This window comes from Protopterus annectens, chromosome 1.part1, assembly GCF_019279795.1.
Source record: "Protopterus annectens isolate FY-2018-M chromosome 1.part1, PAN1.0, whole genome shotgun sequence".
Taxonomy (NCBI): Eukaryota; Metazoa; Chordata; order Ceratodontiformes; family Protopteridae; genus Protopterus; species Protopterus annectens.
Genome location: NC_056726.1, coordinates 1035094885 through 1035239063, shown reverse-complemented (window position 1 = coordinate 1035239063; position 144179 = coordinate 1035094885).

Sequence of the window (144179 nt, the reverse complement as noted above, 5' to 3'; positions counted from 1 at the left end):
GCAAACAATTTTACATTTGCTTGAATGTATTTTTTAAGTCAACTTTTGTGTGGTTGCTGCATTGTTGACTTAATTGAATGAATTAATGTAATTATTCAATCAATTGTGGGTCTGGTCTAAGTACTTTGTACCATATAAAAATGTAAGGTGCTTTATTTTACTTTGTCTGAAGAAGTGCAGGCAGTGTCCTGCATGAAAGCGCTAACTAAGTAAAAAGTTTGGGATTTTATCGACTGGCGTTATTTGTTTAGCCTCCGCTTTTTTGTTTTCTTAGTTTCCTCAGTTTCTCAGGAATCTACCCACTGCTTAAAGTGTGTATATGTTTCTGCAAGCACTACATCCAAGGCTGTATGGAGAAGGTTTGCCTGTAACAAATGAGATCACAAATTCTCCACTGGATAGGGATTTAGTTTTTGGACCCTCTGCTATAGAGCTTATCAAAAAATGTGATGAGAGGGAAAAGCTGAGACATGGAATCTCTCAAATTTTTCAGCTCTCTCCCAAATTTTTCAGTGGATTTTCTGTTCCCTCATCCAGTTTTGCCAAGCAATAAAATAAACAAGTCTCAGTAAAATGCTGTTAAACAGATGTTCAAGAAACAATGGCAGAAAGGTTCCAAAAAAAAACCAGACCCCCCCAAGAACAAAGGACAGTAATACAAGTCAGAATAACTATAAGGGACCTTGTCTCCATCTCCCCCCAAATATGCAGTCTGGAATATCTCTTATTCTTTTCAGAAAATCTGAATCTCCATTTCTCTTTTGACAACATATTGTATCAGATAAATGTATTCTGAGACTGACGCAAAAGTTACTGATGGCAGTGGGAAGAAATTCCTCATTTTCAGAGAATTAGTCCACATCTCACAGACCAAACCCCTCTGTTTCCTCCTGTCGTATAGCATATGCTGTCTCCATCTTCCAAGTTGAGAAAATGGTTTTATTCAAGAATGGTTTTGGTGCCAAAGAAAGAAAATGCCTGGAGACCAGTTCTAGACCTTTCTTTTCTAAACCAGACTGTGATAGTTGAAAATTCATTACTTCACAAGTTGATGTCACTTCTTTCTCTTTTGAGTTTTTAGGTAACCTTTGATTTAAAAGATGCTTATCAACTAATTCGTATTCATCCAGACTTCAGATATTAATTTAAGGTTTTATGTGTCTGACTCACACCCGCGGAGGTGGTGCTGCGGTAGCATTGTCGCATCACAGTAAGATGCTGTCCGGTTCGATTCTCAGCTAGAGCATCTTCTGCGTGGAGACATGCGTGAATGGGCACACCTTCGTTGAAGGTTGTGCATCAGGGCTGGTAACTTGGCATGTAAAAATCAACTACCAATCATTAGCAGTCCAGAGTTCCGCTGTGGCAACCCCAAACCGGGAAAAACCAAAAGACACAACAACATGTGTCTGACTCACATTATCAGTTCTTTGGCATACCCGCTTGAGCTATCTACTGCTCCAAGAGTGTTCAAAACGTGTCTAATTCATGTCGCAATCAGCTACAGGATATCTACATTTAGATAACGTACTTATTTTTGTAGAGTCTTTTTTAAAGTGTCAGTAGTCGCTCACTTGGGTGAGAGATCTCCTACATAGGTGAGGATTCCTAGAGAACCATCAAAGGGTTTTTAGGGCCCATTGACATAACAGAACTATCCACCTACCTGTGTTTTTTCCTGAACCCAAAAATGAGGGAGAATAGATACTTTTTATCTCAGATGTCCACAGACAGACCAAAATCTTTCAGAACTGATTTATTTCTTTTGAAGGTAAGAAGAAAGGACAACCTGTGTCAAAGCAGACTATTTCCAAATGATTGTCCCAGGCTATTACCTTTTGTTATTCCAACTACAGCAAAACTATTCCAGGTGGGATCATGGCACTTTCTAAAAGGATCTTTGTTTCATCTAAGGCTTTTTGGAAAGGGTTGTACTTTAGAAGTTAGTAGCAGCAACTTGGCCCTCTGTATATTGTTTTACAAATTATTTCAAGCTAGATTTATTCTCCATGTTAGGACCATTTCCTAGGGGCTCCTGGCTCCTTCTCTTCCCTACCTCCCGGTTCTAAGCTATGGCAATCTACCCTTACAGCTTAGGCTACTGCAGCAGTGATCAGTATGAAGAACATAGAAAAGCTGTGTAAGTAAACTTATCATAACAGTAGATGTATGAATGATCATTACTGCAGTGTTCATTCCCCTTGTTTTTAGTGTATTTTTTTATGACAGGATATGGACATTTGATTATTTTGTTCCTAGCAATATCCTAGGGCTCAGTCTCCTTCTCTCAGCTGGCATAAAAGCTCTGAGGGGCTTGGAGCCCATATCAGTTTTTAGTCAGTCTAGCCTGAGATGACTAATGGTTTCAGTATGTGAAAAGTGCCCTGAATCTTTGGGAGCTGGCCATATAGCTAAGGCTACTACAGCAGTAATCATTTGAAAATCTACTGTTATGGTAAGCTTACTTACACATCTATACTTTTATTTATTTATTTTTTATTGTCCATGTCTGAGCCTTCACTACAAGAATTAAGAGGTTCTGCTCATGCTACATGTTACATGCAAGAAATGCATGCCGCTTTAAGCACAACTGAGCCAGAATCTGAATAAATGAAGATGTTTCCTCATATGAAGAAAGAAAAGACGTTAATAGTGCATAAATCATGTTTTCATTCCTGAACACCCTCCTTACAACTATATCTGTCATTACTACAGTCTAGAAACAGAGAATGAAGAAAGAAACCATGATAAGAAATGCTATTTAAGGCATTAAATATACAGTTAGATTTAATGAGAATGTTTAAACTTAATCATGGAACTTCTTACTAAACTCAGTATGCCCTCTTCCCACATCTACAGGACATGGCTATTAATACAAGCTAAGAGCTAAATGCCATACTGGAAACATATCATAAGACCTCTCCTTCATTAATAAATTAATAAAATACAAAAACCTTCTTCTTCAGCAGTAACTGTTGAAGATTCGAGTTCAGCTAAATGTGACCAGAAGCTTTTGAGATATTTCAACTGTTCAAGTGTGGCTTTGGTTTCCATAAATTCTATGAAATTGCTATATTTTCTTTCAGAGCTAGCAAGGAAGCAAATGTTTAAAGAGTCTCAGATCCTTTGAATCTTATACTGTTTACCTAGACCCATTTGAAATCTGAATACTTGCCAATAAAACTTTGTTTGCATTTATGCTTCTGCTGCCCCTTTCAATCCATGGAATTGTGTTAGTGTTCCTATAGATGACCTGCCTCTCTTCTTTGGATTACCTGCACTATCCATCATTGTACAAACTTTCTCCTGAATAACTTCAATAAACGAAGCCACACCGATGGTGGATGTATAGTATTGAAATAGCATTGCAGGGATTCTATAGCAATGAAGATGATGTCTAGAAATCTCAACTGGACTACATGGCTGAGCTCATAACTCCGGTGCAGATAAGGAACAGATGCCTTCCATGTGCTGTAATATGGAACAATATGTACTTGGTGCATTTTGATCCAAATCGCATTATCCATGCTTCTGGAAACTTTTCAGATAATATCCTTGCCATCACAATCTAAACATTTAAATATAAAATGAAGAAGTAAATTGCAAAGTCTTATATGTGAGGTAATTTGCTGTTCTCTGTTAATAAGTAGTGGCGTTTTGTCAGACCACAGACATTTCCGTTCTTTTAATTATAAAAGATACCACATCTTTACAAATGATGAGCATAGTATATTGTCTAGCTTTGTTTTGAAATAATCAGTCACATTCACCACATCATCAGATTACAGTTAGAAATCTTGCATTTCCTGGGAATGAAGAATCTGCATGTTGCTTTGCTCTGTCAGCACTGATCACTGCTGTGAACATGTTGCAGGTGAGCTTTGTGATATTTACCAGCACCACTGCATTCAGCTGACGGCTGCCCCTCATTGGACCACACATATTCTCTGGGAGCATTTCTGACAAATTCCCTCTTCAGGCCAGAGCCTCAGACATCTGAGTCACTAGTCAAACCTAGGTCACCTGGACTGTAGTCAGGGCTTTATCCCTCTATGCTCTGGCCCTGGCAGAGCTACATATGATATTGGTTCAGCTGCATTACAAACTGCCTCATCATTAGGTGACATTCTTTTTCCATGTTTTCTGTATTCCTAGTTTACATCCAATTCATAAATCATGTAGTCTTTCTCAGTTTCTATTAAACTGCCATTTCTAACCCCCCACTGATTTCCTGCTAGCATTTCCTTTACTTTGTATTGATTTTCAGACACAACAATGAAGACTTGAATAGTTGGCGTGTGTTTCGTCCTTCTGCCAATTAACATTTGAGAGGACAAGTGTTGAAATCCTATATTAAAGTATCTGTATATTTCAAACGTGTAAAAGTACAATTCTCATCACTTTTACTATGTCTTTCTCATGAGATATTTTGACTTTTTGCTTGACCACAGGACTGAAGATAGTTTGCACTGGATATTTGTTATTTAATTGTGAACTCATGCACAAATATTATAAATTCCAGTTTTGCATTCTGCTGACCAGTGACTGATAAAGACATCATGAATCCTTCATCTTGAGGACATAGACCCTAATTGAAGAATTATACTTGCACTTAATTTGGTTGTCACTTTACTTATTTCAGAGAACTTGGAGTAATAATCTGCGCGTATAAGAAAGATGACTTCTGTAACTTAGAAAAACTCTGATATCACTCTGTTACATAGATAATAAGAAGCTCTAAATGCAATAATTTAATTTTTAGTATTCAAGATATCGTGGGCTTTGTAGATGGTGCTGTTATGCACTGATTATTCTATCTCAGCTGGCATTCCTGGTAAGAGCATGAGCTGAGCTAATCATAAACATAGTTGATATTTGCATAAAGGGATATTGTGCACCGTGCTTAGAATGCTGAAATTATGTTTCTGATTTTTAGATCAAACTATGGGACATAAGCATTCAAATTGTGTTAATGTCATGAAATGATGTACAGGTACTGATGCACCAGACCAAGGAATTACTAAGCAGCGTTATAGCACTACATACCCTGCTAAAGAACTGATCCCTGAAGCACTGGACTCTATCATAATGTCAAACATTGATTCATTAAAAAATCAGTCATTAGGTATGGAAACAGAGCTAAGGTAATTAATGTAATACAGAACTGAGAGAAACTGGTGCTGTGGGATTTTGCACAGGTGGGAGTACAGCTACATTACTGACTGTGGGGTGTGGTGTTGCCTCCACCACAGGGAAATGCATTATTCCATTCCCTGTAAGGTTAGCAAACAAAAAAGTTTTTTTTTCACATTCAGCACTGATATGCAGCTTTTGATATGCACATTTGTACCTGCAGAACATAAGAGTAGATGATGCTCCAGAACGGAGTATGCTGTTCTGGTTATGTAAATTGTGTAGCAAATTCAGCCCAAATACAGTTACTGTAGTATTTATAATCTGTGTGCAATTCTGGAAGGGGGTGTTGTTTGCATTTATACATAAAGAACAGAATTATTTGCAATTTACTGTTCTTGTACACATTTTATTTATCCTCCCAACTCTCTTTTCATTGGTATGGGAACTATTACTTTTTTCCTTTGAATATTAAACCCAGGACATGACCTGTTTCAATATCTGAAGAAAAAACATTGACTTGCTTTCCTTACTAGTGATTTTTACTCATGACAGTTTCTCACTGCACAATCCTACAGTAACTGCATTTCCCAATCAGTATCCTATATAACTGGAGTCATTCTTATTATATGATTTTCTTCTGTCATTCATAACTGTAGAACTATTAAAAGACTATACTTATTCTAGCAATTCTACATGTTTTTCAGGTAAAAAATGATCTACTGACCATAGCTACAAAGTGAAGTTCCTTGCCTTGCTTGTTTTACATTTTCAGATCATATTTCTGTAGATTAAATAACATTGTTTGCAATTCAGGAGGTGTATTACACATATATTTTCTGAATCTGCTTGTGCAAGGGCTTGCGATATGCTCCTCTCTGAAATTCTTTACCATAAACAATTTCTTGAAACTTTCTCACATCCTGTTTTCTATCTGAGCATATCTCATGCTTGCATATGCAAATGTTCTTGCTCTGCATGTAGCTCATTTGTTATAAGATATATCAGAGCTATTATACCATTCTGAAATGAATCTACTTGCAAAATAAGTGGCAAATTTATAGCATAATATTTAAAAACATGAGCACCCACAACTAGCTTCTTTAGCAGTTCTAAACTATATTAATTTTATAACTCCAGTCATTGCTACATCTTCTTTTGTAAACTTTCTTAGAGGCATCATTATTACAGGTATATTAGATGAAAACTATGCAAGATACTGCATTATTAGAAGAAACTCCCTATGCCCTGCTTGCCTTTTGGCCCTGTCATCTGAACAATTCCTCAGCATTTTCAGTAAAACATGTCTGACACCAAATATTAAAACATGACCTGTATGTTTCAGATCTGTCGGTCCTATTTTACATTTGTCTTCAAATAACTTGAAATTACACACATAGTAACTGTATTGTTTCTTTCCATGCTCTTTTTGTATCCAATATCACAGCAATAGATCATTAGTTATATTTGAAAGGCAACTTCAAAATCATGCAACAGGCCTTTAATATGCCTCTGCAGCTGCTGAAATACCAAATGGTAGACTTAGAAATATATATTTCTAATGTTGCATTAAATATAAAGCTTTGTTCATTAGTATTATCTCTCAGAACCTCCATTTTTATATAGTACCAAAACCAACATTCTTCAGACCACTTCTAATCATAAGCAAAGGTAACACTGTCTTTCTGTCACTTTATTGAAATTTTACAAATCACTAAAATATTATTTTGCTGCACAATATTTATAGTGTTTACCAGTGCACTTGGGTTAAATGTATTTAGTTATTTATTTCACATGTGTTTACTGGGAAGGTCCGATTGAACATGGAGTCCATTTTCTATTATTTGTGTTGGTTGACCCGGTGTTCTGGTTTGGCGAGACAAGACCGTTCAATGGAAAGTATTTTGAAGGAGTTAACAACTGTGTTGGGCAAATTGTTGCAAGTATACCAACGTGAAAACGACCAAGACGGGGATGGATCGGTGAATAGTCCTACCGAAACTGAAGTTGAACTATTCACGATGCACTCCATCAATGAGATTCCACCAGGGCAAAGGGTGAGCAAAACCTCTACTTTTAGCGAAGTCGCTAGTAGGAACAAGGCTACTTCTGGTGTTTCCAACAATACAGAAGCTGTTCCGTCTGTTTCTAGGAACCATAATACCCAGCAGCGTGATTTAGCTTCTTGGTTTGAAGCTCCGGAACTAGGTTTACATCTGGACTCATTGACTGACAACTGTGGGGATGATTTAGATCAACCAGTTCTTTCGTTAAGGGAACAGATTCACAAATACGAGAAGCTGTGTACCAGATATCGGGCGACACAGCTTGATAGTTTGTTTCTATCCAGGTGCAAGGAACTGAAGCAAGTTCCGATGGGTTTGCGCCTTTGGAAGTTACCGACAGGCGTTGAATTGGCTTCTGAGGCGTATCGTGAGCTTACAGGGTTATATCAAAGAACAGGTATGGAGTTGCTGGACATTATACTTCGTAACAATGATATTAAAATAAGAAAGTTGCGTGAAGAGATAGTAGTACTTGATTCCAGTATAACAAATGATTTATTGTTTTATCAACAGCAAAGTCATTTTGAGAGGGTTATCAGGAATGTTGATAATTTTGTCAAGAAAAATATTGCCGTGAAAAATAAGAAACTCAAAAGGGATGGCAATGATTATAAAAATGGGTTTGCATATCCACCGGGCCGTAATACCAGGTTTAGAACATATGACAGGGTGAATTCTAATTATTTACCAAGTGAAGTGGAGGAAGGTGAGGGTGATGACATTTTTTTAGAGGAACAGACCTTGCCTCGAAGATCGGAGAGACTTTTAAACAAAGGCCAAAATTACAACCAACCCCAACAGAGGAGCCCGAGGGGTTTCAGGAGAAACCGTTAATTGAAAGACTGGACTGTGATTATTGTGTTGATTTCAACATTTGTGTTGATATTGATACTCTCTTTGTTTGCAATGACACTTTTGAGCATGTTTTTTGTGATGTTCCTGGGGGGGTTAAGAACAACATTGCAAATGATATTGTTGAATTTACCTCTTTGACTGAACAAAATGATTTTTTTGATGAACATGACAAGACATTCAATGATAGTTTTGTCTTTAATCAAGAAAGAGTGATTAATGATGAGTGTGTAAGATCACCAGAGCACAAGGTTTTGGTAGATGGCAGACAAGAAATGTCTATGATTACACATGAAGGGTACAACACTAATGTAGGGAATGGAGGGGGTGATGCACACACACCTCAAGAAGTTATGCGACATACCATTGTGAAAGAAAGGGGATTCATTATTTATAACTACACGGAGCTGGTATTAAACGAATCACACTTTGAATTGTTTTGTAGGGGTGACAAGTTTGTACCTAGCTATAGGCTGGATTTAACACAGTTGTTAAAAAATCTAAAACTATATGTGAGAGAGTTAAATTTAAAAATGTATTTTGCAGTAGGCCACACGAACAATTTAGACCGGGGGTTGGAGTGGAATAACACCCAGGTGAAAAGGAAAAGTGTTTTTACACCACCCTATAGTAAGGAGCTGATTATCTTTGAGAATGTTCTGGAATATGAATTTAGGAAGATTTGTGGACAAAGGAAAGAACATGATGACAATTTAACACAGGAGGAAAGGAACATACTACACGAGTTTGTTAACTCGGGACAATACAGATGTATGAGACCTGACAAGGGTGGGGGGATGGTGATTATGTACAACATAGACTACACTGGTCTAATGATGGAATTACTGAGCAATGTTTATACATACAGTAGAGTCTCTAAACATGAGGTCAATGTAGCCTATAGAAGGATTGATTTGTATCTTTTGGACAGTTTACATCAAGGTGCCATTACAGAGGTAGAGTATGACTATCTTTCAGTAAGATTTCCTAGGATGCCAAAATTTTTTGGCATACCTAAGGTTCATAAGGGCACAGACCATTTGCAGTTTTGTCCTATAGTTTCTGCGAAAGGTTCAAAGACAGAACCGTTGGCTTCTTATGTTGACCTACATTGTAAGCAGGCTCTAGTAGACGCAAGCCATATCCTGAAGGACTCATGGCATTGTTTGGAGAGACTAGGTTCGGTGGATATAGAAAACATGGGTAGTTTTGGGTTTTTAACCATAGATGTCATCAATTTGTTTTCGGTCATCCCCCACCAGGAAGGTCTAAACCTGTTTTATGACAGTTTGTTTTCTAGTCCAAGCTTTGATTTGAGCAAATTGGAAATCTGTCATGAATTAATGGAACTGGTTTTGAAGAATAATTTCTTGATGTTTGAAGGCGAACTGTTTAGGCAACAAACTGGGGTAGCAATGGGGGCACGGTGTGCCCCAGTGTTTGCAAATTTAGTGCTTTTAGCATGGGAGAAAGAGAATATATTCAAATCTGGTTATACTGAAAACATTCTCCTGTACAACAGGTTTTTGGATGATTTACTCATCCTTTGGCAGGGGGATGAAGTCAGTGCCATTGAGTTCATGGCGTATTTGAACACAACCTCGGAATTTTTGAAATTTACATACAATTGGAGTTATGAATACACGAACTTCTTGGACATCAGGATTTCTAAAAGAGGTTTGGGATTTGAAAGTAACATCTATAGGAAACCCAGTTATGCAAACTCATTGTTACACTTCAGAAGTTGTCACCCCTTACACCAAAGGAGGGGGCTTGTGAAGGGTCAAATGGTCCGTTTGTCAAGATTAATTAGTGATGACAATGAGTTTAAACAAGAAATTTATACTCTCATTGGTTTATTTTTGGAAAGGGGCTACCCCTTAGACTTGTTGACTAAAGTCAAGCGTGAGGTATACAAGAAAAGGAGGAGTAGGTATGTCCCGATTCTGAAAGCAAAGGGGTCGAGGTTTGTGATATGAATAACAAAAATAAGATCTTGACAGAAGGGAACAACATTGGATGTAACCCCAAATTCATTTTGAAATATAATGACATTTCTTTGGACATTTGCTCAAGTTTGAAGGGGATATGGGAACATTTTTTGAGTAAGGAGACAAGGGACACATTGGGTGATTCACCTATTATTGTGTATAGTAGGGGTTCCAATTTAAAGGGCATTTTAGAGAGGAAACTGAGGGACAATAGGCGGTCCTTTATGAATAAATGTGGATGTTGCAAATGGTGTAGGTATATAGCTGTAGGATCTTACCTCACCGTTGCTGGTTTTGAACGAACCATTGCATGCCCTGGCAAGTGCAATTGTTTAACTAAAAACTGTATTTATGTGGCTACTTGTATGTCATGCGATGCATTTTACGTCGGCATGACAACAAGAAGCTTGAAAGAAAGAATACGGGAACATTGTGGTTCAATTAAAAGAGGGGATGAACACAATGCACTTTTTTTACATTCTAGAGGATGCCAAGGGTTTAAGAAGTTTTTATTTTTCATAGTGGACAAGGTTTTTTCTGACTATCAAGGTGACATAAGTAACTATGTGGCACTCCGTGAGATGGAGTGGCAAATCAGATTAAATGCCACTAGAATACCTGGGATCAACGCGAATATCTCTTTAAAACCCCTGTTGAAATATAGGGCAAGTTTTATATGACTTAATAAAACATATTGGGTTAGGACATGTTCTTAACACCAATTAATATGTATAGATATACACATATATACATTTTTTTAAATTAATTCTGAGTAGGTATATTCATTCACTTATAGATTGCATTAAGGGAATGTTATTACACCTATATTGGTTGCACAGTTTTAATGATCATTATTTTATTTTTTCAATTGAAATGTTTTATTTATTTGTTGTTGTCAATTGAATGGCTATCAAATATCAAACATTTGGAATACAAGGTTTCAGTATTGTAGGAAATATGATTGATATTATAGGAAGTGTGGTTAATTGAATTATTGATTAATTAACATTGCTTTATTGAGCAGTATTTATTAGTAGCAAGCTGTATGTGTTATTGGGACTCTGATGAAGCCAGTTTACCTGGTGAAAGCGCTTAGTCTTTTGTTGTGCTTTCTGCTGTTCGATTGTTGGTAATAAAACCAATTTTATTTTAACTTTCTTGCAACTTGCCGTACATTTGTTCTGAACAGTACCATCTACGGGTCTGGTGTCTCATTGCCAGTTGCCCTTACATTGTGGTCGACATATTTCAACCATGAAATGATGTACAGGTACTGATGCACCAGACCAAGGAATTACTAAGCAGCGTTATAGCACTACATACCCTGCTAAAGAACTGATCCCTGAAGCACTGGACTCTTATCATAATGTCAAACATTGATTCATTAAAAAATCAGTCATTAGGTATGGAAACAGAGCTAAGGTAATTAATGTAATACAGAACTGAGAGAAACTGGTGCTGTGGGATTTTGCACAGGTGGGAGTACAGCTACATTACTGACTGTGGGGTGTGGTGTTGCCTCCACCACAGGGAAATGCATTATTCCATTCCCTGTAAGGTTAGCAAACAAAACAGTTTTTTTTTCACATTCAGCACTGATATGCAGCTTTTGATATGCACATTTGTACCTGCAGAACATAAGAGTAGATGATGCTCCAGAAGGGAGTATGCTGTTCTGGTTATGTAAATTGTGTAGCAAATTCAGCCCAAATACAGTTACTGTAGTATTTATAATCTGTGTGCAATTCTGGAAGGGGGTGTTGTTTGCATTTATACATAAAGAACAGAATTATTTGCAATTTACTGTTCTTGTACACATTTTATTTATCCTCCCAACTCTCTTTTCATTGGTATGGGAACTATTACTTTTTTCCTTTGAATATTAAACCCAGGACATGACCTGTTTCAATATCCGAAGAAAAAACATTGACTTGCTTTCCTTACTAGTGATTTTTACTCATGACAGTTTCTCACTGCACAATCCTACAGTAACTGCATTTCCCAATCAGTATCCTATATAACTGGAGTCATTCTTATTATATGATTTTCTTCTGTCATTCATAACTGTAGAACTATTAAAAGACTATACTTATTCTAGCAATTCTACATGTTTTTCAGGTAAAAAATGATCTACTGACCAGAGCTACAAAGTGAAGTTCCTTGCCTTGCTTGTTTTACATTTTCAGATCATATTTCTGTAGATTAAATAACATTGTTTGCAATTCAGGAGGTGTATTACACATATATTTTCTGAATCTGCTTGTGCAAGGGCTTGCAATATGCTCCTCTCTGAAATTCTTTACCATAAACAATTTCTTGAAACTTTCTCACATCCTGTTTTCTATCTGAGCATATCTCATGCTTGCATATGCAAATGTTCTTGCTCTGCATGTAGCTCATTTGTTATAAGATATATCAGAGCTATTATACCATTCTGAAATGAATCTACTTGCAAAATAAGTGGCAAATTTATAGCATAATATTTAAAAACATGAGCACCCACAACTAGCTTCTTTAGCAGTTCTAAACTATATTAATTTTATAACTCCAGTCATTGCTACATCTTCTTTTGTAAACTTTCTTAGAGGCATCATTATTACAGGTATATTAGATGAAAACTATGCAAGATACTGCATTATTAGAAGAAACTCCCTATGCCCTGCTTGCCTTTTGGCCCTGTCATCTGAACAATTCCTCAGCATTTTCAGTAAAACATGTCTGACACCAAATATTAAAACATGACCTGTATGTTTCAGATATGTCAGTCCTATTTTACATTTGTCTTCAAATAACTTGAAATTACACACATAGTAACTGTATTGTTTCTTTCCATGCTCTTTTTGTATCCAATATCACAGCAATAGATCATTAGTTATATTTGAAAGGCAACTTCAAAATCATGCAACAGGCCTTTAATATGCCTCTGCAGCTGCTGAAATACCAAATGGTAGACTTAGAAATATATATTTCTAATGTTGCATTAAATGTAAAGCTTTGTTCATTAGTATTATCTCTCAGAACCTCCATTTTTATATAGTACCAAAACCAACATTCTTCAGACCACTTCTAATCATAAGCAAAGGTAACACTGTCTTTCTGTCACTTTATTGAAATTTTACAATTCACTAAAATATTATTTTGCTGCACAATATTTATAGTGTTTACCAGTGCACTTGGGTTAAATGTATTTAGTTATTTATTTCACATTTGTTTACTGGGAAGGTCCGATTGAACATGGAGTCCATTTTCTACAGAGGACCGGGGAAAATAGCTCCACATTACAAACAGAACATTAACTTAACATTTTACATCATAGTGGATTTGTGCAATAACAATAGCAATACCATTATAACAATAACATGACAGTGCATAAGCATAGTAGTTATATACAGCATTATATGACACAGTCCATCATACGAAATTGAGACAAGCTAAAATCAATCACACAGTCCATCATATGAAATTGAGACTAGCTAAAATCAATCAGCAAGTGTTGCTTTCAGGGGAACACTTATTTACATTATAGGGTAATGAAGAAGGTGTCCATACACAATTGAGCTGTGATCACTAATTAATTAATTAACAAAGAGTGAGGTGATTAGTGACAGGATTGTAGACAGAGATCAGGAATATAGTGTAGATTGATGATAGTGGAAAGAATGGTGTACATGAAGTTGGGAGAGAGAGGCAAGAGGGTATTAAAGTGGGATTTATGTAGGGCGGATGGTGGAGTTGTAAGAAGGTTATGTATTTGTGTGTATGTTAGTAGGGAGTGGGGAAGGGAGAGGCATGCATATGAGGAGGTGTAGTCATCCAGGATTTAAACAAAAGCAGAGCCATGAGTTGGATAGGCAGGCTTTAAGGAGTTGTTTGAATTTAATGGTGTTAGAAGTATTTATGATTTCCTGAGGGACATTGTTCCATATATTAGCAATGAGATTAGAGTAGACTGAGTCTCCAAAGCTGTTGTTTGATTTTGTAACATTTAGTAATAATTTTTTGGCCGATCTCAGGTTTCTAATACTGGTCTGGGGTTGTAGTAGTTGTGGAGAGATGAACATTTGTCAGATTGGTATATCATGGAATGGGTAGCTGTTAGTTGGGTGAAGTTTAAGAGGTTGGGCAGATCAAGCCAGTTCAGCTGATGGAGAGTATTGCAATTGCAGCAATACTGGCCCAGAAGTTTTGTGGGTTACTGTGGTGTTTTTGTTGTATGTTAGTGTAGTACTGTTTCTTGTCAAGTTTGATGCATTTTTTTTGCTCTATTTCTTAATTGTTAGTAGTGGTCAAGTGTGATTTCATTCTTATTGGTATGGTAGTGGGTCCATGCTTTGTCTCTGTCTTTGAGCAATTGTTTCGTATCCTTTGTTAACAAAGGTACATAGTCAAATTTACTCTAATAGTTCTAGGTGGGGCAAGGCTATCAAGTATGCTTAGGAACATATTGTTAAACTATTCTGCTGCAATGTCTAAATGGAGGAATTTTAATGGGGTCAAGTTGCATTGTTGGAGTGTGGATATGAAAGTGTGGGGACAGAAGTTTTTTTTTTATTATGAATTTGCTTATATATGGTGCATTTTTGGAGGCATGCACATTGTCTGAGTAGCTATGTGGGTAGATGGTCCCTGAGGGTATTGGGGATGCAGCCTGTCTGTTGGGTTAGTGTAGGCCTATTAGTTAGAATCCAGTCAAATATGGATTGTCTATTAGTGTGCTTGTCTATTCTGGTAGGGGTTTGGATTATTTGGGTAAAGCCATAAAGATTGATGCAGTTTGAGGGGTTACTGTTAGTACAGGTGAGCCAATCGGTGTTGACATTGCCCATTATTATGGTCTGCTGAGTAGAGGTAGATAATGTAATGTGAAGGAATTCCTCAATTGTGAGGATGTTGTCTGGTGGGATGTAGACAGTTATGATGGTTATATATTTTTGGGGGTTAACTTCAAGGCAGGTTGACAGTATTTCAGCATTAATAGGAGTTTATTTGTTATTATCTAGTCATTCAAGTTTGAGTGTATTTTTGTACATTACTGCAATACCTCCTCCTCTTTTGTGTGCTCTATCCTGCTTATGGATGTTATAGCTAGGGGTTAAGATTTCATTGTCAGTTATGTGGGGTTTTAACCAGGTTTCTGTTAAGAGTACTATGCCAGGTGAGTAGTGTGAGAGGGTGGTGTGGAATTCACTTTGTTTGTTAGGTTCCTGATAATTACATTTTTAGTAGGAGATCAAAAGTTTTGTGAGAAAGGATTTTGTGATCTGTGGGACTGAGATAGGTGGGGGTTGTGGTTGAATGAAGTGTAGTGTTCCTGGTTTCGGGTGGATGTCCCCACTTAACTTAAGATGAGATATTGATAGCTGGAGTGAGTCTGGTAGTTTGAGTGATAGTCTGGTATATTTGAAAAGGAGTCATGAAGTGGTTGGATGTCTTGAGTATCTATAAGTATAATGAATTGTGTTAGTTATGTTAAATAGGTATGGTGATATTATGACGTTTGTGTATGTGCTGTGGTATACAGGTAATGTTTAGTGGGTGGCTGGTGAATTTTTACATAAGGTGTGGTGGTGGCAGGATGTGAGATGGAGTAAAAGTGTTAGGAGTACTGTAATAGAGGTGTGTACAAATATCATTGTGTTTGCTTGGTGAGGGAGGAAGGTGTGGCTTAGTGATCCTAGTTCAGTGGATGTGTAGAGTGGTTGCTTGATTGGTTGTGTATTGTGGTATGTTGTTGGATAGTTCAGTGGGGAGTTTGATGATTAGTTGAGTGTGTGTGAGAGTGGTCTAGTTAGAAAAAATTAAGGAGTAGTGGGGGTGGGTGAGATTTGGGGACAGGTTAGGGGAGCAGAGTGATATCAAATCAAGTGAGGGTGAACAGGGTGGGTTAGACCTGAATCAGAGCTGAGAGAATGAAAAGAAAACACTCCATGATCCAGTTACAGTGAGCGCACAGGCAAATACTAGCAGTAGGTTGCTTCCAGATTAACAGCACTTGTAGAGCTGTGTAAGATCAAAATATGTATAATACTACAAGATGTAATTGCTGGAAGTGATAATCTCGGCAGAGATGGTAGAGTTAAGGGGTAGCTGCTTCTGTTGATGTGTGACTGTTAATGCAGCAGGAGTTATTTTACAATTTATAGCAGGCAGTTATTAAAAATAGTCAAAAATGTACAAGTGTTTTAAGCTGAAGTTTGATGGAGATGGATATGGACTAGTTGTGGGTGACCTTCCATATAGTTCCAGTAGTGTTACATTTTTCTTTGGTTTTGATAGTAAAAGAGCAGGACAGGTACCACTTTTTGCTAGAGCATGATTACACCGATTAGTCCCTAGGCTTGGATGCTCATCAGAAGAAGCTGCAAAAGGTAAGGGTATTTAGTAGTGGAAGGAGAGTAAAGATCTCTCTAACAATTGCCTCTCTATGCCACTTAAGATTTCTAAACACTTCTATTCCTGTTTGGCTTAACTTCTGTGAGCTACTGGTACTTTCTTTACTTATTTAAGACATGCATCATGGTTTATTCATATGTGATATTTTCCTGGTAAAGTTTCTAAGTCTATAAACAAATCACTACAGGTTGACCATGCATCATGTTGGCAAAGGCACCCCAATCTCCACTCCCTAAAACACGTGCACACATTTAAACAAATACATATAAATGCATATACATTGGCACATCCCATACCTGTCACCTGTCCCATATTTCATAGAACATCTATGATTCTGCCTCTAATATTCTTTGTGACCCTGTTACAGACAAATGCAGTCAGTCAATAATGACTGAAATTAGGGTTTAATACTTCTTAATGGTTATTAACAGCTTCTTGCTGCAAATTTGACTGTTCTGTTAATTTTTAAAAATCTTGAGAGTAATATTTCAAAAGTGCATCTAGTGTATAGTTTCCTCCTCATATTACCACCTGAGCTTCTTAGTGTAGAGAGATTTGAGAGAAATGGAGGCCTGTACCACACACAAGACACACACACACACACACACACACACACACACACACACACACACACACACACACACACACACACAGACACACACGCATACACAGACACACACACATGCATGTGCATGCGCTTGCACGCACACACACACACACACACACACACACACACACACACACACACACACACACATACACATATACACTCACATGATACCACTCATATCTCTGCATATAGGTGCACACACTGTCACAGACAAACATAGAAGCACTCACCCACACCACTACCTGTTCATCAAACTCCCTGACACTTACCTCTAGTGTGATCTTACCCATTGAAAGTAATAGGTATATGCAAACATTTGACTGTGCTAATTAATGCAGGTGGTGGAGCTGGTTTATTCAGCCAAGAGATTTCATGAACACTTAATTGCATAAGTCACTAACAGTGGCATTTGTAGGAGACAGCATATGACTCATTATCATACGACACTCCACTTGAAAGACTTGTTGACATTGCAATAAGTCATGGGGGCAACCCTCCACAATGATTTTACAGACCATATAGAAACACTGTAGTAGAGTTGTCTATGAAATGGAAAAGGCTATAGTCCATGGAATAACGGTCTCTTTAGAGCTTACCACTTTGGGTAGTCTTTCTGAGTTCCAGAGATCAACACCCATAATTAACTTAACAGCCAGTCATCAGTAGTCAAACTATGATTACAAGAAATTAAGTCTGTATTGTTAAAACAAAGAAAAGCTGCAAATGACCAAAATAACCTATACATAATAAACTCAGGACTTGCTGAAAAAGACTGAAGACTGGCAAGATTGTCTACGTATATAGATTATAAGCTAGATAATTTATAAACTGGAGTCAAAGAATCAATCTGAGACTTACAGATTTATTTATGTATTATATTTCTTAACTGGTACGTTAACTGGCCTATACACCCTTTCAGCCACAATCCAGGCTAAGAAATCAGAGATAACAAAAGCAATCAACAAAAAATACAAGTTAATTTATAAAAAAACAAGCAATGGCAAAAACACAACTTGAAGTTGCAAAAATGAATAAATACATTTATAAAATGTGCATTTATCCAACATACATTGCTTATATTTTTTAAAGACACAGTTGGCACAATGGTGAAGGTCTTTGCCTGCAATACACGAGGTACATGTTTCAATCCTGATCTTTAGCCAATGTATGTATTAAGTTTGCATGGTCTCCCTGTTTCTCTGTGGGATGTCTTCCATCTCATAAAAACAAGCTGGCTGCTTCCATCTTAAACTCACCCATGAATGGAGTTGTGGGCAGCAGCACATAATCTGGAATGTGCTTGTCAGGGGAAGAGATGTACAGACCAACCACTTTGGGCATCAATCGTGGTGGACAGTATCATCTATGTAGGAGAACATGGATCACAGACTGTGCAATCTGTTAGGGCTACCTACTCAATGGTGTAGAAAATGGACCTAGGTGATTGTGTCACATTGAAGCATGTCACCAAAAATGGGCATAGATATCTGCTGGTGCAAACTGGGTTGAGGACCTGGCCTATATGGTAATGGAGGGAGGGGTCCATGCACCCCAATTTTCCAGTGTATGCCCACTATAAAGGCCAGAAACTCTGGGATAATTAGCTACTAGCCAGCTTGTATCCAGTTACTCAGCTTAGGTTACCTGGAATAGCTCTGTTGAGCAAAAGCTTGACATAAAACCAATCCACCTGCCGACATGAACTTAGGATTGTTACACTCAGTAGGTTCCCTAACAGGATTCAGCTTGGAAGTGGATGACATAAGGCTAAGGGAAGGGCTCGACATCCACTCTCTGTATCTAGATGGGAGGGCAGTGCAGTAAAGTCAACTGGATTGGGATCCAGAGACTACTACTCAGGGAGAGGACAGACTAGAAATGGTGTCAGAAGTTTGGTAAGTGAGAGTCTTCAGAAGACAGTGAGGGATGCCATTAGATGCAGTCAGACTCTAGTGAAAGGATAGGGCAGTATTCATACTCTCAGTCTATGACCTACAGCAGGGCTGTGATAGTGAGGAAAAGAGTGCATTAAGGTGGCGGTTGCAGGACTTACTAGATAAAGCAGGGCAACATAAGTTGGTGTTGATAATAGGCAACCTAAATGCATATATTAGGACAGACAGAACAGGATATGTGGAGTGCCTGAGTACACATTATTTGGGCAGCAGGAGAAAGAAGGAGAGACCATTCTAGATTTTTGGCTGGCAGATGGCACATGGTTCAGCAAGAAAGACAGTTTCAAGATCACATACAAGAATGGCTAACATTCAACTCAATCAGACTGAAGGAGTGTAATAAAAAGTGGGAGATAGAAAAGTCATACCCAAGTAAGAAGGAATACTAGTTGGCAATAGTAAGCAGCAAGACATCAGAGGCACTCTACCAGCTTCTGGAAAGTGAGTCAGCAGATGGCACAAAAATACTCTACCAAGTTGCAGGACAGAGAAAGACAAAGAAGCCCACAGGACATCAAAGGCAGATGGAACAAGTACTTCTACCAACGTCTGAATGAAGAAAGCCCCACAGAAGCTGTACTGCCTCAGACACAGCCTATGACAAGAGAAGAAGGGGAGCCCACCCTAGAAGAAGTAAGAATACCACTAAGGAAAATTAAGTCAGGGAAAGCAGCAGGCTTAGATGACAGATGTGATCAAGTTCTTGGCTGAGTTAGAGGGGAAAGTGCTTCAGAGGGGACTCATAGTAACATGCAAAGAAAGGTGCATCCTAGATGACTGAAGAATGAGAATTCTAGTACCAGTGATCAAGAACAAAGGGCCATTCACAACTGTGGGCAGTATAGATGTATCTGATTCCTGTCACACTGCACAAAATCCTGGAGAGGGTGATTGATAAATGAATATGTTGAGTAGTACAAATTAAGATGGGAGATGAGCAGTTTAGTTTCAGATCAGGATGCAGTACAACCAAACCAATGTTTGCAGCAAAGCAGCTTGTCCAGAATAAACTACAGATGAGGAAAGCATCCAACTGTGCACTCCTAGGCTTGGAGAAAGCATATGACAGGGTCCCAAGAAAGCTGATATAGACATTCCACCTATGGTTCGAAATCCCAGAAACAGTGGTAGAAGTAGTGCAGGCTGTGTACAAGGACCAAATGGCACAAGGATGAACAGTTTTTAGACTCACAGAGGGGTTTGCAGTAGGAGTGGGTGTACATTAGGGTTCCACACTGTGTCCACTGCTTTTAATAATGTTGATGGACTATGTTAGCAAACAGGTCAGAGAAGACTTACAAAAAAGCTGCTGCATGAAGATGATGTGGCATTACAGGCAAACCTGAAAAAAGAATTTCAGCAAATGATGGGGGGACAGAATGCAAAATTGAAGGCACATTGGATGAAACTGAGTACAAATAACACATTTCCTGTGAAAACAAATGGAGGAAATCAGAAAAGATAGAAGAGAAAATAACATGTTAAAAGCTTCTAGCATCTGGGAGGGTTGGTTGAGGAGAAGGGAAGGCTAAATGAATTAGTGAAATCAAGAACCATAGGAGCTGCAATCAATTAGCACAGTGTGGCAGGGGTAGTGTGTTTGTCAGAAGGATGCCAAGAAAGCTGAAAAGTAAGGTGTATAAAACAGTGGATCAGCCAATGCTACTCTATGGTACAGAAACCTGGGTAGTAAAGGGAGAGCAGTTGATTGGCCTAGAGGTGATGGAAATGAAGTGCTTGAGATGGGTGGTAGGATGCACACTGCGGGACAGACAAAGAAATGAGGAGATAAGAACAGAAGCCAAAGTAGCTTCAGTTGCAAAGAAAGTCATATAGAACAGATTATGGTGGATCTGGCATGTGTGCAAGAAAGAAGACAATCTAGTGAAGAAGATTTGGGAACACGAAGAAGACAAGAGGAAATGACAGCATCCAGCAGAGAAGTGGATGGTTTGTGTGAGAGAAGACCTGTGACTGTCAGGCATGACTGTCGAAGAAGACAGGCAAGTGACACTGAGGTGTGAGAGATGGCAACATCTGACCTGATTCCCTGACCCCCATGCAGAAAATGGTAAAAAGGTGGTTGATGATGATGATGATGGTGGTGTTGTTGGTGGTGATGAAGGATGTTATACAAGAAACTATGAACATGTGTAAGCTTCATCTGCAGCTGTGTGGGAGTCATGGACGATGAATGATGATTACATATATTTCAGCTGTGAGAGATGCACTTATCTAGCCAAACTGGAGGTAAAGCTTTCTCCAGCCAAGACTGAACTTGACAGTCATGAAGAGAAGGTAAACATTTGCACCACACCACCACACTCATCACATAGTCCCACTAAATCTACACCACCAAAATCCACACATAGTAATACAAAAACATTAGTGGAGGCTCTCAATAATAATCTGTCTAAGCAGCAGAGACCTCCAAAGCAGAAACGTAAGCAACATCCATCCCCTAAGACAACTCATATGACACATAGCCCACAGACTCAGTGTGCCACTCAACCACAGCCAATAAGGGAAAACAACGTACCCAACACCCTAGTCATAGATGACTCTATAGTCAGGCACACTGATGTCCCACTCACCAGGCTAAACAAGGAGAAGGTTACTGTCAGTTGCCTATCAGTTCCCAGGATCCGCCACATAACACACGCACTCAGGTCACGCCACAACAAGTACAAATATGACTCTGCCATTGTCCATGTTGGTGTGAAAGACCTGAGACGAACCTCCCTGGACTACATGAAAAGAAACATGGAAGAGCTCTCCGATCTTGTAGCCCAGGCAGGTATGACCCTAGCCCTGAGTAGCATTCTGCCATTGCCCAGAATGATACCACAGTATAGGGACAAAATGATTGACTTCAACAATTGGCTAAGCTTCTGGTGTCATTCTAAGGGGATCCAGTATCTGTCTGCTTGGGATGACATGGTCGACAGACCACGATGCTTTGCCACAGATGGCCTGCACCTGTCACCCCTGGGATTCCAGATACTGGCTAAGGCTCTTGTTGCCCCCTATAGTGCCTTTTTTAGGCAAGTTTTAAATAACAAATTCACCACCGTAACAGGAACAGGCAAGCAAAAACAGAGGGAAATGCTACTCAATCCTAGAAGTCTAAATATCAAAATGCTCTCACTTGAGGTACTCCTTAAAATGGAGAACATTGATATCTGTGTAGTGACTGAGACCTGGTTCAAAGCTCCAGAGAGCACCCCTGCACTACCAGGCTATAACTCATACCACACTTTTTGGCCATGTAACCTGGACTGAAACACCAAAGGCAGAGGTGTGTCCATATTCATTAAGGATATCCACACCTCCAGGCTAGTTGCTCAGCATAATGCATCCAAGGTTATCCAAGTGCAACTAACACTGGGCAAAACTGCAATCTAAATTGTAGCTTGCTACAGATCCCCCACTATGTCCCATGATTCCCACTCCTCTTTTCTTGATGTACTGGAAAATATTAGGGTTCAACCAAACACCATAATAATGGGCGACTTCAACTACCCCACCATTAACTGGGAAAACTACTTGTGTACCAATGCCTTAGCTCAAAGCTTTCTGGAATTCATAAACTCCAGTGCCCTGGATCAACTTATCCACACCTCCACCAGGGGCAACAATATCTTAGACCTAGTCATTACCAATATGAGTGACCGGTGTTCCAACCTGAAGTCAACTCCTCGTTGGTCCAATCCGACCATAAGCTAATCACCCTTGATATCCACATCCCGCCCCCTCCTCCCATTAAGGAAACCACAGTAAACAATTTCTCCAAAGCCAACTTCATGCTTCTTAAGACAGAAGTGGTGAACTTCATGACACCCATGCAGATGGACAATACAGTTACAACTGCTGAATCCTACACAAATGCACTCTATAAGCACTTACACGAGTGCATGGATTGTGCTATCCCAAACAGAACCAAGATGTTATCCTCCAAAAGAAGGAAGCCAATCTGGTGAACCACTGCCATAAACAAACTGTAAAACAGAAGGAAGAAACTGTTGCAAAAGAGAGTAAAATCCCATGAGTGGAGGAGCTCACTGGTCAGCCTCAGTAAGAAGCTGAGATCCCTTATATGATCCTCCAAAGCTAGCTACGAAAAAAAAATCACCACTGAGTCTAAGGACAACCACAAAGCATTCTATAGCTATGTCATGAATCTCGATGGCAAAACCCAGATTTGCTCTGAGTTACAGCACAAAGGCATGAAAATTACAGAACCAAATGATATTGCCAACATCCTGGTAGATAGATTCAGTGCTAACTTTAGCCCACCCCCCCCAAACCCTAAAGGGCCATATCTGTACAGGAAGAATGCAGAGTCCCTGTAATCACAACTACGCAGGTAAAAGCTGCACTCTCTGAAGCCAAAAACACAGCATCCATGGGACCGGACAACATCCCAGGCTGTGTTTTACACGAACTTCAGAACAAAGTGGCTCCCCACTTAAGCACCATGTTCAATAATAGCCTCACATCAGGCTTTGTACCCAGTGAATGGCACATAGCAACAGTTATCCCACTCCACAAAGGGGGAGCCACGACTGATCCTGGGAACTATCGACCTATTAGCCTGACGAGCCTGGTCTGCAAGGTCATGGAACATGTCATCACGGAACTCATAAACAAAGACATTGGTAACTTCCAAACTCTGGATCCTACCCAGTTCAGGTTTGTGAAAGGCAGATCATGCCTCCTGAACTGGATCAACTTCTTTGAGGCAGTCACCACAGCTGTAGATGAGGGTAAGGTGGTTCATGCTGCCTAGCTTGACCTCGCCAAGGCTTTCGACACCATCCTCCTTTTTGGAATTATAGCTAAACTCACTAAACTAGGTATAAATCCCTACATCACAAGATGGTTTGCCAACTGGCTCACTGACAGAACCCACACTGTAAAAGTTGTAGACCCCAAATCTGACCTCAAAGCAGTGACAAGTAGAGTACCACTGGGTACCATCCTGGGATCTCTCCTGTTTGGTATCTACTTCTCTGAAGTACAGGCTAGCACAAAAGGCCTCTGGCTAATGAAATTCGCAGATGACTGCAAACTAGGAGCCATAGTCAAGTCCCCAAATGATGTCCTACAGAAGGGCCTCGCTGAGATGAGACAGATGCCTGGTGTCAGAGCCATGGCCTCAAGCTCAATGCCAAAAAGTGCAGTGTCATCTCCTTTGGTAAAAACTCTGTACCCATGAACTACTACATAGGCAGCAATCTACTTAACACCAAATGTGTGATAAGAGACCTTGGGACCCCAGGTGGACAGTAGTCTCTCCTTTGATAGTCACATCGTCACAGTAGTCAGGAAGTCCTTCTAAGTGGCACACCTCATCATAAAAGGGTTCTCATCCAGGAAAAAAGAGGTCATTGTTCCCTTCTACTCGATAGTCATTAGACCCATTTTAGAGTACAATGCCTCTTTTGGAATGTACGTCACAAGACATCTGCAGCAGCTGGAAAGGGCACAGAAGTACCTCACAAAGAGGATTACTGGCCTCAAAAAAATGCCCTACACTGACCATCTCAAAAAACTCAAGCTTTACTACGTAGCATATCGCCTACTCCAAGATGATCTCTGCCTAACATATAAACCTATGTCAGATCCAGAGCTGTTGGACATGCTACACCTAAAGAAATCCCAATCCCTCCAAGCTACTCACTCTAGGAACCTAAACCTTGTCACCACAATAAACAGGACATGCTGGAGAGATAGATTCCTGTCCCAGAGACTTCCCATTCTCTGGAACAGGCTACCCATCTATGTCAAGCAAAGTTCTTCATTAGCACTCTTCAAGAACAATCCTCATGAGTGGATGGGAAATAGGAAATACACCCCAGGGATCACTTCTGTGTCTCTGCTTGACAGTGGACAGGAAAATAACTTTCTTGGTTGGCGTAAGCCAGGCAAGCTTGATGGCTAGGCTTACGTAGGCCCTTGGGCCGATAGCCTAGTACCTACCTATGAACCTATGAACCTGTGAACTGTATACATACATTACACTAATAAAGGAATGCCAGCTTATATTACGCACATGGCACTGGGCAGTAATTGTCATGTGGTATTTTAAATGTGTGTTTAGGAATACTGACTTAGTACAATATAGTGATGCTCACTTCTAATGCTCAAACGAATGAACGGATCTTAATATTTTCTCTGATGTATGGTGATTTCAGAGTTGGTATATACAAGCTGGATGGTGTGAAGGCTACAGCGAGGTTTGCCCCCTGCAAAAATAAGTTTTAATGGGAAGAAAGATTTTTGACATCCACACTTCTCCAGATTTTTGGTCCTTTTTTCTTTTTCTGTCTTTTTGATATTCGGCATTTCAACTGCAGATATTTCAGTAGGGAGCAATAGTGGTGGTAACTGTTAGTGGTGTATTTATGGGCTCAGTAATAATCATATCAGAGGCATTTTTAATATATTTTTAGGTTCCTACAACATGATCGCTGTTTTTGAGGTATTTATAACTAGTCTATTAGTAATAAACCAGTTCCATAGGTGCAGAAAGTCTCGTTGTAAGTGCTTACTGTTGATACTTGCTTGTGGACTAGCATGTATAATGACAATGTTTAAAGAATGCAACTGAATACTCAGAGATTCCTAGCACTGAACTTTGTTGGAGCTGTGAGGTTAGCACAGTTGTTTCAGTTTGAAGTTTTTATCTTTTACTCTGAACTGTTGCCAGTAAGGCTCTTTTAAAAGAAGTATTAACCTCACTGGAAAATCTGTGCAGAGGAAGTGTTTACCACTGCCACAAATGCACGTCATGTCAAGGGAACCAGCAGGAGTTAGTAGTCCTTTGTTCATATTCTAGCATGTATGATTTGTAAAGCATTATAACACAGCAGTTGCTCTGTACTTAGGGTGGAATTTATGCTGTTTGTCAACCAAAATATCTTTGCTAGCAGCCCACAATTTGGATGCTGATTATTTTTTTGAGAACTTTTGCAACTTGACAAAGGTTGGCAGTTGGCCTAAAGTCTAAGGAAGAAGACTGCATACCTCTTGACCTTAGAAAAAAATTCTCAACAAAGCCAAAAATGATAGAGGAACAAGCATCAATATTTATTTATTTTATTTATGCATTTGTTGACTTTCTTGTAACCTCTTTTCAGGGGACACCAGAAGTGGTATCATACTGCAATAAATCTGGACAGTGCCTAAAATAATGGGGGTGCTTATAAACTTATAAAGTTGGTAGAGTAATAGGATTTGTGTTAGCATGTATTTGGATATATATATATATATATATATATATATATATATATCTGTATATATATATATATATATATATATATATATATATATATATATATATATATATATATATATATATATATATCGGTTATTCTGCTCCACAAAGGAGGGGCCACAACTGACCCTGGTAACTATCGCCCCATAAGCCTGACTAGTCTGGTCTGCAAGGCTATGGAGCGCATCATCATGGAACTCATTAACAAAGACATCGGGAACCTCCAAACTCTTGCCTCAACCCAGTTCAGATTTGTTAAGGGCAGATCATGCCTACTAAACCTGGTTGACTTCTTTGAGACAGTCACCAAGGCCATAGATGAGGGGAAGGTGGTTCACACAGCCTACCTTGACCTCGCCAAGGATTTTGACACCATTCCCCGCTCGGGAATTATAGAAAAATTCACCAGCCTGAACATAAACTCCTATGTCACAAGATGGGTTGCCAACTGGCTTACAGACAGAACTCACACAGTAAGAATAGTGGGCTCCAGGTCAGACTCTAAACCAGTCACAAGTGGTGTCCCATAAGGCTCGGTCCTGGGACCCATACTGTTCAGCATATACGTCTCAGCAGTACAGGCAAACACAGGAGGACTATGGCTTACCAAGTTCACCGATGACTGCAAACTGGGAGCCATAATCGACTCTCTGGCTGACACGGACATTCTCCAAAAGGGCCTTACTGAGACAGACACCTGGTGTCAAAGTTGTGGTCTCAAGCTAAATGCCAAAAAATGCATAGTCATCCCATTTGGGAAAAACAAAACACCCATGAATTACCACATAGGTGGCAGCCCCCTTAATACAAAAGAGGTAATAAGAGATCTGGGGACCCAGGTAGATAGTAATCTCTCCTTTGACAATCATATTGCCAAAGTAGTTAGGAAATCCTTCTATGTAGCCCATCTAATTACTAAAGGGTTCGCATCAATAAATAAAGAGGTAATAGTGCCCCTCTACTCGTCACTCATCAGACCCATCATAGAGTACAATGTCCCATTTGGGATGTACCTCACAAGACACTTCCAACAGCTGGAAAGATCACAAAGGTACCTCACCAAGAGGATTACTGGCCTCAAACATATGTCCTATGCAGCCCAACTGGAAAAACTCTGGCTGTACTCAGTAGCATATTGCTTACTCAGAGGTGATCTTTGCCTGACTTACAAAGCCATGTCCAACTCAGAATTGATGGACATGCTCCACCTAAAAATCCAAGTCACTGCGATCCACTTGCTCTACTAGGTTGAGAGGTATGGTCATTGCTGCCAATCTCCTTGGACACAGAGGGGAATCCAGGTGAAGTATGCCAGTAGCAGATTCACACAATATCAGTGCAGGGTACCCCTTCTTTGTCAAGTATTTAACCCCGACATGTACAACCCCCTCCAGTAATGTAGCCATAGTTCCCCCAGTCTGCCCCATACCACTATATGTAGACAGTCTAGCATGTATGCATGTGCTACAGAAGCTATGGGCCATAAGTAGATGTAAAGTGAGTGCAGACCTGTAGAGTATTGAGCAGTACTGTTGTGAAAAATAGAAGCCTATACAGTTGTTAATGGACTTTTTTCTCTCACACCACTCCTCATCTGCATCACTAATTATTATTCATTTACTACTTATATGTTTTTCTCAAAAGCTAATGTTTGGACTTCTGTTCTATTATTGTTCATATATTTTATTGGTTGCATATTAATATATTTTATTTTATTTATTTTATTTTACATTTGTTAACCGGGCTAGTCTGGCTGGATGCATGTCCATTTTCAGCAGAGGCCCGAGGAGAAAAGCTCCACTATCAGAATAAGACAATACATTTCCAAAAACATTTATAAAATCAATTTTAAAAAAATGTACAGAGACAATATACAGTTTGCCTGGACTAATCTGAGTAGGTAACAAACAGAGTTCAGATTAAGTGGCTAAGGAGATAAGCTCAGGTATCAAAATACAAAGTTGAGTTAAGAGACATCACTAGTCAAGCTAAAAAATATAGTCGTTAGTCAGTAGTCATGATAACAGATTAGGTAATTTACAGAAGCAAAAAACTGTTGGTATCGAGTGTTAAAAGAGCAGGTTAGAAGGTATAACAGGTAGTTAAGTAGTTAAAGATGAGGAGAAGGGGAAAAATAAGATAGACAGAAAGTGGGGATAGAATATAATTTGTTGGGTGTAAGTATTATAACAATGGTAAAGGTTGGGAATGTCCAGTTGGAAAAGGAGAGGGTGGAAACAGGATAGTGATGAAATGCCAAGGTAGCAGGATTAAAGGAGGTCAGCTAAGGGTAGAAAGAGATGGAGAGAAGATGGCTAGAAGGGGAGGTAAACAAAAAAGAATGGTGAAATAAAAGAGTGAAGGTCCAGTAAAGGGGGCTGAAGAAGTCAGTCTAAGTAAGAATGGGAGTGGAAAGAATTACACAAGTAGCAGACTGGAGAGAGTAATAAAGAGTACTGAGCTCAGTCAGGATTGGAGCAGGGACATAGCCAGTGAATTAGTAGGTGGGTTTTCATCTGTTTTTTGAAAAGGTGACATGAGCTTAGGGAGGTCAGTTCTGTGGGAAGTTTATTCCAGTAAGAACCGATAGTGTTTGCAAATAGGGAATCACCTGATTTGTTATGAGATTTCAAAGTAGTAACTAGTAGCTTGTTGGCTGATCTGAGTGTCGTGAGATTTTTATAAGGTGTGATGAGTTTATTTAGTATGGGTATATTGGAGGGGTAATGAAGAATTTTAAAAGTGATGATCAGTTGTAGGAGTATTAGGTTTGGGAGTTCAAGCCAGTTGAGTTTCTTTAAGTTAAGACAGTGGTGAGTTTGGAAAGGAGAGCCAGTGGCAAATCTGGCTATACTGTGGTAGGCAGTATTCAGTTTCTGAAGATTAGCTTTAGATAAGTTGATAAAGGAGGGAGAGGCGTAAGTTAATGTAGAGATAAGGTGAGTTTGGGCAAGGGCTACTCGGGAAGTAGTAGTGAGATAGGGCTTTAGCCTGTATAGGGCACCAATCTTTTTATTGACAGTCTTGATAGTTAAATCAATGTGATAGTCAAAATTTAGCTGGTTATCTATGGTGACGCCTAGGAGTTTAGTGCAGTTGTCAGGTTTGATGACAATGCCATTACAGGATGTTATAGAAAAAGAGATTGGGGTGGATTTACAGGTTGGGGTAAAGAGTAGTAGTTTGGTTTTTTTGGGATTTAGGAGGAGACAGATATGTTGAAACCATTTTTCTGCTGCAGTGAAGACTACTTGGGTAGCAGAGTGGAGTTCTGCTGGGGAAGAAGCAGAGCAGATGAGAGTGGAATCATCTGCATATTGTATACATGTGGATGTTGGGAGGGAATTGGGCAGATTATTGATGAAAATGGAGAAAAGTAGGGGGCCTAGGATGGATCCTTGTGGGACTCCAATAGTAATTGGGAGTTGAGTGGATAAATGGCTGTCCCAAAGGACTGCTTGTTTTCTATTAGTCAAGTAAGAGTTGAACCACTGTAATGCTTGTGAATCCAGTGATAGGGATTTTAAGGTATCGAGGAGAAGTTGATGGTTGACCATATCGAATGCTTTTGAGAGGTCCAAAAATAGTGCAGATGAGAACAGGTTGTTATTTCGATTTTTATTTATAGTGTCAGAGAAGGAGAGAAGGGCAGTAGTAGTACTGTGGTACGGTCTAAAACCATGTTGAGAGTCTACAAGCAAGTTGTTATTTAAGAGATAATGTAGAAGTTGATGGTGAATACAGCGTTCCATTATTTTGGATAGAGGAGATAGAAGGGCAATAGGTCTAAAATTGGATAGTTCGTTAGAGTTCCCTCCTTTATGGAGTGGAATAATATGGGAGATTTTCCAGCAGGATGGGATTTTGGATTCTGTTATGGTTCTGTTTATTAAGATGGAAACTGGGTAGGCTATTTCGGTTGCAGCTAGCTGAAGGTATTCAGCTGGAAGTTTGTCAGCAGAAGGGGTGCAGGGTTTTAGTTTAGAAAGTAGTTTCCATATATAGGTTGTTGAGACGGTCTCAAGTTTTAGTGTGTGGGTACTGTTAAGAGTAGGGGTAATTTGGAGGGGGGGGGGAGTCATGGTGCTTGCAAGTGAGTTGACTGTTTGAGAGAAGAAGTTGTTAAAGGTGTTGGCTATGATGTTAGGTTGGTTTTGTGCTAAGCTAGCTGGGGTAGGTGTTTTGGTGTTGCCTGGGTGGAGTAGTTTATTTATTCCTGACCAGAATCTTTTTGGGTTTTGGTTTTGGTTTTGTTGGTATTGAAAGTTGTAGTTTTTTTTATCCAGGTTGACAAGTTTCTTTGTTTTGTTTCTTAGATGTTTGAAATTTTGATGGTCAATAGGGCTTTTTGTGGACCTCCATTTCGACCATGATTTATTTCTAGCTCTCATAGTTTGTTTAGTTATAACAGAGAGCCAAGGAGCTGCTTTGGAACTGACTCTGACTAATCGGGATGGGGCATGTTGGTTTAGAATTTGTAGGAAGGTATTGTTGAAATGGGTTACTGCTTCATCTATTGGGAGGTATTTTAGAGTTGACCAGTTATATTCTTTGAGTTCATTTTGAAAGGATGTTAGATTGAATTCTGTTTTGTTGTATTTAGTACGATAAGTAGTTTGCTTAGGATTGTTGCATTTTTGTTTAGTGATAAAGGTAAGGAGGTGGTCGCTGATATTATCAGGGAGTATTCCTGTTTTATAGGAGGGGATTGTTGTTAGTCAGTATCCAGTCTAGAATGGTTTGTTTGTGGGTGGATTTATGTATTCTAGTAGGGGAGTTAATGGTTTGGTGAAAGTTAAAGAGATTAAGGTGTATGGTGGGTTTGGGGGATATGCAGGAGCTCCAGTCAATATTAAAATCACCTAAGATTATGGTTTCCTGGGGAAAGGTGCAGGAAATCCAGCTTAGGATATTTTCTAAAGTATTGATGTTCTTGCCTGGGGGGATGTAGGAACATATTATGTTTATAGCTTTGGATTTGTTAACTTGGAGTTTGGTGGAAAGTATTTCAGCATTTCCTGGTGTGGGGGGGAAGGAGTCAATTAAGGCAACCTGAAGTTGGGATTTGTACAGGAGGGCCACTCCTCCACCTTTTTTGTTTGGACGGTCTTGTCTTAAGGTACTATAGCCTGGGGGGGTGAATTCATTGTCTTTGGTACTGGGTTTAAGCCAGGTTTCTGTGAGACAGAGGATATCAAAGGCGTAGAAATCAATTAAGGCATGGAGTTGAGTGACTTTGTTGTTAATGCTACGAATATTAAGGTGAGCAATAGAGAGGGAGTCAGAGGAAAAGGGTGGGTTAGAATAGTTGGTAGTTTGGTTTGGAGGGCTCTGATTGTGGAGGGTATTGGGGCCAGGGTTGGGGTGGATGTCCCCATGTATAAGTAAAAGAGTTTGTGGTGGTTGCAGGAGTTTTGTATATTTGAATGGTATTAGAATAAGCCGTTTGGAGGTTGTGAATTTGTAGTGGTGGGATTTATGGTAGAGAGGGGGGAGGTAGGGACAGGTAGATAGTATATTAATATGTGATTGGTTGGGTAGGGGAAGTGTAGTTGTAGTACGTTTGGCTGAAGAAGGAGTTTGGTAAAGCTTGAGATTTTCATAGGAGGTAAGGGTGTAGTAGTAAAGCAGGATGTTAAGGAGAAGAAGAGGAAAGAGTGATTTAAGGGTTAAAGGCATGTTTTTATAGAGTATGAGGCTAGTGATTATAGGTTTGTAAGGAATGGGTGAGGCAATTTGGAGAAAGGGTGTGGTTGAAGGAGTGGGAGTTAATTGGTAGATTTATATGAGAAAAGTTATAGGTTGTTGGCTAATTGGGGGTGTGTCTAAGTAAGTATAAAGGTAGGACCCCTGGGGGTGGGTGGGAATTGGGGGTAGGGAGGGGAGCGGAGTGAGCGTAGCGAACGGAGCGGGGAAGAACAAGACAACCAGTTGCAGAAAACAATCAGGCAAGGGGTAGAGAACAGGTGTAAAGGTAATGGTGGGTTCAACAGGTTGAGGAGGCTTGTATGGTAGGTGGGGGGTAAGTGAAATAATACTGGGTAAGATAGAGGAGATGTTCTTGTGAAAACTGTCAGGTTGGATCAATAGGAAGAGCAGTAGGATATACTAATGAATATGAATGTAGGATTTGTAGTAACAAGGGCACCACCTAGTGGCCAGGAGAAGGAAAGAATAACAGACAGAATACACAGGGGGTTTACCAAGGATAAAAAGCAAGAAACAGGGAGGATTAAATAAGTACAAAGGCAAACAGAGGAGGGAAGGAGAGAGGATAAAAGGCCAAATCTAGAGGGGGGGGGGCTGCTGGTTTACCTGGCTGGGGTAAAAATATGTCCTGGTGAGTAATACTAATCAATACAATAATAGGACATACTTTCCAAAAGTATCTGGGAGGACAGTCTTTGTTTTAAGGATGTTCACTCCTATTCAGGATACTGGATAATTAGAGATGTCCACAGGGCCTCTTGGGTTAGGGATGGACAGGAACCCTGGTGTACAATCTGTAAAATAGCTACAGGTAGAGAGAAAAGAGAGAACAAGCAGAGGAGAGAGAAATAGTTATTAAGCAACACTGAGGGTACACCATACTTAGCATAATTCCTTTTAAATCAAGAGCAGCGAGGGCAGTACAGTGATTTACCCAGGGGCAACACTATATGTAGCATAATAGTCAGCTTGTTACAGACATGCAAAGGGCCCTCAAGGAATAAACATTACAGTAGTTAACTATCTTATAATAAAAACATTTAGGAAAACAGTATCAGGCCTATATACTTCAATGTGGTCGGATATGCAGCACTGTTATTGTGTGGTTACAAAGTCAGCAGAGAGCAGTACATATCCATAGCATACACACTTAGTAATTAGAGACCTCTAGTGTGCAATGGCTGGTTACAAAATCAGCAGGGAGCAGTACCTATCCATAGCATACACACTTAGTAATTAGAAACCTATAGTGTACAATGACTCATAAGTAAACGCCAGTAAAATACTTTAGCTAGTAGGATCTTATAGTGCTTTATAACACATCCATCAAATGCCAGCAAAAGAAGTTACACATTTAGTGATAAGAAACATGTAGTACACATTAATTAATAACTGTACGCCAGTAAAATACCGTAGTAGGCAGGAATTACTAGTGCGCTAAAACTTCAATAAATCAACGCCAGTAAGCTGCGTTATGGGAGACCACGTGGAGTCTAGCCTAGGAGGGGACACTGCCAAAATGTCGCAGCATGGGGAGTCAGGTTGCCTAGGGTAATTGGAGGGGGTCAGGGCCAAACAAAGAATAAGCAAAAGGAAATTGGATAAGAAAGCCTGCCGAGGGAATCAGCTGCTAGGCAAGCTATAGAAAAGGTGCTGATGCCACTTTAAGACCCACCTTAGGTCCCGCTATCTGTAAGCGGTAAAAAGAGCGCTTACAGTAAGCTATCAGACTAAGTTGCCCAAATACAGTGTTGAACCAGTTGTAAGCAAGTTATATTAAGTAGCGCAAAAACCTTTAAAGACAAAGCTTTAAAGCAGTGGAGTAAAAATTAACCGATAGCAAGAAGGCGCCTAATGGGCGTCTTTAATAAGAAGTTACAACACAACACTGTTAAAGGTTGCAGCGAACGGTACGGAATAAGCAACCGTTGTGGCTGTCTGACCAGTTTAAAGGGATAGGGGAAATGGCACAGGCGTCGCTAGTATCAGATAAAACGCTAGTATCAGATAAAACCAAGGAGATAGATCCTCGGATTAAGCGACCGTGCAGGAAGGAGTGATGAAGGGGTATTTAACCGCCTTCAAAGTACCTGTGTAAAAATGGCGTTCCACGTGTTTCGCATTGGCGTATTTACTAGTTGCACAGAAGCATAAAGGTATAAACAGCTAGTTCCATATATTATGCTATAAGTAATTCAAAAACAATGAAAACAACGGAATTAAACTGTACAACATTGCATCTAAACACAGTACTCACATGCGGAAAGAAATCCACCCTCAGGACCAAGGAGACACAGCAGCCCACCTAGGGATAGCCTATAGGGAGGAAACGGCTGGGGGACGGGTAAATTTATAGTATGGAAGCGGAAGTGGAGTTGGAGGGGGAGGGGACAGGTAGAGAGAAAAAGGGATAGGAAATTACAGTAGAATCTAGCTGTAGCAAGGTAGTGGAGCAGGAAATTAAAAGGTGTGGATGGGAGAGGGGAGGGAAAACAAAACAGTGTTAGAGTAAGAGCCGAAAGGTGAGGATGGAAGAGAGGAGGGAGAACAATGTTTGAGTAGGAGCCAACGGCAGATGTGATATGGATAGAAGAGTACAGAGAAGGAGATGATAGTTGGAAGGAGGGGGGCACAGTAGATGTGAGGAAGGGAGGGCAAGTGAAAGTGTAGGCACACTAAGGAAGAGGTAAGGAGATAGGCAAATAGAGAAAGTAAGTATAGTAGATGTTGGGGGAGGGACAGGCAAGTGGAATAAAATAAGACACAAAGAAAAACAGGCAGAGAGGGAGAGGGGACCAAGAGCGTGTAGAAAGAGCAGACAGAAAGAGGCTGGTGTCACGAACAAGACAACCAGTTGCAGAAAACAATCAGGCAAGGGGTAGAGAACAGGTGTAAAGGTAATGGTGGGTTCAACAGGTTGAGGAGGCTTGTATGGTAGGTGGGGGGGTAAGTGAAATAATACTGGGTAAGATAGAGGAGATGTTCTTGTGAAAACTGTCAGGTTGGATCGATAGGAAGAGCAGTAGGATATACTAATGAATATGAATGTAGGATTTGTAGTAACAAGGGCGCCACCTAGTGGCCAGGAGAAGGAAAGAATAACAGACAGAATACACAGGGGGTTTACCAAGGATAAAAAGCAAGAAACAGGGAGGATTAAATAAGGACAAAGGCAAACAGAGGAGGGAAGGAGAGAGGATAAAAGGCCAAATCTAGAGGGGGGGGGGCTGCTGGTTTACCTGGCTGGGGTAAAAATATGTCCTGGTGAGTAATACTAATCAATACAATAATAGGACATACTTTCCAAAAGTATCTGGGAGGACAGTCTTTGTTTTAAGGATGTTCACTCCTATTCAGGATACTGGATAATTAGAGATGTCCACAGGGCCTCTTGGGTTAGGGATGGACAGGAACCCTGGTGTACAATCTGTAAAAATAGCTACAGGTAGAGAGAAAAGAGAGAACAAGCAGAGGAGAGAGAAATAGTTATTAAGCAACACTGAGGGTACACCATACTTAGCATAATTCCTTTTAAATCAAGAGCAGCGAGGGCAGTACAGTGATTTACCCAGGGGCAACACTATATGTAGCATAATAGTCAGCTTGTTACAGACATGCAAAGGGCCCTCAAGGAATAAACGTTACAGTAGTTAACTATCTTATAATAAAAACATTTAGGAAAACAGTATCAGGCCTATATACTTCAATGTGGTCGGATATGCAGCACTGTTATTGTGTGGTTACAAAGTCAGCAGAGAGCAGTAAATATCCATAGCATACACACTTAGTAAGTGGGAAAAGGCAATCAGAGCAAAAAAACAGAGAAAAAAAATACTTAAATCTGGTAAAGTCTCTCTTGGGTCTCCCTGTTGCCTGTATCACTCTGCAGGACACCACGAGGAGCAGTAAGGAGTTATATACTGGTGGAAAACTGTGCAAATGCGGGTTTTAAAGCAGGGAAACTGAAAGAGATAGGAATTGATCCAAAACAGCCAATAAGCTACTAGTTTCAGGGCTGAGACCACTCCTCCAGGGACAGATAGGCTGCTCGAAGCTCCCCACTCTCACTGGTGAACAGAGACGCTTCATCCTATACAAGTAATGATATGGGCAACACAGGAAACTATACCACAGTCCAGAATTCAGCAAAACCTGAAATCTGGACTAATCTAGTTCAGCAAAGGCGGGAAAAGAGAATATTTGTCTGTTTTTTTTGTTTGTTTGTTTTTTTTTCAGGAAACAGTAGAAAAACACACAGAAAACACTGTAAATGCTATAAACAGGCTAGCGTACTTTAGTGTGTAGCCTACAACAGTTATACAATACAAAAATGACTTAAATTGATATAAAACAAGTGCAAAATCTGTAAATGCAGAAGGAAAATGCAATTTAAACTTTTTAAAGCACAGATCAGTTAGAAATTCACTTCTAAGGTGGAAAAAGGCAGTCAGAGCAAAAAAACAGAGAAAAAAATACTTAAATCTGGAAAAGTCTCTCTTGGGTCTCTCTGTTGCCTGTATCACTCTGCAGGACACCACGAGGAGCTGTACGCAGTTGTATACAGGTGCAAAACCACGCAAACGCGGGTTTTAAAGCAAGGAAACTGAACGAGATAGGATTTGATCCAAAACAGCCAATAAGCTACTAGTTTCATGGCTGAGACCACTCCTTGAGGGACAGATAGGCTGCTCAAAGCTCCCCACGCTCACTGGTGAACAGAGACGCTTCATCCTATACAAGTAATGATATGGACAACACAGGAAACTATACCACAGTCCAGAATTCAGCAAAACCTGAAATCTGAACTAATCTAGTTCAGCAAAGGGGGGAAAAGAGAATATATATTTTTTTTGTTTTTTTCAGGAAACAGCAGAAAAACACACAGAAAACACTGTAAATGCTATAAACTGGCTAGCGTACTTTAGTGTGTAGCCTACAACAGTTATACAATACAAAAACAACTTAAATTGATATAAAACAAGTGCAAAAACTGTAAAAAGCATAAGTCAAATGCAATTTAAACTTTTTAAAGCACAGATCAGTTAGAAATTGACTTTTTAGGTGGGAAAAGGCAGTCAGAGCAAAAAAACAGAGAAAAAATACTTAAATCTGGTAAAGTCTCTCTTGGGTCTCTCTGTTGCCTGTATCACTCTGCAGGACACCACGAGGAGCTGTGCGGAGTTATATACTGGTGCAAAACCGTGCAAATGCGGGTTTTAAAGCAGGGAAACTGAAAGAGATAGGAATTGATCCAAAACGGCCAATAAGCTACTAGTTTCAAGGCTGAGACCACTCCTTGAGGGACAGATAGGCTGCTCAAAGCTCCCCACTCTCACTGGTGAACAGAGAAGCTTCCTCCTATCCAAGTAAGGATATGGGCAACACAGGAAACTATACCACAGTCCGGAATTCAGCAAAACCTGAAATCTGGACTAATCTAGTTCAGCAAAGGCGGGAAAAGAGAATATTTGTCTGGTTTTTTTTTTGTTTGTTTTTTTCAGGAAACAGCAGAAAAACACACAGAAAACACTGTAAATGCTATAAACAGGCTAGTGCACTTTAGTGTGTGGCCTACAACATTTATACAATACAAAAACGATTAAAATTGATATAAAACAAGTGCAAAAACTGTAAAAAGCAGAAGGCAAATGCAATTTAAACTTTTTAAAGCACAGATCAGTTAGAAATTCACTTGTTAGGTGGGAAAAGGCAGTTGGAGCAAAAAAACAGAGAAAAAAATACTTAAATCTGGTAAAGTCTCTCTTGGGTCTCTATGTTGCCTGTATCACTCTGCAGGACACCACGAGGAGCTGTAAGGAGTTATATACTGGTGCAAAACCACGCAAATGCGGGTTTTAAAGCAGGGAAACTGAAAGAGATAGGAATTGATCCAATACGGCCAATAAGCTATTAGTTTCTGGGCTGAGACCACTCCTCCAGGGACAGATAGGCTGCTCAAAGCTCCCCAATCTCACTGGTGAACAGAGACGCTTCATCCTATGCAAGTAATGATATGGGCAACACAGGAATCTATACCACAGTCCGGAATTCAGCAAAACCTGAAATCTGGACTAATCTAATTTAGCAAAGGCGGGAAAAGAGAATATATATTTTTTTGTTGTTTTTTTTCAGGATACAGCAGAAAAACACACATAAAACACTGTAAATGCTATAAACAGGCTAGTGTACTTTTAGTCTGTACCCTACAACAGTTATGCAGTACAGAAATGACTTAAATTGATATAAAACAAGTGCAAAAACTATAAAAAGCAGAAGGCAAATGCAATTTAAACTTTTTAAAGCACAGATCAGTTAGAAATTTGCTTTTTAGGATGGAAATGGCAGTCGGAGCATAAAAACAGAGAAAAAATACTTAAATCTGGAAACGTCTCTCTTGGGTCTCTCTGTTGCCTGTATCACTCTGCAGGACACCACGAGGAGCTGTGCGGAGTTGTATACTTGTGCAAAACCACGCAAATGTGGGTTTTAAATCAGGAAAACTAAAAGAGATAGGAACTGACCCAAAACGGCCAATAAGCTACTAGTTTCAGGGCTGAGACCAATCCTCCAGGGAAATATAGGCTGCTCAAAGCTCCCCACTCTCACTGGTGGGCAGAGAAGCTTGCTCCTAGCCAAGTAAGGATATGGGCAACACAGGAAACTATACCACAGTCCGGAATTCAGCAAAACCTGAAATTCGGACAAATCTAGTTCAGCAAAGGCAGGAAAAGAGATTTTTTTTTTTTTTTTTTTTTTTCAGGAAACAGCAGAAAAACACACAGAAAACTTTGTAAATGCTATAAACAGGCTAGTTTACTTTAGTGTGTATCCTACAACAGTTATACAATACAAAAATGACTTAAATTGATATAAAACAAGTGCAAAAACTGTAAAAAGCAGAAGGCAAATGAAATCTAAACTTTTTAAAGCACAGATCAGTTAGAAATTTGCTTTTTAGGCGGGAAAAGGCAGTCGGAGCAAAAAAACAGAAAAAAAAAATAATTAAATCTGGAAAAGTCTATCTTGGGTCTCTCTGTTGACTGTATCACTATGCAGGACACCACGAGGAGTGATGCGGACTTGTATACTGGTGCAAAACCACGCAAATGCGTGTTTTAAAGCAGGGAAACTGAAAGAGATAGGATTTGACCCAAAACGGCCAATGAGCTACTAGTTTCAGGGCTGAGACCACTCCTCCAGGGACAGATAGGCTGCTCAAAGCTCCCCACTCTCACTGGTGAACAGAGAAGCTTCCTCCTATCCAAGTAAGGATATGGGCAACACAGGAAACTATACCACAGTCCGGAATTCAGCAGAACCTGACATCCGGACTAATCTAGTTCAGCAAAGGCAGGAAAAGAGAATTTTTTTTTTTTTCAGGAAACAGCAGAAAAACACACAGAAAACTTTGTAAATGCTATAAACAGGCTAGTTTACTTTAGTGTGTATCCTACAACAGTTATACAATACAAAAATGACTTAAATTGATATAAAGCAAGTGCAAAAACTGTAAAAAGCAGAAGGCAAATGAAATCTAAACTTTTTAAAGCACAGATCAGTTAGAAATTTGCTTTTTAGGTGGGAAAAGGCAGTTGGAGCAAAAAAAAACAGAGAAAAAAATAATTAAATCTGGAAAAGTCTATCTTGAGTCTCTCTGTTGCCTGTATCACTATGCAGGACACCACGAGGAGTGATGCGGAGTTGTATACTGGTGCAAAACCACGCAGATGCGTGTTTTAAAGCAGGGAAACTGAAAGAGATAGGAATTGACCCAAAACAGCCAATAAGCTCCTAGTTTCAGGGCTGAGACCACTCCTCCAGGGACAGATAGGCTGCTCAAAGCTCCGCACTCTCACTGGTGAACAGAGAAGCTTCCTTCTATCCAAGTAAGGATATGGGCAACACAGGAAACTATACCACAGTCTTGAATTCAGCAAAACCTGAAATCTGGACTAATCTAGTACAGCAAAGGTGGGAAAAGAGAATATTTTTTTGTTTTTTTTGTCAGGAAACAGCAGAAAAACACACAGAAAACACTGTAAATGCTATAAACAGGCTAGTGTACTTCAGTGTACAGCCTACAACAGTTATACTGTACAAAAATTACTTAAATTGATATAAAACAAGTGCAAAAACTGTAAAAAGCAGAAGGCAAATGCAATTTAAACTTTTTAAAGCACAGATCAGTTAGAAATTCACTTTTTAGGCGGGAAAAGGCAGTCAGAGCAAAAAAAACAGAGAAAAAATATTTAAATCTGGAAAAGTCTCTCTTGGGTCTCTCTCTTGCCTGTATTACTATGCAGGACACCACGAGGAGCTGTATGGAGTTTTATACTGGTGCAAAACTGCGCAAATGCGGGTTTTAAAGCAGGGAAACTGAAAGAGATAGGAATTGACCCAAAACAGCCAATAAGCTACTAGTTTCAGGGCTGAGACCACTCCAAGAGGGACAGATAGGCTGCTCAAAGCTCCCCACTCTCACTGGTGAACAGAGAAGCTTCCTCCTATCCAAGTAAGGATATGGGCAACACAGGAAACTATACCACAGTCCGGAATTCAGCAAAACCTGAAATCTGGACTAATCTAGTTCAGCAAAGGTGGGAAAAGAGAATATTCTTTTTGTTTTTTTTTTGTTTTTTTCAGGAAACAGCAGAAAAACACACAGAAAACACTGTAAATGCTATAAACAGGCTAGAGTACTTTAGTGTGTAGCCTACAACAGTTATACAATACAAAAGCAACTTAAATTGATATAAAACAAGTTCAAAAAGTGTAAAAAGCAGAAGGCAAATGCACTTTAAACTTTTTAAAGCACAGATCAGTTAGAAATTCGCTTTTTAGGTGGGAAAAGGCAGTCAGCACAAAAAAACAGAGAAAAAATACTGTGTGATTTAAAGAGAGGGGAACTAGGATTCCTAGATTAACCTATTTATAAGGACTGTGAGAGGATATGCAGTGTTATTGGCTGCCAATCGCACATTATCCGTAAATACAAAGGAGAAAATTCAACAGACATTGCTAGCTTCAGACCTATAGCAATCTTGTCCTCTCTCCAAAATACTTGAAGAATGTATTCAGAAACAATTGACAAACTATCTCCTGCAGGAATAACTCCTATCCCACATACAACGTGGCTTCTGTCAAAACCATAGTAATAATACTGCTCTCCAAACTATATAGACACACCCTGGGATTCATGAACACCTACAGTAAGTGTACTCTAAGTTTACACCATTCTAAGAGAACAGACAAAACAAGTGCAACTCACACCTTCATCCTCCTAAGTTTGGTCTTCTTATTTTCTTGAAACCTTACATGTACAGGTGGTGTAATTTTTCTGAGTAACTAGAAAGCACAAATAAATTTGATAAGGACGTTCTTGAATACAGACTGTGTACACTAACTGTACACTTATTATAGGTATTAATGAATCTGACCTACTGTCAATAAAGCTAGAGATAATTGCAAACTAGCTTCCTCCTTATTTCTAGACTTGTCTAAAGCCTTCAACACAGTTTGTCACAGTAAACTTCTACTTCAAATGTCCTCATTAGGTCTATCTAAGCCTGCCAACCTATGGTTCAAAAGATACCTGTCCAGTAGGTATCAGTCAGTAAAATGGTACTCCACCCTCTCTCCATACCTCCCAGTCATCAATGGTGTACCACAAGGCTTCTCCTCGGTCCACTCCTCTTTAACAATGTCACCAACATCCTCCACATATTCACAAAACAGGCTTGCTTAATACCCAACTCTATACTCATATACACATTTGACAGCATGGCCGACCTCCAAAGCATTACTTAGGAAGCTTTAACAACTACTGAAAAATGGCTTTATAGCCCACAACTCATATTCACCACACCACACCCCAAAAAAAACGTTTTCCTCTCTCTTAATAATACAGTCACTGAAGTATATTTTCATAGGAAATTATAAGGAATAATAATGGATGGTAATCTTAAATTTGTCCTTCCTATACAAAATTGCATTAAAACATTGCCAAAAAACTAGGGATGCTTTACACAGCTAAAAGCTTTCACAACAACACAAGTAAAACTTCATTTGCCACTACTTACCCCCTCACTTCTTTATGGTGCTCCAATCCTGAATAACTCCAGGCATCCCAAAAATCATAACATGAACAAGGTTTTAATAAAGTGGATACATTTGCAGTTATACCCCATTTATAACCTACCACTGTATAGCACTAAAAGGCCTAAATTGGGTAGATCTAGCCCATCAAGTAACATACATGCAGCTTCTTTCCACCTATAAAGTTATCCAACATCCATCTGCTTATCCAGCACTAAATACCATTCTACATAACTATGTTCGCAATTGGTCATTACAATCCAGAGACCTAAAACTCCTTTCTGTTGAGAAACCTATCAAATCTGCTATGCATTGTCTGTACTCGTACCATGTTGCTATGGTCTGGAATGCCTTACTTCTATCCATCAGGTCAGTGCCCTCCCTCCCATCCTTTAAAGCCATTCTGAAAGACTTGCTATCTAAAATCTGTCTCAGCTCTTGCTCAATCCCAGGATAAACTATATCCCTAAATATGAACAAGCACCTATCCATACCTTAGACCTCCTTACTCTCCTTTCTTTGCTCAGTTCCTTACTTCATCCAATTTCTCTCTCTTGACTCTGCCTCTAAATAAACTATAATTATGTTTTTCTCTCACTTCATATTGCAGTTCATGTTTGCATTATACTAACTTGCTGTTAAGTTTTCTCTGTACTGGCTAAAATCTCTCTAAACATTAAATCATTGCCATATAAATTGTATCTATTCTTAACCAAAGTTTCCATATTGTGTCTAATTTGGTATAATTATTTAAACTGTAGATGTTTTGTATTATTTTTTGAATATTCTACAATTATTGTTCTGAAAATATTTTTGTAATACTTTGGAACTTTACTCCTTGGGCCTCTGCTGAAAATGGGCACCTGCCCACACTTGTATCAAATGTCAATAAATAAATAAGAGGTTGGCATAATGGTTAAGGTGTTTACCTTACAGACACAAGGTGCAAAGTCTGATTCTCACATGAGTAATTGGCTAGGCTTACAAGGGCAGTTAGCCTAGGACTAACCCTGGGTGCTGTTTTCTAGCTACAGAAGCTTTAATGATAAATGATTAACAAAAGATTCACTTAGGTAATTTTTAAATAAAACATGTATATTGTTGATTTTATTGAGGCAAATTCAAAAAAGGTTATCATGAGGAGTACCCAAGATAACCATTTCTGATTCAGAGAAAGCCCTTGCTTAGTGCTTTAGTATGAAGATGTTAATCACAGACGTGGGCTATCTCTGTGACCATGTTAAATACGAATTAGGCTTTCTGAGTGAGAGTAAGATTTCATGGTAAATGCTAAGGTGAAGTGACGGGATCTGTACAGATCCCTGACGGCACATTCTGCCGAAGCAGAAATCATTGAACATACATAAGGGAGAATTCCCTTTCCCTCACTGTAGTGCGACCTCGGAGTGAGGATATAAAATTGGGGGTGGGCTGGAGGGTACAGGGGGGCTTGCCCCCTTCATAAAAGAAGATTTATTGTTTTTTTTCAAACGCACTTTAACAAAAGTGCTTTTTTGGTGAAAGCACTTTCATTAAAGTGCGTTGGGTTATTGTGGATTCAGACTATTGAACTTTCATTCAATTGTCCTAGATCTGAAGGGAGATATATTAATGGGGATAAAGTCACAGGTTCCAAGGTGAGGTGTATTAGGTTCTGAAATTGGAGGATTGTTTCAGTGGTGGACAGAATGGTTCATTCATCATGTTAAAGGACAGCAGACCAGGTAAGAAGGAGAATCTACTATCAGCTGGGATACACAGCTGCACTGTCTTATGTGACAAGTACACAGTGTCTGAATACATGAAGTTCTGGAAAACAGATCAAGATTATGGCATTGTTAGTGAGAAGACTAGGATGGCTGAGCTTCTCATGTCTGGTAGGATATCAGTGCACCAGGAAAGCAACATTTTGACCTCACATCAGTTAATATAAATGGAAGATACATACTACACTTTATAAATGACCTGACAACTAATATATTGTAAGGAAAATGGTAAACATGACTATCAAACTCTCAAAATCATTGCAAAATATCTCTGCAAGGACAAACATCTGATCCACTCTTCCATGGCCAAAACATGCCTCTCTTGAAACACAAGTTAAGCTACTGGATATAGTTTTCTTTCCATATGTTAGCAAAGGATTTTCCAAAGAATGTGAGAAGTATAATCCCTCTATAATTGGAACAAAACACTCTGTCCATTTTTATGTTTTTGTTTGTAACTTTGACCACTGCCTCATTTTACTGTTCCAGAGATACTGTCCCAGCCTTTCAAGACAGAATGAAAAGGCATGCTAACCACTATAGCCCAAAAATGTCCACCTCCTTAATTATTCCCTGCTGCATTTCAACTACTCCCACAGCACTGGGATAGCACAAGTGTTTAATACCAGTACCAACCTCATCTGCACAATTGTATGAAATCTCTCTATTTGATTCTTGCACTAGCTTTTCAAAGAAAAGCATATACATGTATTCAGGAGTCCTAGGTAGAGTCCCTTTCCTTTTTGACATGTGCCTCTACTCATAATCGGCATATCTGTACTCTTGCTATTAGCAGCCAGAAGAAGCTCCTGCCCATCTCCTGAGTCTCTGAATATATTGCAAGAACCTTCCCAAAGTTATCAGAAAGTCATCGCCTTGCTAAACCCAGCTAACGCATTGCAGCTGCCCTCTTCCGGGCTTGTCAGCACCAGCCAGTCAGATGGAAAGAACATCCCAGATAGCATTTTTTGCAAGGTCTACTTCTCTTACCTCATGACCTTTAACCTGACTTCAAGTGACATTCCCTTTTCAAGCCCTTTAGGGATACTGCACACAGAATTGTATTGGTCTCAAGTCACATAGAATGTTGCAGGATACTGGAGGACCTCTGGGTAGTTTCACTGAGCAGGCAAGGTACATGGCAAATATATCATAATATTTGTGGTTTAGCCAATCTTTGGGATTTTTTTTTGTGAGGGTAAGCATAATTACACTGTAGCACATTAATATAGTACCTTGTGTCCTCTACCAATGCAGCAACAGCAGTACAGTACAGCAGTAAATGCTTTGCTAGAAATTTTCTTTTCAGTTTAGTTTCCCATTGATCTGACAGATCGGCATTCACATTCTGTATCAGACTTAATGAACTGCCAAGCAAGGCAAGGTACAAAGAGCACACATCATCAGCAAATAAACTGCACGATGAAGAGGTTTAATTTAGCTCTCAAAACCATTACCGTTATTAGTAGATGTACAAGCTAATATTTGGCATAATGGAGCAAGCATCTGCCCTTCCTCCTTTTTACATACTTATCATATCCACAGTTGCTAAAAATAGCCACAGTTTTTCTCAGTTTCAGCTACCATACTGCCAACATGTGTGGGTGGGAGGCCCTATTGTTAATTATGACTACCATTCTTAGAATTTGCATATTCCAGAATTTATACAAGACACACACGATTCTCATGATGTCATGTTTCTGTTAATGACTCAGTTTAAAGGAGCAATTCTTTTACTAAAGACTTTACTTCTGTGAACATTTCTCCTAGACTTGTAGCCATTAGGATATAATTCAATTACTTTATCCTTCAAAGATGAAATTACAGTTCATTGAATGTCATTACTCAGAGACATTACTGCTTGATTCTGCTGGTTTCCTTCACACAGAAGCAGTGTCATTTTTCACGTTAGTCTGATTTAATGATGTTAAGAACACAATAGTCTCCAGGAAAATGAAAGACGCAAATTGACAGCTCTGCTTTATGTTTTCTGAGGTGCAATAGTTTTGAACTTCAAACAGTAAAGTAAGGGGGATAAGTAAGCCAAAGCTTCCACAGAGGTGCAGTGGGGCTTAACCCAGCAAAAAATGTTTTTGTGAAATTTTCTTGAGCAGTATGTTTGTTCATGAACAGGCAGGCTTGAACACATGTGTTTCAGGATTGTGTATATTCAAGTTCTCAGTTACAAAGAATAAAAGCTGGGGAATTGTTCTATGATTACCATTGAATATCTCCTGACCTTGCCTCTTTGTTATGATCTTTTAAAGGTAGTGACAAGGACATTTCCAGGAAACTGTGTCTGAAGTGAACACTCTTTCTCTAACTTACAACAACCCTGGCTTTAACACACAGAAAGCCAATTTCAATGAACATGAGAAGTTTCCCTTTCTCCACTGTTGTGTCACCACGGAGTTGGTATATATAATTTGGGTGTGGGGCCTTCCCATACACATGATGGGTAGAGGCAGATTACCTCCCTTAACAAAAAAAAAAAAAAAAAAAAAAAAAAAAAAAAAAAAGCTTTAGTTCATGTTTAATGAAAGTGACTTTCAGCTATTTTTTTATTGGACAAGCAGCATTCATTAAAAAAACATGAATCAATTTTTTTCTGTACCTCCTCAAATTTAAATATGTTAAATCATATCTAGTTTTGTCTCTCGGATACATACAGTACATAGCCTCATCAAACCAATGAGAACTACAGAACCAGAATGTCTTAGTGAATTGTTCACCCTTGTACTGATTCCATGAAGTGAACTGCTCTGTCCTCACCTCTGACACACACATCTATACCATCTCTGAGAATGGTTTGCTGTGTGTGTGTAAGACCCTTACTCAGGTCGTTAGACTCTTTCTGCCTTGTTCTAATCTCTTTTCTACAGCAATTATTTGCTATGTCAACAATAATAACAATCTTTCTATGCCACATTGGTATTCTTATGAATTTGAGGATGCATTCTCTGCAGCTCTACTTTATGACAGTCGGTACTCATGCTCATCTCTCTATTCCCTCTTGGGTGTAATTCTGTATTGCTAACAAAAATAAGTCCTCCACAGCATGTTAGACATAAACAGTAACTCAGAGATATGCCTATGGTTCAGAGATTTCCTATCTGACACACTCAGAATAAGTACAATGCTCTCTGATTAGGTCCCTTTGATTCTGTGCAGAGGAAATTCCTAGGCATATTTGTTTGCACTGCTGATCCATCTACAAATGGTCCATCTGTGTTACATATTGCAACAAGACCCTATTGGCAGGGTTCATTATTGTTTTTAATATCCCATTTCTCAAACTTCTGTGGTCGAACTAATTTCCATGTTTCCATGCTGTTTGTTAGCCAGAGCTAACAAACAGCTCTTATAAGAGCTAACACCAGCCTCTTTAAAGGCTAAAACACTAAGGACATTGCAAAAAAATGGCTCTTTCAAGAGCCAGCGACTAGAAGTCAACCAGAAACACTAAGAAAAAGTTCATCAAGAGTGTAAAACAATTTAAATTATTTATCCCTTCCCCCAGAGCAGGCTACACTCTCTGAAGTGTTAACTCTTTTTTACTCTTTGCTTATCCTGGACCCTACTGGACCAGCCTTAAAAGGAACAACCCTGTTTCCAAGATGGACAACTCCAGATTCAAGGGATTCACCATAACACTTGAATGGACCCAAGAAGCCACCTCAAGCAACCCGCCCAACCTTGGCGGCAACACCCTTCAAGACCTAGAGGAGCACCTAAAAAACTATATCTGTACTAAATGGGACATCTTTTATCTTAATCAATGCAAAATGCAGAAGGTGATTCCCCAAGGGTCTCAAAATCTACAAAAGATCCCTAACAAGTAACAACAACAAAAAAATAAACGACTTGTGGCAGTCCATACTGGTTGACATTAGCTTCAGACTAATTGACACCCTCCTGGAACATAACCATGCACAGCAAGCAAGGAACATGGACAAAGAAAGGGACTTTAATGACATCAACGAAAAACTGAATTCCTTTGAAAACAAGATAAAAACAAGGAAAATTAAAAAAACTAGCCAGAGACACTAAGGACCAACACAAAAACCCTGAGCATAACAGCTACAACTGACAGCAGCAGGCTTTTCTGGATGGTAAGGCACCAAGGGACACAAACACCAGTGGAACCTTGGGACACCTGGCACAAGGAGACCCCAACTTAGGAAAACATACCACAAAAGGAGGACCCAACACAGGGGGTTCCAGCAAACAAAACCACTCGACCAGCCAACAGAACAAGGAGAGAAAATGACCACGGAGTCCCTCACAAACCTAACCCAAAACCAGGAGAAAAAAGCAACACAGAAGACACGCACCAAAGACAAACAAGGCCAACTGATGAAGACACCCACAAATACAACTCTAACCTGGACGAACTCACAAACCAGACTACATGGGTCACACAGCAAGGACCAGTGCCAACCCCCCCAGACTAACCTCCCAAGTACAAGTACAGGAGAGGAGAGAGAATTAGGGAGGGGAATTAGGGACCTCTCCAACTTCTGGCAACTCCCCACCACCCTACCACAAAAGAGGTTGACCAAAACAAACCACCAGAGGTGTGCAACCACTCCTGAAAACCATTGACAGACACTGAACAAAAGGTTCTACAAAAATAGCTCACCATTATACCCACCAGGAGGGCCAATTACGCACAGACCATCATCGACCTGAGGCTATGGATCAGAATGCTCCAACTAAAACTCTTCTTTCAAAACGGAAAAGACAACAAGGGACTCAAAACCCACACTCTTAGGGAAGTTAATTGGAAGAAACCTAGTAACTTCTGCCCCTCCGCAGAACCAAGTAATCAACGCATTTCAAAACAAGTGCGAAACCGACATACAGAAGTTACTAAAAAGACCCACCAAAAAACGGATATGCAACATTACAAGAGAAGAAATGGACGCACTGAAAAATCTACGTCGAGACCCAAACAGAAGAGTAATGAAAGCAGCCAAGGGAGGTGGGATACTAATAACAGACACCGCCACATACAACCATAAAATCGGAAACATGCTGGACAACCCTGGCTACTATGAAACAAGAGACTTCGATGACATCAGGACAGCATACCTGGACCTGAAGAACACACTACAGGACCTTTGCAATGAGGGGCTCCTCAGCAAGGATCTTTTGGACTTCCTAACCATCCCCCATCCCACACTCCTGCAATTCTTTGGGATCCCAAAACTGCACAAAAACCTAGAAGACCCACCGTACAGGCCAGTGATTACTAGTGGAGGATCAGTCATGGAACCATTGGTGATTTACTGGACTTTACACTTAAACCGTTAGCAGAAAAGAACACCTCATATATTCGAGAATCAATGGATCTACTTAACAAAATCAAGGACATCATCCTCACAGAGGAAGCAATTTTGATCACTATAGATGGGGAAGCCCTATACACAGTACTCCCACACGAGTACTGTATAACAGCCATGGTGGAAGCTTACAACAAAGATAATGCAGCTGTTATAGGGGTTGACCGACAAATATGGGAAGATCCTCTCTCTGATTCTCAACAACATTTTCCACTTTAATGGACAAACCTACAGACAAACCACCAGTATCACAATGGGAGCAGCAATGGCCCCCAGTCTGGCGAATACAGCTTTAAGAAAATGGGAGGAAAACCACATATACAGCTCAGAGTACTACAGGGATATGTAGTGCTACTTTTGCTTCATAGATGACATCTTTTTGCTTTGGAATGGTACCCCACAAAAACTACAGGAATTTCTAGTCTACATAAACAGAAGCACCAGCGTTCTGAAATTTACCACAAAAACAAGCTTGAACCAAGTAGAATTTCTGGACCTACTACTAACCAAAAACAGAGCCAACTGTGACATTACCCACAATCTGTACAGAAAGCCAACCAGGGTCAAATTTCTACTCCACGACAGCAGCATGTATCCTTACAAACTTAAAAGAAATGTCATAAAAGCCCAAGGACTCAGGATCTCCAGGGTAACAAGAGACCTCAATAATTTTCTGCAAAACATCAAAGACCTAGTGAACGATTTCTTGGCCAGGGGCTACTCAAGCAGGACACTTCACCAGATCCTGGACCCTATAAAAGACAAAAGGAAAGAGAGCTCATATAGGCTGCAACAAAATACTGGGGTCCGCAACAGGTATGAAAACAAGTATAAACTAAACTGTATTCTCCAATTCACAACGGACTATAGAGATATCCAGAAAATAATTCATGAACACTGGAAAATCATCACCTCATACAGACACTTCGGACACATTTTTCCAGAAGCACTAGATTTTACCATGAAAAAGAGTGCCAACATCAAAGACTTGCTAGAGCATGTACCTTCCAGGGACAACCACAAAACAGGCACCTACCCATGCAACACTGCTTCGCCATGCAACTACTGCAAATACATGTGGAACACTGACCAGTTCTACTGCCCCAACAACAGAAGAACCTTGGCCACCAAAACACTGGGGAACTGCAGCACAGAAGGGGTTGTCTATAGAGCAAACTGCAACAAATGCGACTCCTAGGTTGGCAAAACCATCAATGCCCTCAAAACCAGGATTGCCAGGCACCTCTTTGACATCAAGCACAAGGTGCCCATGGACAATCTTGCAGTCCGCTCCTCAAAGAAACTGGGACACAACACATTTAAGTTCCTAATACTTGATCAATTAGAAAAAGTACCCTACAATGGAGACTACAACTCAAAACTGGAGAAAAAAAAGTTAATCTGGCAGATTGACATAGAAGCAAAGCAACCCCCAGGTTTAAACAACATGGAAACCATCACAACCATTCTGAATCTGAGGTCCTTGAAACATGCCTTCTACAGCTGACCAGGCTCATAGACCTAAACCTGCAAGGTATGTAACCTTTACTCTATGATTACCGAGGACTGTTGTATTTTTGTTAGATTTTGATTTTCACTTCTAATAGTTGGTATATTTTTATTCTTTATTTTATTTTAGTACTAATTTTAATTTCAATTTTAAGTTCAATTATAGTCTTTATTGGTTTATAATTTTTTTTTAATTTTTTAATTTCTTGACTTTTTAATGGAGTGAATCTAAACAAATAGATCTGGTTTCAATCCCTGAGCAACAGTATTTTTTTAAGAAAAAGGGCACATATGGTTCATGGTGGAACTATTAACTGTAAAGATTTTAAACCTAAGTTATACCAAAACCCACATTGCAAATAAAGTGCTAGCTCTCCATGAAGAAAAATCGGCTGGATGGACTCAGGCCATCCAGTCTCGAAAGTGCCAGAAAACTCAGTTTCATGACTAAGCTAACACACCCTTAAACCAATGAAGGTTCCCTAACTAAACAACAGCACTGGAGACTCTACTGGTAATAAGAAACTTACAAAAAGCTACTAAATTATAAAATTACAATTTTACAATTATATTTTAAATATTTTTTAACTTTATATTATGTCCTTTTAATTAAGGGTGAATATTTTTGACATGTAATGACCAGTAATTTTATGTAATATATTAATTTTATTTGGTTTAGTAAGAATTCATGTTGTACTTTTAGGGTTTGTCTTTAAAAGTTAATTAAATTAAATTAATTGATGGATATGATTGGTTATGTAAAGTTTAAATGGACTGTTGGTGCAACAAGATTTTTTATCTGAAGAAGTCGGATATTTAAACTGACGAAAACGTTGTGATTTAATTTTGACGTTAATACAATAAATCTTCTTGTGGTTGCGGTCCTCCTGTCATCTGGTTTTTGTTTTTTGTAAGTTCCCTAACTAAACAACCATCATAAAGGCTACCTTACCTCCCACGTAACACACTAAACCTAGATCAGGTCTAATGTTTGTACTGGTAATCTAAGAAGGGACAACATAAAGTAGTATAAAATACTGAAAGTGTCGACTTTGTTGTCACATTCTTGAATAGTAATTTACATTTAAGAAACTTTTCTCAGTCTCTTAATGTGCATATTATACACATTTATATATATATATATATATATATATATATATATATATATATATATATATATATATATATGTGTGTTTGTGCTTTATATGTAAGATTGGTAAAATAAATAATTAAATAAATAAATTGCAGTATATGTTATGCATATCTTAGCTTGCATTTTGTATAAATATATATTTTTGTCTCAATGCAATCTGACTGGATCATTTAATTTTACCCTCTCTGCCTTGAATCTTACCATTGTGCTCTGAGTTTTGCTCTGTATATAATATTAGTGATTAGAAAGACCATAATATATTTCTGCTGTTTGAGGTGAGGTTGCGACTGAAAGTAGTCACTAGAGCAATCCAATTACCCAGTGAAAAAATAACTGACTAAATAAATAAATAAACTTAACTCTTTTTTTAACATCCACCTGAGCTACCACCAATTTGGGTAGATAGGGCTTCAATACCTCAACTGAAAGGCACACTAAGGAGTGAAGCACTCCACTTATGCTTCAGCACCCCACTTATGCTTCATTGCAGGGTCAGTATTGAAAATAATCCATCAACCTCATGTGGGATGAGAATTCAGAGCCTTCTGATCATCCAGCACCAAACGTAAGTCTGCCATCTGTTGAGCTACCTAGATTGCTAGGCCCCTGTTTCACTGACATGACTGAATTCTGGGCTGAACATAACCTCATGCAGCATAGTATACAACAAACACAACTTAATATACACTTGTGCAGGCACTGCCTCCTTCATCTTCCAATTACCATCTATCCATCGATGATCCCCAACATAAAGAAATATTCTTCCACCTATGTTCAACAATCACTGCCGTGTCAGCATCAATATCTGCAGCCTGTCTCTCAAACTCCCTCAGAAACTAACATTCAGACAAAAATCAGCTACCATTAGTGATCTTAAATTATACATATTCACCGTGGATTAGACTCCCATACTTGCCTTTTATGACTGCAACATTATTGCTGAAACCCTCACCCAATCTCTACACAATCTCCAAGAGAATTTCTTTCTACTTACCTAAAGCCTATGTAAACAGGTAAAAATAAATAATAACTGGATGACTGAAGAGTTTAATTCACTTCTGCATATAAAAGATAAAGCTTTGACAAAAATGGAAGAACCCTTCCACCCCACATAGGCATGAGCTCTTTATTACCCTAAGAAATCTTTATGAACAAGCCATAAGAAGATACAGATGCAACTATCATAAAGCCAAACTTCCCCCCATTTTAAGTAATCCAAATAATTTCTCTGAAGATGATGAAAGACCCTCACAATACACCCCATCCATCAGTATTATATATTGCTCTTTAGGCCAGCTTACACCTCTGATTTCCTAAAACAATTTAGAACTCTGACATCTCCTTTATCCCTTCATATCAGGACACATGCCCACACTTCGTTCCATCCTTCTATGTTAAAAAGAATATTGACACACCTATTGAATCCCTGCTTAAACATGTTTCATTCTGCACTGAAAAGAAGCTGTTACTATCTGATCTCTGGATGTACATGAGTATCATACCTCACATCTGGAAAGTACGCTGACCAAGCCACTTCACAAACAATGACACTCTGCCTAGGCCACATTTATGGCCCATTTTCATTCTACCTATTCTTGGAAACAACAAATTAAAAATCAAGTAGAGGAGTTAATTTGCAGATCTTACAAAGTCCTTTGTCCTTGGACACCACAAGCTCTTTATGCTCAGCATGTTATTCACAGGCAGCAGCTCAGAAACCTGCCTTTGGTTCAGAGATTTCTTATTAGACAGACTCTTCAAAGTCAAAACAGGTTTATTAACTTGGTAATCAAGCCCCACTACTTATAGGCATTCCATGTGGCTCCATACTTACTCCTGTCTATTTTTCATTCTTTTTTAACAATTACCGTATGATCTCTCCGTATTCCTCCAGTAATATATGTGAGCGATATTATCATACTTAACATCTGACTCTTCTCACTCAGTGACCCGAAATCCAGCTTGAAAATGACCAAATTACTTTGACCCCCCTAAAGAGTTAGTTAAAAGAATATAACATTCTACATGGCACTATATCTATATATATATATATATATATATATATATATATATATATATATATATATATATATATACGGGTCCCCTACACATGACCGAAATTTCAGAAAGCCGAAACCCATATGGCTGAGACCATATGATCGACTTTTGAAATTTCAGTCATGCAGAACGGGCATCTCTGTATAGTGCGGAATGGGAAGATTCCCATCTTCCGCACAGTAGTGGGATCGCGGAGTTGGTATATTTAGATTGCAGGGGGTGTGGGGGTTGCAGGGGGGCTTGCCCTCCTACTAGCAATGTGTAGGATTTTTTTTTTTTTTTTACATGTTCAAAATTTTAAAGTTGAACATATTGTCTTGGCCATATGGGTTTTGGCTTTCTGAAATTTTGATCATGTATAGCAGACCCATATATATATATATATATATATATATATATATATATATATATATATATAATTTATTTCCAGTTTGATGACTGGGTAAGTCCACTGGGCCCAGAGAGCCCATTTTCAGTGAAGGCCTGGGGAGAAAAGCTCCACAGTACAAGATAGAAGTCAAGATACAAAAATAAAACAACAAAATGCCAAATACAAATACATATCTAAGTCACAGAAAACTATTTACAATATTCACATAAGAAAAATACCTATAATATTCACATAAGAAAAAAACAATTGTAATTGTTGTTGAAAACAGTTATAAGATTGAACCATGCTTATATATATATATATATATATATATATATATATATATATATATATATATATATATATATATATATATATATATATATATACATGGGAACACTACTAAATCTCGAACTTTTGAAACCTCAAATTTCAAAAGCTCGAGACCATGTAGCCGAAGCCCCACATTACCGAAAGACCAGAAGCGCAAAATTCAAAATCCCGTTGTTAAGGGATTTTGAGTTAGCGCGTTTGGTGTTGTGGTTCAGGTAAATATGTGTGTGTAAGTGTGTTTGTGAGGGGCTTTAGTGTGTATAAGTGTGTGTGTGTGTGTGTGTGTGTGTGTGTGTGTGTGTGTGTGTGTGTGTCTGTGTGTGAGGAGCTCCAATGTGTGGGTGTGAGTTTCCCTTGTGTGTATATTCATGCAATCTCGGAGTTAGAATATTAAAGTAGGTGGGTGTGGGGGGCACAGCCCCCCCACATGGTGGGTGCAGGGGGGCGAAGCGGTTTTAATATTTTGGTAATGTGGTGTTTCGGGCTTATAGTCTCGGTATTTTGGGCTTTGGGATTGTGTAATTTTGGGATTCAGTAGTGAATCCATATATATATATTTATATATATATATATATATATATATATATATATATATATATATATATATATACACACACACACACACACACACACACACACACACACACACACACACACACACGTTTGCCTTTTCTGTTACCTGCCAGCTAGCTAAATTACCACCAGCATTATGACACCCCAACTAAAACATCATCAACGCTCAGCTATCACAGCGTTTGGCTGTACAAAACCCTCAACTTCCAAACCAACAATGGAAAACTAGAATTAAAATCAAATCGTTATGACACTGGGTCAGAACATTTCCCACTTTTATCTCAAGCTAACTGCTGCAGCTACTGACAAGGCATCACGTTTTGCTCAGCTTCAGTATGGCTTTCCCATTGTAATATCTCTAGCTTCTTGCAAAAACATTCCTGCACTACAGGCAACTACAAAATAAAACGTATTTTTTATCACTCGCTCTATCCCTCAGTAGTACTACTAATAAACTACTAGAAAAGCATATTTCTATGCAACCTGGACTCAGTTTTGAGTTTTTAGTATTACAGATTATATGTATGGATAAGAGAGGTGGAGACTTTAATAATAGGCTTGAGATAGCTGAGACTAAATGGATTGTTAGGCTGCAGGCAGACAAGCTGCTTGGTATTAATGCTGCTGTACCTTTAAAGTCAGATTTTAAAGAAACGCAGTTTGCACCAGTAATTGTTTTAATGTACCTTTAAAGCCTATTTTAAAGAAATGCAGTTTGCACCAGTAATTGTTTTAATGTACTTTTAAAGCCGATTTTAAATAAACGCAGTTTGCACCAGTAATTGTTTTAATGTACTTTTAAAGCCGATTTTAAAGAAATGCAGTTTGCACCAGTAATTGTTTTAATGTACCTTTAAAGCCTATTTTAAAGAAATGCAGTTTGCACCAGTAATTGTTTTAATGTACTTTTAAAGCCGATTTTAAATAAACGCAGTTTGCACCAGTAATTGTTTTAATGTACCTTTAAAGTCAGATTTTAAAGAAACGCAGTTTGCACCAGTAATTGTTTTAATGTACCTTTAAAGCTGATTTTAAAGAAACATAGTTTGCACCAGTAATTGTTTTAATGGTTTTATTGGTTGTTGCTAATTGCTTTCAGTATATAAAGTGGTTTAGTTTTCTTGTATTGATGGAGCTGATGAAACACAGTTTGTGTGAAAGTGCTTATCCTGTATGTTCTGAATAAAAGTTTTTTTATATGCTGACAGTCCTGGTGGTTACATGGTTTGTATTTATTACTGCAGAAAAGTCATATGATTAGTGCATAAGCATAGCAGATCAACTACTAGGATATAAAAGACTCACCACTGCAAACAGTAACATCCAGACTAACATGAAGTCAAAATGAACTAAACCAGACAAAAACGATGATCCCATATACCCCACACCAGTCATCGACTAACCATATTAAACAAACAAGAATAAACAAAAGGTACTCCTAACTGTCCCCAGTCAACCAGCATTTAAATTGTAATAATTCCTGACTTTGCCCCCAGGCATTACTAACCATTAATTTGGTTTCCTTAGTCCCTTGTGCACATAATATTCTAATATACTTCCTTAGTCTCCTGCACCCTCATGCTATTGCTTTTAGCTATCTTTTGCAGTGTTGACTCCATCTCCCCTCTCTAGAGCTTAGTAAATTGACTTTTCATCTATCTACCAAAAGAATCAGATTTTTTGATAGTCATTCACGATTTGTCCTCCCACTTTGTCAGTCAAGCAAAATTCCCATATTCTTTGAAGACATCTTAAAGATATCTTTTTTAGCTCTTGTATGTTATCCTCCCAGCATCTCTTAACAGCACTGTAAGCCCAAAATTGATGTATATTTCCTGCATCCAGATTTCCACATCATAAACATTCCCCTCTCCAGTACCATAAATTGTCTGTTTTGACCTGGTGTTTTATACCATCTATGCAACCATCAAAGTGTTGGTCCCAGCATGCTTGTAAAATGTGTAGTTTCTTACTGTTTTTTATAACATGAAGCCATATCTGCATAGTAATTTCTTTCAACCTCTTTTCACCATTTTTGAGCCTGTCTATCTCCTTATCATACCTGGGCCTAATAAAAAGGCAATACAACCTACTACAAGTCACCCTATTCTGAGCACCCAAATTTCTGCCTAGGGTACACATACTTTCTTCATGTTACCACCCCCCACCATCAAATTCTACATCTTCCAGTAACATTCATCCATGTTTTAGCAGACTGTTTTTACTGATCAAACTGAAGCCACACCATAAAAGAAAGCATATACTCATGTTGGAAACTTGGCCAGTCACAAAACTGGAAAATATCTCTGTCCTCAGTAGAAAATAAATGTTATACTCTATAAATAATGCCACTTCCTCCAATGAACCAACTGACCTTGCATTCTAATAGAATTATGATCCTCAGACCAAATAGTAGCCACCGTGAATGCAAGTACATATAGCCCAAAGTCTGGTGTTCGCAACATCCTCTTCCAGCTTTTATGACTGCATTAGAAAGTGATGTAGTTTTCAAATTGGAAATAATATGTATACACTGTCTAATTTGTTTCTGTTTTGTGAAGTGGTTTTAAGAATGAATGACATCATCTATTGTCTGTAACTACCATGGAAAGACTACACAATGATGGTGTGTCATGGTTGTCTCCTATTTTCGACCCAAGTACAATTTTTTTTCTGTTTTTATTCACTTATGTTTTTGTGATTGTATTCACCTCAGTTGTGCCTGAAATCCCTCCATTGTTATTAATGCACTTCCCTAGATGCAAATTTAAGTAAATGTTTAAATTAATAACTCAGCAAAATGTACTTTGCAGGAAATTATAATATATACAAAATTAATTTTCCTTTGACTTTGCCTTTTAAATTCAAAATCTTTTGGAACCACAACATCACTTAGAAATAAAATGGTCTGGAGTCAAATTACACAGACAATGAGACCGTTATTTAAAATTTGTGGTACCAACAGAAAGCCAATGATTGTTTACAGTAAGACACGTTGCCGTAGTTCATGTAATGTGTTGGTTCCAAGTTGATTGACATCGCGATGGGACTGACAGTTAAGAGTGTTGATCCTGCATTGAAGGCTAATCCTTTCTGCATAAAGTGAGATGGTAAGCAAAGGAAAAAAATCATGGTAATTTTTTAAGTACCAATCCAGCCGTTAACAGGAATGCACTTTTTATTCTTTTACAATAACGTGCACTGTGTGAACAATGAACAACCACACTTCTCAACCTCTTCGTGCACAAAATCTGGACAAAGCCAAAAATACTTTATTATTCAAATAAACAAAAGCAATGGGAGAACAGCTGTGAAAATTGTCTCTTGATGATTGTTACTACTGAAGTGACACCCTGACTCCATATGCAAAAATTGGGAAAAAGGTGTGGACAGGCTAAATATATGTAAATTAATATAAATTAAATTAAATTCATATATGATGTTTGCCTCACAACAGTAATTAAAATACACATGATATTAACTATTCTAAAATTATTTATTAGCTATGTATAATAAATAGTAATAAATTAATTAAAAATCTATACATATTATGTAATAAATTATTTTATTTTAATCTTTAATTTTCTTTCTATTTAATGCCTTGAGTTTTAAAATTGGGGCTATTGAACTACGTTCATTAATTCCTGGCCATATGTCAGCCTGTACATTGATTTGCCATTGTAACTTTTTTTGTTCTAAAAATAACCCCCAAGAAAACTTAGTATCTTATATTTCTAGAATAGCTAAAACACATTTTAAGTGGTTGTGAGATTTGTTTCTGTTGACCCCCATTGCATAAATCACTCTCTACCTGTTCAGAGAAATAGGGCCTGGCTCTACTGTGTCTAGAGTTTCTCACTGTCCTAATACTTTGATTGACATGTTTCTGGTCATAGTCCCTCTCTGTTAGTTCTATGTTTATCTTGTCTAGTTGTTCCATAAAATCTGTTTCTCTAGCATTCAGTCTAAAGGCCCTGTAAGCTTGATTCTGTGCAACATTCCGAAAAATGTATTGAGGGTGCATGCTGTCTTTTCTTAGTAAACTGTTCACATGACATCCCTTCCTAAACATTTTAGTGCTCAGTGCACCATTAAGTGCTTGTATAATAGAGACATCTAGAAAGCTAACTTCAGTATATGAACAGTTCATGGTGAATTTAAGGAAATGTGTTGAAGCATTAATATAGTCTACAGACATCATTAGCTGTTCTATAGACCCCCCCCCCCCCATAAAAGGAAGAGGTCATCTACAAACCTGCGAAAAAATAATTTGTCATCTTTAAAGTCACCCAAGACCAAATTATCTTGTTCCCATTTGGACATTACAGCATTTGCATAACTGTTAGCACATGATGTTCCCATGGCTACCCCGTTGCATTGCCAGTAGACCTTATCCCTGAACATGAACATATTATTCTCCAGTACCAGACCTAGTAGTAACCGTATTAGGTCCACCATATCTCTATCATACTCCCTGGTTTCAAGCATTAACTGAGTTACACTATTAATCCCAAAATCATTTGGAACAGTGAAAACTGACACCACATCAAGGATAACTAACAGCATTTGTTGTTTGCAGGCTTGTTGCTTTCTACCCCAGTGAGTGACTCAAGGATTACCCAAGGTACACAAAAACAGGGAAAATCCTCCTATGAGGCCCATTGTAGCTGGAAGCAACTGGTGCACTGAGTCCATTTCTATTTTTGTGGAGAAATTCCTTAGGAATCTGATTAAACGGTCAGACTATGTCTTGAAGGACACTGAACATTTTGTGAGAGACTTATACAGATTTGCATGTGAAAGAGAGCAACAAGCCTGTAAACAACAAATGCTGTTAGTTACCTTTGATGTGGTGTCACTTTTCACTGTTCCAAATGATTTTGGGATTAATAGTGTAACTCAGTTAATGCTTGAAACCAGGGAGTAATTCACCATGAACTGTTCGTATACTGAAGTTAGCTTTCCAGATGTCTCTATTATACAAGCACTTAATGGTGCACTGAGCACTAAAATGTTAAAAGAGAGGGGCTATGAACAGAAACTTGTCAATCAAAGTATTAGGACAGTGAGAAACTCCAGACACAGTAAAGCCAGGCCCTATTTCTCTGAACAGGTAGAGAGTGATTTATGCAATGGGGGTCAACAGAAACAAATCTCACAACCACTTAAAATGTGTTTTAGCTATTCTAGAAATATAAGATACTACACAGACATCATAGGCAAGCATTGGAATATCTTGACATCTGATAAACAAGTTAGCAACCTGATAGGAACACATCCACAGTTTACTTTTAAACCTAAGAAGTCGATAAGGCGACAACTTTGCAATCCCAGAGACCAAATCAGGACTGAGGATACACCAGGGACTAAACCGTGCACTAGGTGCCAGTTCTGTAAATTTATAAATCAAGATATGGAGTTTCTACATCCAGACACTGGTGTAACTTATACACTAAGAACCAGTGCAAGGTGTGATACTTCACATGTGGTTTACCTTGCTACTTGCAAGTATGCAGTAAATTCTGTGTGGGAAAGACCGATATACTATTAAGGGATAGGATCAGGGAACACCTATACCATATTAAGAAGGGTAGTGTGTTCAATGCTTTAGAAAAACACATTAAAGAAACGAAAGATCAACACACCTTTACATTTATGGTATTAGGTAAATGTTATGAGAACTTGAGGGGCGGTGACACCAGAGTTCAAACTGAGAACCTGCAGGCTAAATGGATTGTGAGATTAAGAGCTAACACAGGACATGGTCTTAATGACCATGTACCATTGAGACCCATCCTGAAAAATAGACCATTACGTATGTAGAATCTGTTACATTTATGTGGTTTATATGTATTTGTAATATGCATTTTTTGTAATATTGCTTTTATGAAACGTGGTTTTTGTAGTGAAGTTTTTATATATTTTACCATGTATTTTACTGTGGGCTGAATACAATTGTTCTTTGTGCCTTTAAGAGTTTTCTCTTTTTAATCATGTGACTAGCTAATGCTTAGTATAAGAATGGGTGTGTTGAGTGCTGCTTTTTATACACCTGAAGATGCCGTGTGGTGAAAGCGCTTGTGTGTCATGTAATAAATCAGCTGAAGAAACTGGAGCCTTGCCCCTGCCTGCTTTTATTCTTTGGATTTGTTTTGTGTTTTTGCAGAGGTACCTGGTTACTGTTGGAATTATATTTTGCTTTGCTTAATATGCAGGTGTGTTGTAGGTGTACATATGTGAGCATGAGGATGCCCTGTGCATATGATGATACCTGTGCCCCATCCCTGTCATCCATAACATTGATGCAGGGACAAGCTGATATGGTTCTGATACACAGGGTGAGTGTACTCCAGTGTACCACAGTCCTGTAGTCTAACATGTTGTAGAGCGTAGAGTGTGAGGCCTAATTGGCAGGTAGCATAGCCGTCCAGCAGTGATGCCTTCTAGCTGTTAGTAATACTGCTTGGTTGTGGTCTCTAAACTGATATGCAGGTGTGTTGTAGGTCTACATGTGTCAGCATGAGGATGCCCTGTGCTAATGATGCTACCTGTGACCCATCCCTGTCATCCATACCATCGATGCAGGGACAGGCTGATATGGTTTTGATGCACAGGGTGAGTGTACACCAGTGTACCACAGTCCTGTAGTGTAACATGTTGTAGGGTATAGAGTGTGAGGCATAACTGGCAGGTAGCATAGCCGTCCAGCAGTGATGCCTTATAGCTATTAGTAATACTGCTTGGTTGTGGTCTCTAAACTGATATGCAGGTGTGTTGTAGGTGTACATGTGTCAGCACGAGGATTGTCTGCAGTCATAATGCACAATGGGGTATGTCACTGTGCTGACACCATACCAGTGACATATCTGGGGTACAGTCAAACACATTTTACAGGTTACTATACCAGGTATTGCGTGTGCCACATGGACAGGTGACCCGCTGAGACGTGTATACCCTGCAACCTGATGTAGACCCATCCACATCCATGCACACAGTTACTTGCCAATACTGGGACTAGATCCCTACCTAGCTATGTTGTGATACTGCCGTGTGTGTAGCCTACATTGCACAAACATTGCCTTAACCTCTCTGTATCCAACAGTCCTTGTTCTGGCCAGCAACAAAATGAGCAGCCCTTGCAGGTCATGAACTCAGGGCTTTTACACTGAAGTCACAACACATGACCACTACGCCATGACCACTGTGGGGACAGCTGTTGTGTTACCAATACATCTGTCATTATCCAAATTGAGTGGTATTGAACACTTGGCCTTACATCCTAGATTATGTGGTCCTTGTCATTAATACAACTGTTGCATCACATATGTTGTTTCATCATACTGTACACAAAGCAGATACATACGGTGGGATACATGTGGGAGGGTATACGCAACCATGACATTTACTTATGACCAGTATATGGTTGTATACATATAGGTGTATAGATGTCTACATGTACATACACAGGTACACACATACATATGTCTGTATACACATCTGTATAGTGCTACATAGATATGGCCATGTGTATACCTCTTCGTATGTACATATGTGTACATATCTATACATATATGTATCTATACATATGTGTATATATAGGTATACGTATATGTACATATAAATATGTGTACATAGCTATATATGTATGCACATCCTATGTATACAGATATGCCTAGTTATGTTGGTATGTGTATAGATATCTATGACTATATGTGCATACATATCTATACCAGTATACCTACTACTGTCGATATATCTGTAGATATCCATACATTTATGTGCATATGCATCACTATCTGTATATGTGTAGACATATATTGCTCTGTATATGTATATATCTGGGTGTGTACATGTATATCTATGTACTTATACAAACACATCTATATATGTTGATATGCATATGTGTAATCATAGATATATATCTGGATCTATATATGTACAGATGTCCTCACCATATGTCTTGGACACAGAGTGTAGGCCTACATCAGCACCTATAGTCCCAACGTCATAGTGCAAGTGGATGTCAGGTATGTATAGCAGGTATATTTGTAGACTATTGCTACCGTAATTGTGATTGTCTGCACAGACATGGTGTGTGTGGGAGGTCACATCTGCTTTCCACATGTGTGCCATTGGCTACTGACAGACATCCTAAGGACATCCTGTTAAAGTACCACTGCTAGCACGTAATGCCCCCATGGACTGCAGCACAGATATTGGCCTATATATGTGGACATTCTGAAACACTCCTTACAGTCCGGAGGTATACATAGTACCCCTTAGTGCTAAACATGTGTACCATGCATGATAATATGGATGTTAACAGCCATGTAGATGGGTATAACACATAACGACTGGTATACATATGCCACCATAGGTATGCATTCACACACCGCTGTCTGGCCTGTCACATAATACCACTGGTACGGGGGTGCCATGGCCACATATTACCCACTAGATAGTGACATACATCTGTACAGCATCCCACTGCTCTGTCTGACATACATGATTGTTAAGGAATCCTGGCACCAGCACATCCGGCAATTATCTCCACATGACATCTCACTGGATAAGTACACTAAGCTGCTAGACATGTAAGAATGCACTGTGCAGGCTACAGGCAGACTGGCTCATCACTGGCCAGCATCTCCTATGGGGAAATGCACATGTACCTGCATATATAGCAGGCTCTGCAGGTATACCACACCACAGGGTAAGATACAGCTGTGTGAAGGTGCATAACCACATCCAATATGAACACAGCCACAGCATGTATTGTAAGCTAGCATATCTGTTCAACAACATCCTCATATGTGCCACTCACAGACTAACCCTACATATACTGGGCTGCTACATGGTGTGGTCTGCTGTCTGTCTGTGGTATGGGTCATGTGTGTGTATGGCCGTACAAACATGTAAACCAATACAGTAACATACAGTGGTGCAGCATGTAACATCAGATAGGACAGGACCTATCACAATGACATCTACCACAGTCTGTACACTGGATAAAGACCATGTTCACAATACACACACTGTCGACAGTCACCATAGTTACACAGACCTCAGTACTGTACAAACGACCACGGAATGTCCTAGTAATGTCAGCAAATATTACACATACTGTCCATAACATGTGTAGCAATCTGATATCTCCCTGGCTTGCTATCAGATATGATGACACTTATGATGGTGTACAGCACACAAGCACCTCGTAATGTATGATATATGTACAAAGGTTGACAGAGTTGTGGCTGGAAGCACATAAACAGGGCCAATATTGACATGTTGCTGTTTTAACCTCATACATGCACTGCCGTAACAGGGTTTGTTGCAACATGTGTCCTATGAGGGATATGAAGTCAGTAACTGTCAGGGCTTTCACCATCTACAGACTGCAATCCTCACAGTACCTTCTGTAGTTCACAAATACATGCTCTGTGGGTAATACCTGACACCAAGTGCACAACACACTGCCCAGTCTGCAGACGACCCTGCAGATGCAGATTCCTCATAAACACAGTACTGACATGGCAGGTATTACAACATGTAGGACAGCCATATCCACACACACACACACACACACACACACACACACACACACACACACACACACACACACACACTGTGAAACCAACATTACTCCACATGCAGTACAGCAGCACTTACAGTCTGTAGTCAGGCCAGGTACATCCCCCTCCTGTGTGTTTCCCTCTTCCAACAGTGTAAGTTGTTAGAGGTAAATCACCAATCCATCTGAGCTGCATTTTGTCAAATGACAGTTTTAGTTCCTGCCCACAGTGGATGTAAAGGGCCAACACCAAAATTATGTTCCTAGATACTGGAGTGTGTTGCCATGCAACTGGCTATGGGAATGTTACCACAGCTGTTCCACATGCACTGAGCTAGAGGAGAACTGCAATTTGTGCAGAGGCCATCAGCTGGTCATGACCATCACTTACAAAACACAAGCTGCTGCCTAGCGAAGCAGGTGTACATCCCACATCCACCAGAGAGGGTGTGGGCGGGACAGACAGAGACAAAGTATGTCAAGGAGGGTGTGGGTTAGTAAAATGTAAGCATGTTTGTGTCACACACCTACCAATATGGGGTTTCAAACATCTGACTGCTATGCATAGCTATCACATGTGTATGCAGTTATTGCATGTGCCACATAGCTTACATGTTGGTGAGCTGTCCAGACATGTATGTGCTGGTGAGTGACATTTGCAACACCTTTGTGATACAGTAGGCATAGCAAATGAGCCTGTCCACATGAACAGGTGTCAGCATCAACACAGCCACACTCTGTAAGGGACCCATACACATTACCACACTTGGCAGGGTAATGAATACACTTCCTAACCAGTTACCTTGCCACAATACAGTAATGCATAGGTATGAATTGGCCTCAGGGGTTATCCTTGGGTTCTATGGTCAAAGGGTATGTGATGGTGTCTAACATTAGAGAGCATGCTTCAGTATGCCACTGGGTGTGATACTAGGTGTGATTGTGGTCTGAAGCATCATACACCACACACACAGACACAAGGTGCTAGTACCGGCGTGCATGTTTGCATTGCTTCACAGGTGTGCAGTGGCTGAGGGTCCCAGACAGCTGTACAAGGCTAGGTGAGGGGCATACCTTGGTACCAGGCCACAAGAGAATGGTCTGCATTATGGCTAAGGGGTGTAGTGTCTGGAATGGACCACACAGGTGTGTTTAGTTTACACCATCCAGTCTCCTGGGTTACTATTGTGCGTGGCCAGTGCTCTGTAATGCTTGGCATATATGTTCATAGGTTCATAGGTTAGTACTAAGCTAACTGCCCCTGCGAGCCATTTTAAGCCTAGCCAATTATCCCTTGTGAGACTCAAACCCTCCACCTTGTGTTTGCAAGGCAAACCCCTTTCCATTAGGCCACCCTCCCAACGTGTTCTATATGCCATGAAATGGACGGTGTTTGGGATGTGCACACATCCCACATTCATGTACAGTGGCATGTGTAGTGTACCTGGTTTGTATGGCCCATGTTGTGTACACAGAATGCAATCATCAGATGTGACAGTCCAGCCCTTATGTGGTGGGGCCAGGTAATGGACAGCTGGTTGACCCTGTACCTACATTGGTAGCATGCTACAGGTATTCCCTGGTGTCAGTGGCATCTGTCCATACAGGGCATGTGTGTTTGACATGGTATGTCCTTTGCGGATCACATTTGATGGAACCACAGTTGTTGCAGGCATCTGGTGGGAAACATACTGAAGGAGCACTGTCTGCAATTAGGTGCCTATCATACTGCTGGACAGGGTGCCACTGCATTCACACCATTGTTGCTATCAGTCATTAATATGCAGTGTACTACACACATCTTGGTTGTTGCCTCACCATGTGTGTGTATGAGACATGGGTTGAGAGTGTGCTCTGGGTAATAATGGGGTTGCTAACTGTGATTGCTTGGCATTGTTGTCACATATATGGGTATGGATATGCACCTCAGCCTCTCAGCTATTTCACAGCTGCTTTCCCTGTACAGTGGACATTGTGATATGTACTAGGGCCACCTTATAAGAAAATTGCAAAACCCATGACACATTGAGCCCAGCTGCCACACCCTCCTACACACAGGTTACAAGGTACAAACACACATGCACACACACACCTGTCATATCCGGGTGTAGAACCCCTACCTAACTAGTTTATTACACTATAAAGTTATAGTACACGCCATGGTGATTACTGCAGTACTCCTTCCCCAAAGGTGTATATCACATTGGCTGACAGCAGGATTGCCAAAGTAGGGCATTTGACATGTACTGAGTGCGACTAGCTTAAAATGCATTGCTCCCTACATAGACAGTGGAACACATACAAAACATCCAGAACTGCTATAAGTGGGTATAGAACCCTAACAGGGTTCTGAACCACACTAGAGCAGTATGTAGTTATGGCACACGCTATGGAGATTACTGGGCTACAACCTTCCCAGAGGTGTATTTTAGGGTGGATAACATCAGCAGCCTTACCAAGGTAGAGCATTTAAATTGTAGGGGGTGTGCCTACCCTAAAAAGCATTGCTGCCTATGCAGACACACACACACAGTTGTCAAGGCTGGGGCTAGAACTCCTACTTAAGTAGCGTATCGCACTAAAGCAGTACATAGTTACAGCAAGCGCCATGGAGATTACTGGTCTATCTCATCCCCAAAGGTGTGTTTAACAGTTGATGACATCAGCACACTTGTCAAAGTGGACCACTGGAGATTGTAGTGTCTGGGAATTGACTCCAAATAATTGCTCCCTACAATGACAAAGGAACACATGCACAAACATACATACATCCACACTTGCCATGTCAGGGAATGGAGCACCTACCTATGTAGTTTGTCACACTACAGAGGTACGCACTTACAAGATGCGCTATGGAGATTACTGGGCTACAGCCTCCCAGAGGTGTATTACTAGATGGATGACATCAGCTGCTAGCCTAAAAAGCATTGCTCTTTACACAGACAGACAGACACACACACAAACATACACACACACACAGTTGCCATGTCTGGGGATAGAACTCCTACCTAACTAGTTTATCACACTACAACAGTATGCACTTACAGGATGCACTATGGAGATTACTGGGCTACAGCTTCCCAGAGGTGTATTACTAGGTGGATGACATCAGCTACCTTGCAAAGGTTGAGCATTTGGATTGTGGGGAGTGTGACTAGCCTAAAAAGCATTGCTCTCGACACAGAAGGACAGACACACACACACAGTTGCCATGTCTGGGGATAGAACTCCTACCTAACTAGTTTATCACACTACAGCGATACATACTTACAGGACTTGCTACGGAGATTACTGGGCTATAGCTCAGAGGTGTATAACTAGGTGGATGACATCAATAGCTTTGCCTAAGTTGTGCATTTACATTGATGGGAGTGTGACTACCCTTAAAAGCAGTCCTCTCTACACAGTCAGATGGTCACACACACAAGCACACACACAGTTGCCATGTGTAGGATTCAAAGTCCTACCTAACTAGCTTATCACACTACAGCAGTACGCAGTTATGGGAAATGCCACGGAGATTTCTAGCATACAGCTCTCCCAAAGGTGTATGTCACATTGGATGACCTCAGCAGGCTTGTCATAGTAGGGCTATGGGGAGGGCAGTGTGTGTGCATGAGCCATTACCCATTCATGTAGGGGTTGACACACCACATGCGGGCACACACCAGGTCATATTTCACAGGTATGTGTATACAGTTGCTAGATGACTACTTCCTTGTACAGTCATGTTGCACAGCTGGCACATGCACCACATGGTCTGTAATGCTGACAGATACTGGTGGCTAGTATCTGCAGTGAGTGACATCTGCACCTCATGTGTTTGGGGGCCTTTGGCTGTGTGATGGGTGGGACAGGCCTGGATGGCTCCTTGTCACCCTCTTCCACACATCTATGTCTGTCTACCTTTGGCTTATTATAGTGTGTTGTCCTTACATATATGTCTGTATTCCTATCCACTGTGTGTGCAAGGCATGAGTGGTGCATACTGATGGGTGTCTGCACTAACATCTGCAACTGCCAGATATGTCTGGTCCACTGGTGTTTGCAGACATGGCCGTCATGTGTTTGTGTGTGAACATGCCCAGTATGACCTTTCAATATGTTGTTGCCTTACATTGCCTTCATTTCTCTAAGTGTATGAGCATGCCCAGTATGGCCATCTGTATTGCATGTGTGGGTCAAGTCTGGGTAGTTTGTACTGCAGTGCTGACCTTTGTGTTGCACACCAACAGGTAGCGTACTGTCTCTGCAGGGTATCCATTCATCATTTGGCATTGACCATTACTACATTTCTGCATAGCAAGCTGAGCACACCTGACTGTTTCTACAGCTCTACACAGGATTGGGAGGGGCACACCTGACTGTTACTATATTTCTATGTAAGTTGGGGGGAAGGGCACACCTGGCTATTTCTACATTTCTACACAGGATTGGGGGGGCACACCTGATTGTTACTATATGTCTACATAGGATGGGGGGCACACCTGACACTTGTACACATTTGCTGGGACTGTAGTGGTATGTTGGGTACTCCATTTCAGTCTGTAGTTTTACCTATCATGCTGGCTAGAGGCATACCAGTGTACTACAGATCATGGCTTTGGTTGCCCTACATATTATTGTCTGACTTCCTACCCATCAAAACTAACATCCCACTGGCTGCCCTTCTGTCTGTGTAGGCCTGGGGGAGGTTAACCAAAGCCATCATTCTGCGGCCATGGCACAGGCTCTGTTTGGGTTTGTCTACACCTGTCCTGCTCCCTGACACTGTTGTTGGATATGTGCACTGTCCTGACTGGCATGTGTGGGTAATATGGACACACATGTCGTTCAGCACATTTCTTGCAGTGGGTTTTGCCACCCTGTGTAGTACTGGCTACTATGGTGACTGGTATGTGTCACAGATGTCATGGTACCACTATGGGTGTCTGCTGTCTGCTGCTATAACATCCAGCCTCTCATTTTCATTGCATGCTCACATCCATACCATAGCTACAGATAACAACACATTCTACTCCATATAGCAATTGGTAGGCTGATTGATTTACCTTGTGGGTGCGCCAGGCTTGTGGATGGTGCTGGTGGGCTGCCTATGCTGAATGCACATAGTACACTCCCTATACATGGCTGAGCACAGGTAGTGTCATGTTTGGCATCCCTTTTACTGTAAGTGCGAGTCAGAGAGTGGTGTCATTCCCTGGCTCCTTACTGTGTCAGTGCATGTGGTATGTGTTGCCTCTTTGCCAAGGTCAGGGCATACTGGGCACACCTCCTTTTGCCTACTGGGACAGGCTCAGGTTGTTCCTCCTCCAGGTCACTCTGTGCCTGTGCAGGCATTGGCATTGGTGTGAGGCTCTGTGGCCCTGCCCCATGCTGTTCCTGCTGCAGCTGTTTCCGTAGGATCATATTGTGCAGCATAGCACATGCCATAACAATTTGGCTACATGTGCTGAATACTCCAAGGCTCCACCAGATGTGTCCAGACACCGGAACCGTGACCTGAGCATCCCAAACACACACTCTATTATATGTCTGGCATGTGCGTGTGCTTCATTATGGTGTGTGTGCATTTCTGATGTGTGTCATCAGCCACAGCTCCAGTGTGTACCCAGCAGCCCCCACTAGGTGGCAAATCTCTGGTACAGCTGCATCATATGCCATATGTGGGAATTGTCATAGCTTCCAAGGCAGCCTGCACACACATTCAGTATAATGCCCTGGGCATCACATACGACCTGGCAGTTGGAGGGGATGCCCCTGTGGTTGATGTAGACCCTACCCTGCTCACTGGGTGGTGCTTTGATGCATATGTGCATGCAGTCTATAGCACCCACTACTCCAGGGTATTCTGCTATTTGGTGGAAGAGACGCATATTGCTGGTCAACACCTCATAAGTGCTGAGGAAATATACGTGCTCACTGGCATGTGCTGACATGGCATCCAGGAACTGGCGGAATACTCTGGATGCTGATGCCTGTGAGATCCCCATGATATCTCCAGTTGTGCTTTGGGAGGTACTTGTGGCTAGTATACCTAGACCTACACATAGCTTGGTATCCACTGGGATGGGTTTCCCTCGGTCAGTGTGGTGTGACAGGTGTAGCCGGCAAAGCTTGACACATTGCTGTAGGAGGTCTCTGTTCACCCTATAGTGCTCCACAATCTCCAACTCATGTAGCCCCTGATAGGTTACACTGGGTCTGTACACTCTTCTCCATCTGCTCACTGTGGGTTGTTCAGCAGCATTCACATCCTCACCATCCTCAGCCTCTTACACATGTTGTTCTAGGTTGCCTGCTGCAGCCCTTCTCATTTTGTAGGTTTGTTAGTTAAAATTTCCCTGCTTGTATACACCAGTGGTGTAGAGTGTGGGAAAAATCAGAGGAGAAGGTGTTTGCATAGTTTATAGTAGTATTCTGGGCTGGGCTGGTCTGCTGCATGTGTAATTGGCTGATTCTGATACATGTCACCTGCCAGCTAAGCTAGTTCTCCTTGATTACCTTCCTACTGCTGTTTTCCTTTCCCATTGCCTTCCTCTTTAAGCCTGTGTGCGCACCACACAAGCAGAGTTCTCAAATGTGCACACTGCTGCTATTTCCTGGCTTAACCTCTTTTTTCTTCCTGTACCCAGTGCACGCTGCGCACACCTGCTTAGGTTTTGTAAAGACTGCTAGGCAGGTTTAGACACACCCCTAGCTAAGCTGTGCTTAGCTAGGAGCAACCCCAAGCCACATGGCTCCAATCCACTTACAGTATGACTGACACACACCCCCATGATGTCACCTGCCTCCTAGGCTTGCACCCAGCTATTCATACTCTCACACTGTTGGGACCTGCCTCACATCCTGGGGAAAACTGGGATTCACTATCCTTCCCCTCGTTTGCATAGGATTCTCTGCTAATGCATAGTTACATATCTCACACTGAGCCTCCCCCCTTAGCAACCATTACTCACTGGCCATGTTGTCTTCTGCCTGCCATTGACTTGCATGGCAGAATACTGATTTTAGTTAGAATGCTTAATTTATGTTTGTTTTGTTATTTTCCACCTGATCCCGTTTGCACACTGCTGCCCTACGCTTAAACAGCTGGGATCGGCTCATAGGAATTAAAAGTTGATTTTTTAAATTTTTGTACTGTTTGCAATGCCAATGGCCTTATACTTGGCCATTGGAATGCTTACTACAATATATGCAGCCTTTATTTGGGGCTGTCATAGCTCCGTTTTGGATTTTGCAGACGTACTCAGTTACTAACCGAGTACATTTCGGCTGATTGCACTAGTCCTGCATTTTTCTCCTGCAAATGGGGTGATTTGTATACAAGGGCTTTGTCCATGCAAGATTAGTGAAGGAGCACTCGTACATGCCCCTGCAGGCTGTTCCTGGATCGCACGGTGGACATATTGCCTGCTTGGGCTTCTGCACCGCTGTGCAAGCTTTTGATAATCCGGGGGATTGTTTGTAAGAGGTAGAGATCACGGTGAAGCCCTAAACATACTCCTGATGCCCCCTCCTCTCCCAGGAAGAACACACCCCCAGGGGTAGACAGAGCTAGAGGGACACCCCTTTCATGCATATAAAATTCTGTAAAACTCAGTAATCAAACCAGACTAACATATGTGCTCATCTACTTCAACACCAGTAAAGAACTTGATATGAACAAACAGACTCCTGAGAATTTTTGATTCCATTACTTTTAACTTCTTCAGCCTCTTGCAGAGAACAGGTGCAACTAGACTTAGAGACTCTGCCCACAGTGGACAAACATCAGAAAACCCACAACAAAGGACCTAGGCATCTGATGGCCTGACACCATTTGCATCTCCTTTCAAGATCTCCACCCTAAAGCTCAGACCACAGAGAACATACAGCAAGTAGAAACACACTGAGAAGTGATACAGAACATTGAAGGTTTGACACCAGCTACAGCTATCATGAGTAGCAGTTTGTTTTTTACTTAAATTGGTTCACCCCTGAGCCCCCCCACCCCCAGAAAGTGAGATTATCAGCCATCAGGAGCAACCAACAACCGGAAAGCACCATTATTATCAGTTCTGTGAAAAGTATGTACTACAGCCATACAACTTTAATTGAATTTTAAAACTGTATTACAGTTTGTTCAGTTAAATTTGCTATTTTTCTTTCCAAACTATCACCTGGCTGTTTATAGTATCTAAGTATATTCCATTCTAATTAATTTAACTATTGTTCTCTAAGTTTGTCCACTTTTACAGCTTTTTCTTGCATTAAACTGCAGCTTAGTTATAATATAGCAATAACCCATGCCTGGGTGTGGGTAATGCTGGATTTACCCATGGTTGGTGTGGTTTGGTCACGAGGGCGAAGCCCGAGTGGCCAAACAAAGTCAACTGTGGGTAAATCCAGCATTACCCACACCCAGAAGTGGGTTATTGCTATTATACAATGACATTATTTAAGAAAAATAATAATTACTTTTCTTAAATAATGGCATTGTATAATGCCTCCTTGCTGCCCTTCCGCAGCTGTCTGGTATTCTGCGGCAGTTCTGATGTACTGCACATGCGTATGCCTACGCAGTACATCAGAGCTGTGGGCAAAAGCAATGGAGAAAGCAAGATCTCCGTTGCTTTTTAGAAACTGTTTCACTGTGTTAAATGGGTGTAACATAGCGAGACAGCTTTAAAAAAAGCAATGGAGAATCTCCGTTGCTTTCTTTTAAAGCTGTCTCGCTATGTTAAACCCATTTAACATAGCGAGACAGTTTTGAAAAAAGCAACGGAGAAAGCAAGATCTCCATTGCTTTTTACAAACTGTCTCGCTATGTTAATGGAGTTTAACATATGAGACAGCTAAAAAGCAACGGAGAATCTCCATTGCTTTTTTTAAAGTTGTCTCGCTATGTTAAACTCGTTTAACATAGCGAGACAGTGTGAAGCAATGGAGATCTTGCGTTCTCCATTGCTGTAAAAAAAGAGTTATAGTAATGGAAAAAGTCTGGGCGACAGGACCTTTTTCCATTACGATAACTCAAATTTACAACGTGCACGCTGCCAATCAGTGTGCACGTTTTTGAATATTAATGGGGGGTCGTTGTATAATACCCAGTATTCTATATTCTTCATCATCTGGTTGTTTGTGTATCTAATATTTAGTTATTTATTTTATTTGTCTTTTGATAGCCAGGGAAGCATACCTCTCAACTTCTTAGTGTAAGAAATCTGGACAAAGCCTAAAATAATGGGGGTACAAAGACCCCAAAATAGTGACATATTCTAAATATTGCGCTTCTAAACTAAGAAAGTTGCTAGAATAACTGGACTTGTATTTCCACGCATTTTCTGAAGGATATGAAGTGTGAAACTCAAATGTATGTCAATATTTAGTGACTTTAATCCTCAATGATTTGTCAGAAAACCACAAATTGTATGATGAATGGACCTAAAAATATGAGGTAAAAATCTGAACATTCTGCAAAAATCTGGACAGTTGAGAAGTATGCAATAAAATCCAACTGAGCCAATGGCTCATTTTCAGTGGAGGCCTGGGGAGAAAAGCTCCACAGCCAAAGCAGATTGAAAGACATTTAAACAGTAGTTGAGTAACTATATACAAGGAGAGAAAGTCCTACAACCATTTAAATATTTAACAATGAGTTGGAAAGGCTCATCAAATGCACACATAAAAACATTTTACTGTAACTGATATGTAATTATATACAAAGGGTTAAAATGCCTACAACAGATAAAACCAAACACTGAAATACATTTACTGAAACATTAAGAATATGATATGTAATGCAAGTAGTAAGACACTACAGAAGTCTGTGTCAAGCAAACTAATACATAATTATTCAAACTATTGACTATATCACTAATAATGGAAGGGGTTGAAAAACAGAGTATTCTGCTGGCAAAATAGACAGAGGGCAGGAGTAGGATGAGATGAGGAGGAGTAATGAACAGGAGGGAAAATTAAGGATCTGGTGAGAGTTATTATTAGAGAAATGATAATGTTATGGAAGGACACAAGAGAGGAAAATAAATAGCAAGTGTTGGCTGAATAGGTAGAAGGGAGTACATTAGTATTCTAGTATTATTAAAGTGAAAGCTTTTTTGATGTTAGGTCATTACTTCTAGCTAAGATGTGGAGATGTAAGTGAATTTAGAGTGAGAAAGGTGTAGTTATAGTGAGTAGGTAGTCACACATCTGTGTTGAGGATTGTGCATGTACAGTTCCAGATGTCAAATTGATTTTTTTTTAGATTGGTCTTGAAATTGGAATGGCTGTTAGTATGTTTAAAGGGGTTCCCTTTTTAATTTTAAAATACTGAAATCCCGAATTTCAGTATTTCTAAATTAAAATACCAAAGTCTTGAAATACTGGTAAACCAGAAGCGAGAAATTCAAAATCCTGAAGTAAGGAGATTTTGAATTAATGCTTCTGGTGTTATGGTGTGTGAATGGTAAGATGTAAGTTTAGGTATGTATGTATGTGTATGTCTGTTGGTTAGGGGCTTTACTGTCTGTCAGTGTGTGTTTTGACTGTGATGTGTGTGTGCGAGGGTGTGTACAATGTGTGGGAGATAGTTGCTTGTGTGTCTGTGCGATCTCGGAGTTAGTATATTTAAGTAGGGGGGGTGGGGGGTGCAGCCCCCACATGGGTGTGCAGGGGGGCTTGCCCCCTTCTTATCTGTAGTGTAGAATATTATATTTGAGTTGGGGGAAGTTGTGTGTATGTGCTTATGTGTGCTGTATCTCTAGTGTAGCATCGGGATTTTGAATTTCGCTGTTTTAGGGTTTTGGTGTTTGGTGTCTTCGGCTATGTAATTTCAAAATTCTGAAATTTGTCATTTTACTATTTTGTAATTACATAGTGAATCCATTTAAGGGATGATGTGAGAGTCCCAGGAGTGGGCTACGCAGCTGGAACAGAGAGTGGCTCCTGCTAACAGGTATGGTTTGTAGGTAGTGGAGAGCATTTTGTTTCCAGATTCAAGTGTCCTAGTAGGGGTTTATCTGTGTAATAAGTCTAGTATGGCTTTGCTTTGTTCTGGTCTATATATTAATTTGTACACTAGGAGTAGTTGTGTGTAAGTGAGTTGCTTGAGTATTTCAAGCCAATCAAGCTGTTTTAGGGCTAAGCAGTGATGGATTCTGTTTGATGAGTTAGTGGCATTTTTTTGCTATTTTATTATGGCACTGCTTTAGTTTATTTTGAATTGAAGCTTGCAGGTTAAGCAGTGTACTGGGGAGACATATAGTAAAGTAGTGTGCAGGAGTGTAGATGCCAGAAGTTTCCTAGATGAATCAGTGAAGTATTTTTGTGTTTTACAGAGTCCCTAATTTTTGGTGAGTTTTTTTGATAGCCTGTTGCATGTGTAAGTCTAATTTCAGGTTATCATCAACTGTCATATCTATTAGGGTGGCATGTGGGATGACTTCTACAGGTGTGTTTTCAGATACTGTTATTGTTGTTATTGAGGTGTATAAGAGTTTTTGGGAGGAATAGCAGCAGTTTGTAAGCTTCTTTTTTTTTTTTTTTAGTTATAGTGAGCCAGCTTTCAATTGATGAAAATGACCCTTGGTAATTATGTTACTAGCAGAACAGATTAACGTGGAGACATCACTGTATTATACGAGGGATGCTTGACATTTGCCAGAGTGTAGGTTGTTGGTAAATATGTTGAAAAGCAGTTGCCTCAGTATGGAACCTTGGGGAACACCTGTTCTGACAGGTAGAAATGGTGGGTAAGAATTAATCCATTTAACAGATTGGAATTAATTGGAAAGCAGCTGGCGAACTAGTTGATGAAAGTGTTTGGTAGGTCAAGTGAAAATAATTGTTTTGGGTAATGATATCAAAGACCTTGGGCAGATCCAGAAACTCAGCAGAAACCAGTTGCCTTTGTCTCTGGCTCAATTAATAGTTTTGGTGAAGTTTGAGAGAGCTGTGGTAGTGCTGTGCCCTAGTCTGACACCATGTCGTGCAGGGGGTAAGGAGGTTGCTAGTTTGTAAATAAGTCCTTAATTGATAAAGAATGCATTTTTAACAGATTTTCAAAAGAGGGGAGAGAATGGTAATGAGTCTAATAGCTCGATATATCATTGGAGTTACGTCCCTCGTGAAGTGGGACGATATGAAATTTTTATCCATAAGGCTGTGACATTCCTGAATAGACCGATTTATGAGAAGGGATACTGGAAAGGAAACCGAGCTGGCTGCTTTTTCTAAGAAAGTCACAGGAATTCCATCTTGAAAAAGTGTACTTGGTTAAATTTATTTGAGGTATTTCTTGATTTTTATAACAGATTCTGGTTGAAAGGAGAAAGAATGAGTATTAATGGAACTTGGAGATGAGACTTATAAGGATGTAATCAGATTATTAGAGGAGGTTGATGTGTTTAGTGATGCTAGAGATAAAGTGATCATTGAAAGTGTTAGCTGTTTCTTCCAAGAATGGGGGGTGGGGGGTGGGTGGGGGTGTTTATTTGTCCATTTGATCCAGGATGTAGTATTTTAATTATGGTGGCCCAGAATTTTCTAGAATGTTTATAGCATCCATTCTGCAAATAGAATTACTTAAGTTTCCCTTTAAGTTTTATCTGACATTTTTCTTTAATTTATAAGTATTTATATTGCTGAAGATTGTTTTCTGTTTTACTATCGAGCCATGTCTTCCAGGCTTTATGTTATTTCCTCATTAATTTCCTGGTAGTAGGACTGAAGAAAGGAGCAGGACTGTTTTGTACTTTTTTAAGCCAGGGTGGGGGCATGCTGTTTAACAGTTCTAGAAATATCTTATCAAAATAAACAGCATCATCTAGCGGCAAGACTTTTAGGATGTTTCAGTTGTGAGATGGTAGTGCAGAATTAAACAGTTGTGGGTCACATTTGTTCATGTTGCGAGATTATTTATATGTGTGCTCCTTGGGAGAAATATGTCATTCACTTGTGTCATATATAGGAAGGTGGTCACTCACCTCAGGATTCAATAACCTCCATCTAGGCTTCATGTGAAGCCTACATGGAGTTTATGTGTTAGCATGATGAGCAGTGGTTTACTTTTCCTATCATGGTGTTCTTGGTAGAATCTCTACCGTAGAGATAATAGTGACTAGTGTTGTTTTGGTAGAGGTGTGTTTTGTGGTGAACAGCAGTAATTTAGTTATTTTAGAGTTTAGAAGTAGCTGTGAATTGTTAGCCATGTTATTAACCATGTTTAAATTGATAAGAATGTAATCATTTCAAATGTTGGGACCTGCTAGAGTGAGTACCAAAATATTGAGACTGAATGACCGATAAAATAGACTTACATATAGTCCAAGATGCCATTTCTCTGAATATTCTCTTTTCTCTGAGATGTGATGATCATGGAGTTAGTATATATAATTTCAGGGGGTTTGGAGGCTTTTGACCACCAGAAAAAATAAGTTTTAAGGAGCCAAGTGCCAAGATTTCAATAGGGAGTCAATTAGAAGGATTGCTGTGTAAGGTCTTGAAGCTTAGACAGAGATTTGGCAGAGCAGATTAGATCTGATTTATCAACATATTGAAGTAGGGTACCATTTTTGTAGCACTGTTGATGTAATTGATGACTATGTTTAGAAGTAAGGGGCCTTGTACAGATCTTTGTGGGACACCAACACTTAACTGGCAAAAAGATGGAGAAATAATTTTCCCATTTCACTTTTTGTGCTCTGTTTGAGAGGTAACTATTGAACCACTGCAGTGAAGAATTGGTGAGCCCTAAGTATAAGAGTATATTTAATAGTTTCTGGTAGGAGACAGTATCAAAAGCTTTTGATAAGTGTAGGAAGATGGTGGAGACTAGTATTCCAGTGTTTGTGTATGTGTTGAAAGTATTAAAATATAGCAAAGCAGTAGTTGTGCTGTGATAAGAACAGATTCATAGGTTCATAGGTAGGTACTAGGCTATTGACCTTAGGGCCTATATAAACCTAGCCAAACAGGTACCCTGGCTTTCGACACCCAAGAAAATTATTTTCCTGTGCCCGTCAAGCAGAGCCACAGAGGTGATCCCGGGGTGAATTTCCTATCTCCCATCCAATCATCAAGATTTTTCTTGAAGAGTGCTAATGAGGAGCTTTGTTTGACATAGATAGGTAGTTTGTCCCAGAGTATGGAAAGTCTCTGGGACAGGAATCTATCCTTCCAGCATGTTCTGTTTATTGTGGTGACAAGGTTTAGGTCCCTAGAGCGTGTAGCTCGGGGGGATAGAGATTTCTTTAAGTGGAGCATGTCCAACAGCTCTGGGTTTGACATAGCTTTGTATATTAGGCAGAGATTGCCTCTGAGTAGGCGATATGCGACGGAGTAAAGCTGGAGTTTTTTTAAACTGTCTGCGTAGGGCATCTGTTTGAGGCCAGTAATCTTCTTTGTGAGGTATTTCTGCAGCCTTTCTAGTTGTTGTAGATGTCTTGTGAGGTACATACCAAAAGGGGCATTGTACTCTATAATGGGTCTAATGAGTGACGAGTAGAGGGGAACAATGACCCCTTTTTTCCTGGATGAGAAACCTCTTGTGATGAGGTGTGCCACATAGAAGGATTTCCTGACTACTGTGGTGATGTGATTATCAAAGGAGAGACTACTGTCCACCTGTGTCCCAAGGTCTCTTATCACACTTTTGGTGTTAAGTAGATTACCATCTATGTAGTAGCTCATGGTTAGAGAATTTTTACCAAAGGGGATGACAATGCACTTTTTGGCATTGAGCTTCAGGCCATGGCTTTGACACCAGGCATCTGTCTCAGTGAGGCCCTTTTGTAGGATGTCCACATCATTAGGAGTTTCAATTATGGCTCCTAGTTTGCAGTCATCTGCAAACTTCGTTAGCCAAAGACCTTCTGTGTTAGCCTGTACTTCAGAAAAGTAGATACCAAACAGGAGAGGACCTAGGACTGAACCCTGTGGTACTCCACTTGTCACTGGTCTGAAGTCGGATTTGGAGTCTGCTACTTTCACAGTGTGGGTTTTTTCAGTGAGCCAGTTGGCAACCCATCTTGTGACATAGGGATTTATACCTAGTTTAATGAGTTTATATATAATTCCAGAGTGGGGGATGGTATCAAAAGCCTTTGTGAGCTCTAGATAGGCTGTGTGAACCACCTTACCCTCGTCTACAGCTTTGGTGACTGCTTTAAAGAAGTCAGTGAGGTTTAGGAGACATGATCTGCCTTTTACAAACCCAAACTAGGTGGGGTCCAGAGTTTGGAAATTACCAGTGTCTTTGTTTATAGCAGACCAGGCTCATTAGGCTAATGGGGCAGTAGTTCCCGGGGTCCGTGGTGGCTCCCCTTTGTGGAGTGGGCTAACTGTCACTGTGTGCCATTCAGTGGGCACAAAGTCTGAGGTGAGGGTTTGACTGAACATGGTGCTTAGATGGGGTGCCAGTTCATTCTGTAGATCATGTAGAATGCAGCCTGGGATGTTGTCAGGTCCCATGGATGCTGTGTTCTTGGCTTTGGAGTGTGTGGTTTTTACCTGTGCAGCCATGATTACAGGAACTTTGCATTCTTCTGGTATAGAGATGAGCCCTTTAGGGGGTGAGGGGGTAAAGTTACCACTGAACCTATCTGCCAGGATGTTGACAATATCAGTTGGTTCTGTATATTTAATACCATTGTGCTGTAACTCAGAGCAGATCTGAGTGTTGCCATTGAGATTCTTGACATAGCTATAGAATGCTTTCTGGTTGTCTTTAGAATCTGTGGTGATTTTGTTTTCAAAACTAGCTTTGGAGAACTTTATGAGGGATCTCAGCTTCTTACTGAGGCTGACCAGTGAGTTCTTCCAGTCATGGGATTTTACTCTTTTTTGCAACAGTTTCTTTCTTCTGTTGTAGAGTTTGTTTATGGCAGGGGGCCACCAGATTGGCTTCCTTTTTTTGGAGGATAACATCTTGGTTCTGTTTGGGATAGCACAATCCATGCATTCGTGTAAGTGCTTATAAAGTGCATTTGTGTAAGATTCAGCAATCGTACCTTTATTGTCCATCTGCATGGGTGTTGTGAAGTTTGCCACTTCTGTCTTAAGAAGCGTGAGGTTGGCTTTGGAGAAATTTTTTACAGTGGTTTCCCTAATGGAAGGTGAGGCGGGATGTGGATTTCTAGGCTGATTAGCTTGTGGTCAGATCTGACCAATGAGGAACTGACCTCTGGTGTGGAACACCAGTCGCCCATGTTGGTAATGACCAGGTCTAGGATGTTGCTGCCCCTGGTGGGGGTGTGGATAAGTTGATCCATGGCATTGGAATTTATGAATTCTAGAAAACGTTGAGCACAAGAGTTGGCACATTAGTAGTTTTACCAGTTAATGGTGGGGTAGTTGAAATTGCCCTTTATTAGGGTGTTGGGTTGTACCCTAATATTTTCCAGTTTATCAAGAAATGAGGAGTGGGAATCCTGGGGCATGGTGGGGGATCTGTAGCAAGTTACAATTTGGTTTGCGGTCTTGCCCAGTGTTAGTTGGACTTGGATAATCTCAGATGCATTATGCTGAGCAACTAGCCTGAAGGTGTGGATATCCTTAATTAATATGGACACGCCTACACTTTTAGTGTTTCAGTCCAGGTTAGGTGGCCGAAAGGTGTGGTATGAATTATAGCCTGGTAATGCAGGGGTGCTCTCTGGAGCCTTGAACCAGGTCTCTGTCACTGCACAGATGTCGACATTCTCCATTTTAAGGAGTGCCTCGAGTGAATGCATTTTGAGGTTTAGACTTCTAGCATTGAGTAGCATTACCCTCAGATTTTGCTTGCTTGTACCTGTTACACTGCTGAATTTGTCATTTGAACCTTTCCTAAAAAAGGCACTATAGGGGTGGCAAGAGCCTTAGCCAGTATCCAGAATCCCAAGGGTGACAGGAGCAGGCCATCTCTGGCAAAGCATCGTGGTCCTTCTGTCGAAACAGACCACTATATTTACTTGCATAAGTGTAGTAGATCCATACAAATAATACCATATCATACTAATCCTTACAAGTACTGTGTAGGTTAGAGACTTACCATGCGAATGCTGCAGTTGACAGACCTGTAGTGCAGGGCTGACTCTGTCTGATTCAGCAGTATACAGCCAATACAGGGATAGCTACAGGTTGTGTCAGTTGCCTGGCATCAATTATACTATATATATATATATATATATATATATATATATATATATATAAGTAGGTGTAAGGTGCCAGTCCCTAGGTTGTCAGTGGATGTGGTATGTGTCATCTCTTAGCCAAAGCCATGGCATACTGAGCATGCTTCCATCTACCTACAGGGACATGAGCAGAGGGTTCCTCCTCTGAGTCCCCCTGTGGATATGGCTGTGTGGACCTAGGCATTGGTGGGGGGCTGTGTATCCCTTCCCTTTGCTGATCCTGCTGCAGCTGCTTTTGCAGGATCATATTGTGTAGCATGGCACATATTGTGAACATCTATGCACATGTGGCTGGAGAGTAGTTCAGGGCTTCTGCAGCCATATCTAGGCACTGGAACCATGACTTCAGAAGCCCAAAATTACACTCTGTGATGTTCCTAGTTTGTGTGTGTGCCTCATTATGGCATTCTTCTGTGGGCGTGTGTGTGCATTTCTGCTGGATTTCATTATCCATGTTTCCAGGGCATAGCCAGCATCCCCCAGTAAATGGCCGTGTAGGATGTCCCCCCTAGCAGATATCTGGTACAGCTGTGATGCATGCCAGATATGGGAGCCCTGATTATTGCCAGGGCTGCCAGCACATATTCAGGATAATCCCCTGGCACTGCACATGACCTGGCAGTTGATGGACTGGTACCCTGTGTGGTTATCGTAGATTCTACCCTCCTCACCAGGTGGTGTCTTGATGTGTACATGAGTGCAATCTATGGCACCCAGTACTTCAGGGTAGTGTGCTACATGGTAGAAGTGTTGACTATTGGTGGCCTTCACCTCAGGATCAAGGAGAAATATATATGCTCACTGGCATTTTGAAGTATAGCATCCAGAAACTAATGAAGTATCATGGATGCAGATGCCTGTAACACCCCCATCATGTCCCTTGTTGGTTTTTGAAAAGTACCTAAAGTTAGTATCCTAACTGGGATGGGTTTCTCACTGTTAGCTCTGGCTTGAGTTGAGGATGGCAGAGCTCATTGAGCTGTTGTAGTATGTCCCTGTCCACCCTCTAACGCTCTACAATCTCCAGCTCATGTAGCTCCTGGTAGGTTACCCTGGGCCTGAACACGCATCTTCTCCTAGGCCTAGGCCTATGGTCATCAGCTCCAGCAGCATTGACTTTGGCCTCTATCACATATAGATGTAGAATAGCTGCAGCAGCCTCTAGTATTATTCAAAATCCCCAAGTCTGCACTGCAGTGGTTCAGATTATTGAGGGAATACCAGAATGCAGGGTGTTTGCATACTTTATACAGTTGTGGTGCAGGTCCACCATGTGGGATTGGCTAATGTGGATGCATGTCAGCTGCTTAACATGTAATTAAACTGATTTAAAGGCTCTACTTATTTACATGCCACGGTGCTCAGCACCTCATCCTGCAGCGTAGTTTAGCATATAAAAGTAAATATTCTCAATTGAAAATTTCCTGTTCTAATTGGTAGCTTCCTAGCCTTGGGGGGGGGGGGGGGTCATGCAAACATGCTTGGATATGTAGTTCACCGCAAAAACAAGTGCAGCTAGCATAAGATATGCTGAATGTAAACATGACACACACTCCTGCTTTTGTCCACATTCACTGGGAATATCAACACTGTGTAGGAGCCTACATGAAAGGGATCTGCAGACATCGTTGCTCAATATAGCTATTCAACAAATTTACCTCATTTGCATGCATATTCATGCTGACAGCCTGGATACTACCTGGATCATACCTGTGTGTGCCAGGCAACAGCATGAATGCACCATTATACAGACCCAAATGCAAGGTCCTACAGTATTTCTGTGTAATACATTTATTAAGTTTTTCTTTTCAGTTTTTTTTTTTTTCATTAAGCGTGTTTGTGCACCGTGGTGCATAATGCAAACAAGCAGAGATTTTTTTAAAAAAATTATTATTGATTATACATTTTCCCTTGCATTTTTTCACATCCACAATGTATTTCTCCCCAGTTGTCCTTGTGATATACCCTTTTCAAAGGAGGTATGTCCATATTTCTGCACATTTTCATCCCCTAATCTGTGTAGAGCCCTGTACATGGAAAATGTCTGCATGCACTATGAACACGGGATAAATTTCTGCCTAATTTGTATGAAATTCACTTGCTTAAGCAAGAATTTGCATTACACAGATCGTTACCTGTTTACGTGCACTTGTGCGCCACTAAGCAAAGCTTACTGAATCTTAAATTGTTCACGCTCATGTACGCATTGCACCGCGATGTGTACACCAAAAAAAAAAAAAAACATGCAGGGTTTATTGCATGCCCCCCCCATTATCTTCTTTTCCATCTCTTCCTTCCCCTTCCCCGATGTTTCATTTGATGATTCGACTGTTGAGTCCATACATTGGTTGGGCTTCCTAAAAAGAAAAGGGGTTGGTGTTAGAAGAGGTGATGATAACTCATCTCTGGCAATCACCTGAGCATAGGTTTCCGACCTAATTTTTTTTTTAGTGCAGTTGATAATTTCCCATTGATGAAACACTGTTCTCAACTTCTTTATTAGACACACAGTTATACGTTTCTTTTATAATGAACTCTTGTTGATTCTTTTGGTGTGAGTTTAATGGATATGCTATCCCAAGCCGGCAAGCTTCAGAGTCTCTAAAAATTTTTTCTGTTTCCTCTAAAGATGTATTTACCTAATTTAGCTGTAGTACCTTTATATAGTGTGTGTCAATTACTAAAAAATGTATTTTTTCTAAATTTTTCATCAAGACTTCTATATGCTATATGGCCAGCTTCCAAAGCTTCAAGGCACCTTCCATATACCAAAACTGTCAGACAGCTGAAGCTGAGCTGACTAAAACACAGGAATGAGTACCAAACCCTTCAAGAGCTTCCATGCCAACTGAGAGAAGGAGGCTAACTTTCTGCCTAATTTGTGGACATTGCTAGGGAAAAAAAAACATGACCAGACTGACATGAAAAAGAAAACAAAAACAAGGGGAATTGAAGGAGAAATAGAATGGCTACTGCAGCAGTTATCATATGACCATCGTCTGTTATGGTAAGTTCACTTACACAACTGTACTATGTTCCTGATATTGATCACTTCTAAAATAGCTTAAGTTATATGTGTAGATTGTCATATCTTAGAACAACTGGGGGAGGAAGGGAAATGGTCCAAGAGACCCTACAGAACGTTCCTAGCACAGCTGCCCTAGACACGGAGAATGAATATAGCTTTTAGTGCTTTGTTAAAGTACGTACAGAGGTCCAAGTTTATTCTTCTAAAATACTTCTAGAGTCCAGCCCTTTCAAAAAAGCCCCTAAATAAAGCCAAGGCTCTAGTAGTGCATACCTTGACCCTGCCTGGGATAGTTTTGCTGTGGTGGGAATAACAAAAGGTAATAGCCTGAGACAAACATTTGGAAACAGTCTACCTTGATTTCTCCCTTCTTTTACTCTCCAAGAAATGAACAACTGATTGGAAATTCTGAAAGAATTTGCTCAAGATAGTACCTGAGTTGTCTGTGGACATATAAGATATGAAATGCCCTATCTCCCCCATTTTTTTTGGTCCAGGGAAGAAGACAGGAGAATGGATAGCTAGGCTTAAAGTAAACTCAGGTACCACTTTACACATAAAAGAAGGCTTAGTTCTCAAAGAAACCCTGTCTCTATGGAAGATGAGATAAGCTTGACCCACCATAAAAATGTACAACTCAGATACACTTCTTGCAGATGACATTAAGAACCTCAAGTCAGTCAATGAGCTGGTTCAAATGGAACAAGACAAAATGAATGTCCCAAGGAAGAGACACCAGTTTTCTTGGGGGACTCTTATGCAAAACCCCTTCCAAAAACATATGATACTGCCTTGAAAGAGTGGGATACATGGGTAGAAATGCTGTAATGGCTGACAAATTAACCCTTGCCAGAGGAGTATGACAAGCCATAGGAAAGTAACTCACACAAATACTGTAAATCCAGAAAAACACCAGTCCTGAAAGTTTCCTAGTTATGGTGATTGCACCTATTAGAAAACCTTTTCCATTTGCTAATGTATGATTTTCCAGTAACAGGCTTTCTTGCTTCCATTAATACCTGCTGCAAGCCCTGCGTAAACAGCTGCATAAAATGTATTTAATACCCTGTCATCCAGGCAGTCAGCTGAAGTTGTTTGGGTTGGGATGTATTAAACACTCCTATTCTTGTGTGAGCAAATCTAGTCTGTAAGGAAGCTTGTGGTAATTGCCCCTGACAAATTCCAAGCAAAGGGAGAACCACTGTTGCCTGCACCAGAAGAGCATCTCCAGAATGAACTTAGCGGATTCCTTCTGAATATTAAGAAGTGCCCTGAAAATCAGTGGGAAAGGGTAGACAATTATACAGAAACATTCCTGTGCAAGGAAAAGAAAATGCATCTGTCTTCCAGGCCTTCCTGCATGGAGTTCTGGAACAGAATTTTGTCAATGGATTGTTCAAAGAGGAGGCAAAGAGGTCTACTTGTGGAACTCCTCACAGATGGATCAAATCTTGGAAGATCCCCTTATCTATGTGTGAGGGTCTATCTTTGTCCTGCTCAGCTTGTCTGCCACACACCTTTGCTCTGATGGAATATAGTATGCCAGAAGAGAAAAACTGTGCTTTACAGTTATAGTCCACGCTAACATGGCTAGTATGCAAAGGGGGTAATATCATGTTCCCCCTTGCTTGTCTGTGTACCACAAAAAGTTAGTCTCATGTGGCATTGTTTGTGACAACTTGAAGATGTCTTGGGGACCAACAGTGTTGCAGAGAGTTCAGTGCCTTGATAAGAATAAACATCTCTTTTATGTTAATGTGCTTGTCTCAGTCTTTATTGACCCAGATACTTTGCACTATTATCCACTTTGGCAGTGCTCCCCAAGCAAAGTCTGAGGCGTCCGTGGTGACTGACTGCTTTAAAGTAGGGGGGTAGAAGGGGAGTCCTGGATTAAGGGATAGTTGATGTCTCTACCAAGTGATTTCTTTTCTCACAAATTCCAGAACTGGAATCTTAAAAGATAATGGGTGCTGGTGCTGGGACCAAAAGAAAATTCAGATACCTTTGTATCTTTGTCATACAGAGTGCTTCAAGAGGTATCATGAAAACCATAGATGTCATGAGGCCCAGAATATTGAGGTATTCCCTCATACTGACTGAAGTCTGAGTGGGAATCCCCTGTGATAGCTCTAAATATAGATATATGTTTTCCGGTGGGAAAAACTTCTTAACACTAAGGTGCCTAGCAGACACCCTAGGAACACAAACTGTGTATAAGATCTCTCACCCAAGTGAGATATTCCTGACATTTTGAAAAAGACTTTGCAAATATAAGCAAGTTGTCTAAATATGGAAAAAATGTGGATACCCTTTAGCCTGCAATCAGCTATGATAAGGCCAAGATACTTTGGGAACACTCTTGGAGCGGGTGGTAGCCCAAAGGGTAAGGCAGAGAGCTGATAATGTTATCCAGGCATATAAAACCTTAAGAAATGTTTGAATTCTAGATGAACAGAAATGTAATAATAAGCATCTTTTAAATCTTAAATCCCTTAAAGATGCAAATGAGGTAGAAGGGGTGTCAGGTTGTGAAATAAACTTATTTTGAACTTGAGTACTGTCACATACTGGTTTAGGAAAGAAAGCCCAAAAGCTGATCTCCGGGCATTTTCTATCTTTGGCACCAAAATGTTTTTGAAGAAAATTTTTTCCCAGCTGAGAAGGTAGAACTGTTTCTATTACTCCCTGGCAGTTATATCCAATGCAGGATATACCCCTTATAGCAAAAAGTGATCCAAATGAAGAGCATCTCGTACTGTCCTCAGCAAGTGTACATTTTGACTGAATAATGTTAAAGTAAGAAAAACAGGAATAGTAGGAGAAAGAGTGAACATTCACAGAAAAAAAATCACTTTTATTACCTAGGTGAAGCTGTTGTCTAACAAATTTACAAAGAAGAACACTCAGTGTAACAAAAGGAAGGATCTATTAGCTAAACAAACAACCAGGTGACAAAGAAACACAACATTGGCTATTTTAACTATGCTGCAGTTTAATTCAAAAAGAGTGGTAAAAACTCGTAAAATATAGAGAAAAAATAGATTAACTAGAACTGGGTTCAAGTTGATACTTTACATAGCAGGTATTGATCAGACACAAAGTCAACAAGTTTAACTGAACAAATTCTAAAAAAAGGTTATAACATTTGAATAAATAGGCATTGAAGTGCTGAAAACTCCCCAACAATACCAAGTACTTTAAATTATTAATATAATTCCCTATATATTGTTTGGATTTTAAAGTTGAAAAATGCCAGCTAAATCTCATTCAATACATGTGCTTTAGCCCTCTCTCCTGAGACTTTGGAAGAGAAAAGAAATGGCCCTCAGTGCTGTTTATACTGAGTAGAAGAAGTGAAAGAATCAAAGAAAATATCTCGAGCTTCAGTCAATAATGTTTACCCATCAGACAGCAGCAAATTACTCCCTGCCTGCAAATAACCACTACTATCCTCTGCAAGTTTAAACTTATACTTGAAAACCAACAGAAAAATATATATTAATATAAGAAAAGTTGTAAAAGTATGAAACACCATGAAAAATGTCAGGAGAAATAATTTTATTAGCTAGATTGAGCTGTTATCTAATTAAGTAATAATGGAGAACACTTAGGACAGAATTCATGAATCCATGCTCATTGTGCTAAGATTGTGTGGTTGATGAGCAGTGATATCTGAGAATCGGGAAGCAGTACACTTTGTGGCTGGGTGGAAAAAAAGATACCAGAATTATATGCCAATGACCATGTAATGAGCCATGCTATATGTTAATGAAGCAAATAAAATGGCAGAGCAGTTCAGAAATGAATAAAACATGCATAAACATGATGCGTTCGCTTTAGCCCTGAATTCGTCCCTATGATGGCATACATCCACAGGGAAACTTTAAACTTTGTTGTTGGTTGCCACAGCCATGCCAAATCTGTATCTGTAAGAGGCTGTTATAGAAGTTGCTGCTGCTGATTTTGCCAGATGTCACACTCAAAGGCATAGAGCTTTCAGACAAACTTTGACCTACGATGAATATTGAAATGGTTAAATCCTATGGGGTAGACAGAAGGACTACACAGGAAATTGGAGACATTTTCCAGCCCCAACTGAGGCCCCATGGAAATTGTGTTCAACCTATTTCACTGGGTGCAAAGGTATGTGCACCTTTGTATATTTTAGCTACAGAGAGCTTTCAGGGATCTACACATGACACATTGGGGTTTCACAGCCTTCTGCTTCATGAATACCCCAACAGTTCCTTGATGTAATGCTTCAACATGTGGGGGAACATATCTGGTTTCCACATACTCAAGAAAAGTAACATAGCTCATTTCTCTGAGGTACTGGGGGCCATAGACTGTACCCACATAAAAATAAAGGTCCCATCTAGTGAACTGGAAGAATGTACATGAATTGGAAAAGTATCACTCCATCAACTTCCAGGTCATCTGTAATATACAAGGTATTGTCTGTAATATACAAGGTATCATCTGTAATATACAAGGTATCGTCTGTAATATACAAGGTATCATCTGTAATATACAAGGTATCATCTGTAATATACAAGGTATCGTCTGTAATATACAAGGTATTATCTGTAATATACAAGGTATCGTCTGTAATATACAAGGTATCATCTGTAATATACAAGGTATCGTCTGTAATATACACGGTATCATCTGTAATATACAAGCTATCATCTGTAATATACAAGGTATCATCTGTAATATACAAGGTATCATCTGTAATAGTTGTAAAATCCACCCAGGCAGTTTTTATGGATTCCACATATGGCACAACTGTAGCCTCTACCAAAGGTTTGCAAGGGGTGACTTCCTACAAGAACATCTAGGGGTGATGTTGGATATGCCCTGGAACCTTGTCTCATGACTCAACTGTGAAACCCACACAACCCCACTCAGCAAGTTTACATCACTGGACATGCACAAGCTAGAATCCTTATACAGTGTGTATCTTGACTGCTCGAGTAAATGCTCTGCTATCTGGATACAGCTGGAGGTGCCTTGCAGTATGACTCTGCTACTTCTGCAAAAATACAGAATGTATATACTTTGTGACATATTATTGTACTTAGAAAACAGCTGCAGCAGGGTGACCCAGTATAGGAGCCACAGTTCCCAGCACCACAGGCAGTGGTAGCTGAAACAGATAAGGAGTCAACTAAGGAGCCGGCAGCAGGGAGCAATCCTGGTAGGCAAACAGGGACAATATGCCATGGCAATGGCTGAAAGGCATCAAGTTGCTGGGCCTCCTCAAAAATCCATCATGAAACTATAATAGAGGGTGATATTAGCACAGAGTGACAAAACATACAATCTGAAACTACAACCAATAATATACATCTGTACAAGTTCGCCCAACTTATAACCAGACCAAATTAGATATTGCAAAGCCACAGCCAATCAAACATTGATTGATCCGTACATCCACTTCAAAGGAAATATCATCCCATTGAACTCTGTCAGGCAACCTAAATTATCACTTACAAGTTTATTCTATAAGATACCATAGCAACAGTCCCAAAGCACATCATTACACCCTGGTAAGAAAATGTACTACTTTTCATGAAAACACTTTTATTAAAACACTACATCTCTTTAAGTGGGAGTCACTTAAGACTCTTCCCATAGATGATATTGTCTCTGAGTTCAACAAAATCTTCTGAGGTGTTCTACTAGACCCCCCTCAGAATAAAAAAAGTCAAACACAAACCAGACTCATGTCTATACTTAGCAACTAAGCAACTCATAAAAAAGAAGATACATTATGGACAGTCTTGGCAAAAAAATATAACAGCTCCTATTTTGCTAGCATATAGACAACTAAGAAACCTAATAACAAATGTATCACCTAAAATATGAAAAACCTACTACTCAACCAATGAAAGCATACACAGTAATAATGCATGGGTCTATATTATATTGTCGAACTTTTAATACTTCAAATCACTAAAGATCGAACTTTAGTGATCAAAGTCTTAAAAGTTCGAATTGCTATAAAAATATTTTAAAAACATAAAAAGAAAAAAATCTAAAAGCTGTAAGCAGGGGGGCAAGCCACCCTGCACCCCCCATGTGCAGGGCTGTGCCCCCACACCCCCGCTGCTTAAATATACCAACTCTGAGATCGCACTTCAGTGCAATACAGTGCATAAATAGAGGATTACAGTTTCCTACACTGTAGCGTGATCTCAGAGTTGGTATATTTAAAGAGCAGGGGTGTGGGGGGTGCAGGGGGGCTTGGCCCCCTGCTTACATCCTTTTGTTTTTATTTTTTCTTTTAAAAATATTTTTATAGCAATTCAAACTTTTAAGACTTCAATCACTACAGTTTGATCTTTAGTGATTCAAAGTATTAAAAGTTCAACGATATGATATAGAACCATAATCCATACCTGTTATGGATTTCAATTAATAAACTGTTAAATCCAGGACAAACTGCATAGCCGGCACCAAACCCACATAAACAAAATGATACCACATATAACCAATTCAATACCCAAGTTATACAGAGAGAAGAGTCATTAATCAACCAATCAACTAATCATGCTTTCTACTCATTCATATAACCTCATTCAGCATTTCTCATTTCAACCAGTTCTAACAGATGCCACCAAAATGTACTTAAAAAAATTAAAGTCTCCATCAACTGTCCCTGACAGTCTACCTGGAGAATATCTTAAAATAGCAGCTGAGGCAATTGCCTATCCAATTTAATTTATGATAAATCAATCTATATATGAAAATAAAGTCCCCTTGCTATTGAAAAATCATTCATTATTCCACTGCTCAAGGGTGGAATCAATACAGATCTTTAAAACAATAAGCCAATTGCTATTTTATCTTCCTGTCAAAAATATTTGAAAAATGTATACATACACAACTTCCTAGCTACCCAATCAGTGTGAGTGGTGCAGTAGCATACTTGACTTTGGTGCTGAAGGCTGTGGGTTCCATTTCCACAGTGGGTCGATCAAGTGCTGACAGTATAGTACAGCTGCCCCTTGGCTGATATGTTAAAATGAAGGTCCCATCTGCTTGATTTGTTGGTAGTTTAGTTGGATATAAAAGATCCCATGACATCTGCTGAGAAGAGAAGGGGAAGCTCTTAAATGTTCTAGCCAAATTTCTGTTGGCAGTATAAATATAATCTTAGATGCCCCTTGAAAAAGATGCTAGAAGCTTACTGGAATTAACCTGATCAGCAAAAGAAAATTTAATAGATAACCAGATTCTTTCTCCAACCCAGAATGGCATCGGTTCTGGCTAGTGTGATTTTCAAACAATCTGGAAATATATCGCTGATTGATAAGTATATTTCTTGGCATTTTAACCTTTCAGAATTCTGCATTGTCTTAATTTTGCCTGACTGAATTGTTTTATATATTTGCTGGCATTGTTTTCTCTTCTCATCTGTCCTGAAACTGTTTATCCCCTATTTCTGAGGTGGAGTTTATAAAACTGGTCTAACAGCTTCTGTGTTATCCGATTGCTTCAAGGCTTGCTGATTTAAAAATAGTTTCTGTTTGTAAATTCTTGCATTCACTTTTGGAAACTCCTGGGTTCTGGCTAGTGTGATTCTCAAACAATCTGGAAATATATTGCTGATTGATAAGTATATTTCTTGGTATTTTAACCTTTCAAAGTTCTGCATTGTCTTAATTTTGCCTAACTGAATTATGAACTATGAATTATGAATTGTTTTATATATTTTCTAGCATTGTTTTCTGTTCTCATCTGTCCTGAAACTGTGTTTTCCCCTCCCCCATCCTATTCTTGTGGTGTTGCAGTTGTGGCTTTGCAGTTGCCTGCCCCTACTGTAAATTTGATCTGGGACACCCCTCCCAGTCTGGTGCTCACTCTACTTAAGACAGAAAGAACATTTGAGAAGGCCACCCCACTTAGGTTCTTAACCTCGGCTCCTCCTTCCTCTCTTCCTCTCTCCTTGTACTTTACTAAAAAAAATGTGCACTTTATTTTGCTTTTGCCTCATCTTAAAAGTACTCAATTGTATTTATCCTGCTCCATTTGTTACTGCTTAGTAGTAGCCTAATTAAATTGTAAATGTTATTCTAAGCCTGTTGGTTTAAGCACTTGGGCTTCAGACCAGTTGTTTTACATTAAGGATTGTGGTCTGCACTGTTGTGGCAGGACAGGTAGCTTACATCCTTCTAAATTGGGAATTGCTGATTGAAGGCTCAGTGTCTGCTATTCTAAAAGTGTATTAGTTCTGGTTTAAGCACTTGGGCTTCAGGCCAGTTATTTTACATTAAGAAGGTTTGTGGTCTGCACTCTTGTGGGAGGAGAGGTAAAATTCTACCCTTCTGAGCTGGGAATTTCTGGTTAAAGGATTATTGTAGCTGTTTATTTGAACTGTTTCTTTCTGAAATTGGTGCACCTTGTTTGCTGTAGCATAGACTAGATTCAGACCTGCTGAATCTAGCTTTGTTTGTATAACTTGAGTACTAATCCAGACCATCTTTTTTGGAGAAGGTTCCTCTGCACCCTAGTGGCAGGAGTGTGCAGTTAAAACTTGTCTGATCAAAGACTGCTGGAACGGGGCTCAGTTTTTAGCTTTTTGTTGGTTAATCAGTTTGCTCATTTGCTACTGTTATACAAAAAATACACTTTATGCATTGCCGCTTAGTTAGGGTTAAACTATTCCTGGTGCCATAAAGTTAGCTAGGGTTAAACTATTCCTGGCGCCATAAAGTCTGCTCTTCAAATTTTCCCTTAGAACTAACCAGTTTTTTAGTTTTAGCACTCAGATCTGTTTCTTTGAGCTCAGCACTTGTTCAGAACTCATTGTAAGCACTAAATAAGCTACAAATTACTACAGCACTCAACTTTTACTCACTTGTCTAGAGGAAAACAGTTTTTAGTACTTAATAAATAAGAACCTATCCAGGCATGGTGTTTTCTCCTGTCTACCTGGTGAATCTGGGCATCTTGGGGCAATGCAGCAATTGCCTCATGTACACAGACAACCCTCTCCTCCTACTACCCACCACTACAACCTGTGAGAGATGCACTTATATAGCCAAACCAGCTCTCTTCACCCAAGACTGGACTAGACAGTCAAGAGGAGAAGGTAAACACTTGCACCACACCACACTCATCACATAGTCCCTCAAAACCTACGCCACCCAAACACACACATAGCAACACAAAACACACACCTACATTCACAGAGGCTCTCAATAAAAATCTGCTCAAGAAACAGAGACCTCCAAAGCAGAAACACATGCAACCTCCACCACCCAACACAACCCAAATGACACATAGACCACAAACTCAGTGTCACTCAACCACAGCCAATAAGGCATAACAACGTACCCAACACTCTGGTCATAGGTGACTCTATAGTCAGGCAACCTGATGTTCCACTCCCCAGGCTAAACAAGGAGAAAGTTACTGTCAGCTGCCTGTCAGGTGCCAGGATCTGCCACATAACGCACGCAGTCAGGTCACTCCACAACAAGTACAAATATGAGTCTGTCATTGTCCATGTTGGTGTGAATGACCTGAGACATACCTCCCTGGACTACATGAAAAGAGACATGGAGGAGCTCTCTGATCTTGTAGCCCAGGCAGGTATGACCCTAGCCCTGAGTAGCATCCTGCCATCACCCAGAATGATACTACAGTACAAGAACAGAATGATTGACTTCAACAATTAGCTAAGGTTCTGGTGTCATTCTAAGGGAATCCAGTATCTATCTGACTGGGATGACATGATCGACAGACCATGATGCTTTGCCAGAGATGGCCTGCACCTGTCACCCTAGGATTCTGGATACTGGCTAAAGCTCTTCATGCCCCTATAGTGCCTTTTTTAGGCATGGTTCAAATGAAAAATTCACCACCATAAAAGGAACAGGCAAGCAAAAACTGAGGGTAATGCTACTAAATGCTAGAAGTCTAAACCTCAAAATGCACTAACTTGAGGCACTCCTTAAAATGGAGAACATCGATATCTGTGCAGTGATTGAGACCTGGTTCAAGGCTCCAGAAAGCACTCCTTCATTACCAGGCTATAACTCATACCACACTTTTTGGCCACCTAACCTGGACCGGAACACCAAAGGTGGAGGTGTGTCCATATTCATTAAGGATATCCACATCTCCAGGCTAGCTGCTCAGCATAATGCATCCGAGGTTATCCAAGTGCAACTAACTCTGGGCAAAACTGCAATCCAAATTGTAGCTTGCTGCAGATCCCCCCACCATGCCCCAGGATTCCCACTCCTCTTTTCTTGATATACAAAATATTAGGGTTCAAGCAAATACCCTAATAATGTGCGATTTCGACTACCCCACCATTAACTGGGAAAGCTAATCATGTACCAACTCCTTCATTCAACGCTTTATGGAATTCATAAATTCCACTGCCCTGGATCAACTTATCCACACCCCCACCAGGGGCAATAATATCCTAGACCTAGTCATTACCAACATGAGTGACCGGTGTTCCACATTTGAAGTCAACTCCTCGTTGGTCAGATCCTACCATAAGCTAATCACCCTAGATATCTACATCCCACCCCCAAACCCCATTAAAGAAATCATGGTAAAAAATTTCTCCGAAGCCAACTTCATGCTTCTTAAGACAAAAGTGGTGAACCTCATGACATGCATGCAGATGGACAATACAGTTACGACTGCTGAATCCTACACATATGCACTCTATAAGCACTTACATGAGTGCATGGATCGTGCTATCCCAAACAGAACCAAGACGAAATCCTCCAAAAAAAGGAAGCCAATCTGGTGGTCTCCTGCCATAACCAAACTCTACAACAGAAGGAAGAAACTGTTGCAAAAGAGAGTAAAATCCCATGAGTGGAGGAGTTCCCTGGTCAGCCTCAGTAAGAAGCTGACATCCCTTATAAGATCTTCCAAAGCTAGCGACAAAAACAAAATCACTACTGATTCTAGGGACAACCACAAAGCATTCTATAGCTATGTCAGGAATCTCAATGGCAACACCCAGATCTGCTCTGAGTTGCAGCACAACGGCATGAAAATTACAGAACCAACTGATATTGCCAACATCCTGGCAGATAGGTTCAATGTTAACTTTACCCCCCTCTCACCCCCAAAAGGCCCATATCTATACAGGAAGAATGCAGAGTCCCTGTAATCACAACTACGCAGGTAAAAGCTGCACTCTCTAAAGCCAAAAACACAGCATCCATGGGACCGGACAACATCCCAGGCTGCGTTTTACACAAACTTCAGAACGAACTGGCTCCCCACCTAAGCACCATGTTCAGTCATAGTCTCACATCAGGCTTTATGACCACTGAATGGCGCACAGCAACAGTTATCCCACTCCACAAAGGGGGAGCCACCACTGACCCTGGGAACTATCTCCATATTAGCCTGGTCTGTAAGGCCATGGAACGTATCATCATGGAACTCATAAACAAAGACATTGGTAACCTCCAAACTCTGGACCTCACCCAGTTCAGATTTGTGAAAGGCAGATCATGCCACCTGAACCTGATCAACTTCTTTGAGGCAGTCACCAAAGCTGTAGACAAGGGTAAGGTGATTCACACAGCCTTTCTTGACCACGCCAAGGCTTTCGACACAATCCCCCATTCTGGAATTATAGCTAAACTCACTAAACTAGGTATAAATCCTTATGTCACAAGATGGGTTGCCAATTGGCTCACTAACAGAACCCACACTGTAAAAGTTGCCGACTCCAAATCTGACTTCAAACCAGTGACAAGTGGAGTACCACTGGCTTCAGTCCTGGGACCTCTCCTGTTTGGTATCTACTTCTCTGAAGTACAGGCTAACACAGAAGGCCTTTGGCTAATGAAGTTCGCAGATGACTGCAAACTAGGAGCCATAGTTGAGTCCCCAAATGATGTGGACATCCTACAGAAGGGCCTCACTGAGACAGATGCCTGGTGTCAGAGCCATGGCCTGAAGCTCAATGCCAAAAAGTGCATTGTCATCCCCTTTAGTAAAATCTCTGTACCCATGAACTACCACATAGGATGCAGTCTTTTTAACAGTGACTGTGTGATAAGAAACCTGGGGACCCAGAGTGACAGTAGTCTCTCCTTTGATAATCACATCACCACAGTAGTCAGGACCACAGTAGTCAGGAAATCCTTCTATGTGGCACACCTCATCACAAAATTGTTCTCATCTAGGAAAAAAGGGGTCATTGTTCCCCTCTACTCGCCACTCATTAGACCCATTATAGAGTACAACGTCCCTTTTGGAATCTACCTCACAAGACATCAGCAGCAACTGGAAAGGCCACAGAAGTACCTCACAAAGAGGATTACTGGCCTCAAACAGATGACCTACACTGACCATCTCAAAAAACTCCAGCTTTACTCCGTAGCATATCACCTACTCCGGTGATCTCTGCCTAACATATAAAGCTATGTCAAACCCCTAGCTGTTGGACATGCTACACCTAAAGAAATCCCAATCCCTCTGAGCTACACGCTCTAGGGACCTAAACCTTGTCACCAAAATAAACAGGATATGCTGGAGGAATAGATTCCTGTCTCAGAGACTTCTCATACTCTGGAACAGGCTACCCATCTATGTTAAGCAAAGTTCCTCATTAGCACTCTTCAAGAAAAATCTTGATATGTGGATGGAAAATAGGAAATACACCCCAGGGATCACTTTGGTGGCTCTGCTCGACAGGGGCACAGGAAAATAACTTTCTTGGGTAGCGTAAGCCAGGGAACCTTGTTGGATAGGCTTACTTAGGCCCTTGGGCCAATAGTCTAGTACCTAAGAATGAACCTAGATATATATATATATATATATATATATATATATATATATATATATATATATATATATATATATATACACACACATACATCTCAATCCTCCCCATATATCTACATAACATATATATATATATATATATATATATATATATATATATATATATATATATATATATATATATATATATATGTATATATTAAAATCAAGAAAGCTTACTTTCATGAATACAAAGTAACCGACACATAAATGTCGAACTCCAAATACAGCGAAGGATAAGAAATGCGAAAATCACAACATCAAACGTATTCCCGGACGCAACACTGCCACCCAGGTAAGGTAAACCCTTACCTTGATAGATATTCATTGCTTTAAATGTAAAAAATTCTATATAGGCAAAACAGACAGAACCTTCAAAGAAAGGATTTGAGAACATATTTACTATATCAGTAGGAGAAATAAAGTTAGTGCTTTGGCCAAGCATGTTATTGGTACTAACTTTGAACACACCTTTAAGTTTATGGCCATAGGCAGAATGTCTGATAACATCGTGGGGGTGGGGGTGGGGGGTGGGGGGTACGTAATATGACTGAGCAGTTAGAGCCCAGATGGATTATTAAACTTAGGGGAGATTCAGGGCATGGTTTAAATGAATATGTGCCACTTAAACCCAAGCTTAAATCCAGACCTATGTTTAGATAGTTTTCTCTCTTTTTTTTATATGCATGACTAATAAAGTGTGCTTAGTTATATATGTACATTTTTATGTATATTTTTCTGCATGCACTTTTGCAATATATATATATATATATATATATATATATATATATATATATATATATATATGTGATTTTTTTATATATATTTTCATAAGTACCTTCTGTTGATAGCAGTGCATGCTTGCAAGCATTTATTCATTCAGTAGAGCAGTAAGCTCAAGTTGCACCCTATGATGTTAATTGTTTTACCTAATTTGTATCATGTAACTACTAGTGCTTGCTACAGGTTGTATAAAAAGAAGCACATTTCAGTTGTATTTATTAGCAGCTGATGAAGCAGATTTTATAGGTTCATAGGTTCATAGGTAGATACTAGGCTATCTGTCCTAGGGCATTTATAAGCCTAGCCAGAGTGTATTTGGCTTCCGCCTCCCTATTAGATTAGCCTACTGTGCCTCTGTAAAGTAGGTCACAGAAGGTACCCTTTTAAGATTAGTTTACTGTGCCTCTGTCTAGCAGGGACACAGAAGAGATCCCAGGGGTAAATTTGCGATTTCCCATCCACGCGTCCAGATTTCGCTTGAAGAGGGTTAGCGAGGGGCTATGTCTAACATGAATTGGGATTCTATTCCAGAGTGAGGGGAGCATCTGGGAAATAAATCTGTCCCTCCAGCATGTCCTATTTATTTTTGTGCTGAGGTTTAGGTCCCTGGAGCGTGTAGCTCTAAGGGACTTGGATTTTTTGAGGTGGAGCATGTCCATTAATTCTAGGTTTGACATGGCTTTGTATGTCAGGCATAGATCGTCTCTGCGTAGGCGGTAAGCAACTGAGTAGAGCTGGAGTTTCTTTAGTTGAACTGCATAGGACATCTGTTTGTAGCCCATGATCCCCTTGGTGAGGTACTTTTGGGGTCTCTCCAGTTGCTGCAGGTGTCAGGTAAGGTACATCCCAAAGGGGGCATTGTATTCAATTATGGGCCTGATGAGTGATGAGTAGAGGAGCACAATGACCTCTCTTGATCTAGATGCAAACCCTTTCGTGATAAGGTGGGTTATATAGAAGGTCTTTCTAACCACTTTGGCAACGTGATTATCAAAGGAGAGATTACTATCTACGTTGGTCCCCAAATCTCTAATTACTTCTTCCGTACTTAATGGACTACCACCTATGCGAAAGCACTTATGTTTTAACATTAAAACTTCAATTGAAACTGGAAACATTGGTCTTACCTGAGTTCTTCTGTGTTTTTATCACTGTGTATATATATATATATATATATATATATATATATATATATATATATATATATATATATATATATATATATATCATACACACACCGCTACATTTATATATATATATATATATATATATATATATATATATATATATATATATATATCATACACACACCGCTACATTTATATATACATCCCTGTTACATACATAAATATGTGTGTGGATGTCTGTATTGTCCTACATACATATATATGTGTGTGTGTGTGTGTGTGTGGATGTCTGTATTGTCCTACATATCTTGTTAATCGTGAGTAAAGCTGATCTATCACACATCTATAATGTTGCTCAATGGATCCAAAATAAGGGTTCAACAGTACATAATGCACTTACCTACAGACCCCTATGCTTGCTGTGTGTCACCACATAGAGAGCAATAAATGAGCAGGTGGTGTAATGTATAATGTTGCGTATGCACACATGGACAGGGCACATTGTTCTTTCCCACAGGCTTGCCAATCTAAATACAAACAGCCACATATGGCCAAACTTGTATCTGTATTCAAATAGCTAGGATAAATAACAGTTATCTGACTGCAAGGCTACTAGATGCAGATAACAGTACAAAGCAATACCACTCTGCAGGCCACAGACACTGTTCATAACAAACCTTGTTTGTGTAATCCAGAAGGAGTTTGCCTGCAGTGATGGGTAAAACAGACTTCAGCCATGGTGTGTGTAACTTGTACTGTGATCTATAGTGTGTATGACTAGATAGGTAGGGTTCTAATCTCACTCCAGGTCACTCAGTCTGTGTGTGTGTGTGTGTATTCCCCTGCAAAACAGCTGGGAATCCCTCATTGACTATCAAACGGCAATGGTTATGTACTTTTTATCCCTGTAAGTTCCTGACGGCTTTCAAAATGCCTTCTGCTACAAGGTCTGCTGATGTTATCTACCTTAAGACTATCAGCTGCCATTTCATTGTCAGACTTAAGCCATGGCACATGCGATACGTACTGTGGTCTATAGTGTAAAAGACTAGTTAGGTGGGAATTCTAGTCTCACTCCAGGCTACATGGTGTGTGAGTGTATCTCTGTAGAATGTAAATATGATCACCTCAGTAACTTAAAAAGAGGTAGGGCTTTGCAGTATTTAGGTTGTAGTAGGTGATGTGGGCCACCAAATGCCAAACTACAACTAGGCCTGCTGATGTCATCAAGCATAAGATGTCTCTAAAGAGATAGCAATAGCAGACTTGAGGTGTGGCACATACTGCGATCTGTAGCTTGTACCATTAGATAGATAACTTTTCTAATCTAGTTGCAGCCAACTTGCAGTGTGTGTGTGTTGTGCTGTGTCTTGTAAACAGTAATTGGACTTGGTGATATCCTCAATGCAGCCAGGTTTGTGTGTGTGGCTGTTAGTGCATTTTACATCAGCTTATGGAATCATAGGATCTTTGAACTTTAGTAGCATAATGGCCCTACAGTCCTCACAATCCTCGACATGTTTATGCCCTTATTTACATGATCAGCACATATTGTCTCTGTCTGCCAGGGGCACAGGCAGAAGCCCTGTGGTGAAATGATGGTCAACAAGCCAATCATACCGATGGCATCTGATTCTGGTTCAAAGGGTTAAAGGCTGCTACACAGATCTCTCCCTCCAGCATGTATTACTAATGTCACATACCAAGCTAATGTCCTTAGAGTGAGTAATCCATGTACCATGCCACCTACAGATATGTAGCATTTCCAATCAAGAAGGGTCACACATTGCCCCATATGCAAGGCAGAGATCACCTCTGAGTAGTCTACATGCCACAGGCTGCAATGATACTGATTTCAGATTATCCCCATTGAACAGATACTGAAGATGTGAAGTTCCCTTGTGAGGGACCATTGTATTGTGTGCAATTGCCAGTAGTGCTTTGAAAGGTACATTACCAAATAGCCATTGCACTCATATATTGGCATATTGAGGGAACAGTACTAGCGGGTTATGAGCATGTCAACTTTGGGCGACTGTGCCCTCAGTTATGACATATCCATCCTGTCTTCCCACTGGGGAGACATGATGAGGTGAGGTACATTATGTGTAAACCTGTGGGGCCAGACCTGTGTGCCCAGGTCTATCACCCCTGATTATGCACAGCACATATTGCTACTGATGTGCTACGCACCAGGAACATAGGTGGTACTGATGGGAATGATACTACATATAAAGTTGCATGGCATGTCCGACCTTTAGTATGTCAACATGCATTTGTTCCTCAATACCATCTTGTAAGATATTGACATAACTCACAGAGCCTATGACCATTCACAGTTTGCAGGCATCAGCCAATGTTGTCAGACACAAACATTCGTTATTCACTTGTATCATGGTTAAATGGACTGCAAGCAGTAGAAGACCCAGGACTGAGCCCTGTTGAACACTGCTTTGTACAGATCAGTTATTGGAGGCAGATTTCCCTATTCTGAGTATGTGTGCCATCACTGAGCCTCTTAATGACCCCCTATGATGATATTAACATGGATGCCTAGTGGCTGCTTTTGTCAATGATGCTTGAATGGGGGATAGTGTCGCACGGCTTGGCTAAGTCCCAGGGGTTATATGCCCTGATCTCCCCTTACCCAGGTCCTTGGTGACTGCCTCAGACATGTCCACCACTTCTAACACCCATGATCTCCCTGTCAGAAATCCAAACTGTGTAAAGTCAATCATTTGTAGATTACATATATGATTGCTGATCAGCTCCATGATGATTTGCCCCATGGACGTACAGATATGGCTACTCGGGCAAAGAGGTCTATAGTTCCAGTGGTTGTTGGATGCACCACCTCTGTGCAAGGGGATAACAGTTACTGCTGTCCAGTCATCAGGGATGCAGCCAGTGGTTACAGTATGATTGCAAGTAGTTCCCAGTGATGTTAGTAATCCTTGTTGGATCCCATGTAGGATGCAGCCTGGGATGTTAGCTTGTCCAGTAGATGTTGTGTATCCCCCATACAGAGGCCAGTTATGACATGCTCTGTAGATATGGAAGGTATGAGACAGGTTGTAGGAATGGCTTGTGGCAGATGTAGTGGGATCAGGGGAGTGTGAAGTTGACACAGAACCTGTGGGTCAACAGGTTAGCTATGAGTACAGACCCATTATATGTGGTATCATTAACTACGAGTTCACTGACAACCTGGGCCTGTCCTCTGTGGTCACACATGTAACTACACTGTGTGTTGTCAGCCTGCTTTCTGGGGAGGCTAATTTTGTCACATACTGTGTCTGCTTGACATCACAATAACAGTATGTCCTTGTTGTAGCTGAGGAGGTTGTGTCTCCATTTTGGGTGGGCACCCTCACCCCAACTGTCGCACAGCAATGTCCACCTCTTATTGTACAGCCTGCTAATGTCAGTAGTCTACCAGGCAGATTTGCTGTGCCATGAGGAGCTTGTTTTACTCCTGTCAGGTACAGCAGAGGCTACACAGTTGTACTGCTGCTTACATAAAGCATGGGTGAACAGCTCTACATACTTGCCTGTCCCATCTGCAGGGGGAGGTGCAGTCAAGCTATACAAACCAGCCCATGGGAGGTAAATACATCCCTTTGTTGAAGTATATGTTTGTATTTTCTATAAGGGGGTAGGTCTGATACTTAGTTTTAATGAGACTGATCTGTGGTCAGATCTCACCAGGGAGGAACTCACAGTGGGAGGGTGCAGTGGTCACCCATATTGGTAAGCACATGATGCACTACATTGGCTCCCCTTGTGTGGATGTCAAGCCACTGGTTCAGGCCATTGTAGTTAAGGACATGGACTGACCTTTGGGCAAGTAAGCTTCAGCACAACTAAACAACACAGTTGGTGGTTACTTAATGTCACCCCAAACCATGGTGTACTGATATATCTTGATAGACATAAGTACATTCAAATAAACACAAACAGGTGTTTGGATTCATGAAGCTACTCCTGTAGCTGGCAATGGCTTCATTAGCTGCCCTTCCTGCACTGAATAGCACCTGCAGTATCTCCGCGAAATCACAATGTTTCATCTATCCATAATGAATATGTATACACCAGCTGCATTACCTTGCACACTGTCAGTTTGAGGTCTGACCATGTGGAAGGATGTATAGTCTTGTATGGCTGTGGTGCTGCCCACAGCCTTAAACCAGGTGTCTTTGACAGCGCAAGTGTTTGCATATTCCCACGGTGGGGACACCTTTCATAGATTGGGGCTTATTGTCACCAATCCCAGTGTGTAGCAGCATAACTGTGATGTTGTATAAAGATGGCATCTTATTGGAAATTTGTCTCTCCAGACAGTACCTATAAGATTCACTGTGGGGGTGTCAGCAGCCTTGGCCAGTGCTCAACATCCCAGGGGTGACAGATAAAGACCATCTGTGGCAAAGCATTGATATCTGTTGAGCAGACCAACCCAGGCGGACATGTAGTGGATCCCCTTACAATGACACCACACGCTAAGACAATTATTGATGCAATTTTCTGTGTGTATTGAGCCATCATCCTAGGTGAAGGTCAAATGCAGTTGAAAGCTATAGGCATACCAGTGAGAGGCACAGAGTTTCTAAGCTCAGTCGTGTCCATATCAGCTTATCAAATGTTAGTTGATCAACAACAAAAGGTCGAACAACCAAAATAGTGAAGAAACGGAACAGCAATTTTTTTCCCAGGGGAAAAAAAATCTGTTCCGTACAAATAAAGAAACAAATAAATAAATAAAACACAACATAAAGGGGGGGCTTTGCTCTCCACAACCCCCGATGTGGGGAGCTGTGCCCCCCACACCCCTCGACTTAAATATACCAGCTCTGAGATCACACCACAGTGGAGGAAATGGCAAACTCCCAACAACGGCCCAGCGATTTTTTTCCCTGGGAAAAAAATCGCTGTTCCATGTCTTTGCTATTTTGGTTGTTCGACCTTTAGAGGTCAATCAACTAGCATTCGATGTTATCAGCTTTCGATAAGTCATGTGTCTGAATACACTCTGGTGATGTGTGTCCCTAGTCATAAACAACTGCAGGAACTATGATGTCATCATTATGTTACCTGATATTCCTTGACTTGTGGCAATGTGTGATATGGCATATCGTGTCAACCCACAGACAGCTAACTGTGACCTTTCCCATATGTAGCCTGGTGATACATACATCAGTGTGTCTCATGATGTAATCACCTATGAATAATAGGTTTGATTTTGTCTTTTGCCTCAGGTGTTTGATCGGTGAGATAGTGGTGCATGAACTATTAGGTGTACTGTGCTCTCCAGAGGTATTATTTTCTGAGGTGTCTGTCACTTGGGAATGTGTCTGGTAAGGAGCTGGACACATGCAGGTGTGTGTGATGTGAGTGAGGGTGAAGCAGGAGGTGAGCTGTGCATGTTGGCAAAATGTTCATTGCCATATGTACTGACTGCTGTGTTAGGCACCATGGAACCAGGGTGTGAAATACAGTCACATCTGTAACAGGTTGTGTTTGTGTGGCATAGGAGTAGAGTGGTGGGGACACTTTCCACATCTCATAAGCAGTCATTGATAATGCCATTAGCAATACACTCATGCTTGTGTGTACATCACAACATGCCATTGTTAGGAGGTGTCATGACAGATGGTGAAATATAACATGGCACTTTTAAGTAGGTCCCATAAGGTAACACAGCACCTGTCAGCGTGCTGTACAATGGTTTGCCAGCCATGTGGATCTTGGACAGACCATAATCCTGTTATTAGGCTTAGCCCAATACCATACCTACAAATGTGACACTGTACAAGTCCAGCAAAGTTAGGGTCATGTTTAGGACTACACACTCAAGTGCGTTAGCCTTTTCTGTGTTTATTTACTGTATTATTGCATTGTTTAGCCTCTTTTAACAAAAAAAAAAAAACTATCTTGTTTGCCCGTTTCTCACCTTTCCTAACCAGTATAGACCAGATCCCAGGCTTTGCTTGTCTCAGGACTTTATTTTCTGTACTCAGAGCTATCCAGACCTTGCTGTGGTAGAGGGAAGTCCTACTGCTTACCAGTGGGAGTGGTGAGCATTGAACTGCCAATCTAACACTAGAGGAGTGGTTTCCAGCTCTGAAATTTTAATTTCATTAGCCCTTTTGGGTTGATTTCTATCCCTTTCAACTTTCTGGCTTAAAACCACGTGGGTTTGCACATTTTTTGCATCGTGCAGCACCGTGGGGCTATGGTAAAACTATTCCAGGTGCCAGAAAGTCTGCTCTTCAACTTTTCCCTTAGAACTAGCTGGTTTCTCAGTAGTAGCACTAAAATCTGAACCCCTGTGTCTAGCACTTGCTCTAGAACCTGCTGGGAAGCACTAGGAAGCCTGAAACTGATACAAGCACTCAACTCTTCTTGTCAATAAGTAGAAATTAATCGCAGGCACTAAACAGCCTATAATTGCAAAGTACCTTGCAAAGATAAGGGAAAACAGCTCTTGTTTTTGTGTGTTTCAGCTTTTCCCGGTTAGGGGTTGCCGCAGCGGAACTCCGGTCCACTAATTATTGGTAGTGGATTTTTACGTACCGGGTTACCAGCCCTGACACACAACTTTCAACGAAGGCATGCCCCATTCATGTATGCCTCCACACAGAAGACGCTCTAGCTGAAAATCGAGCGGGACATCATCTTGCTATGAGGCAACAACGCTACCGCAGCACCACCTCCACAGTACTTTACAAAATAAGCACCTAAACAGGCATGTCCAAGGGTCAGCTTATGGTGATTTCTCCTGTCCACCTGATGAATTTGGGCATACTGGGGCAATGCGGCAACTGCCTCATGTACACAGACAAACCTCTCCTCCTACCACCCAACACTGCATCCTGTGAGAGATGCACTTACATAGCCAAACTGGAAGCAAAGCTCTCTCCAGCCAAGATTGTGCTAGACAGTCAAGAGGAGAAGGTTAACACCTGCACTACATCTCAAGCAACACATAGCTCTTCAAAACCCGCACCAAAACCCACACATAGCAACACTAAACCCACATATGCAGAGTCTCTTAAAATTAACCTGCCCATGCAACAAAGACCTCCGAAGATAAAACGCAAACAAACACCATTCACAATCAAAGTGACAGATAGGTCACAACACCAGTGTGCCACCCAACAACAGCCCCTAAGGCAAGACACTGTACCCAACACTTTAGTCATAGGTGACTCTGTAGTCAACCACACTGATGTCCCACTCACCAGGCTGAACAAGGAGAAAATTACAGTCAGCTGCCTGTCGGGTGCCAGGATCCACAACATAACACATGCACTTTAAGTCACTCCACAACAAGTACACATACGACTCTGTCATTATCTATGTCAGAGTGAATGACTTGAGACATACCTCCCTGGACTATATGAAAAGAGACATGGAAGAGCTCTCAGATCATGTGATCCAGATAGGTATGACCCTAGCCCTGAATAGCATCTTGCCTTCGCCCAGAATGATACCACAGTATAAGGACAAAATGACTGACAATTGGCTAAGCTTCTGGTGTCATTCAAATGGGATCCAGTATCTGTCTGCCAGGGATGACATGATCGACAAACCATGATGCTTTGCCAGAGATGGTCTGTACCTGTCACCCTTGGGATTCAGGATACTAGCTAAAGCTCTTGCCACCCCTATAGTGCCTTTTTTAGGCAAGGTTCAAAGGACAAAACCACCACTGTAACAGATACAAGCATGCAAAATCTGAAGGTAATGCTACTCAATGCTAGAAGTCTAAACCTCAAAATGCACTCTCTCAAGGCAGTCCTAAAAATGGAGAACATCATTATCTGTGCAGTAACTGAGACCTGGTTCAAGGTTCCAGAGCACACCACTGCAATACCAGGCTACAACTCCAAGACCGAAACACTAAAGGTGGAAGAGTGTCCATATTCACCAAGGATATTCAATTCTCCAGGCTAGTTGCCCAACACAATGCATCTGAAATTCTCCAGGTGCAACTAACACTAGGCAAGACTGCAATCCAAATTGTAGCTTGATACAGATCCCCCACCATGCCCCAAGATTCTCACTACACCTTTCTAAACATACTGGAAAATATTAAGATACAACCAAACACCCTAATACTGGGTGATGTCAACTACCCTGCCATTAACTGGGAAAACTACTCGGGTACCAACACCTTTTCCCAACGGTTCTTGGAATTCATAAATTCCAACACCATGGATCAACTAATCCATTGTCCCACCAGGGGCTGCAATATTCTAGACCTGGTCATTACCAACATGGGAGATAGATGCTCCACACCAGTGATCACCACCTCACTGGTCAGGTCTGACCATGAGCAAATCGCCCTTGACATCCACATCCCACCCCCACCCCACAGTAAGGAAACCACTGTAAAAAGCTTCTCCAAAACTTCATGCTACTCAAGTCAGAAGTGACAAACTTCATGACACCCATGCAGATAGGATCTGAAAGTTCAACTGCTAAATCCTACACTAAGGCACTGTACGAGCACATCCACTCATGCATGAATTGTGTCATCCCGAATAGAGCCAAGATGCTCTCCTCCAAAAAAAGGACGCCATTATGGTGGTCCCCTGCCATAAACAAACTATACAACAGAAGGAAGAAACTGTTGCAGAAAAGAGGAAAATCCCAGGATGCAAAAAACTCCCTTACCAGTCTCAGTAAGAAGCTGAGATCCCACATAAAATCCTCAAAAGCTAGTTACAAAAATAAAATTGCCAAAGATTCCAAAGACAACCACAAGGCATTCTATAGTTATGTCAAGAATCTAAATGGCAATGCTCAGATCTGCTCTGAGCTACAACAGAATGGCATTAAATATACTGATCCCAAAGATATTGCCAATATCCTGGCAGATCGATTTAGTGCCAACTTCACCCCCCTCTCACCCCCTAAAGGGCCCATCTCAATACCAAAAGATTGCCAAATTCTGATAATCACGGCCACACAGGTAGAAACTGCACTCTCCAAAGCTAAGAATACAGCATCCATGAGACCAGATGACATCCCAGGCTGTGTACTACATGAACTACAAAATTAACTGGCACCTCACCTAAGTGTCATGTTTAATCATAGCCTCACCTCAGGCTTCATGCCCACTGAGTGATGCACAGCTACAGTTATCCCACTCCACAAGGGGGGTTCCACCTTGGATCCCAGGAACTACAGTCCCATCAGTCTGATGAGCCTGATCTGCAAGGGCATGGAATGCATTATCATGGAACTTATAAACAAAGACACTGGCAACCTTCAAACACTGGACCCCACCCAGTTTGGGTTTGGAAAGGGCCGATCTTGTCTCCTGAACTTGATTGACTTCTTTGAATCAGTCTTCAGAGCTGTGGACGAGGGTAAGGCAGTCCACACAGCCTATCTGGACCTTGACAAGGCCTTTGACACCATCCCCTGCTCTGGAATCATAGATAAACTTACTAAGCTGGACATAAATCCCTACATCACTTGATGGGATGCCAACTGGATTACTGAAAGAACCCACACTGTAAAAGTAGCCGACTCCAAATCCAGCTCCAGACAAGTGACAAGTGGAGTACATCATGGTTCAGTCCTGGTACTGCTTTTGTTTGGCGTCTACTTCTCTGAAGTACAGGCCAACACTAAGGGACTCTGGCTAACAAAGTTCGCAGATGACTGCAAACTGGGAGCCATTACTGAATCCCCAAATGATGTGGATATTCTACAAAATGGTCTTACAGAAACAGATGCTTGGTGCTAGAGCCATGGGCTCAAGCTTAATGCCAAGAAATGTATAGTTATCCCCTTTTGGGAAAAAACATGTACCCATGAATTACCACATAGGCGGCAGTACACTAAATTCCAAAAGTGTGATGAGAGACTTAGGGACACAGGTGGACAGTGGTTTCTCATCACTAAGGGCTTTTCATTCAGAAAAAAGGAGATCATTGTCCCACTGTACTCATCCCTCATTAGACCCATTATAGAGTATAATGCCCCATTTGGTATGTACCTCACAAGACATCTGCAACAGCTGGAAAGGCCGCAGAAATACCTCACTAAAAGAATCACAAGCCTAAAGCAGATGCCCTATGCTGACCATCTAAAGAAACTGCAGCTATACTCTGTTGCATATCATCTACTCAGAGGCTATCTCTGCTTAACATACAAGGCCATGTCAAAACCTGAGCTGTTGGACTTGCTCCACTTAAAGAAATCACAATCCCTCAGAGCCACATGCTCAAGGGTTCTAAACCTTGTCACCACAATGAACAAAACGTGCTGGAGGGATAGGTTCTTGACCCAGAGACTCCCCATACTCTGGAATAGACTGGCCATACATGTCAAGCAGAGTGCCTCCTTGGCCCTCTTCAAAAGGAACCTTGATGACTGGATGGGAGATAGGAAATTCCCCCCGGGGATCATGTCAGTCGCCCTGCTAGACAGGGGTCCAGGGAAGTAAATATTGTTGGAAGAAATATCCAGGGAATTGTTATGGCTAGGCTTGTATAGGTCCTATGGCCGATAACCTAGTACCAACCTATGAACCTATGAACCTATGTTACCACACCCTTGGGATTGACAAACTGAAATACAGTGTTTTTAAGCACTCCTTGCAGTGAAGATGTGGATTTCTGTGCATGCACAGAGGACCTTTTCACTTTTGCTGACATTACATTGGCATTGCAAGCATACAATGCCTGCAAAGCAACCAGATAAAAAAATGGTTGTGGGACAGGATGTGGGAATACAGACATGTGTTTCGGGTACATAATTGTGCAGTATGACATACTTAGGACATGTAGCAGTTGGACACACTTTGGCCAATGGTGGTCAGTCCTGTGCAGTAGACCTCAGAGCCATGTCATGCAGATATCCACCATTAGTCTGTTGAAGGGCAGGATACATGAATTGCAGTGACTTTGTCACCTAACATGAATCGTTGCAGCTATTTTGCTTGTTTCGGCAAGCTTGGGCATCTATGCCACTGGACATTGCACATGACATTTTGACACTGCAGCTGTGCTCCTAATCACCATCTGGTCAGTTCCCTATTGACATACCAGCAGCCCTGATACAGAAGGCATAATACATACAAATGCGAACTCATTGCTCAGGTAGCTAATCAAGGCATGTACCTGCAGAAGGTATGTGAAGCCTACAGAGCCTTTCATGCTGTGGGACAACTATGTGGGTGAACAAAAGGCATCTACCTGGAGAAGGTATGTGAAGCCTACAGAGCCTTTCATGCTGGGGGACAGCTATGTGGATGAACAAACAGGCTGTGTCATGTTCTTATCATAAACTTTGTAGTAATGCTTTGTGTATGATGAAAGAGAACGTATCGAAACATAGTATCCCATGAGAGAGTGGTTGTGGTAAGACCAGCATTAGTAGTAGCCAGGCACTAGCAATTCAGGGGATTCCCCTGCTTTCTACATTTTTCATAAGGTAGTTCTGTCCCTTCAGTACACCTGCAGAATACCTGTGTAAAACCTCCCACCCTACCTTCACAGGGTATTAATATTAGCCTTCCCTCCGTTGTTTGTCTGTGCTCTGCACTAGTTGCATTAGAGGACAGCTGGCATACAGTGGCAGGCAGTGTCCCCAGATCTCTCAATCATCTGATATTTAAAGTCATGAAAGGTGTTAGCATGGATACAATCAGTAACAATGTCATACACCTGCTGACACAGGACCATACACAGTTTGTTTTGCTCAAGGGGCGATCATACCTAACCATCCTAACCAGTGGACCTCATTGAGTGTTAAACTATGCAGTGAATGAGGGGAATAAAACTGACTCCACCTACCATGACCTGACAAGGTGTTTGGCACATTAGGCCAGCAGAGCCTGCTGAAAACTGTGTAGTTTGTTTACAGAGTGGTATATTAGCTGCTGGATAGCTAAATGTCCAATAGTCATAACCTGTGAAGATAACATTGGATAGACCTACACTACAATGGTGCCAGTCACCAGTGGACTTCCCTCAGACATCATTAATGGAATTCCCCTTCTAGACATTCCCTTTTCTGCAGTCACAGCCACTGTAAGTGATATCTGACTACATTAGCAGAAGACTGCATAGTAGGAGCTGTCACTTAATCCCACACAGAAACAACAGTTATCCAGGATGTCCTGAGACATACATTCAGTTGTTGTCAGAGCCACTGACAAATAGTAAATGCCAAGTACACACAATACTATCCTTTTGGAAGTCATCCATCCCTGGAAAATATAGTAGTGTCCGCACACTGCACACAGTTGAACCAGTAGTCATGGACTTATGTTCACAGATAGTAATGTAGCCTTTGACTTTCACTGGTCAGTAAGGTGTGGGGATCCATTCAGTTTTGTACAACCTATACAGAAAGGTATGGCATGTAAATCCCAGACTGTCATTGTTTCACTGTATTTGTCACTCATCACACCTATCATTGGGTGCAATGGTACCATTGGCATGACACTGTATTTGGTACTCATCACACCTATCATTGGGTGCAATGCCACCTTTGGTATGCTACTGTATTTGTCACTCATCACACCTATCATTGGGTGCAATGGCACCTTTGGTATGACACTGTATCTGTTACTCATCACACCTATCATTGGGTGCAATGCCACCTTTGGTATGACACTGTATTTGGCATCATCACACCTATCATTGGGTGCAATGACACCTTTGGTATGACACTGTATTTGACACTCGTCACACCTATCATTGAGTGCAATGCCACCTTTGGTATGACACTGTATTTGGCATCATCACAACTATCATTGGGTGCAATGCCACCTTTGGTATGACACTGTATTTGACACTCATCACACCTATCATTGGGTGCAATGACACCTTTGGTATGACACTGTATGTGGCACTCATCACACCTATCATTGGGTGCAATGACACCTTTGGTATGACACTGTATTTGGCACTCATCACACCTATCATTGGGTGGAATGCCACCTTTGGCATGACACTGTATTTGGCACTCATCACACCTATCATTGGGTGCAATGCCACCATTGGTATGACACTGTATTTGGCACTCATCACACCTATCATTGAGTGCAATGCCACCTTTGGTATGGCACTGTATTTGGCACTCATCACACCTATCATTGGGTGCAATGCCACCTTTGGTATGACACTGTATTTGACACTCATCACACCTATCATTGAGTGCAATGCCACCTTTGGTATGACACTGTATTTGGCATCATCACAACTATCATTGGGTGCAATACCACCTTTGGTATGACACTGTATTTGACAATCATCACACCTATCATTGGGTGCAATGACACCTTTGGTATGACACTGTATGTGGCACTCATCACACCTATCATTGGGTGCAATGACACCTTTGGTATGACACTGTATTTGGCACTCATCGCACCTATCATTGGGTGCAATGCCACCTTTGGTATGACACTGTATTTGGCACTCATCACACCTATCATTGAGTGCAATGCCACCTTTGGTATGGCACTGTATTTGGCACTCATCACACCTATCATTGGGTGCAATGCCACCTTTGGTATGACACTGTATTTGGCATCATCACACCTATCATTGGGTGCAATGACACCTTTGGTATGACACTGTATGTGGCACTCATCACACCTATCATTGGGTGCAATGACACCTTTGGTATGACACTGTATTTGGCACTCATCACACCTACCATTGGGTGCAATGCCACCTTAGGTATGACACTGTATTTGGCACTCATCACACCTATCATTGGGTGCAATGCCACCTTTGGTATGACACTGTATTTGGCATCATCACACCTATCATTGGGTGCAATGCCACCTTTGGTATGACAATGTATTTGGCACTCATCACACCTATCATTGAGTGCAATGCCACCTTTGGTATGACACTGTATTTGGCACTCATCACACCTATCATTGGGTGCAATGCCACCTTTGGTATGACACTGTATTTGTCACTCATCACACCTAAAATTGGGTGCAATGACACTTTTGGTATGACACTGTATTTGGCGCTCATCACACCTATCATTGGGTGCAATGCCACCTTTGGTATGACAGTGTATTTGGCGCTCATCACACCTATCATTGGGTGCAATGACATCTTTGGTATGACACTGTATTTGACACTCATCACACCTATCATTGGGTGCAATGCCACCTTTGGTATGACACTGTATTTGGCACTCATCACACCTATCATTGGGTGCAATGCCACCTTTGGTATGACACTGTATTTGGCATCATCACACCTATCATTGGGTGCAATGACACCTTTGGTATGACACTGTATGTGGCACTCATCACACCTATCATTGGGTGCAATGACACCTTTGGTATGACACTGTATTTGGCACTCATCACACCTATCATTGGGTGCAATGCCACCTTTGGTGTGACACTGTATTTGGCACTCATCACACCTATCATTGAGTGCAATGCCACCTTTGGTATGGCACTGTATTTGGCACTCATCACACCTATCATTGGGTGCAATGCCACCTTTGGTATGACACTGTATTTGGCATCATCACACCTATCATTGGGTGCAATGCCACCTTTGGTATGACACTGTATTTGGTACTCATCACACCTATCATTGAATGCAATGCCACTTTTGGTATGACACTGTATTTGGCACTCATCACACCTATCATTGGGTGCAATGCCACCTTTGTTATGACACTGTATTTGTCACTCATCACACCTAAAATTGGGTGCAATGACACTTTTGGTATGACACTGTATTTGGCGCTCATCACACCTATCATTGGGTGCAATGCCACCTTTGGTATGACAGTGTATTTGGCACTCATCACACCTATAATTGGGTGCAATGACATCTTTGGTATGACACTGTATTTGACACTCATCACACCTATCATTGGGTGCAATGCCACCTTTGGTATGACACTGTATTTGGCACTCATCACACCTATCATTGGGTGCAATGCCACCTTTGGTATGACACTGTATTTGGCATCATCACACCTATCATTGGGTGCAATGCCACCTTTGGTATGACACTGTATTTGGCATCATCACACCTATCATTGGGTGCAATGCCACCTTTGGTATGACACTGTATTTGTTACTCATCTCACCTATCATTGGGTGCAATGCTGCCTTTGGTATGACACTGTATTTGACACTCATCACACTTATCATTGGGTGCAATGCCACCTTTGGTATAACACTGTATTTGACACTCATCACACCTATCATTGAGTGCAATGACACCCCTGCTATGTCACTACACAGGCATGTATTACAACTGTAGCAGCCACACAAGTTCCATGGTACAGCAGTACACTTTGTAGATAATACGTTCTATGGAGTCCGTGTTAAGACTGTACTTGTGTAGTCTGTCTCCTAAATACTTTGGAGGGGATGTGTATGGCTAACATATGTCAGATCCCACTGCATACCACCAGCTTCCAGCTTATCCAAGACAGGACTAACACAATGTATTAGCTATTCTACACACCTACCCTGTCACTGTGGTATAAATAGTACATAATGGAGGGGCAGGTATGTAACACATACACTACAACCTATATGTAAGGGGCTGTGAAGCACATGTCTGCTTTAACGCACATCATGTGCAAGTTACACAATGGGATGCAGAACAAGACAACCATAACTCGTATAACACAAATGTCTGTAATGAACACAGGAAGCTTGTAGATGGGTAATCTCCATCACTACAACTTGTAGATGTGTTAGCTCCTGAAACCCTGATGACACTTATCAAGAGTATCAGACCTTGTCATAGATTATGGATGCATGAGTAGGCTGAATGATGCTACTGTCCTTGTTAGCCTGTTATACACATATGAAGCTATGGAGCCATGCAATTATAGTGCTGTCCCATGCTGAAGATATGTCTTTTGTGCTGACATTCCATCCTGTGCTGTAACGTCTATGGGTTTATTGCCACTGTGTCACCACAGGTGTCCCTTACAAACCCCTGAAATTGAACTATAAACAGATGAATGACACACCTTTCATTGTGTAAGTATACAGCCATTACACCATCATACAACATAAGGTACACAAAATAATATGGCTTACTCATTACAAATATCAGCATATAGTGTCTGTCAGTGACCAGTACAAGTGGCATGGCAAAGCAACACTGGATTACACAATTACATATTAATTGATATAGTCTCCCTGTGCATTAGCCACATAGCTTCATTCCTCTGCATCAATGACAAGGATGACAGGGATGTGGCAGAGGTATCATTATTTGCACAGTGTGCCCTGTGGGGATGCAGGAGGCCTAGGCTGGCCCAATTGGTTGAAAGCATGTGTGTGAGTCAGGAAGGGAAGCAGGCAAGATGGATCAGGGAAATGTGTGGTTTGTGTCTGAAGGTGACCTGATTTTCCACAATAAAGGATGCTGAAGGAACAAACCAAGGCAAAGCACAATCTCCTCACAAAATCCAGATATGAAATATTTATTAAGCACTTTTCATTCATCCACTGTCAGAACTTCTTCAGATAAAACTCTTATACATATCAATTATTTAAAAGTCTTTTAAAATCAGTCACATGGTAAAAAAAATCACAAATTTAACATTCTTACCATTTATCCAATTAAACATATTCCCCAATGTTAACCTTTTTGTTCCCATTTTACTTCTATAGCATGTATAAGGGCTAACATGTATAAACATTTTATATATAAAAAAATGAATAAACTGCAATCTGCATGTTAATTACTATGTATATATAAGCATGTAACATTATATAAAAAATTTAACTATATAAATTATGTTAAAATTACATATTTTATCTAGACAAACTTTTAAGCTTCAAAATGCATAAAATTGAACACATATTTAGTCCAGGATAACTTCTTGCATTTAGCCAGCTGCCACAATAACTCTGGCCTTTCCAATAAAAGTGAATCTGGTCCACCTCTACCATCTTGTTCTATTTGATCAGTCACTTTAAATTTAAACATATGTGATGTATGTTCTAAATTGTGTTTTGCTAAGACATTATCCATTTTATTCTTCTTTATACTGTATATGTGTTCATATATTCTCTCCTTTATTTTATGGTAAGTCTTTCCTATGTAAAATGCTGGACAAGACTGACACGCTGCAATGTACACAACGGCTTTAGAATTGCATGTATATTTCTTATGTACTGCCAGTTTCTTATTTCGTACATAAAATGTTCTTCCTGTTTCTATATATCTGCAATAGTTACACATGTTGCATGTATACATGCCAGCGTTGTTCATTTTTTGTTGTTTACTGTTCCAACTAAATAAAGTGTTTAAATGTCTCTCTTTTCTAAAGATAATCTGGGGTAAACTGTTGAATTTATCAGGAACTAAGGGCTGCCCCATTAATAAGTTCCAATTTTTGAATATTATATTTTTAAAGGTACCTGCATCCAAATTGTATGTGGTGATATATGTATATCTAACCAATTGATTTTCACATGGTATATCCTCATAACCTTCTTCACATGTTATACTACTAATGTTACTAATAGTTGTGTTAGTTTTAAAATTAAAAATTGGTGTGTATATACCTCTTTCTCTCTTAATCTGGACTTCTTCTCTAATTTCAGAGAACAATTCATAGGGGTCACCCCATTATATAAACATGTTACACAGAAATTCACATTCATCATAAAAATCTATCCCCTGGATTTACTAATCTTCCATGCAGGATTAAGTCTAGTCCTGCACGGAAGCGGACTCTTAGGAGCAGGATGGCAGTGCGCCATGCATAGTATCGAAGGTGCACTGCCTGAGCTCCCAGGCTTACATGGAGCGTGTACGAGTGCAGGGGGTGTGTCTGAGAACAGAGCTCTCAGAATAAACATTCCCCTGAAATGTTGAACAGCAGAAAGTGGAAATAAATGAGAGATACCACTCATAGGTGTCCACATATCCCCACCAACAGTCCCCCATGTGTACAACAGCAAAAGGACATAAAAATCAAAATAAACCCCTGTATTGTTGTCTAAAACTCTGAGTACAGCTAACAGTAGATGTGGGGGTGTGCCCATTGCTTAGCTACGGTTAAAGTAGCCTAAAAGGCTGAAGAGGATAACAAGGATGATATATGTAAATGAAGCATCTCAGTAATAGTGTAGTGGGCAGAGCGTTTGCCTAACGAGCAGACAGTCCCAGTTCGAGTCTCAGTGCAGCACAGTCTATTTTACATGGCAAAGCATGGTATAAGCATATTTGTATTGAAAAATCCACTAAATAACATACATTTTTATGCAGCCTGAACATAACCCCCTACGTCACAAGATGGGTGGCTAACTGGCTTACAGACAGAACTCACACGGTAAGAATAGCAGGCTGCAGGTCCAACTCTAAACCAGTCACAAGTGGTGTCACGCAAGACTCGGTTCTGGGACCCCTACCATTCGGCATATATTTCTCAGAAGTACTGGCAAACATGGGAGGACTATGGCTAACCAAGTTCGCCAATGACTGCAAACTGGGAGCCATAATTGACTCTCTGGCTGACACGGACATTCTTTAAAAAGGCCTTACTGAGACAGACACCTGGTGTCAAAGTCACGGCCTCAAGCTAAATGCCAAAAAATGCATAGTCATCCTGTTTGGGAAAAACAAAATACCCACGAATTACCACGTAGGTGGCAGCCCCCTTAATACAGAAGAGGTAATAAGAGATCTGGGGACCTATGTAGATAGTAATCTGTCCTCTGACAATCATATTGCCAAAGTAGTTAGGAAATCCTTCTATGTGGCCCATCTAATTACTAAGGGGTTTGCATCTAGAAATAAAGAAGTTATAGTGTCCCTCTACTCATCACTCATCAGACCCATCATAGAGTACAATGCCCTATTTGGGATGTACCTCAAAAGACACTTCCAACAGCTGGAAAGACCACAAAAGCACCTCACCAAGAGGATTACTGGCCTCAAACATATGTCCTATGCAGCCCAACTGAAAAAACTCCGGCTGTACTCAGTGACATATCGCTTACTCAGAGGTGATCTCTGCCTGACATACAAATCCATGTCCAACTCAGAATTGATGGACATGCTCCACCTAAAGACATCCAAGTCACTGCGAGCCACATGCTCAAGTGAGCTAAACCTCACCACAGCAATAAATAGAACATGCAGGAAGGATAGATTCCTGTCAGAGAGACTCCCCATGCTTTGGAACAAAGTTCCTAGCTACATTAGGCAGAGCCCCTCACTAACACTTTTTAAGAGAAGCCTTGACGAGTGGATGGGTAACAGAAAATACACCCCTGGGATCACTTCATTGGCTCTGCTTGACAGAGGCTCAGTTAATTGATCAATGGGGAGGCAAAAGCCGACACACTCTGGCTAGGCTTATAAATGCCCTCGGGCAGATAGCTTAGTACCTACCTATAAACCTATGAACTGGAGTACTGCAGGAAATGCACATTTGAAGAGTCAGTATCATAATGAATAAGGCAACAGTTAGCAGGTGTAAGCACAGATAATCAGTAGTAAGCTTATGAAAGCACTAGTAAGTGTGTGCAAGTGCGTTTGCACGGGGGAAGCACTGCCGACACAGATTAAGCAAAGGAGAGGCTAACTGGGTGTAAGAAACTGTGACCGGAAGTTAGCAGTGCTCACCTCCGCGTGAACCCTCTTACAACTGCTTTAAAGTGCCTTAATCACACCATATCCAATGGCAGGTGTTCTGCCTAGCAGCAAAACAAACAGCATCTGTAAGGCTGGAACCCAGGACCATGCACACCATACACAAAATTATTTACCACGAAGCCATGCCAGATATGGATAAATCATATGTTGTCAGAAATATAACTCCAGGCCTGTCATGCAATAGTACAGAGAATGTGTACCATCATTTAGCTGTATCTGTGTGTACATATATTACTATCTACACTGCTACAACATATCTGTATATGTATATATATATATATATATATATATATATATATATATATATAAATGCGTCTTTTGGCTTTTCCTGGTTAGGGGTTGCCACAGAGGAACTCCGGTCTGCTAATGATTGGCAGTAGATTTTTACGTGCTGAGTTGCCAGCTCTGACGCACAACCTTCAATGAAGGTACGCCCATTCATGCATGTCTCCACACAGAAGACGCTCTAGCTGAGAATCGAATGGGACAACATCTTACTGTGAGGCGACAACGCCACCGCAGCACCACCACCGCAATGTCATATATATATATATATATATATATATATATATATATATATATATATATATATATATATATATATATATATATATATATATATATATATATATATATATATAGCTTTCTAACACTATATACATATATATATTACTATATATGGACATATATACATACTGATGGCTACATCGACACATATATGCATCTACATCTATATGTCTACATATACACGGCACATTACATATGTGTATGCAGATATACAGCTATGCAGGTATATACAGACATAGTTAGATATATGTCAGTAGATATATATATATATATATATATATCTCTATCAGTACATATGGCCATACATCTGTAGAGAGCAATGGCAGATTAACAAACACACATATGTCCACATGCACCATTATTGGGGTTGAGAGACCCACACACTATACGTCTTGTACAAGTAGGCATCCCCCCATGGCCAAACACATCCACCTCGCAATACACTACCAAGTGTTGCAGATCCCATAACCAGGACCTGACATGACATGGGCACAAGAAGTTAGAATACAACATCCCACCTGTATGATGTCAGGCTGGTATTGTTGCCATATCCTGCAGTACAGTCTGCCTCCCATAGTTAATGTAAACTGTGGTAGCCAGCAACATCCCCAAGATACAGATACACAGACACAGATATGCAGATACATACATACACACACACACACACATATATATATATATATATATATATATATATATATATATATATATATATATATATATATATATAGGTTCATAGGTTCATAGGTTCATACTAGGCTATCTGCCCTAGGGCATTTATAAGCCTAGCCAGAATGTGTTTGGCTTTCGCCACCCATTTTAAATTTATTTTGCTATGGCCTTTTTCGAGGTTAGTATACTGTGCCTCTGTCTGACAGTAACACAGAAGTGATACCCGGGGTAAACCTACGATCTCCCATCCACTCATCAAGATTCCTCTTGAAGAGAGTCAATGAGGGACTCTGCCTAACCTGGACAGGGATTTTATTCCAGAGTGAAGGGAGCCTCTGGGTTATGAATCTGTCCCTCCAGCATGTCCTATTTATTTCAGTGCTGAGGTTCAAGTCTCTCGAGCGCGTAGCTCGATGGGATTTGGATTTTCTGAGGTGCAGCATGTCCATTAATTCTGGGTTGGACATGGCTTTATACGTCAGGCACAGATCGCCTCTAAACAGGTGGTATGCCACTGAGTAGAGCTGGAGTTTCTTTAACCGGGCAGCATATGGCATCTGTTTGAGCCCTTTGATCCTCTTGGTGAGGTACTTTTGGGGTCTTTCCAGTTGCTGCAGGTGTCTGGTAAGGTACATCCCAAAAGGGGCATTGTACTCAATTATGGGCCTGATGAGGGATGAGTAAAGAGGCACGATGACCTCCTCTGATCTAGATGTGAATCCCTTCATGATTAGGTGGGCTATATAAAATGTTTTTCTAACCAATTTGGCCACGTGGTTGTCAAATGAGAGATTGCTATCAACTTGGGTCCCCAGGTCCCTAATTACTTCTTCTGTACTTAATGGATTTCCACCTATGTGGTAATTTGTGGGCACTTTGTTTTTTGCCAAAGGGATGACTATACACTTTTGGCATTTAGCTTGAGGCCATGGCTCTGGCACCAGTTGTCTGTTTCTATGAGGCCCTTTTGGAGGATGCTTGTGTCGGCTGGAGAGTTGATTATGGCGCCCAGTTTGCAGTCATCTGCGAACTTGGTCAGCCACAGTCCTTCTGTGTTGGCCTGTACCTCCGAGAAATATATACCGAACAAGAGGTCCCAGGACTGAGCCTTGTGGGACACCACTTGTAACTGGTTGGAGTCTGACATGGCTCCAGCAATTCTAACCATGTGGGTTTTGTCCTTGAGCCAGTTTGCAATCCATCTAGTGACATAGGGGTTTATATTTAAGCTGGTGAGCTTATCGATAATGCCCGAGTGGGGTATTGTATCGAAGGCTTTTGCGAGGTCCAGGTAGGCTGTGTGGACCACCTTCCCCTCGTCAATGGCCTTGGTGACTGTTTCAAAGAAATCAACCAGGTTTAAGAGGCAGGATCTGCCTTTAACAAAGCCGAACTGGGTAGGATCCAGTGTTTGTAGGTCCCCAATATCTTTATTTATGAGGTCCATGATGATCCTTTCCATAGCTTTGCAGACCAAGCTAGTCAGGCTTATGGGGCGATAGTTTCCAGGATCCGTTGAGGCACCACATTTATGGAGAGGGACCACTGTTGCTGTACGCCACTCTTTGGGCACATATCCTGTAGTAAGGCTGAGATTGAACAGTAGTTTTATGTTTGGGTTTAGCTCTTCTTGGAGTTCATGTAGGACGCAGCCCGGGACACCATCTGGTCCCATTGATGCTGTGATTTTTGCCTTGGAGAGGGCGGCTCTTACCTCAGCATCTGAGATGTCAGGGGGGCAGCACTCTGCTGGGATAGATATTTGCCATTTTGGTGGGGAGGGGGGGAGAAGTTTGCGCTGAACCTGTCAGCTAGGATGTTGGCAATGTCTGTGGGTTCGGTGTATTTTTTGTCATTTTGGACTAATTCTGAGCATATCTGGGAATTACCACCCAGGTTCCTAACATAACTAAAGAAAGCCTTGTGATTATCCTTAGTGTCCTGTGCAATTTTCTCTCGAAGCTGGCCTTAGACAATTTTATGTGTGCCCGTAGTTTTTTGCTAATACTGATCAGTGATGCCTTCCTTTTGGGATTTTGCTTTATCATTTAGTAGCTTCCTCCTTCTATTGTATAGTTTGTTTATGGCTGGGGTCCACCAGACAGGACGTCTGCCTTTGGAGGATTGGGTCTTGGTTTTATTTGGGATCGCATGATCCATGCATTCCTGAAGGTGTTCATAGAATGCGTTTATAAAGGATTCTGCGGTCTGGGCCGTATTTTCCACAGGCCCGGGGGCTTTGAAGGATTCCACCTCCGTTTTGAGGAGTGTAAAATTTGCTTTAGAGAAGTTTTTCACTGTGGTTTTCTGGGCAGGGGGTGGGGTCGGGATGTGAATATCCAGTGAGATTAGTTTATGGTCTGATCTTACCAGTGAGGGATATACTTCTGGTCTGGAGCATAGAGTCCCCATGTTGGTGATGATCAGGTCCAGTATGTTGTCCCCTCTTGTGGGAGTGGTAACAAGTTGTTCCATAGCATTTGAGTTTATAAATTCTAGGAACCTTTGGGCTAGGGTGTTGGAGCTAGAGTAATGCTCCCAGTCTATGTTTGGGTAGTTGAAGTTGCCCAATATAATGGTGTTTGGAGAGACCTTCATATTTTCTAGTGTTCTCAGGAAGGCCGAGTGGGGTTCCTGGGTTTGGGAGTGTGGTCTGTAGCAGGCTATAAACTGGAAGGCAGTTTTACCCACTGTTAGTTGCACATGGATAGTCTCTGATGCTTCGTGCTTTGCCACCAACCTGGAGGTGTGGGTATCTTTGATGAATATCGATACTCCCTCCTTTTTGGTTCGGTCCAAGTTTTGGGGCCAAAAAGCATGGTATGAGGTATAACCTGGTAGTGCTGGGGTGCTCTCGGGAGCCCTGAACCAGGTTTCTGTTACTGCACAGATATCGATGTTCTCCATACTAAGGAGAGTTTCGAGTGCGTGCATCTTGAGGTTTAGACTTCTGGCATTGAGTAGCATTACTCTTAGTTTCTTATCCCTTGTGATACCTATGGAGGTGGGTTTGTCTTTTGAGCCTTGCCTAAAAAAGGCACTATGGGGGTAGCAAGAGCCTTTGCCAATATCCGGAAGCCCAGGGGTGACAGGTGCATATATATATATATATATATATATATATATATATATATATATATATATATATATATATATATACACACACAGATATATATATATATATATATATATATATATAGATATATATACACACTCACACACATATATATATATATATATATATATATATATATATGGGTATACATGTGACTTCACATACACACGCAGATATATTTACAGTAGTATACATATGTAGTCGGTGCATGCAATATGGAACACCCACTATGCCTATAGCTAACCCCTGAACAACTGGACACTGTATGGGCCACCCATACAAATGACGACTGTTGCCTGCAACATATACCCACCGAAAGGTCATTGGGAAAAGTCCACACACAGGTTTGCAGAAATGGAATACCTTTCATTGTGTACCATGACAGTTCTACATGCCATGTCATATAGCAGTTTAGACAGTGACATCCATATAAACAGAGGAATGCAACCATGAAACAGTTATACCAATGCAGTAGTCTGGAAAGGTTCACAACCGTCACTGTCCAGGCCAAGTCCTTAAATTTGTACAGTAGTGAGGACTGACTGGGCCACAGGATACCAAACGATCAACAGTGTGTAATGCAGGTGTATGGTTCAGCAGCCACTATCTACACTCTGTACAACAGCAGTGGGAGGGAAAGACGTCATGTGACCACATGGGTTGTAACTGTGACATAATAAGGCATAACTGACACCATCACATGCACACTGACAAACAGAACAGTCCATCTGGCAGGTGGCAGTAGGCTTGCAGTAACAGAATATATGTACATGATGTACATATAGGTGAGGTATACGGCACTTTACATCCAGAAACCTTATGGCAACTCACCCCTAATACCCCCCACATATTTAACAGCCTAGGTCATTTATGATGCTCCCCTCCCCCCAGACTCAATAATACAGGGCCATATACCACTGTTACCTACACTGGCCTATGGAGTGCAGCACATATTGTGTAAGTGACGCCCACACATATATGGCCCCAGCCCCACCATATGTGTGGGGGATACAACAGACGTGGACTGATGGTAGCAATGGCAGTGTGATATACTCACAGCCCACTACGGAAATCCCCCCCCCCAAAGCATGTCATATGTGCAAAGCTTGATATGTAGGTCATGTACTGATAGCACTCCACACACAAACTGCCAGTGGGATATCAAACACAGGACCTGTGTGGTGGACAGACAATGCATATTAGGCACACCTTTGGCCACCAAGAGGATATGCCCACAGTTGAGGGCTATGCAGACAAACTGCATTCCAAGGTAAAGTAGTATGTATACACACACCCTGTAACACCAGTACTATACAAAACATAACACGGCTCTACTCACACTCTGTCTGTAGTTCCTGAACCTCCTACACATATGCAGCTGACCTGAGTGTGCTGTTTCTCCTGTAGAGGTTATTGCTACTTGCTGTCTTTAACACTAATGCCCACAAATATGTAGGACTGTACAAACAGCCACAGAATGTCCAGGTTATGTCATCAAATATAACCCCTACTGTACATAATATGTGGGGTGGTCTGATATCTCACTGGCTTGTTAGCGGATATGATGACAATAATTATGGTGTACAGCACATACACACCACATCATGCACAACATATGTACACAGGTTGGCAGAGTTGTGGCTGGCAGCAAATACACAGGGCCACTAATGAAATGTTGCTGTGATAACCTCATACATTTACTGTTGTAACAGGGTTTGTGGCAACATATGGCCTATGAGGGATAGGATGCCAGTAACTGTCACAGCTTTCACCATCTACAGACTGCAATCCTCACACTACCATCTACAGTCCACAGATTGATGCTCCAGAGGTAACACATGGAACCAACAGCACAACACACTGCCCTGCCTGCAGATGACCCTGCAGATGGGGATTCTACATAAACATGGAACTGACATGGCAGGTATGGAGACATGTAGGAATGACATATCCACACACACACTGTTAAACCAACAGTATGCCACATGCAGCACTTACAGTCTGTAGGTGGGTTAGGCACATCCACCTCCTGTGTGTTGTCCTGTTTCCACAGTGTATGTTATTAAAGGTAAATTCCCAATCCATCGCAGATGCTGGTTGCCAACCAACCAATATAGTTCCTGCTCACAGTGAATGACAAGGGCCAACACCAACATGATGTTCATAGATATCAGAGTGTGTTTCCATGAAACTGGCTATGGGAATGTTACCACAGCTGTTTCACATGCAATCAGCTAGGGGAGGGCTGCGATTCATGCAGAGGCCATCAGCTGATCATGAGCATCACTTAAAATACACATGCTACTGCCTAAGCAAAGCTGGTGTAGGTCTTCACATCCACCAAAGAGGGAGTGGGAGAGGCCGACAGAGGCAAAGACATGTCAGGGAGGGGTGGTGGAATAAACTGCAGCTTGTTTGTGTCATACACCTACCAGCACAGAGTATCAAACCCCTGACAACTATGTACTGCATTCACAATTTGATGCAATTATTGGATGCGCCACATGGGTTACCTGTTGTGGAGCCCTCAGAACATATCTGTGATGGTGCGTGACATCTGTAACAGGGATACGGTAGTTATACAGTAGGTGACGTACACATGCCTGTCAGCATGAACAGGTGCCAGCCTCAACACAGCCACACTCTCACAGGGACACGCACATATCGACACACTTGGCAGAGCCAGGGGTACAACTCATCAGTAGCAGGATTGCCACAACACATCACTGTGCAGGTACCACATGCACCACACTAGTCATATGGAGGTAGTATGGGCAAGGGTATGTGGAGGTATCTGCCATCTGATAGCATGCTTCTGTATGTGCATGGGGGTTGTAGTGAGTGCAGCTGTGAACATACGCACCATACAACACACAGACAAACACACAGGGTGCCAGTACTGACATGCATGGGTGCATGTCTGCACGGGTATGTGGTGGCCAACTGTGGCAGCAGGCTATACAAGGGTAGGCAATGGGTATACCTCGGCATCAGGCCACATGACAATGGTATGCATGGTGTCTCAGGGCTGTAGTTTCTGCTCTTGCCCACACAGGTGAGTATTGTATCCCCCATCCAGTCACCTGGGTGACTATTGTGTGTGGCCAATGCTGTGCATCATTTGCCATGTATGTGTTCCTTACCCCATGACATGGACAGTGTCTGGGATGTGCACACTTCCCACATGCATGTACAGTTACATGTGGAACGTTACCTGGGATGTCTGGCCCATGCTGTGAACACAGCTTACTTTCATATGTGCCAGTCTTGCCCCCTGTGGTGGGGACCATTAATGGGCACCGGGTTTACCTGCACCTACATTGATTGCATGGTGACAGCATTCCCTGGTGTCAGTGGCAACTGTCCATACAAGGCATGGTGTCAGGCATGGTATGTCCGTTGTGGAACACATGTGATGGCACCACAGGTGGTAGAGTTGTCCATTGGGGAACATGGGGAAGGTGCACTGTCAGCATGTATGTGCATATTGGACAGATGGACAGGGGACCTGCCCTCTGTAGCCCACTGCTGTCACTCCATGGTTACTATCAGTGGCCATTATGCAGTGTACTGCCCACATATTGGCTGTTCCCTAGGCATGTGTGTGTGTATGAGACATGTGTTGAGACTGTGCTCTGGGTAATACTGGGGTTGCTAAATGTGATTGCCTGGCCTTGATGTCACATGTATGGGTATGGCTTTGCACCCCAGCCTCTCAGCTATTTCACATCTGTTATCCCTGTACAGTGGACATTGTGCTATATAGTAGGGCCACCATATAAGACATATGCAAAACCCGCTCCACATTGGCTACATGCTCACAACCACCTCTACACAGGATATGAGATACGAACACACACACACACACACACACACACACACACACACACACACACACACACACACACACACACACACACACAAGCACATCTGTCAAGTCTGGCAGTAGAACCCCTGCCTAACTAGTTTATTAAACCTCAGCACTATGCAGTTATAGGTTTCTGTTACTGCACATATATAAATTTTCTTCATACTGAGGAGTGCACTTGCACCACATAGTCCGTAATGCTGGCAGATACTGGGGACTAATGTCTAAAGTGAGTGACATAGGTTCATAGGTTCATAGATTAGTACTAAGCTAACTGCCCTTGCGAGCCATTTTAAGCCTAACCAATTATCCCTTGTGAGACTCAAACATCCGAGCATCATGTGGTTGTAGTCATTTGGCTGTGTGCTGGGTGTACACTACGCACATTACTGAAGTGCTCCTTCCCCAAGGGTGTATTCCACAATGAATGACATCAGCAAGATTGCCAAAACAAGCCATTTGAAATGTACTGTGGGTGACTACCCTAAAATACATTGCTCCTTACACAGACAGTGAGACACACACAAAACATCCACGACTGACATGTGTGGTTATAGAACCCCTAACAGAGGTCTATACCACACTACAGCATGGAGCTGTTATAAGACGCACCATGGGGATTACTAGGGAACTCTTTTCCTAAAGTTGTATTTCACAAAGAATGACATCAGTTGGATTGCCAAAGTGGGCCATGACAAAATGTACTGCTTGTGACTAACCTACAATGCATTGCTTCGTATACAGACATGGACACACACAAAACATCCAGAACTGCCATGGGTGGGGATGGAACCCTGCCACAGTTCTAAATCACACTCCAGTGGTACACAGTTACAGGACACACTACAGAGATTACTGGGCTACTACTACTTTCCCAGAGGTGTATTCCTAGGTGGATGACATCAACAGCCTTGTCAAAGTCGAGTTTAGAAATTGTAAGGAATGTGGCTACCCTAAAAAGCATTGCTGTCTACATAGTCAGAGACAGACAGATAGACACACTAACAGAGATGCCACATCTGGGTTTAGAACACCTACCTAGCTACTTTATCACTCTACAGCACTACTCAGTCATGGGACGGGCTACAGAGATTACTGGGCTACAACCTTCCCAGAGGTGTATTTCTAGGTGGTTGACATCAGCAGTCTTGCCAAAGTTGAGTATGGGAATTGTAAGGAGTGTGGCTACCATAAAAAGCATTGCTCTCTACACAGACAGACAGACATGCACACTAACACACACACACACACACACACACACACACACACTTGCCACATCTGGGGTTAAAACAACTACCTAGCTACTTTATCACACTACAGCAGTACACAGTTACAGGACGCGCTACAGAGATTACTGGGCTACACTTTTCCCAAGGGTGTATTTCAAAGTGGATGACCTCAGCGGGTTTGTCATAGTAGGGCTATGGGGAGGGCAGCGTGTGTGCATGGGCCATAACCCATTCATATAGAGGTTGATACACCACATGCGGGCACACGCAGTGTTATATTCCACAGGTACGTGTATACAGCTGCTAGATGACTACTTACTTGTACAGTCATGTCGCACAGCTAGCACTTGCACCACATAGTCCGTAATGCTGGCAGATACTGGTGACTAATGTCTAAAGTGAGTGACATAGGTTCATAGGTTCATAGATTAGTACTAAGCTAACTGCCCTTGTGAGCCATTTTAAGCCTAGCCAATTATCCCTTGTGAGACTCAAACATCCGAGCATCATGTGGTTGTAGTCATTTGGCTGTGTGCTGGGTGGGACAAGCCTCATAATGGTTGGCTCCTTGTCACAGTCACTCTCTCCCACACATCTATGTACATGTATGTTTGGCTAATTGTAGTGTATTGCCCTTGGATATATGCATGTACTCCTGTCCACTGTGTGTGCAAAGCATGAGTGGTGTATACTGAAGAATGTCTGCACTAACATCTGTGACTGCCAGATATGTCTGGTCCACTGTTGTTTGCAGACATGGGCTTCTTTTGATTATGTGTGTAAGCATGCCCAGTATGACCTTTCAGTCTGTTGTTGACAGACATTGCCTTATTTCTCTGTGTGTGTGAGCATGCCCAGTATGCCCTTCCGTATAGAATGTGTGGATCAATACCAGGTAGTTTGTACTCCAGTGCAGACCTTTGTGCTGTACACCTACAGGTAGCAAGGTGTTTCTGCTGGGTATTCGTCGATCATTTGGCAATATGGGGACAAACCATGCAGGGGATAGTGTGTACTGTAGGTGATTGTGTCTGTGCTTCTTCAGCTGCATGGTATCACTGTTAGCAGAGATATTCAGACATGTGTACTGTTATACACAGTGATGTTTTTTGTCTTCATGTACTGCCAGGTGGACATTCTTGCTCACAGGCTGTCTTGGGGGACAAGGGTGACTGCAGCTGTGTCCAGTATTGTGGGCAGACACCTACATATTCATGGTAAGTTATGCCATTCTGGAAGGGGAGCTGCAGACACCTGCTGCTGGGTCTGTGTATCCGGTTTAGCACCTTGGTAGAGTGCTGGCGGGGGATCCCATACTTGTACACCCATTAACAAGACAGTATGGGCTTATCTTGCTGTGGCAATGCCTCACAGCTGTACAGATTAGCAGAGGTTGCCCAGAGGCAGGGGTCATGGGTCAGGACATGAACCCTATTGTGGTGTACAGGCAGGTGTGTAGCCACCCATTTATGTGTTTGCAGCCAGGGATAGTGTGGGCACACAGCTTTGTGTCAGACCCTGCACATTCCATGCTGCCCATGCACCCACCCCCCTCTGTTATTCTAACCTCTTCCATACATTATGCATACATTCTCTGATACTTTCCCTAAGGGTATCACCCCATCACAGGTGTGTGTTAGTGTTGATCCACAGTTCATGCAGTGGGACATGGTAGACATGTTACTGTGGTTTGTCCACATGGCCTTGCATGTGGCTTATGTGGAGTGTATTATGTTGTTATTTGGGAGTCCAAGACTTAACATGCATTGGCAATACTTGTGAGACACAGGCGTTTGGCAGAGGCCTGTGGGGCATTAGGTGTTGCTGCAGGCCACATGTGGCAGGCCATTGCATTCTGTCAGGCCTACAGTTGCAGACCACCAGACAGTATATTCCCCTAGGGTGCCAGGGTAGGTGTGATAGGTGTTCTTGCAAATTCCTTCTATCAGTCTCAATCAGGTGGTGTGGATGCTGGCAGGGTGCTATGTGCAGCTAGGGACACACCTGCATGGAACACCTGCACTGCATGCTGCATTCTTCCACTATTGCCATGTAAAGGAGGGGTCATACTGTACCCATTCCCCACAGCAGGGATATGGCCAGAGAGGTACCTCTGGGTGGTGTTTGCGTGAGCTGGGTGCATGTGTGCTATGGACACTGCTTGCATCTGACACACAGATATGCATGGGGCATTCCAGGTATGCTGGCATGTGCAGGTACACCAGCTGTTTCCCAATACATCAGTCCTACCTCCTTTTTGATCTGCAGGTATTCGGGCGAACATCACCGGTATCCCCTACTACAGGACTGGTTGCTGTGATGCATACATGTATGTACAATTCCAAGGGTGTCTCCATTTCACAGTGATACAATGTATATTGTATGTCTGGGGTACTTTTCCATGTGTACTGCTTGTATATCTAGCCCAACAGCCATGCCATGTCAGTCTTTCAGATGGTGACACATATTACCACCATACATTTATATTGGCTTACTGCTAGCAGGTGGTATACTGGTGGGGATTGTCCTTGGCACTGCAGTTGTGTGGGCTTGTCCCTGTCATCAGCAGTACTGGGCTATGGCCACCAGGTCTTCCCTCGACATGCATACATACTGACCACTCTCACACAATATGAAACACACACCATCCTAACACACACAGACCTGCATATTGTGCACATACTACAACATATCCTGCTACCTTGGCCACCTCTGGGCATCTCTGCTCCACTCGTATTATACCTACTCATGCATGTTACTACATTTCTACACAGGATTGGATGCTCAAACCAGACTGTCATTACATTGCTATGTAGGATGGGGGGCACAAGTGACACTTGTACACATTTGCTATGACTGTACTGGTATGTTATGTACTCCATTTCATTCTGTATTGCTAACTATCATGCTGTCTAGAGGCACATCAGTGTACTACAGATTATGGCTTTGGTTGCCCTACATATTATTGTCTGACGGCCTACCCTTCAGAACTGGCATCCCACTACCTGCCCTGCTGTGGTCTGTCTGTGTAGGCCTGGGGGTGGGGTTAACCCTAGCCATCATTCTGGGGCCATGGCACAGGCCCTGTTTGGTTTTGTGTCCACCTGCCCTGCTGGCTGCAACTGTTGTTAGGTATGCAAACTGTCCTGACTGGCATGTGCAGATCATATGGACACACATTTCGCACAGCACATTTCCTGCAGTGGTTTCTGTCACCCCGTGTAGTACTGGCTACTATGGTCACTCCAGTATGTGTTACGCATCAGGTGCTACTATGGGTGTCTACTGTCTGCTGCCGTAACATTCATCCACCCAATTCCCTTGCATGCTCACATCCATAGCATAGCTACAGGTGACAACACATTCTACTCCATTTGGCAATTGGTAGGTTGATTGACTTACCTTGTGGGTGTCCAGACTTGCGGATTTTGCTGGAGGGCTGCCTATGTCAAATGCACATAGTACACTCCCTATACATGGTTGAGCACAGGTGGTGTCATGTTTGGCATCCCTTTTACTGTATGTGTGAGTCGGAGAGAGGTGTCATTCCCTGGGACCCTACTGTGTCAGTGCATGTGCTATGGGTTGCCTCTTTGCCAAGGCCAGGGCATACTGGGCATGTATCCTTTTGCCTACTGGGGCAGGCTCAGGTTCTTACTCCTCCGGGTCACTCTGTGCCTGTGCAGCCCTTGGCATTGGTGGGGGGCTGTGTGGCCCTGCCCCATGCTATTCCTGCTGCAGCTGTTTCTGCAGGATCATATTGTGTAGCATCATACATACCAAAACAATTTGGGTACATGTAGCTGGTGAATACTGCAAGGCTCCACTGGATGTGTCCAGACACCAGAACCAAGACCTGAGCATCCCAAACACATGCTCTATTATGATTCTGGCCTGTGCGTATGCCTCAATATGGTTTTGTTGAGATGTATGTGCATTTCTGATGGGTGTCATTAGCCACGGTTCCAGTGTGTACCCAGCATCCCCCACTAGGTGACCATAGGGGATGTCCCCATTGGCAAATCTCTGGTACAGCTGCGTCAGATGCCATATGTGGGAATCGTCATAGCTTCCAGGGCAGCCAGCACACACATTCATTATAATGCCCTTGGCGTCACATACAACCTGGCAGTTGATGGAGAGGATGCCACTGCGGTTGATGTAGGCCCTACCCTGCTCACTGGGTGGTGCTTTGATGCATATGTGCATGCAGTCTATAGCACCCACTACCCCAGGGTATTCTGCTATTTGGTGGATGAGATGCATATTGCTGGTCAACACCTCATGGGTGTTGAGGAAATATACATGCTCACTGGCATGTGCTGCCATGGCATCTAGGAACTGGTGGAATACTCTGGATGCAGATGCCTGTGAGATCCCCATGTTATCCCCAGTTGTGCTTTGAGAAGTACCTGTGGCTAGTATACCTAGACCTACACATACCTTGGTATCCACTGGGATGGGTTCCCCTCAGTCGGTTTGGTGTGTCAGGTATGGCCAGCACAGCTCAACTACTTGCTGTAGGAGGTCTCTGTCCACCCTATAGTACTCCACTATCTTCAGCTCATGTAGCCCCTGGTAGGTTACCCTGGGTCTGTACACTCTTCTCTGTCTCCTCACTGTGGGTTGTTCAGCAGCATGCACATCCTCACCACCCTCAGCCTCTTGTACATGTTGTTCTATGTCGCCTGCTGCAGTCCTTCTCATTTTGTAGGTTTGTTTGTTAAAATTTCTCCACTTGTATACACCGGTGGTGTAGAGTGCGGGAAAAACCAGTGGGGAAGGTGTTTGCTTAGTTTGTAGTATTGTACTGGGCTGGGCTGCTGCTTTTGTAATTGGCTGCTTCTGATACATTTCACCTGCCAGATATGCTAGCTCTCTTTGATTACCTTCCTACTGCTGATTTCCCTTCCCATTGTCCTTCTGTTTGGGCCCGGGGCTCGTCGCTTAAACAGAGTCCTCAGATGTGCACACTGGTGCTGTTTTCTGGTTTAATTTCTTTTTTCTTCCTGTAAATCCTGGTGCGCAGCATGCACACCTGCTTACACTTTGTAAAGAGTGCTAAGCAGGCTTAGCCACACCCCTAGCTTAGACACACCCACCCATGATGTCACCTACCTCCTAGTCTTTCACTCAGCTATTCATACTCTTACACTGTTGGGACCTGCCTCACATGCTGGGGAAAACAGGGATTCACTATCCTTCCCTTCATTTGCATAGGATTGCCTGCTAATGCATAGTTGCACGTGTCACACTGTGCCTGCCCCCTTAGCAACCACTATTCACTGGCCAGGTTGTCTTTTGCCTGCCATTGACTTGCATGCGGAATACTAATTTTAGTTAGACTGCTTTTTTTTAGGTTTATTTTCTTATTTCCCCACCAATCCCATTTGCATGCCGCTGCCCTATGCTTCAACAGTCGTGATCAGTGGACATATAATAAAAGTTGTATTTTGTACATTTTGCATTGTTTGCAATGCTAATGGCCTTATACATGGCCATTGGCATGCTTCCTCAATGATATGCAGCCTTTGTTTGGGGCTGTCATGTCCCCGTTTTGGATTTTGCAGAACCGTACTTGATTACTAACCGAGTACATTTCTGCATATTACGCTAATCCTGCATACCATGATTCCTGCTTCCTGGATAGCAGATTTACCTCATTTGCATGGTTTTCACTTGCAAATGGGGTAATTTGCATATGGGGGCTGTATACGTGTGTCACTAGTGCAAGAGTGCTCGCGCACGTCAAACGGGCACGTACGTGGATCACTCAGCCGCCATATTGCCAACATTACCTCTTACACTAATCATGCACACTGTGCAAGCTTTTGAGAATCCCAGGGTATATCTTTTGTCACCATGCGTGCTGCTTGAACTAGCTGCCCCTTTATAATGGATCATTTCTGATATGGGGGGTGGCAACTTGTAAAATGCAAAAATGTGTTTGAATAAGTTTCTTTTCTGTGTATTTTTGCTATATAAAGAAAACAAATAGGTAGTCTAAAAAGTCCTTGCAGTCACGATAAAATTGTGCTGAACGTAAGTTTATTTTTAAATCCACAAACGTTTTCATTGCTGTTTAACAGCAACTTCATCAGAAAAAACTAATTAACTAAAACGCCCTTCTTTTAAACATTGAATGGTGCCAAAACAGTTCATTAAAAAGTCATAATGACTTCAATTAAGTTAAAATTCCTTCGCATTTGACAGTTAAGGTATACAAAGTTTTAAAACACATTTTAAATAAATAAAAATATAAATAAAACATTTGCAAGATGTTATTAGTGCATATACTTTGGCTGTTTAAATTTCAAACACATTATATATTAAACCGTGAGCATATAAACCCTGTAATACTATTATTAGGTAAAGTAGCCTAATGATAATCAAGTTTTTTTGTATATTTTTCCTATCATGTTTTTGAAAAACATGTTGCAGAGGTTACTATCTATATTAATGTGACCCATGGACCATAAAATTAATATTGACATTGATGCTCATATTTACATTTCCCTTTTCATAAAGGTCAATAAGAATGTTATTAAACTGTTTATCTTAAAGGAAATAGTTTAAAAAATATTTTTGATTGTCATTTGATTTTACTATTACACCAGTAGAAGTTTTTTTTACCTCTGGGAACTTTTTAATTTCAACACGCAAGTTATGTTACAGTTCTCATTTAATCCAGGTCTAGAGAACGCGTCTAGGGTGAGTTGCCACTCGAGTTCTCTGACTTCTAGTTTTAAAGCAACAGGACCTCCTCTTACATCTACAGGAATGTGGTCAATAACTAAAAAATGAAAACTGTGACCTGGGAAGAGTGTTATATGTTTAGCTAATGCGTTATCTTCTTTATTTTTCCTTATGGCATATATATGCTCATACAGTCTTTCCCGTAGTTTTCGGCCAGTCTTTCCTACGTAGAAGGCTGGACAGCAGTCGCAAATAGCTAAATACACTATGGACTTTGACTCACAATTAAATTTAAAATTAATATGGTATTTTTTGTCTCTAATAGTAAAAGAGTTAGCAGATTTTACATAGTTACACCATTTACATGTACCACACGGAAATGTTCCTTTTAGTCTCGAAAAAGAAAAAGGGTTGTGTCTCCTTTCTAATAGCATCTTAAGGTTATTCCCTTTCTTATAAACAAATATAGGGAAAGCACCAAGTTTTTCTTCCAATTTGAGGTTACTTTTAATGAATTGCCAGTTCTTAACCAAGATAGATCTGATTTGCTCAGAGTCCATATTAAAAGTTGTAATGAAGCTGGCATCATACCTCTTAACTGGTTTGTCAAGTGTAGTACTTGAATAGTTTTGAATGATCAAAAAAAAAACCTTCTACTGGTGTAATAGTAAAATCAAATGACAATCAAAAATATTTTTTAAACTATTATGTTTTTCAAAAACATGATAGGAAAATTATACAAAAAAACTTGATTATCATTAGGCTACTTTACCTAATAATAGTATTACAAGGTTTATATGCTCACGGTTTAATATATAATGTGTTTGAAATTTAAACAGCCAAAGTATATGCACTAATAACATCTTGCAAATGTTTTGTTTATATTTTTATTTATTTAAAATGTGTTTTAAAACTTTGTATACCTTAACTGTCAAATGCGAAGGAATTTTAACTTAATTGAAGTCATTATGACTTTTTAATGAACTGTTTTGGTGCCATTCAATGTTTAAAAGAAGGGCGTTTTAGTTAATTATTTTTTTCTGGCGAAGTTGCTGTTAAACAGCAATGAAAACATTCGTGGATTTAAAAATAAACTTACGTTCAGCACAATTTTATCGTGACTGCAAGGACTTTTTAGACTACCTGTTTGTTTTCTTTTTACTAGTCTTGGTTTCGTGTACTTGTATTTTTGCTATATATTTCTCTCATGTCTATTCTTGCATAATTCAATATCCAGATATGCTATCCTTTCTTTACTAAAGTTAAATGTGAATTGCAGAAATTCAGTTGTTCTGTTTAAGTAATCCACCATTTCTTTTGTTTCAATCTCATCTCCTTTTATAGTGATGAGTATATCATCCAAAAATCTTGTATAATAATATATAATTTCTTTCATCTGGGTGTTATCTAAAATGAACTTACATTCCTAAAAGACCATTACGAGATTTGAGAAACTACCCCCAAAAGGTGAGCCCATTGCTACACCTGGAAGCTGTAAATACAACTTTTTCTCAAAGGAAATGTAATTATTTGTTAGAATTATATCTAATAACTCTTCCATTAATGAAATTTCATTACTAGTTTCACCCCTCATTCTCCACATCGAGACCCATTCTATGCCTATTTCATGAGGTATTGATGCATACAAATCTTTTACGTCTGTTGTTACGAAGTTGTATTCATTCTTATATTCCAAATTATTAATGTTTTCTAAACAGGTCCAGGAGTCTTTACATAACTGAATGTCCTGTTTTATATATTTCTTAAGAATAGTGTCTACAAATTTCGCACATGCATATGTAATAGAGTTTCTGGCATCTACAAGTACTCTCATAAGTGGATTTATTAAAGATTTATGGATTTTAGGGATGCCACACTAAATTAGAACTTTAGGTGCAGGCATGGTCAAGTAATTAAATATATTTACATCAATTCTTCCTTCAATAAACATATCATTTACATATGTCTTAATTCGAGCATATGCTATATTTAATTTGTTTATGGAGACAGATCTATAAGTCTCACTGTTCACAAAACAATCCATTTTCTGGTTATAATATTGTATGTCCATGATTACGACTCCTCCCCCTTTATCAGGTTTCATAATTCTGATGGTGAGTTTTCATAATTCTTTCAACAGTTCTTGTTCTTCTCTCGTTACATTATAACGCTTTTTATCCATGTTCTTGGTTATTTCTAGACAATTCCTAAAATCTAACTCACATACTTTGTCAAAAACACTGAGTAGGGAGTGTATGGTTGGGTTATAAATACTAGGTATACATAGCTCTTTATCATTACGTGCTTTGTTGCCAAAAATAATGGCTAAATTTAATTTACGTACAAAGCATTTCAAATCAGTCAATGCTGTCCCTATATTGGCTCATGTGTTAGGGACAAATGTGTGCCCTTTAGCTAGTATTTCCACTAACTGACTATCTATAATACCAGAAGAGTAGTTATATATTTTGAAATCACCATTTTTGTTGCATGTAACACAACAGGCACAAGTTTTATCATTACAGTCAACTGCAGGGTTTAAATATACCTCCTGTGTGTGCTTGTTTTCTTCTTGTTGTTGCGTTGCTGACAGGTATTTTGCTGTCGATTGTGATTCTGCCCTCTGTTTGTAAAACTTGAACTAGAAGCATTCAGTTATGATTTATTCGAGTTCAGGTTGCTTGTAGTATTGTATTCAGTCCTGTTTTAAGGGGACAATCCTTTCGCTTCTTCTTGGTGGTGTTGTCTCTGCTTCCTCCTCGTTTCCGTTATCCTGTCTAGGTAATGAAGCCTCTGTATGGCCTCTCTTACTGGCTACTCCCATTTCTGGCATTATAGTGTCACTAGAATCAATAGCGTTCACTCTCTCTGATGGTGGGGGATTCGGATAGGCTAATCCTCGGCTATAGGCATCTCTGTCTCTATTCAATTTCTTGATTTTTGTTTCATGAAGTTTATTAAGGTGTTGTTCAGTGCTACTAAATATACGTTCATAATCAAAGCAGTATGTATCAAAACATGCATCCACTTTTATTGTTTCATTGATCTGAAAGATCACTTGTTCAGAGCTATCTGCCATAATTTCATAATGTTTATTAATTAATTCAACTAATTCAAGTCCATGTGCATTGAACATTTGTACTAACTCTTGATGAAACACAGAGCCAGATTCTAGTCCTGTTAGATAATGCCATACACGAAGACCTTTAGGGACTATTTCTTCTTTAATGCATTCTTGGGAATAAGATATTTCCAAGTGTAATTTCTTAAATTGAAGAACTTTTATATCCAGTACCTTTAGTTGTGTGGTGATATCTAGACTCACTCGAGCCGGTTCCTCTCCGTTTGTTCCATTTGGTTCATTAAAAAGCCAGATAGGTTCACTAAGCCAAGAATTGATGTTGAGGGGTCCAATAAGCTCAGTGGTGGGTCTTCTCACTATTGGATTACGTAGATTATCACCTGGATTATTCTGAAGCTGTCCATTATTCGCTACCCTTTGGGTATTAATATTAGGGGAAGATATTACAACAGATGAGTAAGTGGCTGTAGGGGAACTCATCCTTCTTTGTTCTCCTTGATTGTTTTGCCACCAGTCATTAAATGAATTTTGCGATGCAACCACTGATTCAAACGTTGTTGATAAATCATCTACTTTTTGTGACATTATGGCAATAAGTGCTGTTAAATTGCCTATGTCATCACTGGAATTTGAAGAGTTCCTTTGGCTAGATGTTCCTTCTGCAGACATGACACAAACCAAATACTGAAAAGGAGACACTCAAACAGTCCACAATAAAACAGTCCACAATAATGGATGCTGAAGGAACCAAATCAAAGCAAAGCACAATGTCCTCACAAAATCCAGATATGAAATATTTATTAAGCGCATTTCGTTCATCCACTGTCAGAACTTCTTCAGATAAAACTCTTATACAAATCAATTGTTTAAAAGTCTTTTAAAATCAGTCACATGGTAAAAATCACCAATCTGACATTCTTACATTTATCCAATTAAACATATTCCCCCAATGTTAACCTTGTTGTTCCCATTTTGCTTCTCCTATAGCATGTATAAGGGCTAACATGTATAAACATTTTATATATAATAAAAAAAACTGCAATTTGCATGTTAATTACTATGTATATACATGTGACATTATATAAAAAAATTGGAATATATATAATTATGTTAAAATTCCATATTTTATCTAGACAAAGTTTTAAGCTTTAAAATGCATGAAATTGAACACATATCATTTAGCCCAGGATAACTTCCTGCATTTGGCCTAAGCTGTCACAATAATTCTGACTGTTCCAATAAAAGTGAATCTGGTCCACCTCTACCATCTTGTCCTATCTGATCAATCACTTTAAATTTAAACATATGTGATATATGTTTTAAATTGTGTTTTATTAAGGCATTATCCATTTTATTTTTCTTTATACTGTATATGTGTTCATATATTCTCTCCTTTATTATTGCAGTCATTACTGGGTCTCAAAGACAGTTTGAGAATGAATCTGCTTTCTTTTACTAAAGAATTTCATCACATAAGTGCATCTCCTAGTTCTAATTTTTCTGAAGACAAGTATGCTGATGTTTTCAATGACAGGTAGGGAAAACGTCCAGTTGTGTGTTCCATGAAGTTAGACCCAGAGGTCACTCCAGTAGTCAGACCAGCAAGAAGTGTTCCCATAGCTATGCAAGATAAAGTTAAGGCTCAGTTGGATAAAATGGTGAAGCAAGGTGTAATTTGCCCAGTTACAGAACCAACTGAATGGGTATTGTCTATGGAAATAGCTCACAAAAAAGGCTCAGATGAAATCAGAATATGCATTTACCCAAGAGATTTGAACAAAGCATTGAAAAGACCATATAATCTAATGCACACAGTTGAAGAGGTTGCAGCCCTTTTACCAAATGCCACTGTTTTTTTCTGTCTTGGATGCAAGAAGTTAATTTTAGCAAGTGATGGTTGATCACAAATCCTCATTACTAACCACTTTTGGTACTCCTTTTGGCAGATGCAAATTTCTAAGGATGCTACTTGGAATAACTTCTGCAAGCGAAGTCTTTCAGAATGCAATAGAGCAAATTTTTTCAGGTTATCCTTGTGCCATAATAGTCAATGATTTACTGGTTGGAGGCAATGGTAAAGCACAGCATGAAAGAAACCTAAAGAAAGTTCTTGACAGAGCACATGAAGTAAACTTGAAGCCCCATCCTCTAAAGTGCAAATTCAGACTTCCAGAAGTTACATATGTATGTCATTTATTTACCAGTACTGGCTTGAGATCAGACCCAATCAAGCAAGCAGCTATTCTTGAGATGTCAGCATCAGACAACATTCAAGCTCTACAACATTTCATAGGCATGGTCAACTGTTTAGGTACGTTTATACCAGATTCAGTGAGATGACAGCAGCTTTAAGAGAGCTAACATGCATATAATCTTGCAGGGTCATTGTTAGAACAGTACCAGAAAGCATTTGATGACCTCAAGCAGAAAATTTCCACCTCACCTAGATTAAGATACTATGATGTGAAGAAACCAGTTACTCGTTCCTGTGATGCTTCAAAATTTGGTCTTGGCACAGTTATACTTCAAGAGGGCAGACCAGTAGCCTATGCATCTAGAACAATTACCCAAACTAAGATGCAGTATGCTCATATTGAGAAAGAACTTTTGGCAATAGTATTTGCATGTTCCAAGTTTCATGATTATATTTATGGTCGAGCTATTCAGATTGATAATGATCACCAACCTCTATTTATTTTTCTAAAGAAACCTATGTATTTAGCTCCAGCGAGATTACAAAGAATGATGCTCAAATAGCAAAAGTACAACTTCAAAATGGTCTATACGAAAGGCAAACTACTCTGGCTGATACCTTATCCAGATTGCCCAGGAATGCAATGGAACAGCTTGACTCAAAGAATTTTTACTTTGGCGTGATGGCAGTGCATCATTTTTCTACCACTAGGCTTGATGAGTTGAAAGATCATACAAAGACTGATCCAAATTTGCAAAAGCTTAATCACTACATTAATGCTGGATGGCCATCAAAGGAATCTAGTGTACCACCTGAAGTGCAAACCTATTTTCCTTACAGAGACGAAATGTTGATGGCAGATGGCATGATTTTCAAAGGTCATAAAATTGTTGTTCCTGCTTCCTTATAACATGAGTATATCCAGATTTTGCATCATGGTCACCCAGGTTCCACATCCACCAAGAGGCAAGCAAGAGAATTAGTATTTTGGCCTTCATTACTGAAAGACATAGATAAATTACTTTCTTCTTGTTCAGAATGCAATAGTACTAGACCACATTTGCAAAGAGAACCCCTTCAGCTACATCCAGTTCAAAAACTTGGTCAACAGTAGCCACTGATATCTTTGAGTAAAACAATCAACACTACTTGGCACTGGCAGACTCTTACTCATATTGGTTTGAGATTGATCTACTTCCTAATCTAACATCTGCTACTGTTATTACTAAGCTGAAGCATCATTTCTCAGTCCATGGTCGGCTAGACAAAGTTATTTCTAACAATGGGACTCAATTTACTAATTAGTTGTTTCAGAAATTTGCAAGAGAATGGGATTTGTACATGTCACTAGCAGTCCTAAGTATCCACAGTCAAATGGTCTAGGTGAACATGCAGTGCAGAGTGCAAAGGAATTATTTGAAGGGTCAAAGCATGACAATACTGATTTTTTTTAAATTTGCTTAATCTCAGAAACATACCCCGTGATGATATTCTTGGCACACCTGCTCAAAGACTTCTTTCCAGGCAAACAAGAACTACGCTACCTATTAGTTTCAGTTTATTGAGGCCTAAAGTTAAGAACAATAACACCATCAAGGTTCAATTATTCAAAAAGTGTTCTATTCAGAAGTCATCTTATAACAAGTTGAGCAGATTTATATGGCTGTTGAGGGAAGGAAAGACTGTCAGAATACAGATGAAGGAAAGTTTCAACTAAATTGGTCAACTTACTGTCAAATGCCCTGAACCAAGATCCTACCTTATAGACTCAGAAGGTATGGAGTACAGGCAAAACTGTAAGCATCTCCTACCTGTACCAGAATCATCATTACAACATTGTTATAGCAATTTAGACTCTAAATCTCAGAGTGAACCAAATGTTGTTTCCATCCCAGAGTGTGTTCCTACCTCTGATTCCATTTCTGAAGATGTTCCAAATAATTCTAAGGTCAAACATTTTTCAGAGACAGCTCCAGTTGTTAAGCCCAATTCCCAGTTTTATGTCACATGCTATGGATGAGTACCTAAGCCCAGTGTAAAATATGCAGCAACATGGACTTAACTGTGTATACATGTACCATATCTTGTGTAAATGCATGATTGATAATTGTCTGCGATATCTGCATGCCAAATAGATTCATAACATTGCATGTTTTATTTTTTCAAGAGGGAGGATGTAGATCAGAGTGCATGTGCTTTGTGCTGTATCTTTAAGAAGCACATCAAAGACTGAGCGTGCATGTATAAATGCCAGGCATGTGCCATTCCAAGTGCCATTTTCAGAGTGCAGCCAGAGAGTGAGCATGTATGATTACAGGAGTTAGTTTGTGTATAAGTTACTTAAGTTAAATTCAGTTAACTTCTATAGTGATGTGTTTGTATAAAATAAAGCTGCTTAAACAGAATCCACAAAGACTCTTCTATTGTGTCCAAAGTAGGAGAGTGACACTTACTAAGCAAACATAGCTTTATTCCACCACAACATCATACCAGTTTTGGCTTGCTTTCATCAGTGCTTTAATACCAACAAACAACGTTACACGACTTAAATACACACCTCTTACAAATGATTGGTTTCTTACAAATTCTCATTAAGTCTGAGAGGAAACAAAGCTCCCAACCTAATAATCCAGCCTTTCTCTTTATTAATTATATAGTGTGCCAGCCTCCTTTACTATCCCCATTTAACACAATTTTATCAATAATAATAACAAAATGAAACTTTGCAGTTTTATGCTGTAAAGTTTGTATAAAGCATTAGATCCTCTGGCATATCTAATGTGACTAAGGTGTTCCAAAACCTTATCACAAATTTTGGTTGTAACAATAGCTTTTTTATGGACTTGGTTCAAAAACACTGGTATATTCTACTGATGGATGATCGTTTAAAACCTTATTACCTGGCAGATGTATTTTTTTTTTAGAAGGGTCAAGACTTTGGATGAATGGTTTAATCACTATAAGAAATGTGACTTAGCTAAACAACCTTCTTGACAGTTGACTTTAAGGGGTACAGTAGTGAAAGGTTGCCATCCCTTGGTCATTGTAGTTTTTGTAAATATGTTCCTAAGGCTGAGTGCTTTTCATCTTCTAACACATCAAAGGTGTAGCAAATTAATATTTTTGGGAATTGTGATACAGATTGGGTCATATAACTGGCCACATGCAGTTCTTTCAGCATTTTATGTTGGACAACTTTAAGCTCATTGAAAGTCAGGATTTTGGAACATCTTAGTGACATCAGATGTGCCAGAGGACCCAATGCTTTATACTAAACATATTTTACAGCATAAAACTGTAAGGTTTTGTTTTGTTATTGTTGATAAAATTGTATTAAACAGGGATAATAAAGGATGCTGGCACACTGTGTTAAATAATAAAGAGAAAGGTTGGATTATTAGGCTGGGAGCTATGTTCCCTCCTGACTTGA